A 131,264-nucleotide genomic window follows, 5' to 3' on the forward strand; every position below is an offset into this window, starting at 1 on the left:
CCCTATATTATTAATTCTTGTTTGCCAATATCATAATTAATTTACGTAAAACAATTTTGTTATTTCAACATCAACTTTAATTTTCAGCTTGTTATATTTGATGTTATATGTATTTATTTTTATCTTTAACTTAGTTTTTATATTTCCTTTATATGGCATCTATATATATTTGAAAATTAGTCAAATAAACGCATAGTTTATGTAAAAGAAACATTATTGGCACGTGAACACTGACTTGATAACAAACACTATTTGGAATCTGAATCTTCAATCCACCATATAACTATAAATACCCCTTTGCTGCTAATTACAAATTCACATCTTGTCATATATATGTAATACTTAACTCTCTCTATTAATTTCCTATATATATATATAGTATCAAACCCCATTATTAGCAGTAAAGAGAATTGTGAAGATGAAGGGTATATACAATGTTTTGCATGGATTGAAACCAGTGATGCTAATGGTGATGGTGCAGGTTGCATTCACTGCAGTCAATGTTCTCTACAAGCTTGCCATAAACGATGGAATGAGTGTTAGGGTTGCTACTGCTTATCGTCTAGCTTTTGGATCAGCTTTCACTGTTCCCCTTGCTCTCATTTCTGAAAGGTCCATCATCAATTACTTCTACTTAATTATATTCTTATTGAAGTACTCATATTCTCACACCAATTTCTATATTTACTTTATAATCATTTTCAAATACTTATATTATTTCTGGAAGAGATATACACTTTGTATTAACTTGCCTAAAATGGTTTCTTTTTTCCCTTGTATGCAGGAAGAACAGACCAAAGCTGACTTGGAGGGTGCTTTTCATGGCATTTCTTTGTGGTTTGTTTGGGTATGTTGTGTAAATAGATCTTCCTCTTTTGCCCCACATATATTTTTATATATAGCTAATATTATGTGCAATGTTCATCTACTTACCTTATATTATATTTTCAACCATATACTAAGGTAATCAATTAATTATCATAATAACATTTGCCTCTAGAAAAATTAGCAAAACTGATCATATGATTATGTAATGTTGCAGGGGCAGTTTATTTCAAAACCTTTTCTATGAGGCTCTAGCTTTGACATCAGCAACATTTGTATCCGCTATCTACAACCTCATTCCAGCCATCACATTTATCTTGGCCATCTCATGCGGGTAATTAATCACAAGCCACACTATATATGCTGTGTCTTGCTGAGTAAAATTTACATCAGCCATGCCATAAAATGTTAGATGATACTAATTAGTGGAAATTGAATTTGGCAGCAGTTGCTTATATTGATTTTCTTAATTAACTTTTTTTCTCCTCTTTATATAGTTTGGAAAAATTGAATTTGAGGGCAGCAAGAGGAAAGGCCAAGGTGTTAGGAACTGTAATTGGAATTGGAGGGACCATGTTTTTGACCTTTTACAAAGGGGTAGAAATTGATATTTGGCCCTTCCACATCAACCTTTTGCATTCAAATGGACACAAGATACCATCACATGCTGGTAATAAATTGGTGGGTGTTCTATGTGCCATAGCAAGTTGCTTCTCTTATGCTTTGTGGCTCATCATACAGGTTAGCTTAATCATTTCTCACTATCCTTCATATTTTTTGTGTTATATTCATATTTGAAGTCATGTTTTTGGTTGTTCTAAATTGACCAGTTAAAATGTACAGGCTAAGATGAGCATAGAATATCCCAGCCATTATTCAAGTACAGCTTTGATGTCTACAGCAGGAGCTATACAAGCAATTGTTTATGGTCTTTGTGTTGAAAGGGATTGGAATCAATGGAAATTGGGTTGGAATATCAGGCTACTTACTGTAGCTTATTCGGTATATATACTTTCTTTCTTTAGAATAAAGCATTTTCTCCTAAATAATTTATCTCTTTACTATTTGACATGTGTTTTATTTCACTTCCTTTTAAAAGTTTTCATTTTAATAATACAATCTTAAACAATGAGTGAATTTAAGGAATAAATTATATTAGTATTAGAAGATATTTTATTCTAACAAAAACGTTGTATTGATATAAAAAAGATGTTTTATTTTTTATTTTTATAATATATTAAGGGAAATACACCTTGAATGTTAAATAGTAAATGGATTTATGGAGATAGTTAATAGGAGGAAATATTTTATTATGTATAATGATCACGGTTGTAGCTGCATTTATTTAGATATATACAAATTATATGTGTGAATGATAGAAGAAAGTTTTGGTCTGAGTGAATTATATTGCAGGGAATGGTGGGCTCTGGATTAGTGTTTATTGTTATTGCGTGGTGCATACATATGAGAGGGCCTCTATTTGCTTCTGTTTTCAACCCTCTAATGCTTGTGCTTGTGGCTGTTGCATCTTCTTTGATGTTGAATGAGAACTTATGTTTAGGAAGGTATACACTAATTCAAAACCTTATCTTAATTCCCTTAAATATATGTACACAAACTATATCATTTCATACATTGATGATTTTGTTTTGGTTTTGTGTAACATATATATAGTGTGGTTGGAGCAGTGCTGATTGTGTGTGGCCTCTACATGGTTCTATGGGGTAAGAAAAAAGAAATGAAAAATAAGAGTCAGTTAGTACCATCAGAAATCATTAAAGAAACTGAAGTTATAGAAGTTGTTGTTGTATCCATTCCAATAATAGATGATGCAAAATGTGACTACAACAATTACCAAGACCAAAGCAGTGGTACCAAAAATGTTGATAAAAATAAAGAGGAAGTGTTGTCCTAGATGATAGAAATATTGTATATGTAAAGTGTTGAGGACGAAGATGGTGTGGCAGTGGTAGATAATGTGCCCTCTCTTTTATAGTTGTCCAATGCATTTGTGTTTGTTGCTTCAATTTCATCACTACTCATGGCTGAACTAAACTCTACAGATTACAATTATCTTAATGTAAAAGTTTGCATAATATGTAGTTATGGGGTGAAAAAATATTAGCTCCCCAATTCAAGTATATAAACTTTGAAATCAAAGTTCAAATAAAGTTGAACACTCCAAACAAGTTGTCATCATGACAAAAAAAGTTAGTACACTCAAATAATTTAATATTTTTATATTAAATTTTGAACCAAATATATTTTATATAAATTGTGATAACGTAGGATGTAACTTTTTTTTCCGAACTCAATTATTGACCGGCAATCACTTAAAACTTATTTGTAGTGCACTTTTAGAATTAGGGGCAATCACTTTTAGAATAACTTCAAGTTATTATAAAGGTTATTCAACTTTGAATAATTTTTAAAAGTGATTCTAAATGTGCACTATGAATAGCTTAAAACTTTAATACTCCTTTGGTTCTAATAAAAATGAGAATAATGAAAATGATAATGGAGAAAATGAATTGATTTATATATTTTCTCCTTTAATAAATAAATAAAAATAGGATGAAGAAGGTTGGGTAAATTCCATAAAAAAACATTTCCTAGAGAAAGTGGTGAAAAACCATGGGTCAGAGTAAACTTATAATTTTATCGATAAAAAACTATGGATGAAGTACTATGTACTATCAGCCACATTTATTAGGTAAAAGTTTATATCATTTATATATATTCAATTTCTACTGCTCAAAAATAAATTATATATTAAATATATATTAACTTTATGTTTTCTAACGGATGAAAATAAAATGATACATTGATTTACATTATGGAATAAAATATGTATTTTTCTATGTAGTATGGTATACAAACACAATAAATATAGTCAACCTATTGTTCCCTTTTTTGCAAATAAAGCATGACACTAGTTTGATTGTATTTTTTATAAATATTTTTTGATTGACTCAGTCCAACCGATCCAACTGAGTCATCGGTTTTAAGCTTAAATTGGTAATATATTATGATTATATATTTTTTATTACATATTTTAAAATACATTAATATACAAAGTAAATGTATCTTTTATCATGAATTAAGTATCACTTACGGTTAAACATAAAATATAAAAATAATAAATTAACCACCATAGTTATTAGGGCTTTCCTGAGTTGGTACTTGGAATAGGGCCAACATTATGGCCTTCAAAAACATAAACATGTAATAGCTCTTTGCCTTTGTTGGGCTTTTGTCACCTATGTGTATCACACTTATTTTTAGGAATCTATATTTTAAAATTGAATCTCAATTTTTCCGAAAATTCCATGACATTCATAACACTATTTTATCTCTCATAATAATTGTAACAAAAAACCTTTGACATAATAATAATAACTAAACAAAAAAGGGAAGTCATGTTGAGATAATTGCAGGCAATGAAGCTTTGGAGGAAAGAAAAAAAGAAGTCTCTGAAGCAAGAATTGGTGAAGAGTTCTTTATTGTTAAGTGCTCCAATCATTTGTGATGAATCATTAGTTTCATTCTTAAATCGCTATTGGGTATTAATTATTAATTTATTAACTCGTTATAGTTGTAACTACAATGATTTGGTCAGAAAGTACATTATTAAATGAAAAAATAATGTTGTTAAATGTTGCAAATGGTTTCCATGATTTCTTAATTTTATCTTGTGCAGAGGGATGAAAGCACTAGAGCAACCAACAACGTTATCCACATACGTAAAATTATTTTAAAAATGTATGCTTTTTTTCAAATCATTATTTATTTTAAATAGATGTACTTATGTTTGAAGTTAATTAATATAAAAAGGCAATATAAAGTAAAGTGAAACAACAACTACTACTATAGTTACCATTTTAACAAGAGTAAATACATTGACTTAGTTTTGAATCGATCTAGTAAATTTCAAATAATTAAAATTTGTATTTATGACGACTGGAATATAATAACTGTTGGCGATATATAGAAAATAGAAATAGAAAAAAGGCATATAAAACTGGTTAAAATATGAAAGCCCCACCTTCTCAACCTTAATTAAGAGTTAAATCTATTGCTGTATTAATAACTTTAGTCATATTATACAAACTCATCCATTTAAGGCATTTCTATTTTCTAAATATCATATCATATAATCCTTCTTAACTTATACTTCTTCCAAACCTTTTTTTATAGGATTCTTTAAGAGATTGATTTTATTCTTTTTTATTATAGGAGTATTTAGAAATTTCTTAACATATTAATTGAATTTGTTACAAAAGTATGTTTATTTAATCATATATCATTAATCGAAACTTATAGTAATGAGAGACTCATTGGAATAAGAGGGACAGAGGGGTATATGTTTGTTGGATTCAAACTTTAGTCAGTAATATCAGCACCTAATTAGCATAATATAGTATTATTATTTGGAAAATGTGAAGTCTAGTTTGGATATTTTATTTTTTACACTTTAGAAGGAAAATAATTTAATGAACAGGAAAAATGTATAATAAAATATATGACAGGTTGAAGAGTCAGCTCTTAGCGTTACAATCCAAGCACAACGTTTTATTGTAGTGGGAAATGACGAATTTATAACTTAAATTGTCAAGAGAGGAACTATTTAATAATTTTTAATAAAAAAACTCTTATAAAGGAGTTTGGGGGATTTTTAATGACAAGTTGTTGTTTTTGAATGCAAACATTTGGGTAAGTAATTTAACTAGATTTTTAAAAGCTACTAGATAATATTGAGAGTTGCCAATAATTACTTTCTCCTTTTACACTTTTAATTCTCAACCCAAAATTATCTATCATAAGTAATTTGAGTTATGTAATAATTTTTAGTTTGTTGAATAAACTATATCTAACCAAATAGATTTTATTCTATTAATTCGTTGCACATTCATTAACTTTTACTTACAACTTCCCACTTTTGAACTGCAAATATAAATACACTTATCCTTAATTCATTAATAATCTAAGGATAAATATAGTCTTTTTATTAATTTATTTATTAAATAGAATTACATGAATCATTAAAAGTTCCAATGTTTTTGATAAACTAATGAAGGGAGGGATACACCTACTTCTATAGAAAAGTAAATTAAAAAATGAAATAAGTGAAAGATGATAACTTATTATTTGATATAGTTTGATGAAGTAGATTTAATGCAGGCTTGGAGTCCGGGATATAAGAAAGAGAGAGAGAGAGGAAAAGTGTTAGAAGCTGGTGACCATTCTGACCTAAACCTTCTTCTTCTTCTCATATCAAACAAAAGGATCTCTTTTTCACTCTTCTTCACATTTTCTTCATCTCTCAAACCTACTTCACAATCAGATCTCTTCAACACTGGTACCTTTATTTATCTCTCAATTCCAATTTTCCCTTTTTCTCTCTCTTCTTTTTTGCTTTCCTTTTCTATGCAAACAATCTATGTTTTTTTCTTCAATTCTCAAACTTTTTGCAAATTGGTGTCTGTTGAAAATGCTGCCTGAGAATTTCATGTATATTTAGCTTTTCAAATCTATCTTTCAAGTTTTTGAAAGGGGCATAGTAATGGGGCAATTTTGGTTTTAGCGTTGGATTTGAAACTCAGATGGTTTTGATGACCCATTTTCTAACATTTTGTTATGCTTTTCAGGTAAAGGATGGATTTTGATCCAGCTTTGGAGCTTTGACCAACTTTATTTCGAGTCTTAAGAGGTAGTCTCTTATGCTCTTTGAGGTGTTAGCAAAAATAAAGGAAAATTAGAAGTGTTTTTTCTTTTTTTTTGTGATCTGCAGAATTAGCTTATGAATTGGTGACAGTTTTGCATTACTTGTTTATTGCAAATAAGTAATTTTGTGTGTCTTATAATGTTTGCCATGTTAAATTCGATTAAAGCGTGGAACCAAGAAATTATGTCATTTTTGTTTCTATATTTGGCATCATGTGACCATGATAATGCTTTTTTAGTTGTTCTTTCTGATTGTGGGCAGTGACCAGATGCCTAATGTTTATGCCCTTGTTCCTTCTGGCGTTTCATTATCTGCTGTGGAACTCTGACTTAAAATGTCATAAATACCTCTGGCATTTGATTCGTGATTATGGGTGCTCCAATGTTAGAGTCCTAAGTTGTTGATCTAATATCTAACTTAGTGTTGGACTGGTCCGCGAGTGGGGAGCCTCCGGCCACCGGGGAATCCCATTACTGTTGGGTCATGAGAAGAGTGTATTGCCACCCATAAGTGAGAGAACCAAAACTTTAATGGTTTGTTTGCGAGTTGGATTTTGGAGGAGAAAAAAGGGAAAAAGAAGGCTCAAGAGACATGAAATACACTTGTGAGATGACTCTGAAGCCTTTCCTTTCACTTCCTTCCCCTCCAAAACCCAACTCGCAAGTGGACCTTAGGGTTGATTTGGGATTTGGGTTTCGGAGGGGAAGGAAGAGAAAGGCTTCAGGGCATCTCCTAAGTGTATTTCATGGCTGTGAAGCCTTCTCCTTCCCCTCCAAAACCCAACTCGCAAGCAAACCCTAAGACAATTTTTCCATGGTCTTTTTCACTTTCCACCCATCCCTTGTCTTCAATGTGAGACTTCATAGTTGAATATAGTCATGTATCCAACACTTAGGGCATAATATTTACTGATTTTTGGTCGGAAGATGAAGAGTAGTTACTAATTACTATATTACAACAATAATAGTGAAATGTTGTTGTTAACTGAAACTCTCTTTTTATGGCAGCCATATGCTTACAGTGATTCGTATACTCTATCAGACTTTCACAGAAGAGGAATACATAGTTATTGTTGGGATCAACGTGCAGAATGTCATTCCGCAGCATAGTTCGTGACTTGAGGGGTAGTTTTGGGAGTTTATCTAGGCGGAGTTTTGATGTCAGCTTGAGTGGTCATCATAGAGGAAAATCTCATGGGTCGGTACAGGACTTGCATGACCAGCCTCTAGTAATTCAAACTAGCCGATGGGCAAGCTTACCCCCGGAATTACTATATGATGTCATTAGACGGCTAGAAGAGAGTGAGAATACATGGCCTTCTCGAAAGCATGTTGTTGCATGTGCTGCAGTTTGCCAGTCTTGGAGGAATATGTGCAAGGAAATCGTTAAAAGCCCAGAGATCTGTGGAAAACTTACATTCCCCGTGTCCCTGAAGCAGGTTCGCTTCATGCTTGTTGCGTACCAGATTGTCTCTTCTTTTATTAACTAGTCTGTTGCATTGTATAGAGATATCAATGATAAGTTATTTGGTTAGAGGAAGTAACACCCTAGTTTTTGCTTCTTTTGCTTTTCAGCCTGGGCCACGGGATGGGATGATTCAATGTTTTATCAAAAGAGATAAATCAAATCTAACATACCATCTGTTCCTTTGTCTCAGTCCTGGTAAAGTTTCTTTTTATACATGCAGTTATACCTTTGGTTTATACTGGTTTAAAGTTCAGACACGTCTTATATGACTATGTAGACTTGTTCAGAATCTTCTGATGTGATTTAGTGATTCAGGTTGTTGAAGTTACAGATTTTGACTTCATACTTTATCTTGATGTGCGCTAAAGTAACATGGATTTTTTGCTTATGTTGATTCTGTATGTCTGTTTGTATATGTTTGCATGGATATATGGTTTGAGATGTACATGTCAACATTCGCAACGATGTCATTTACACTGATGCAATTAGTAGTACTCAAAGTTACTTTTGCAAATTGTCTTCATAGGTCATGTCTCAGTTCACATTTTCTCATTCTTTGTTCGCATCAACTCTTGCATGTTGCTAAGATTTTTTTATCAGGTTGATAGATGTAATTATTGCATTACTGTGTTTCATTGTTTTTCCTGATGTGCTGGCCTGGTTATTTTAAGTTGACACGACAAAACTATAAATCCTTTGTTTTAGTTGGGGTTGAAATTATTCCAGTCACTTCTAGATTTTGAAATTATTCATTTTGTGGAGTGTTCGAGTCTGTCGGTATACTATTGAGTTAAAGGAAGTTACACAGTTTGGTATTTACCATTGTATTATAGTGCATGCTGAACTCATTTCAATTTTCTATTCTCTTTTTATTTCCTTTTACTGTTGCAGCTTTGTTAGTTGAAAATGGTAAGTTCCTCCTTTCTGCTAAGAGGACAAGGAGAACAACATATACAGAGTATGTTATTTCAATGGATGCTGACAACATCTCTAGATCAAGCAACACTTACATTGGAAAGCTGCGGTGAGTCACTGCTGGTGAACAATTGACATCCTTTGTCTATCTGTCTCTGACTGTACATATCTTTTAAAGTAACCCTCTTTTTTTGCTTACAAAAGAAGCTAGTAAAACTATCATAAATCTAAATTTAGACTTAAAAGTTCATTCTTGATCTTCTTAACTATAGATTTCAATTGCCGATTGGAGTAAACTGTGACCCTAATATATTTTAGGTACACAATTTTAAAAAAATACATAGTAGCTGTTATTGCTGTAATTAAGATCATCTTCCTTTTTTATAAGGGAATAGTTGAGGTTCTTATTCCATCATCAAACTTCCTCTTATGCCTTGCAGATTTATTATAGCTTGTTTTTCAAGGCTTCGAGCCCATTTACCAAGTATTATGTTTTATTCTATATCCCTCTCTTTAACTTATGTGATTTTATTTTAATTTCATATACCAGATCAAACTTTCTTGGTACAAAGTTCATTATATATGATACACAGTCTCCATACTCTTCTGCCCACATATGCCCCCCTGGGACTGGGAGGACGAGCCGAAGATTTTATTCCAAAAAGGTGTCACCAAAGGTCCCACCTGGGAGCTACAACATAGCTCAGGTAACATATGAGTTAAATGTACTCGGGACACGGGGCCCAAGGAAGATGCACTGCATCATGCATTCAATACCAGCCTCAGCACTCGATGTGGGAGGCACTGTTCCTGGTCAGCCCGAGCTTCTTCCACGTTCCCTGGAGGACTCATTTCGCAGCATCTCCTTCTCGAAGTCCCTTGACCATTCCATTGACTTCAGCAGCGCACGATTTTCTGAGATTGGAGGATCATGTAATGAGGGTGACGATGAAAAGATGAGACCCTTGGTTCTAAAAAACAAGCCTCCAAGATGGCATGAACAATTGCAATGCTGGTGCCTTAATTTCCGTGGAAGGGTGACCGTTGCATCTGTTAAAAACTTTCAGTTGATTGCTGCCACCCAACCGGCCGCTGGTGCACCAACACCGTCTCAACCAGCAGCGCCAGCAGAGCATGATAAGATTATTCTGCAGTTTGGTAAAGTTGGGAAAGATATGTTCACTATGGATTATAGGTATCCTTTATCCGCATTCCAGGCTTTTGCAATATGCTTGAGCAGCTTTGACACCAAATTGGCTTGTGAATAAATACATGTTGAAACATGAGACATGAAACATGAAGCAGGTGGTATTTTAAGAGAACTAGTGAAAACATTAATGATGGTACCCTTTCCTTTATTGTACTTAACTTTTCCATTTCTTATTACCAGTGGTGTGGGAATAGGAAAATTGTTGTTGTGATTAAATTGTAACTATAGCGAATCGGTGGTGTAATAGGGTTTATGTAGTGTATTTATTTAATAGCATTAACTAGTAATGTTGGTATGTTTATTTCTGAGTTTATCCATTCATATGAACACCATACATTTTGTAGTACATGTTTGGAAATTGAGAGGTGCTTATGATCTGTATCCAATATAACTTAATGTATAGGTATGAATAAGACAGAACATGACAAGTGAATAAGTGAATAAGTGAATATGCTCCATGTTTGATGTATGTACCTTATGAATGGAATGGAATGGAATAATACTTTGATTCCATTAATATAGTTGGAACACAAGTGAATATGCACATCAACATTTGGTATCTAATCAAGTTTAATCTACCCAAATAACTCACAGAATCACAACAATTTCAGAATAAAATTTATTCCCAACTATGATATTAGAATTATTTTGAATAAAAACAAAAAAGACCATTTCATTAAATAAACAGTGTTGTGAAAATCTTGATTTTCAAGTCTTTGGGGAAACATTTATTATTTAATTTTAGAAAAAAGAGTGTTATGATGATATTGGGTTGGGCCCGTAAATGTGAATAAATTGTTAGTTCGTTATTCTGAAAGTGAGAAAACCCGCCAAAAACACCTTGTTGGTGATTCGGTTGAGAAGAAGCCATGGCGTTTTCAATTTCATCATACATCACCATCACCATCACCATCACCATCACCATCACCATCCTTCTTCTGATGAAATGCTTGACTGTGAATTCCGTAATATTCAGCACAGAGTTTGATTCAATGGTTGACACGTTAAGAGTTCGAGGCTACAACCTCTTCTGCAACGCTATCCTCACCTCTGATCTCCAATTCGATCTTCAAGATTCCAATCTCAACAATTCCTTCACCTTCTTCGCACCAACCGATTCTTCTCTCTTCGCTCTTGACATGACTCAAACCGCGTCTTCTTACACTGACACTCTTCGCCTCCACGTCATCCCTCGCAGACTCTCCCTTCCTCAGCTTCGCCTCCTTCGCGATGGTTACACACTCCCTACTCTCCTTCAAGATCGTCATGTATCCATCACGCGTCGTCATGGAGCCGTTATTGCTGTTGCCGGCGTTGATGTTGTTTTTCCGGGCCTCTTTTATGGCCGTGACGTTGCTGTTCATGGACTCGCCGGGATTCTCCGTGTCAGATCTAATGTACTTGATGAAGCCTCCGGTTCGTCTTATTCTTCCTCACCTTCGCCGGCGCCGGTGCCTTCCCCGATTCGCTCAGCTGACCGCCGAAATTTCGCTCCGAGAAGTAGTCCTCAGTCTCACTCGTCGGTTCCGAAGTTTGTTTCGTTTAACGCCACACGGCGGAGAGGTTCTGCTCATTCTCCTCCAGTTGCATCTCCGGCACCATCACCATTCGTTGTCAGAAGGAAACCTTCAGCTCCTTCTCCGGCTAACAGCATCGCTCATGCTCCGGTTGCGTCTCCGGCACCGGTAAATATTTCAATCATTCATGCACCAGAACCTGAGACCAACCGGAGATTTGATCCTCCGGCGCATTCTCCAGCGATATCTCCGTCGCGATTTCCTGATTCAAAAATATCTTCGCCGCCTGTTGGACTGGAATCGGAAGCGTTAGATCGGAAGAGAAAGTGTTCGATTTCAGAAGAGAATATTGGTCACGTGCAGTGTCATGCAGGGACAGGGAAGTAATTAGGAAAATTCATTCTTGTTTGTACCATATCACCTTTCAATTTCATTCAACCAAAAAATAGTCGATCTTAGTTACGTATAGAGTTACCCAAAACTACTTTCATTTGGTAATAATAATAAATGCCTTCTCATAATGAATACATATGTGTTATGCATGTATCCCCATACCTCAATCACTACCAAATTTATGCTTTCATCCACTTCCATATTCTTCAAGTCACCCACTTCTAACAATGTGAGACTTATTCATAATATTTAGAATATAAAACATTTCCCCTCAAATGTATGTTAATTTTCTATTTACTTGCAACGTTGTTAGCTTGTCTTACAATCAACGAAACATACTGTCTTGACATCTCACCAAGAAGACGACATAAGAATCACTCATGAATCTATTAATTATTTGTCACTTCAATAATCGCTCATGAATCTATCAATCACTTGTTGCTTTAATACTTGTTTGAGCTGTCAAAGTACCGATTGTGATACCACTTGTTGGAAGATCTTAACCCATGTGCTATGACATTCTTCCATCGGCAAAGTGAAAAAACATAAATAAGTAGATTTAATACTACATTTTAACCTAAAACCTATGAGCCCATACACTTACGTATTCTTATTACGCTAGGAAGTAGGACTCCTAAATCCACTATATCTGAGTATTGGACATTACTTATTCGTTATTAGTATCATCCTCGTGCTAATAAGAGTCAAACTAGTTCAAAAATATTCACTGTACTCAGATATATACAGACACTTTATCTAATCCTCAAAGACTAATACTTTATCATCACAATATGCAAATTTATAGCTTAATAGTTAGTATGGGGAAATGAGGTGCATATGTCATGTAATCAGTGCTCAAGTTCAAACACAACAAAATGATCACCCTTGTTCTCCAAAATTATCCACAGTATATATGCAACTATGCAACTATGCAAGTTGTCGCTCCTTCAACAAGATAGTAATCAATTTGAAAAGAAAGCCTTAAAATCTAATTTCATCACTTTAGATAACATCTATTTCTTTTGACCCCATCAAGACTTCAATGCTCAAGATGGAAGACATATTCTGTAAGCCGCTGCAGTTTGCTAGGATCTAGCTTCTGCTCTGTCACAATAGGTTGCTTCTTCACAGTAAGCATCTTAGACGCATGGTCCACAGTCCAACCCTGCTGTAGTACATCTACAATTATACAATGAAAAATGTTTAGCATAGAGGGATGGAGAGAAAATTGGCAGAATTGCATCTTCCCCCTAGTGAGCACAAAAATGCTTACAGTTTGTAGCATCATCCTCATTCATTCCCAGAAATAAGGCAGTGTCGTGAATGCTTATTGTAGAATAAGCAGAGAGAAGCAGCTGAAACATCTTCCTTGTGTAAAGTTCTGAAAACAGTTCGTTGGTAGTTAGTACATATTAATACTTCCACCATACTGAGTACTGAACATTAAAACAAATATAGATGAAGAAGACTTATGAACTCAAACTATTATTAAGAAAAATTCAAAACCAAGAAACATAATATTCAATAAAACAATTACAGAAGTTACTGCCAGAGTGGTACATCACTACATTTCATGCAAGTTAAGATATCCATGGCATCTCCATCCCTGTACACTTTGGCCTAAAAAATTAATCATTCCCTTTTTTTTCACTTACACACACATATGGAAAGATAAAGCTAGTAAAAAATAGGTTGGCCATCACTGACCTTCCAAGTTCAAAGTACAATACAATTTTGTTTCCATCGCAAATTCTAAAGATAGGCAATTGCTTTCATTTATAACATGCTAAAGCATGGCATAGGTAGCTTTTCACAATATAGGATATATTACTTAAAACCAATGATAATTGGTACAGACTACAGATTAAATGAAATTACTAGTGTTTGTACATTACTTATGTGACTCTGCTAAAAATAAAAGAGACGGAAATCTTAAACGGTTGCTTGCCTGAGAAAGCAGCAACCAGGTGTTGGAGATCTTGAGTCCAGTCAAAGGCGTGGATTGCCTCATGGAGTCCAGTATAATCACGTAACCACAACCGCTGACCAATTTTCCATACTGCAGCAACTTCAGGCTGGCTTTCTTTGATTGAAGAAGGTATTGATTTCCAAAGAAAGCGAGCACTATTACTGCAAATGTTTACAAGAGGTTATGAAAATAGTTTATCTTATCTTATCTTATCAAGGAATGTATGAAGAGTGAGAATACAAACATGTCATTAACATAAAAATGAGATAAAAGATGAAGAGCATAGGGCCACTCCTCCTCATAAGCAATGCCATCCGCTGCAACCTGATTCAACACATAAGAAACCCTAAATATGAATATGAATTGGAATTGAACATTGAAATTGATAAGTAAGAGAGAATGAATGGATGAATATAAACCTGAAGCATGAGGTCATCGCAGATATCAGCGAGTTTATCGTAGGTTTTGGATGCCAACGCCACTCTCACTCTTGACAAATCCATCTTCTTCTACCAATTCCCACAATTCTCTTTCACTTTTTATTTCTTTTTATTATATTATTATTGGATACACTTTTATTTTAAACAACAATAAAGCCCAATATGAAAAGCCCAACATGAAAAGCCCATCCCATACCACAGCACACGTATAAAAAGATAAACCTTCAAACCCTACACTAGAGTAGAGTTTGTATTTGCAAAGAAAGCAGGTATAACGAAGGAGACTGAAAATGCCTAAATCCAAGAGAAATAAACAAGGTATGTGTTACACTTCCTACTATTCTTCTTCTTCCTATGTGAAGGTGAAGATGAAGATGATATTATTATTTGTATTTGTGTTGAGCAGTTACATTATCGAAGACGAAGAAAAAGGGAAGGGATCATAAGGAAGGAATAGTGAACTCAATAAAAGATGCTGCTGAGGAATACAACTCAGTTTACGTATTCTCATTTGAGAATATGAGGAATCAGAAATTGAAGGAGTTTAGGGACCAATTGAAATCGAATAGCAGATTCTTCTTGGGTTCTAACAAAGTCATGCAAGTTGCTCTAGGTCGATCTCCCTCTCATGAGCTTAAACCCAATCTTCATAAGCTTTCTAAGGTTCTCTATTCCCAACCATCAATTTTCCTTTTCATTTCTTTTTTCTTTTTTCAATCTTTTTATTTATGTATTATTATTATTATTATTACTTAGCTACTGCGCGGAGATGCTGGAATGGTTTTTACCAATTTGCCTAAAGAAGAAGTTGAAAGGTAAACAAAACTCATATCTTTTACCAATAATAATATAACTATTTTTTCCCTCAACTCCTTGCCGAATTAACATAGTTTAGACAAACTTTTATGTTGTTTAAATATTGTTCGGGAACATAAGAAACCGTATACTATAATGCAACTACAATGTCTTGAGTTTTTGCGTAGTTACACCCAACACTTATTTCAGAAATTATGTTTTGAAGTTATCATTACTCCCGTCTCTTAAGGGGCTTGGTGTAAATTTTGAAACAAAAGATGTGTGAATGCAATGAACTGAATGAAGTCCAACATCAAGGATTAGTTAGTTTCCCTTAAATGATATGATTCCTTGTTTTTACTTCAATAGCCTTTTAGTTAGTTATCTTTTTTATTAATAATCTAATGTATGTCGTCTTTTCACTAGAAACTGTGATTACTTTACCCGAGTGTCTATCAACTAGTCTGAACGAATAATAGTAAATTTGATTCAAAATAAGGAAGAAAGAATTATGTTCTATTTCTGAAATGGTTTCGTAACCTCTAGCCCCAAGGGATGAAGATAAGTGGACCGCATGAGGATAAGTTCTAATGGGTAATGTTATTTTTTTGCTTGAAACTACTTTTGCAGGCTATTTAACGGGTTTGAGGAATATGACTTTGCAAGAACTGGAACTGTTGCCACTGAAAAGGTATTCAGAACATCGTTCATTTTTTGCATAGCAACTTTTCATTCAAGTACCTTGTAACATAAGCCATTGGAAAAACCACTTGATTTATAGTTGCATAATTTCATTCTAATGGATGTGTTGCTGTGACTTCTTTTTGAACCCATAATTATCTTGCATCAGTACTCAGTAGAGACCATTTGCCCACCATATATTTTAGGTCCTAATGCGAGTGACATGTATTCTAGTTTATAAATAAAACTCATACTTTCTTGATCTGAGTGTTTCAGGTTGATCTCAAAGAGGGCCCTCTAGAGCAGTTCACACATGAGATGGAACCCTTTCTCCGGAAGCAAGGCATGCCTGTTAGATTAAATAAAGGTGTGCTATTGCGTGCTCCATAATTATAGTTTAAATGTACCTGTCGTTAATGGACATGCATGATTGATTTTTCTAAATTTTGAAGGAGTTGTGGAGCTTGTTTCTGATTACGTTGTTTGTGAGGAGGGGAAGCCTTTGTCACCCGAGGCAGCTCGCATACTGGTTAGTTCGTGTCTTTTATACTATTTACTTCTTAAATGATCCATGGCAACTGTTTTGCCTATCTACTTTTAGAGTAGGATGATTTTTTTACTAAGACTATTTGAAAACTAAGAATGTTATTTTCCTCCGCCCCTCTTCATTTTTTGTGGTGAGTTACTACCCACATTGATTGGCATTTTGTTGTAGGCAACACATGCATGAGATTGTAGCTCTTGGTTTTGTTTTTTCTTTATATTGCCAATACTCTTTTACATCTCTTCGGCAGCAGTAATGGATAACTTCAGTCGGTAATAAGCATGCATCTCAAAGAGACTGACAGGCTTTGAGCATGACCATTATGTGTAGTATCATTTATGCAATTTATGTAATTATGTAATTATGCAAATTGTCATCCTATTTATGTAATTATGCAAATTCCCATATAATATTATGTTTCTATCAACAAAAAGGATGCATTTTCATCCTCCACTTCTATCGTACATTTCCTGTGTCAATTTAAATATTACCACTACAGTCAAAGTATCTGTAATTGGGGCACTATGAGAATGTTGTCTACAATTCATGTTTTGCTGTATAAGACAGGAAATTTGACATGCTGATATCTTTACTGTTATTCTTTACAGCGTTTGCTGGGAATCAAGATGGCTACATTTCGACTTCACTTGATTTGCAGGTGGAGTTCTGATGATTTTGAACTTTACATTGATGGGCCTGATGATTCAGATGTTGAATGTGCTTAGTACCTCTTTTTAAGAATGTTGAAGATTTTACAAGATATGCAGCATATGTAATGTGATAGATTTCTATTTACTAGGCCGAAGTGGTTAACAGGGAAGTGCTGCTGTTTAGCCATTTCTGTAACTTATAGAAATTCAAATTATTGGGAATACAGTTTTAATTGGTCTAGATATTATTACACTTCGTTTCTATCAAAATTTGAAGGTTCAATTTTCTCTTGATGGAGCTTTAATAAATAGATGATATTATCCTGAGAGATGTATATTATCCCAAACGAGAGATGTATATTATCCTGAGTTTATGTTAGCTTGGTATGAGAGGACAAGCATGTCTCAACAATACTCCAACTACCATGAAGGTTGCTACGTACTATCAAATTCATTCATGGTGGTTGGATGTTATCTTTCTCTTCCTCATGGTCATGGTCATGGTCATGTTCATGGTGTTGCACCAAACTCTCTTCTCTTGCGTCACTCTTTCCAAACCCACACGCTTCTCATTTCCAACTTGGTTAATTAGTGGATAAAACTAATTTATTACCAATGCTTCTTCAAGAGGTAGTGAAAGTCCAATGCAAGGGATAAATAAAATATCAAAGTAATAATGAAAACTCTAATTTGATAAATTCAAAGGAATAATGTATACTCCTAATTTACCACTTAATTAACCCCATAAGATTTTAATTTATAACTTTTGAAGTTTGAACTAGTTATTTAAGTGGTAAGTTTGATCATATAGTTTCTGTATTTCATGTGCCAATCCAAATAATAGTTGCTGTCTGATTGCTGTGCAATCTTTAGTTCTGACAATCACAACGTGCATATAATTATATAATTATATATATATATCATCAATCTCATTGGTTTTCAAAAGCAAAAGATATAAAAACTTCTCCATTGTCCACGTGGTTGGTGTTCACTACTCTATTTCTTAGCTTCTTCCTCACACAGAAGAGGGATTGTGCAATCAATTATGATTAATTAATTAATTAATTAATTAATTCTAAAGGCAAAAAAGATGAAACAAAACAAAGTCAACTTAAATTGCAAACCATGAGAACAATAACCGTTGGAATAATAAAATTAATACTATATATTTTAGCAGTATAGAGAATAAAATTAAAGTGAATATTAAGTCCCTCAGATATATATTGGCTTTTTCTTTGTTTTTCAGTATTGCTTCTCCTCAACGTTGGGTAAATTATAGTATCTGTAATAAAAGAAGATTAAAGATAAAATTACTGATTTATACACAGAGAGAGAGAGAGAGAGTGAAAGAGAAGAAGCAGTGAAATAAACACTTTTCTTCTTTAACCTTCTTCCAGATGCTCTGGAAATGGGTAAATTTGAAGAGCAGCAAGAGGGTGAGGCTTCAGATTCTTCTGGAACTGTGTGCAATGGATGTTCCTTTCTTCTTCCAACATTCACTTTCAAGTGTCTCTTCATTCTCTTCATTACTTTCTCTGCTTTCTTTTCTTCCCTCTTTTGGATTCTTCCTAACTACAACATCAAATTAAGCTTTGATGCTAAAGATCAAATTAAACACAGTGGTTAGTTATTTACTGATCCCTTCACTACCCTTTTAAAAAAATTCTATTTTTTATCATGGCTTTTTGTTTTGGATGGTTTTGCTTCATGCTTTTACCAAATGAGAATTCTTCAATTTTACATTTTGGTTATTTAGTTTTGATATTCTTATGATTCTATCTATTGTCTATTTTGTTGATGATTTGTTTATCAAAATTAGATTTTGCCATGTTTGCCCCAAGAGTCACATCAGCTGCATGAAGACAACTACACTATCCCCCTCCCCTAAAGAAAAAAACTTTGCCTTTAAAATAAAAGATTTTGCAATGTTGTGAGTGAATTGCTGAATACTTGTGATTAATGTTCAGTCTAAAGCATTAATTTCTTAAGTTGCAACAATTTGAGAATTGAACAAGTTCAGCACATCATTCTAAACATAGCATCTGACCAGCATAACCATTGTTGTCTTACACCAATGCATCGATGACTTAGCATTGTTGTACTACCGCCAACATTAGTAAATTATATTAGGTTGTGACTTTGTATAGGTGAAAATAAAATCCTTTTGTTGTTCATATCTTTTGTTCTGTGCAATACATGTGTATCGTTCAACTGTTATTCATATGTTTTGTTCATTGGGAATATTTACAGCTACTGTTCAGGCGTCCTTCAAACTGGAAAAACCAGTTTCACAGCTTATTCCATACATTGAAAGATTAGAATATGATATATATGGTGAAATAGGTCTGCCACATACAAAGGTTTGAACCAAGTTTCTGCTTGTGTGTTTTCGTAAGACTCTCTTTAGGCATAGAAAGCGGCTTATAAGCTATTTGCTCTTAACAGGTGGCTATCCTATCCATGCACCAAAGTGTTGAACCTAACTGGACAGATGTGGTCATTGGTGTTCTCTCTGATCCAATGAATGTTTCAATAAATCCGGTGTCGTTGAGTGTGCTGAGGTCATCATTAATTGAGCTATACCTCCAGCAATCCAACCTGACTTTGACAACATCAATATTTGGGAATGCATCTCTATTTGAGATATTGAAGATTCCCAGTGGGATTACTGTAATACCGGTGCAGTCTGCTTCTATTTGGCAGATACCACAGGTTCTGTTTAATTTTACTCTCGATAATTCGATATCCGATGTACTGGATAACTTTACTGCCTTCAAGGATGAATTGAAGTTTGGATTGCAGCTGAAGTTTGACGAGGTGTGGTCTCATAAGCTGTTTCAGTTGTTATATGGCTTGTTGCGATTTTTGCTTTAGAAGTGCCACTTTGCTTAAACCCCTGAAGTTTTTATGTATTTATGGTTTCTGTCAGACTCAGATTGAATTAATTAGAACAAACTTTTCTTATCAGTTTTTTATTTCTTGTGCACAATTTACTGCACCAATCATGGAAGAAGAAAGCAAAACTTCTATTTTTTAATTTCGAAATGAAAGGATGCAGAAGTTTAGCGCATAAGAAAGACTCATTATGTAGTTGACCTTGGTGATAAATGATATTCTACAGGTGTATGGTGTACCTGTTTGAGTAAGTGAAAATTATATATTTTCGTAGAGCACAGTTTAAATGCTTAGAATTTACTAAGGTAACCTTAATCCTTGAGTTGAATTAGAATGAAGGTTTGTTATTTCACTGGTGATATAAAAATAAAAACATCAAAACATTATAGAAGTTGGATTTGAGTCCATTCACTGATTGCTGATAAGCTTCTACCAAACTGTTTGCACTGATATCTAACGCCCTATTACTTTTTGTGCAGTGTGTGTATGTGCTATTCACAAATGGAAATGGTTCAACATTAATTCCTCCAGTATCAGTGCAGGCTTCAGTCATGTCAGGCTTTGGGGGTCTCTTGCCCCAAAGGTTGAAACAGTTAGCCCAAACAATAAGAAACTCTTCTGCAAAAAATCTTGGCCTTGACAACTCAATGTTTGGCAAAGTCAAAGATATCAAGTTATCTTCTTTGCTAAATGATACGATGCATGCTATCTCACCTTCTCCTTCACCTGCTTCATCCCCACAGTTCAGCGATCACTCTAAACCACCGGCTTCACCATATCGTGCTCCTTCTTACTCTCCAATATCCCCAGCAACTTCTGAGCAACCTCCTTGTTTTGACTGTGAAGTATCCTCACCTGCACCTTCTATCGCGACTGCTCATCCTCCAGATCCTTGTCCATACAGTGGCTTCATATATCACTCAACCCCTTCACCAAAATCTTATTCTCCTCTTGCTGCTGCTCCTACCTCACATTCTTCCGGCCACACAAGAGTGGAAGCACCAGATCCATCACCAATAGATGATTTGTCCAGCGTCTCCAAGCTTCGCCAGGGTGATGAAACATCTAAGAAAGTGGTGTCTGAGTTACTTGCTCCATCCTCTTTCTGTAAGTTTGTCTGGCTTAACTAGTTAGAATATATAAGATTTACCTAATGCTTCTGACAACATATTATTTAAAATCCTCTTGAAGTCTTTGTTTTTTTTTTTGGAACTGCTAATCCTTACTGTAGAATTGTTACTTAGTTTCTTTATGCATTTCATCAATAAGATTTTTGTATTTGCACAATGTTTAATATGACATTTTGAGAAATACTTTTTTGGGAGGGGGCTGTGCTGTTAGAATTTTTGGAGTTGTTTTCTTCATAATTGAATGGTCCTTCGACCTGATAGGGCACTTTTGATTCTGATACACTCTAGTTTCAAAGTAATCAATTATTATGCAGAATTAGTTTCATCACCCATAATTTTTTTCTTCTTCATTATTTCTTCGGTGCAGCTTCTTCAGGTGATGATTTGCATAGTGAAATCTTGCTGCTGGGATTTTGCATGCTATTAGTCTCTTTGGATTTTCTCCATGATGCCACATTTTGATGATACTGAGATGTTTCCTAATGAAGAAGGATTCGATTCCTCAATCCATAGGAGACTACATCTTAACGGTGTCGTATGAAAAGTTTTGGTCGGAAAGAAAAGGAAGAATCTTCCAACAAAAGTTAATACGTTTTATTTTTACTTCGATCTTCGAAGTGCCATGTAAAGTTCCGGTGGGTAAGAGGTCAAAGCCAGAAAGGAAGTTGGCAGACCACTATCCAGTAAGGTATTATATATGAAGAATGAAATTGATCCCAAAGGGGTCAGCTAACAAAACAAAATTAGTCTTGAGATGTCAAAAGAACCATCACTTGTATTCCTTTAAGTGTATGATATTATATGTAGAGTCATGGGTTCTTTAAGCATCAGAGTCTGTAAAACATATACAGTTACTAATGTCCAACCAAGGGATAATTTAGTTACACTTTTTTAGCTGTATACTCCTTAACCCTTCTCTCTAAGTGCCTCTAAAAATAAGAATTTAAATGTATCCATGTCAGAAAGAAGGATAGTTGAGAGCAAAGTGCAATATGTATGTATGTTTGCTATATTGTTTACTCTAAAAAAAAGTGGCAAGTAAAAACTACAAAAAAGTGAAAAATAAAACCATTACCTATGTTCCTAATCAATATATATAAATTCAGTGGTTCAAATTTGTTGTTTTATACAATATCAAATATTGGTCTAGTGGTTTAAGATTCCACTAAATCTTCATATATTATACTAGACTGAAAGTGGTAAAGATTCGACTCTTAAACAATACTTATTGAAAGAGATAATTATGCAACCTGAAATGGATTAGTTATTTACACATATGATGTGAAGAAACCCTTAAACACTTAATTATACCAAAATTCATACTATATCACTCCACATGTCAATTCGTAAGAGATTAATCTATTAAAAACAATACTCAGTACAAATGAGTCCTATGTAAATATGGAAATATGATAAAGAAGAAAACAATATGAAAGGAATGATAGTTGAGAATTGAGATTAGGCCATGTGGCAGGAAATTGATAAGTATTTGTTTGCACATACATGCTCTTTCAACTACTACACTCACTACATCATTCTATTCCCTTAGTATCATAAATCTGGTTCTTGCTCTTTCTTTATGAACATTACAAGTACTAACTACTTACAAAATCTAAGATAACTAGTGCTTTATTACTACCCCTTCAAAAATGCCATCAGACCTGAAGTTGGGTGTAAAGAGTCTTGGATCAACAGGCCCTGGAAGACTGAATGAAAGCGTGAATGGTCCAGGAGAACATAATTGTCGGGTTTTCATCTCGAAAACACGTGATTGTTTCATTATACTTCTTCCACCACCTAACAACCCTCTGATCTCAACCCTCCCATCAGATTCAATCTCACAACTGAAATGATCTGCAGCGAAGTATGATAAGAATTCATTGACAAATTATGAAAAGAAAAATAGAATTCTTCAAGGACTGACAGCTATGAATTCATAATCAGATGAAGATAGCTAGATTTTCTAAAATCTGCAGGAGAAAGAGCATATAATAATCTTATACTGTAAACATGAGATAAAATGAATTAGTGCCATGTCATTCGAAGTATCTCATAGTTATAGAATATCCTGTTCATTGCCAGCACTAGTAATTCTTAAAATGTCATTTACATATATTGAAACTAATGACACAGCATTAAAAACTTCATATTCTTATTAAAGAAGGTCTTCCTCCACACAAACATGCAATACTAAGAGCCTACACCAGCTTATATGAATTTCAAGTCCTAGACTTATCCTCTTTATTGATGGTACAAAACATTCTGGTAGTGCTCAACACCACTCATAAGATTGGCCAAAGAAGTGGTTTCATTATTGATATTACAACAACAATAAAACAGGCCTATAAGTACATACACTGTTGATAGTTATGCCCTTTGACCATGATACAAAGAAAAACAATGTCTGTGTATGGACCATGAAGTATAGTGCATATGAAAGGAATAAATGAGTAACAGAATTAAGAGATACGAAGAGGAGAAACATACTATAAAGTTTCTTGACCCCTGGTAAGGAAACTCGGAATAGATATGCAGCTTCACTAATACCAATGTCCACAACACCAACAGATGGACCAAATATCCCTCTTTTGGCAGTCCCTGTTAAAACAAGCGAATGATCTTTCTCACAAGTGTCAATGTCAGGAACCGAAAGAAGGGGCATCATGGTCGGCCCATCAGCGTTGCACGTCTTGGAACAATCTCCCATAGCCTTATCTTTAGTAGGGACAACACGCGGAAAATCTGGAACTTTTGGAATATCATCAGCATTATACTTTCTCTTATGCAATTGTTGAAACTGTCCACCATTTGGAATAGCCTCAGGCACTTTCTTCACGCCATTGCTTAGTAAATGACGAATTTGAAAAGCTAGGCATTCATTTAGATTTAACTTGAAAGTACTAACACCAGTTAAAGACTTGAACCTATTTAAATCCTCATCTTTGAAACATGTTAGAAGAGGATCATCAATTAAAACAACCCCTTTAACAATTCTGAAGCTGTCAGGGTACCAAATCTGTTGATGAAGATCCAAAGGGAAGAAACTTGTGAACTGGAGACTATCATGTGTAAAGTCAGAGTCTTGCAAAAACAACTTTCCCTTTACATACAAATGCAACATATCAAGATTTAAGATAAGTTCAGATGAAGCATCTTTGAGGAGGTAATAATATAATTTCTCCAAGAGAGAAATGCTAAGATAAGAAGGTCCCAAATGAGTTAAGTTATATGGTGATGATGCTGAAATCAGTGTTTGGAGAATAGAACATTTGGGATTATGAGACTTAAGGTCGGGTCCTAAGTAAGTAGTGATAATGAAATCAATCAGAAATTTGCAATCCCTCATAGAAGATATCCTTGTATAGTGGAGTTTTTCTTTGAAATCCATGTCTCCAGTGTGGATTTACCTGTGCAAATAAGAGAAAAAAGTTAAGGGAAATTCAATACAGAGTAACATCTATGCATGTGTATTTTATATCCTTTAAAAATCAATAATCAGAATATAAAAAAAACTCTTTTTTTCTTTCTCTGAATACAATATAAGAACATGATTTAGTGAAACGATTTGAGTAAAAACATGATGATTTGGTTATGAATGAGAAATTGAGTAAAGTACATCGACAGAGAACTAAGACTCCGATGTTATAAAAATGAGGAATTTGTTAATTATTGTTTGAATTGACGTGGTGTTTATAGAGAAGAGAAAAGTGACCTGAGAAAAAGAATATAAATTTGTAATTAAGGAATTAAAATGGTTGGGGAAAATGAGAAATGAATAGTGTTGAGAGTGTTGAGAGGAAAGGATGGAAATGAAAAGAGAGAATGCATAGATGAATAGTGTTGAGAGTGTGGAGAGGAGAGAGAAGAAAAAGAAGAAAAAGATGAACAGTGATCAGAACAAGTTGAGAGGAGAAAGAAGAAAAAGATGAACAGTGATCAGAACAAGTATTCAATGCCACACAACAATAATATTAATAGGTTATTCTATTTTGTTCATCTCTATCCTAAAATTTGTTTTTCATTTTTTACATCTAATTATATGTATAAATAAATAGCATATAATGTAAATAAATTTAACTTAAATCATTTCTTAATCAACATATGTTGTGCGTTAAACTTGGATATCCTTGCGTAAGAAGAGATAAGAATGAAAAAGGAATTGAGAGTAAAGTGAGGTTTGAACTTTGAAGCATGTTTCATAACTTCCATCAAATTAATAATAATCTTATTATCCCTTCACAAGTACAGTGGTTTATGTCCTCCTTTTCAATTTGTGAAAACACAAGAGTTATGTGCTATTCTCTTTTAATTAGTGAAAACACAAGAGTTATTTATGTCCTATTTTCACAACATTTGTTTCTCTACAATTTGAGCTGTTTTATCATCAAACAAACATAATTTAGAAATTGACATAATATAGTTTACGCAACCCTGAAAATGGTGTGAATATCTCTATCTGGAGTTGCCATTGATCTGATTTGCCTGTGATTTATCCTCAAATTCCTTTAAGTGAAACTGTGATTTGGATTCTTGATTTTCAAATGGTAAAACTGCTACTGGAGAAGCAGGCACAGTATGCCAACGCTCTCTTAAAAGAGCCTTGAATCTCTTAACCATTTCTCTTCTAAACTTGAGCTCTCTTGTGAACATGTCCATGACAAGAAAGGAAAGGATGTACTTGAATGGGAAAATCAGGAGAATGGTTGCCCAACACAACAGCACCACTGCAACCTCAGTAGTTATCTGCCAAAGGATTAACATGCCAAATTAAACACCCATTAATCACACTAATAATATACAATAACAACAACAACAACATTCATTCAATCAATTTCAGGAACCTCATTGCCCATACTATATCATTCATACCTGCGGATGCCCAGAAAGTAAAATAGCACGCATCTTCAGAAGTGAGACGTTCATTTGCTGCAGCATGTTTTCAACATCACGCATCGCATCTTTTAACCCAATTAATTTTTGTATAGTGTTTGATGGAGGCTGATCACGTATTGTGATTTTGCCAAAAGATCGTCCAAGGCGGCCTTGCTCCCTTAGGCCCCTGATTGTTAGCATTCCAGCTGCCAAAATTATCATCATCGCCGGAAACATATATGACAGCAAGTTTCTGGAAAGGGCAAATTAACACATCACCTCAAACAATAACAACAGCAAGGAAGGACAGGATTTATCTTAATCATCAGATTACTTTCAAGTAATTATCTCAAGGAAAAATCCAGCTACAATATGATTATCATGGCAACTTTTGATTGGCACAAATGTCCAATAAAGGACTAATAATCAATAGCAAAAAATAAAGTGAGGAGTGGGTATACCTAAAAATTATTGTATAGGCAAGTCCAAGAAATGCAACAGTCAAGTGTGGCTCCTCCCAGCGCCTAAGCTTTTCAAAATTTCTGGCAGTTAAGGTAAAAGGAAGCATTAGCTCCTGCACAGGAACAAGATCACTGTCAAAACGGTGTTTATACTACTAGTTTAGATTGAGCGTGTAATACTAATTTGTATGGCACCATAGGTGTAATCTAAAAGATACTCAAATCATCAAAGGAGACAAGAAACCAAAGATCCCAACCTTGAAAAGATCAATGTTGCTGGGTATGCCTTTTAGAGTTGCAGCATCAATGGTGGCTTGAGTCTTCTCTACAACCCGGTACTTTTTTTTGCTTGTTTCTGTTGCTCTTTCTATGAGTGATGCATCAGCTACAACAAGATTCTTACTTATTATTAAACCTTTTGTTGAAGTGTTCTTCCAGAAACTAGTGGAAGCACTAGACACCCAGGATGGAGATTCCATCCACTTCTTCAAGAAGACACTTCCATCTATGTCAAAAACATGGTTGGGGCTATCGGCTATTTCATCAGAAGATTGAGCCTCCGGCTGATTGCGGGTATTTACAAATCCTGTAATCAGTGGGCCTCCCCAATAATTAACAGCTAAAGTTTGGAATACAACATCACCATGTGGTGCACTCTGTAAATATGAAAACTGAACAAGTTTGGTGGGATCATCAAGCAACTTCCGCATACGTTGAAGGGTTTGGAGTCTAGCTAAACTGGAAATCGCACTGTTCGTTGCTCTTTCCTTTCCTTCGCGAGCCCCATATACATTAAACAATGAGTCATCATAATCATCAGGTCCATACTCATGGATGAACTTGTGTAAAGCAATGACTTCACTCATCAATGCATGCCAAACTTCTCTCCTCATTTCACCTCCCAAGTCAATGAATTCCAGCACCCACCAATTTGACCTAAGTATGAATACAAGTAGAAAAAGAAACATGGGGTGATTTTAAGACGATGATGATAAAATGAAGCAGAGTGCTACAGACAAAAGTGGAGAGACAAAATTGTGGGGTTCTAAACTCATGGGTGCACATTTGTCAATGAGCTGTGTTATTCATACATCCCAATCTCCTTTTACACCTTCCTTTATTGGAGAAAAGGAAGGGAAAGAGAGAATGTGGGAAGATGCTTCTATCCCCCCCCCAATAGTGTGAAGGGGTTTTATGAATAACATTAATATTTACTAATTAAGGTAGATGAGTGGGATAAAATAACATGCAGGTTATGCCAGAAATTCTTTTTTGAAACTCAGAAGTTGGTAACCATTTGGGAACATGTTAGTTCATCAGCCTTTGTAAGAATATAAACCACGATTCCATGACTGGGTAAACTAATAAAGAAACCTTGAAGAAGCTTACTCACTCTGAGCCAGAAGAAACAGAAACAGCAGAGTCAAACAGTGCAGAGCCAAAAGGCCCAACCTTTGCCTTCTCTACCTTCAATCCATCATATGTGAGATCCAATCTCATGGCTCTCTTCTCTCCCAACAAGCCAGCTGCCTGGAACATAGATTTGAAAAGATCAACAAAATAAGATGGCGATTACTTTGTCTTGTTATAGGATCCCTTTTAGTTTTTTACATTATAAGTTCAAGTTTACCCCCACTTAAGTGAGCAATCCATCCACAATCAATCCTATTGTATTATTAAGTACAGGTGAATAATCTGTAATAGCTAATAATTTCAACGAATTCTCAGATATGCATCACTAATAGCTAAATGGCATCTCCTCGAAGTTGAAATACTTTGTCAACAATGTTTTGTTGACTTGAAGGGATGTCCATGGGACCAATCTCTGGTAGCAACAAGTTGATCTCGTGAATAAAGGTTTATCTGAGACTCTGAGCATAATTTGGTTGATTTAACTCCATTCTGTAGCACATGTAAACTTTCTAGGTTACAATGGTGCCAACTTCTGACTGCTGCAACATGCAGTCATTAGGCCGAGTCTCGGTGTAATTCACCATATTAGCTAATATACTTGAAATTTTGATTCTCTTGACTCTGCCAAGGAGAATCTCTAATATTTTTTCCTAAAAGAGAAAAAATAGTATTGTGATAAGTCACAATCTCTTTACAAGCAAATACATGGTAAGAAAGAGGTTGAAAATTATGGGCCTAGTTCTGTGATTAGTCAAGCCACGCAAGCATATCTTTTGGTTGTTATAAGCTTATAGCATTCAACCCTGTTCCAGAAAGAAGAAAAAATATGTTCCAGAAAGAAGAAAAAATATGTTCCAGCAATGTCAGAAACTTTACTTTTATATGTCATAACACTGACATACAACAAGATAATCACATTTTTTTTTATCACATCAGACACACTTGCACACATAGCCACATACTACAGAATATAAGCAAGATAAATTATAAAAAGTGATAATTCTGCTTTGTGGAGAGAAATCCGTGGGTCTTGCTATTACATTGCTATAAGGAAAATCCCAAAGCCTATGCGATAGTATATTATCTAAACATGCCATACAATCATAAAATACCTCAAAATAGATTGCTTTATCAGTCAGAGTGAGTTTCCCTGGCCATGCCATATTATTCTCCCATTTCAGAACAGGCCGCTTACTGTTGGAACCAATGCATAAAATTCTCTCTTTGGAAAGTTGAGGAAACTCTGGAATCTGATATGACTTCTGTTCTTCACGCACTCTACATGAATATCAGTACAAAGTCAGCACATTAGTTCTGCAATAGCATGAAAGGAAAAAAATGAAACTAACAAACTATACCATATCTTATGTTACAACACTCCCACAAAACTCGGGCAACTTCACCGAAAGCAGAGTGTCTATAAACTACATATATTTTTACCATGTAAATATGTAATGGAAGCATCAGAATAAAAAAGCGAATAAAGTGAAGTGAAGTTCCCATACGGCATTTTATTTCAGCGAACTTAGCATGGACATTCAGTGTAACATATTAGAAAATTGGACACAGAATCTGAAGCAGCATTACGAAGAGAAAATTCAGAAGAAGTGAGCAAAAGAATAAGATGGGAGAGCTAAACACCAGCATACTTCATATATCATTGTTGTGGAATTTGGACAGTTTAGATCTTTTCATGATAAATCTTGATCCCTTTATCACACAAAATGAAAACCCATAATTTTTTTATTCTTTCGTGAACTATCAAGATAAAGTGAGAGTAGTGGTGTACTAGAAGCACTTGTAATTGATAAAATGAGAGTGTTGGTGTGCTAGATGAACATTTCAGACTCACTTGACATATTCATTAATGTATGTCAGCCATAAGCTCAAAGAAATGCCCTTTTGATCACCAGCAAGAGCCTTAAAAAGATTGTGTACTGTGGGACGGTCAGCCACACCAGAAATTGCAGGAGCAATACGAACAAAAGCCTCTTCAGTGACAAGTTTACTCTGCAAAACACACCAACATTACATACTTGAAGTAATCTCCTGAAATCACAAAGATAAAAGAATTTGGTGAAATAATATAATTCTCCAAGGAAAAAAAACTAGAAATCCTTGTACACTCCCATATTCAATGTTCTATCAGGTCATTGTTGATTGATTTCATGAATTCCCAGGTTATCATTAAGAAGGGGGAAATATATTTTAGATTTAGGAGTGACTTGCTCTTCAATAAGTCATGTCCACCACCTTTAAAACTTAAAAAAATATTATGTTTAAGATAGAGAAACTAAAGGGGGTCCATAATAAAAATGACCTCTCTGGTCACATAACTCCCAAATCTCATCATCAGGACATTCACATGCACTCAGGATGTCTGAATTAAATTAAATAAAGGAAGTAAGGGAACCTGTAAAGAAGCCTTCTCTGAGTTGCTGGAAATGTCATCAGTGTAAGGATTTTCCCAGGCAAGCATGGTTAAGAATATCAACCTCTGGAATGGAGGGTCCTATTAACGTGAAAAAAAGAATTAAGCACCATTTTTTGGGATAAAAGGATGAACCCTATTCAGTATTACAGTATTTGATAATTAATTGGAAAAGAGAAAAAATAAAAACCTTACCACCAGATTAAACAAAGAAATCCCAGAAGTCAGGCCTCATCTGCCAATGCTGCCTTTTTTTGGATTTTTAAATTTCCCAAGAAACCACTCATTTTTTCACAGTAATTTTCAACAAAATAATAGATGAACAATCAAAAGAACACAGATTATTGTATACCTTGAGGGAAGGGTGAATATCAGAAGCATCCCTTGACAAGAATCTAAAGCAGCAATATTCAACCAAATTACGAGCATTGCTATATACAGATTTAGGAACAAGTGCTTTGAAAATTTTCTGCATCTTCTTCCCAGTCAATCCATTCATCCTGCATATCTTATTTTCAAAAGGTCAAATATTAATTTCTGTATCAGTCTTATATGCATGAAGTAAGCAAGGATTACTAAGAAGACAAAACCGTGTTGAAGAGAGCTTCCCCGGGGTTGGAAATAAAACAATAGTATTGGAACTTTGATCTTAGAAAGTAGCTACAAATATCTTGGCTTATGAATTAGCTCAATTACTTTTTGTAAGTAGGAGTGAATTTATAAATATATCAAACTTATGAGTGGTATTGATTGAAGCATACACTTGAATATAAAAAGTTGAAGCATACACTTGAATATAAAAAGTTGAAGCATAAAATGATCCACATGTTTCACCTGCTGAATTGCTCAATACATATAACAGCAGCTAGAGAAAGAGTTCCATAAGGCGTTCTGCGGTCAATTGTCTGCTCTACCATAAATATGTCTTCCATAAGTTGAAGTTCGAAATCATTTTCAGGATCAGGCATCCTATTTTGACCAGGCTTCGCAAGTGGTGAAGCCACTTCATTCAAAAAAAACTTGGTCCTTGATAGCAATGCATTCATTCTTTCTTGGATAGAACCTTTCAAAAAGAAATGAAGAGGAAGATGTAATTTTTATGTGGGTAATACACTATATATGAAGAGAAATGTTGTGTCTTCTTAAAAACAGAAAATATCATCCAATTATAAGCCATCAAAGAAAAATATGAATATATATTTGGGAATACTAATAGCTTCACCCACTTTGAGAAGCTATATTTTTAGCTTATGAAAAAAAAGCAGCTTCCCAAAATCAGTTCTGTAAAATCAATTTTGTAATCCTAGATGAATGAAAAAGAGATGTAAGTTAAAGAAAGAAGTGATTAGGAAAAGATAACATACTAGGAGTGATGTGATTGAGGTTGAATCCATCCCCCAAAGACTTGAAGGGAAACTTATACTGAGAGAATACTACTACGCTTTCTGTTCTTCTTCTTCTTCTTGAATATGAATAGGAGGAAGAAGAAGAAGAAGAAATAGCATAAGTTGGAGAAGTTCTAAAGTGGGTGATTGAATAAATTGGAGCCATTAATGTTGTTAAATAGAAAAGATTGAAGCTTTGATGTGGTCAGAGTAGAAGCATGATTCGTTGAATCATAGTAAGAGAAGAGAAGAGAAATTATCTGTTAGGTCTTGTTACCTATCTCTAAAAATAACTCAGATTATAGTAATTTATATTTGATTAAAGGGATTTTCAACAAAAGAATGAACTGGCCTAGTTATGTTTTCTAAATTCTTTGACTTATAAGATTATAGTAATTTATTTAGATTAATGAAGTAGTTTTAGTTTTACCAAACACATTGTATGAGGACACGAGTGAGCCAGCACCACAAGTTTATACTTTATACTTTATAATGATATAATAATAATAGTGACTGTGTAGTATAGTATAGGTGAAACAATGGCCTTATCCTCTGTCTCTCTCATTTCAACTCATTCTGGTTCTGAGTTTCCACTTACAAGAAGACCATTCTTCTATCACACCAATAATCTCCAACTTAGTATCTCTGAGAAATGGAGATCAAATGTTTCATTTTTTCCTTCTTTCTTCACCAAAGGGAAAGATGCTAACACCATCAAACAAGACCTCATTCAGGCCATTTCATCCCTTGATCGTGGTGCTCAAGCCACCCCTCTGGATCAACTCACTATTGATCAGGTTTTAACTCACTATTTCCTTCTAACAACTTCAACTCATATCAATCCTATATATGTTTACTCACTCCAAACTTCACATGCATCTTTACTCTTCATTATTCCAATTTATTTCTAAATAGATTGCACGCAAACTTGAAGCAGTTAATCCAATAAAGGCGCCCCTCAAATCTGATGCACTCAATGGAAAATGGGAGCTTATATACACTACTTCCCAGTCAATCTTGCAAACCAAGGTAATCAAATATTATAAATGCATATAATCTATCTTTACATATCACTGCTCCTTCTCTATACTTTTACATTTAATATAATGACTGTTACCTGCTGCTATTGTATATTTATAATCAAAACCATTACTATTTTAATTGGAGAGTGCATAATAGTATATATTATAAATGCATATGTTTATTCAGGAGATCCATTAATTCCATTGCAAATGCTACCTCAATTCCAAAATAATTATTCTGCCTCCCTCCCTCTTCCATCCATATTTTCTGTCTGCATTATGCATATACTATACTAACTTTTTCAATAATGTAATGACAGAGACCAAAGTTTCTGAGATCTGTTGCAAACTATCAAGCAATCAATGCTGACACTCTCAGGGCCCAAAATATGGAATCTTGGCCATTCTTCAACCAGGTGACACTTGATGAAATTGATTTTAACTATTCACACTTACATTTCCAAATGCCAATGAAATCAATACTGTGTAGGTGACAGCGGATTTAACACCTCTAAATGCAAAGAAAGTGGCTGTGAAGTTTGATTATTTCAAAATTGCAGGCTTAGTAAGTATTCAGACTTTCAGAGTCAATATCTATCATTGAAATCATATTCTATAATGTTCTAGATGACAATAGAACCATTACAAGTGTAAAATGAAATTCTGTCCAGATTGTTGACAAATGCTAATCATGTAACAAGCTCCAGCCAAGACCTTGCACATTACATTACTTCCTTAAGTGGAAGTTATAAATTAATATCCTATGACTGTGATTCTGTTATGGGTTAAGTACCCCATAATAAGCAATGTGCATTTTATGTTTATGCATTTATCATGGTGTAAATGTGCAGATACCTGTTAAGGCGCCTGAAAGAGCCCGTGGTGAACTGGAAATAACATATTTGGATGAAGAACTGAGGTGAGTTACCAGATTACACCTAGTGATAAAAGAACTCCAACATTCTAATCACATTCACTTATTGTTATTGGGGAAAGGTGTTTATGAGCTTCATCAGACCATTTTTTTACCTTGTCTGCACTATATATTTCTTTACTATCATCTTGTGTAGATATCAAATACTCATTATCATATACTTCTCTTCATTATAATTTAACAGGGTATCAAGAGGTGACAAAGGAAACTTGTTCATCTTGAAAATGGTTGATCCATCTTACCGAGTTCCTGCATGATGCATTGCAAATACTTGCCTTGACCTTGCCATTGTGTTTTCTTCCTTTCAAGGGATTCAAACTCAAACCTCTCCTTCCTTCTTATTTTATTATATATCTTAATTCTGTGTTACCATTTTAATATGTAAGCTCATTCTCTCACTTCTTTCCTCTTCTTCTTAGTTCAATTCATACTATCTAAATTTTGTGTGGATTTATAATTAAATGCTTAAATCTTAATATGTAAGCTGATATTTGTATTGCATGTTCAAGTTTCCACCTTTGGCATATTGTGAGATTGTAAAGAGGTTGTTGTATTAGCCCTTTATCTCCTCCTGGACGTGCTATCAGCTATGATATGAGGGGTGTCCAATGGTGTTGGGGTGCAATGATGATTTAGCAAGAGCTAGTTAGTTAGTTAATGCATTATAATGAAATTCTGTTGATAAATCTAAGTGTAACTAAACCTCATAAAAATGCAATGCAGATTGCAAGGGACAGAATGTTAAACAATGCCACTCTTCTATTTCTTGTTTCAATCATCTCTGTTTCCCTGAGTCACAACAAACAATCAAAAACAGATAAGTTAAAATCACAACATGCCTGCTTCTTCGGTATTATTTCTTAACAAAAAATGTTCTCTTTTATAAATCATTTATAAGATAATAACATGTTTTTTAATAAGACTTTTTCAATAACCAAAATCTCAAAACAATTATGTTTCATATGTTATAAGTAACTTTTTTATATAAAAAAATATGTTTGTTAGAAAAATAATCTCAGACAAACACACTCCAAATTTTCATATAATTTTAAGAAGCTACAAAGAGTAGCTTACTCTTCTGAGTTAAAAAAATGACCTGTAATCATTTTAACAAAAAAACAAGTAGCTTCTATTTTACATCAAAATCTATATGCAGTAATCACTTTTTTACACAACCTAAAAATCACTTTTTAAAAAAATCACAAACAAACGGGGCCTTTATCTTGAGTAAGAGAGTATAGAAAGAATAAGCATTACCTGCCCTTCAGATAGATAAAATTTTCATGGATAGCCTCCACTACCCTTTTAAATTTTCATCAATCAATGTAAAAACTTTATTAAATATTATAAGAACTTTAAAATAAAACTATTGAGCACAAAAGTGGCATTTAACCTTTAAAGTCAATAAAGGCCAAATAAATATCCACCCTTGACATGATTGATTACACATCCACTTTATCTTGCACTAAACTCACCTTAGATCTGCTTCATCTTCAAGGAATAATGGAAGCTCTCCTCTCTCAATTCAGCTTCCTCTCAGACCAAGCTTTACAAGACAAAAACTTTGATCCATCCACAATTGAAGATCTGATGAAGCTATTTGAGATTGAATCATATAAAGCATGGGCAGCTGCAGAATTAGAACAAGAGAAAGAGTTGGAAGAAGCTGAGGTTGAAATGCAAGAAGCTGAAGAGTATCTTGATTCAGTGATGGAAAGTGCTATGGATGAGTTTAGAGTGTTTGAACAAGAGTTTGATATGATGTCAAAAGCTGAAATGGAGAGCTTAGTTGAAACTGCTGAGAGTGCTAGGAAAATGGGGAAGTTGATGGAAAAAGCTGCTTCTATTGCTTCCAAAAGGTATATTGAGGCTGCAATGAATTCAGCCACTGCTTCTATGAAATCAGCTTGGAAAGGAGTCAAAGGACTCTCTCCTCCCAAGGTTCATCCTTCTTCTTGAAATCATTCTATCCAACTTAATCATGCAGCAGCTTCTCTGCAATAAACAAATGGACAAAACAATCTTATATGTGTGCTTCTGGTGTTGTTGTTTTCTGGTTAAAATATAATTTGTTGTTACACATGTTGTACTTTTATCTCAGAACAACACCACTAGCACCTAAGTTTTGTCCTCAAATGATTCTCCTTTTAGATTTTCTTTTTATTTTCAGTTCTTAGTTTGCTTCTCTAGTAAACTGGGAAATTAGATAAGAACTGATGTAATAATATTAAGATGGTTCAAAGAAAAACAATGTCTATTGGAAATCCATGATTTGATGCAATACAAGCAAGGTTTATGATTCAACCAGATTAATCTTGTACATTCAGTAATGTATATACTATATAGTCCTTGTTTCTTAGGAGTTACTATTATTATTATTATTTCATTCAATTGGTCATGAATCCTGAACTGGTTGAGGAGACCAAAAAATCTTCAATTTCCTCACATCTTTAGGGCACTTCCTGCAGATTAAACTGTTGTATTTGTCCATGAACTTTCCAGAATTATTTTCTGAGGTAGAATCAGTTTTTGTTCTCAAATGTTACAATTGGGTTTGGATATATGTGATGATTCCTTCATTCTAGTTCCATTTACCACAATGACATATTAATGTTACCAATTTCCATTAGGTGACAAGTGACATAGTCTAAGTAAGTTGGTAGTTTCATGTCAAGAAAATGTGTGCTGGTGACAAATAATTTAATTTCTCTTTCACTCAGCCAATTTTATTTTAAGGCTGAGATTGTTTATTTATATATTTACAATTTTATGATGTCTGCACATATTAACTTGGAAAATTCTTATTACAAAACTCTGTGGTATCTTGATTATGCCTTGCCCAATGAAGGGTAAAGGTGCATCTATGTTTAATAGTTCTAGCATGCATGCATTATTGGACTGGAGGTTGTATGCATTAGAATGACAGCATCACTGAGACAGTACACTCGCCTTTGCAACCTCCACATCTTTCTTTATTACACCTTCCTTTGATCCATATAAGAATTTGCTAGTATCCATATAAGAAAACTCATGCTTTCATTTACAAGCAACTTGTTGTATATTTGCTAGTATCCATTTATGGGAATGTTGTTTGAAACTTTCTGTGTTTCACTCTTTCGAATCCATGAGACATGTTAAGAGCCTAAGGACATGAACAAATCCATAGATGAATGTGGTTAGAGATATCCTAATTAAAATAAAAATGGTATTTTATGTCAAATCAATCAATTACATAGAAATAACCATACCTCTAATAGTGATATATATTTAATTTGGATACCCTCATGACAAAGAAGATTATAATACAAAATCAATATCCATGAGTAATTGTATATTTGATATGGTTTCCTTTAAAGGTGCATTTTCCCTTAAAATCAGCTAACTACATAAAAGAGTGATTTAAGTGTGTTGTCCCTTCAAGATACCTTACTTTGGACATTGGAATTGTTCTTAATTTCTGAAATGATTTGATGAAAACCAACTGGAAAATATTATTGACAAGCGCACTAGTAATAATAATTATATAAGGTAAAGATTATGAACATCCAGCTGGCAGGTTTTGGAATTACCACTTTTGGTAATAATGCCAAGTAGTTTATATATTAGTGTGTGTAGAGTATTGCGCATACAAAGAAGGACCCTTCACATATATATGTGGGTAATGTGCTATCTAGAATATAATCATTGGGAATATGTGTAGACGTTATATATATATATAATATAATATTTCATGCAAATGAAGGTGATTTAATTTAATGCCCATAATAGAATGTTGGGTCCTAAAGGAGAAAGAAGAATCTGCATAGTTATGTGTAAAATCCTCTCAGTACACTAAACACTATCATTCACTTCTCTTTTTAATACAAGTTAAAAAAACATTGGGAAGAAAGACAGAGAAGGAACACAATAATACTGAATCTAAAAGGGAACCAAATCAAAATGGAAGAATGAGAAGCAGAATCAATCTTAGTCAAAGCACTCCAACTTTAACACCAATGAAACACAATCCAACATATCGTATATAAAGAGCTGCAACATTGTTAATATTCCTTTTTACCACTTATGCTAAGTCCTTCAAGGAATAACAAAGAAGTTTATATATATATGTTTGTAGTAGAAGCCCGTTTCACAATAAAAACAAAGAGATTCCCAATGATCCCCTCCACTGGCATAAGAAACAACCATAATTGCACCCAATACAAAACCTGATCTCCTAACCTACCCTTTTGTTTGATAGCTGCAACCAGCTACTCTTTTTCCTTAATTTCCCTTTTCTATATTTCTCTTTATAAACCCATCAATCTCCATCAACTTTCAACCACTTCACACACTCTCTTTTTCCTAATAGTATTCATTTGCATGATGGGTTCTAACTCATGCACTAACTCTTCTTCTTCTTCTTCTTCTTCCTCTTCTTCTTCTGTCAATGGCTTCTACAACTTCCTAACACAAGGGCTCAATGAACTCCACCAATCCTTCCTCTCCAACAACTTCATGTCAATCCAATTCCTTTCAGAGGTTATCTCTTCTCTTCAATCCTTCCATTCTCAACTAACCATCTTGGTCCGCAAACTTAGATTACCTGTTGGTGGAAAATGGCTTGATGAGTACATGGATGAAAGCTCAAGGCTTTGGGATGCATGTCATGTTCTCAAATCTGCCATTTCTGGAATGGAAAACTATTACTCCGCTGCCTCTAATATTTCTTCTTCTTTCGATGGTTACCATCACTTGACTCCAGATCTTTCACGTCAGGTTGGTCATTTATATAAACATCTCTTAATCTGATATAAGCACATAAACACATAAACACATGCACATATATGCCTTGATCAAGTATATAAGCTTCATATGTATGCGTGTGCACAGGTAATTCGGGCAATAAATGTTTGTGAGAGAGAGATTCTAGGACTGGAAGAGGAGAACAAAAGCTTAATGGAAACAAGAATTGAAGCATTGTCAGAATGTATGAACCAGAAGATATCAATGGAGTCAAAACTAAATGGATTCAGTGGGTTCAGAGGTGTGCTTTATGCAATGAGGAGTGTTAGCTCATTGCTGCTAATGATCTTGCTTAGTGGAATTGCTTATTGTTGGTCTTCCTCTTGTTTTCACGAAGAAGGAAACATGGTATGTGGATCTGGATTGATTGTATCAATGAGAATGCTGAAGCAGAAAGTGGGAGAAGAGATAGATAAAATAGATGGGCAGGGAGGGATTGTTATGTTTGAATTCAAAGAAGCAAGGATTGCGATGGAGGAGTTGAAAGTGGAGTTGGAGAGAATAGGAGAAGGTGATATCAAAGAAAAGGTAGATAGGTTGAAGAGTTGTTTAGAGGTGTTGAGATGTGGAGTGGAAAGAATTGCAGGAGAAGTTGATGATTTGTTTGATGAGATAGTACAAGGAAGGAAGAAGCTTTTGGACATGTGTAGCCATAGATAGAGTAATCATCATATTATATCACCATTATTACTATGATATCATATGTCACCAGCAACATCTATCAGAATCAGATCTTATCTTGCTGTGTTAAAAGTCAAAAGTATGTGATTGATTACTTTCCACCATGCAAAAGCAAAATATATATAAAAGGAACAAGGAATCCGAATACTTGACTTGTTATAAATAAGTTGAAGAATAATATATAATATATAATAATATATGGAGATAAGAGAAGAAATGAAAGAGGTGACGTAACTAATATATACTACACAAACAAACAAACAACCAGACACGCCATTCCATTCCATTCCATTCCATTCCATTTGGTTATAAACATAAACCCCAACACAAACAAACACACCTTTTCACATTTCAAAAACAAAGCTCCTCTTTCTTCTTCTTCATCATCTTTCTATTCAACACGACGTCGTTTCCTTAATCATCAATTTCTTCAATTCATGGCTGCCGGAGTGGATGGAAGACCCACCACCGGAGGGATTGCTATAGAATTTCCGCTAAGAGACGGCGAGTTGCCGACGAGGTTGCCAAAGAGGCTCCGGCGAAGGCTCTTAGACACGGAGGGGAAGTCTTCATCTCGAAGCACAGTGGAGGAAATCGAAGCGAAGCTTCGTCATGCTGATCATCGGAGACAGGTGTCCTTACCATTCTATACTCAATCCACTCCCTTTCTTTCTTTCTTTCTTTCTTTCTTTCTTTATCACAAAATCAAGTACTTCGAGATTATCATCTATTGGATTGAGTTTCTCTATTCAAACTTTTCTCATTTCTGGAAATTAGATATTCCAAAGGAAGACTTTCTCTGATTCGTTGCTTACTTTTCTTGCTTTGTGTCCAAGATTTGTTCCTGTGTTAGGTAGGATATGAGATACTCCCAATTTTCATTTTCACTCCTGGGTGCTAACTTTTTCACTCTTTCTGATAACTTCTAATTGGTTAGTCTATGAATTGTATAAGATTTCAACTTTTCCTTCTTTTTTTGGTTGGAAGTCAAATAATGTTTTTAGTATATATCATGTTGTGGTTTCTTTTTTATTGATTCTTCTCTTTTTGTCATATTATCTGATCTTTTATTTTTTTCATCTAATTATCATTTTTTAATGTTCTCGCTCATGTCTGATCAAATTATCAGTCCCTTGAGCATTTAGGAAACAATAATAGTATTTGCACATCAGGAAATTTATCTTTACACTTCTCTTGACCACAGATGTACTATGAGAGACTCTCAAGCAAAGCACGTCCGAAGCCGAGAAGCCCCTCTCGGTGTTCATCCCAGGAGGAAGATCTCGGTCAGCGACTAGAAGCAAGGCTGCAAGCTGCTGAACAGAAGAGGTTGGCTTCGAAATGATGAAGCTCCTCACTGTGTCTTGTAATCTTGTATTTGTTATTAACTTATTATGTGTTGCTTTGGTTAGTTTTGGTGTCCAAGTTGGAATTGTGGATCAGTCTTTTTTCTTTCTTGTCTTTTGCCAATTATGTTTATGTTTATTTGGAATAAATTAATAATCCCTTCATTTATTTGTTAGCATGTACTAGTTGTGTTATCGTCCCACTAGTGTTATACCATTTTCTTGGAGAAGTTTATATAGTGTATACCGTTAACTATCATATGTAAACTTGACTATAACATGTGCCATTTGGTTTAATAGTTAGGATATAATTTATTGTCTAATTTGTTTCCTTTTTACAACAATTTAACATGATTTGAACACAAACAAATTATTTATTTTAATATCATATGAGTTATGCTTTATTGTGTAATTGAGATAATTTACTGCCTGGCTGATAGGTTGAGCCTTTTGACAAAGGCCCAGATGCGCTTGGCAAGGCTAGACAAATTGCGTCAAGCAGCAAAAACTGGAGTTCAAATGCGTTATGAGAATGAACGTGCAAAGCTTGGGACGAAAGTGGAATCACGTGTTCAGCAGGCAGAGGCCAACAGGATGCTTATCCTCAAGGCTCACAGACAAAGAAGGGCTTCTCTTAGAGAAAGGTCATCTCAGTCATTGATGAAAAGGATGGCTCGAGAGAGCAAATATAAGGAATGTGTACGTGCGGCTATTCACCAAAAACGAGCTGCCGCTGAAACAAAACGACTTAGATTGCTGGAAGCTGAGAAGAGAAAGGCACATGCTCGAGTCTCACAGGTGAAGCATGTGGCGAAGTGTGTATCTCACCAGCGCGAGATTGAGAGAAGGATAAAGAAGGATCAGTTGGAAGATCGATTACAAAGGGTATGGTGTTGGCTTGAAAAAAATTGTTGTATTTTTATAGTTCATTCTGACCATACCTTAACTAGTAGATTTTGTGGTGTTTGTTTATAAAAAATACTCCAAATTTATGTTGATCAAGGCAAGAAGCCAAAGAGCTGAATATCTCAGGCAGAGGGGAAGGTTGCATGGTTATGCACACGAGAACTGGTATAGAATGGCAAATCAGGCAGAATATCTTTCCATAAAACTAGCAAGGTTAGTTGCATTCCAGAATTGCAATATTTTTGTTGCAACATTTCGATAGCTTTGCTAATTTGACCATTTCATTAGTCAGTGTGGAGTGGACCTAGAATATAAAACTTAATTTTCAAGATGTTGGCTTCCTATTTTATGCTGAATTTGTACCCTTTAAAACTGAAGTACAACGGGGGTGTAATCACTCTTTACTCTTTAAAATAGAAATGCATGTGTTATTTGCTTTTTGCTAGAAATTACTATAGAACTTCTACTAACCACATTAGCTTTTTTAAGGTGCTGGAGGCAGTTCCTAAGGCAGAAGGGAACAACCTTTGCCTTGGCAAAGGCATATGACATGGTTGGGATCAGTGAGAAATCTGTCAAGTCAATGCCCTTTGAACAGCTTGCTCTTCTGATTGAATCAGCTTATACTCTTCAGACTGTGAAAGCTTTACTTGACAGGATAGAGATCCGCCTCAAAGTATCTGCTATAGTTGCTCCTTCCAATTATTTATCTAGCTTGGATAACATTGATCATCTACTCAAACGAGTTGCTACACCCAAGAAAAGGACTACTCGTAGGAGTTCCGTGAGAAGCAGGGACACAAGGAAAGTAGATTCGGTCAGGGAGTCAAACAAGAGCTTAGTTAGATTATCGAGGTATCCAGTGAGAATCGTTCTTTGTGCTTATATGATACTGGGTCATCCCGATGCAGTTTTTAGTGGAATGGGAGAACGTGAGATTGCTCTAGCCAAGTCTGCACAAGAATTTGTCCACATGTTTGAGTTTCTGATTAAGGTTATTCTTGATGTGCCAATTTCTGATGAGGAGTCTGACTCAGCAGTTATTAAGCGTTATACCTTCAGATCTCAGCTTGCTGCTTTTGATAAAGCATGGTGCTTGTACTTGAATTCTTTTGTTTTATGGAAGGTTAAGGATGCCCGGTCACTGGAGGAGGATTTAGTTAGAGCAGCTTGCCAACTTGAGGCTTCTATGCTTCAAACTTGCAAGTTAACTCCTGTAGGAGCTGGTGGTAATCTCACTCATGATATGAAAGCTATTCAGAATCAGGTAATTCTCCATTTGAATAGTTATGGGTTTTCTTTTTGAATGTTGTTGTTCTTTATGAAACTATTTTCGTAACATAACGAAGTATTAATGACTTTGTTTCTTTTTTACCGAGTAAACTTTTCCACTTTTCTATTCTCAAACATTTTCTATGAAGGTTTTCTTGAATTCATTAATTTAATCCTAAAAATATGGATGAAGACTTTCAAATACAATTTTGTCATCCCTTAACTGCTTTCTTATTGTTCCAAACTAATTAATCTTTGGCCCATCTTATTTTTGCATTTTTTAATGCAGGTCACCGAAGATCAGAAACTTTTGAGAGAAAAGGTGCAGCACCTGAGTGGAGATGCTGGGATTGAGCGTATGGAAAGTGCACTGTCTGAAACTCGAGCTAGATACTTCAGAGTGGGGGATAATAACGAAAGCTCAGTGAGGTCTCCAATGACTCAGTCTATGCTTCCAACAACTCCACTAATGACTCAGTCTATGCTTCCTACAACTCCACTAATGACTCAGTCTGTTTCTCCAACCCCAACTCCACTTCCTACTGTTGCTAGCTTGAGTGAAAGAAACATTTTAGATGAGAGCAATCATAAGCCAAACCGAGTAGTTCGCTCCCTTTTTAAGGAGATCACCACTTCCCCTGGAGGGTGCAGCTTCTCTGTGTCTAGAACCGGTTCAGATAGTCAGCTGTCCTCTTCCTCTGAAAAGATGGTAACAGAGAATGAAGTTCTTGTAAATGAATTTATCCATGAGCATCACCGTAGTTTATCTGATGGCTTTGATGTAGATCAGATTCAAAGCGGCATTGAGGTTAGTACATGTTTGTAAAATTGTTAACCTTAAATTGATGGCTGATTTTGGATCAGGCTTTAGTAAGAGCCAGTGAACTCTGATCTTTGATATTGCCCTGCTCATATTGTCCCTCAAACTATGAGAGGCCTCTCTAATTTAAGACATTGCCAAAATTATCAATTCAAATCAGTATATAATTTTTAAAATTTGCTGACTGATGATGATATATGTGATGAGTTCTGTTTCACTTACCTTTTCATCTCACAGGGGAAAATAAAACAGACAATGGAGAAGGCCTTTTGGGATAGTATCATGGAATCTGTTAAGCAAGAGCAGCCAAACTATGATCAGATTGTTCAGCTCATGAGAGAAGTTAGGGATGAAATTTGTGAGATGGCCCCACAAAGCTGGAAGGAGGATGTTTTTGCAGCTATTGATTTAGAAATTCTTTCTCAGGTAGTAGCAGGCATGGCTATATTCTCTTCTTGCACTCTGTGATGGCTGTTGGATGCAAAGCATACTCTATAATTATTATTCTGATATTATTTTCTGTATATCTGAAGGTGCTGATATCGGGTAACCTGGATGTTGATTACCTTGGACAAATTCTTGAGTTTTCACTTGTCAGTTTGCAGAAGCTCTCATCTCCAGCCAATGAGGAGATAATGAAGGCTACACACCAGAAATTATTTTCCGAGTTGAGTGAAATATGTCAATCTAAAGATGAGTCGAACAATGCATGTGTTATAGCCTTGGTCAAGGGGTTGCAATTTATCCTTGAAAATATTCAGGTTTGTTTGCATATACTTTCCTTTATTGGCCCTCTTCGCTTAATCTTATCTCTAGTTAAAACTTGTTTTACTTTTGTTTTTATAGTATGTGCCATAACAAATCATTATGACAGATTCTTAAGAAAGAGATAAGCAGAGCACGCATAAGATTGATGGAGCCTTTGGTAAAGGGGCCTGCTGGCCTGGACTACCTTAGGAATGCCTTTGCTAAGAGATATGGATCTCCTCCTTATTCCAGCACCTCTCTACCTTCAACTTTTAGATGGCTGGCATCTGTTTGGAATTGCAAAGATCAGGAGTGGGAAGAACATGTGAGTTTCTCCTCAACATTGGCTGGTCGTTCATCCCAGGAATGGCTTCCTTCAACTACTCTCAGAACTGGGGGAAATATTAGGCTCAAAGCAACTGGAAGCAGTCAAATGGCCTTATCTCCAGATGGTGCAAATCCTTCACATTTTTATTTATTTATTTATGAAACTTCAATTCCTGATTCTTTAAATTTGCTTTCAAAAAAGTTCACTGTTTCGGCTATTGAGGCAGAGTGGCAGACATTCATTTTAATACCTGCTTGTATGTTTTCTTACATGATCAGGTGGTAACCAGCAGCAGTCGGAATGCAAAGGAGAACCAATTGATCTGGCTGTGAGGCTTGGTTTGCTAAAATTAGTAAGTGGAATAGCCGGTTTCACACAAGAAGTTTTGCCAGAAACTTTATCCCTTAACTTCACTAGGTTGAGGTCTGTTCAGGCTCAGTTTCAGAAGATTATTGTGATTTCTACGAGGTAAGTAGAAGAGATTTATTCTTGGAGATGTACTAATTTATGTATTGTGCATGCATATATGACTAGATTATCTCTCATTTTGGAATATCAGCATTCTTATATGCCGCCAGATTCTCCTAAGTGAAAAAGCAGTAACTAGCCTTGCAGAAATGGATAACATGGTATCCAAGTGTGCTGAACAACTCTTGGATCTCGTAGACCGTGTTGAAGACACTGATATTAAAGACATGGTAGAAGTGATTTGCAATTTGGCTGCAGTTGAAGGAGAAGATGCAATGAAAGTTAAATCAAGGAAGGAAGTGGCTGGGAGGATGCTGGGAAAGAATTTGCAAGGTGGGGATGCTGTGTTTGAGAGGGTGTTCAGTGCTGTCTATTCAGCTTTACGTGGTGCTGTGCTTGGGGGTAGTGGGCCCCGTGGGAGAAATTTAGCAGAAATGGCTCTCCTGAGAATTGGGGCTGGTGTTCTGACTGAAAGGGTGATGGAAGCTGCTGGTGTTTTGATTTTGGCAGCTACTATATCAGTTAGTGTTCATGGGCCATGGTATAAATATTTGACCGACAACTTATGATGATGTAATTTGGTTAAGTACAGAAATAATGATGATAATGTACACAACCATTTGTATATATAGCAGTGTGTAAAGTTGTCAGCAGTGCATCTTAGGTTTGTGGAGATCAGTGATAGTGTAAGTAGTCCGTTTGATGTTACGTACAAAAATATATCCATGTATCTAAACCATTTTAATATATTATGTTTAACAATAATATATTCTACTACTTTCATATTTTAATCGGACTTATAGCTGGATATATTTAACATTGAGTAAGACAACTTAGTACTTAAAAGCATATATCAAAAACCATATCTCTAAGCTCATAACCAACAACCATATACAGTCATTTTTAGTTTTTATTCATATTGTACTTAACCAAGAAGAGTAAATGAAACCAGGAGTCTAATGCACTATCAAAGAATTAACTTAACACATTCTTTTAATTTAACTGATATTGAATTCTCCGCTAGCAAGCACCTCCTTCACTCTCTTTTCATACTCATCTTCTTCCTCAGCTTCTATTTCATCATCTTCTTCTTCACCACCCCACCCAAACCCTCCAATTGATCGAGAAACTGGAGCTGGAGTTTTGGCCTCCTCAACAATATTCATGATGTCTTCAATGCACTGGAGGGAAAAGGTTGGATTTTCTTGTCTGTAGTAGACAGCTTGAGCCGTTTCTGTCAATTCTCTAGGCAAGTTCTTTAAAAACCATGGGTGGGACTTTATTTCCTTAATCGTCACTCTCTGCAGTAAACAAAAATATAGAGTTACAAGTTATTTTACTACAGAGTGCCCTCATATCACGCAATTTTGACCAATTATGTAACTAGTTTCAAGTGACATCATACACTAGTATGCCATAGCTTTAGTTTTTACAATGTTCCTAAAGAAAACCAATAAATAATTATACAAATAAGAACTCCGAAGTGCTCTTCAGCAGTATAACCTCTACGTACACTAGATGGATTTGCCACAAAAATGCGAGATAGCAGATGTCTGCAGTCTTGAGATGTGTGAACATAGTCTGGGATGGTGTATTGAACAGCCATAATTCGCTGCATAAGAATGTGAAGACTCAGAAAGAGTAAACATTTTATAAATCTATCAACTGAGGTGTGAAGAGAAAAACATTACATTTATGGTTTTCCTGAAGTTTTTGGGATCCTCTTGGTCCTCGAATGGGTACGCCCCAACCAGCATTACATAAAGAGTCACTCCACAGGACCATACATCTGCCATCTGAATAGACACAAAAACAGAATGACTAAGAAAATGAACATTGACATACACAAAACACATCAAGCAGCATTCCATCCATCAAGGGCTGAATGCTTCAAATGTTTCCTCTCTTACATTAGAAAAAAGAGCTTCATAGACATTTAATCAGCAGTTTGATAAGTACAGTTGTAAGCCCAATCAATAACTATACAAGTAATCTAATGGTGGACAAGCAGTGATATTAGGCACCACTACATATTTGCAATATGCATTCCAAACTACCTAATTGTCACATACTGTTCTGTCCATATAAGTGTGCCAATGAAATGCGGACCATCAAGGTCATTAAACAAAATGTGCATCTATAATAATGTGTATGCATGATGGCCTTGAGTCAATAACATAATTATCATGTGTTTAATTTCTTAGTCTCATCTAACAAAGAAAAGTTCATGTATATGTTTTGAACCATTCCGTCAAAATCCGAATCATAATCCTTGATAGAACAAAATTACCTTTCCATCATATTCTCTGCGTGAAAGAACCTCTGGTGCAATGTAGGCTGGAGTTCCCACTGTCGATTTAGGCCTTGAATGAAGCAGAGACGACTACAAAAATAAAGGAGATCAGAAGCAAAACTTGTCCAATATGCCCTTTAATCATTTATTTAATAAAATATTTGGTACTGATATCACTCCATAATTGAACCTTAGAATAACCAAAATCACAAATTTTGAGACGTGGGGCAGGGCTGCCATCCAATAAGGTGTTCTCCAGTTTCAAGTCTCGATGGCAGATTTGCTGCAAAAGAAGGAAAATTGCATAGAGACGAGATAACATATTACACAGCAGACTGGGAAAAAAACAGTCCATTCATAAAATAATCATTTCATTTACCATGGAATGACAGTAGAAAACTCCTGAAATTAGCTGCTGGAAGAAATATCGAGCCTGGAAATTTTGAGGATGCAACAACAATGAGAAACAAATAATAGATTCTTCCTGCATTTTCTAAGAATGAGGGGGAGGGGCTAAGCAGCTTTTTGCCTTTAACAAGTAGGAAACTATTGAGGAATGGCTCAAAATTTAATACCTCAAACTTGTTAATTAAGCATGTACTTCTCAGGACAAAATGCAATTATTTTTTCCTACCAAGTTTATTGATTTTAAACTTTGCTAAAACATGCACACAGATGCTCCTCCTACATCTACTCATCAAAAAATATAGCGAAAGATATGGGCGCAAACCTCATCTTCACTGAACCTTCCAGCATTGCAAATTCGTTCAAAGAGCTCTCCACCTGATGCATACTCCATAACTATTCCAAGGTGTGTGGGAGTCAACACCACCTGTAAAATCGAACTCCCATATTAAACAACCAAAAGACGATACAAGCTAAGCTATTACTCTTGATCAAGGTTTTAAATTGTGGCCAAAATATATTGTGGGTTGGTAATCTAGGCAAGTGCACCGTGCTGCATTTTCCCGTTAACATCCACTGTTGTGGTAAACACAATGTAACCAAAATTGTGACGACGACGGCAACCGCAATTTAAAACCTTTCTCCAAGCACAACAAGGAAGATGATACATATACGTACCTCCTTGAAGCGAATGATGTTGGGATGGCATAGACTTCTATGGTTTATGATTTCCCTTGCAACATTCTCATCTATCTGAAGAAAATATAACGTCAATTTAAACAAAATAAAAGTAGATATGTTTCAACATGGACATACAAAAGTATGTGCAACAAAAAGAAAGTAAAAAATAATTAATAAATAAAAACACATTCAAAGAGAAACATAGACATTTGTTTATATATGTGAACGAACTTAGGTACTTAAGTTGTGTGCAACCAATTCAATTATAGTTGTGAAGAGAAGTGAAGAATGATAGTTAATGAAAAAAATGGAAGAAGGAACCTTGTGACCACGTTCAATGAATTTCATGGCAACAAGCTCCTTGGTGTCTTTGTTACGCATAAGCCTAGCAACCCCAAAATTGCCAGCTCCTATATCCTTGACAAGCTCGTACTTTTCCATTGAAATTTGCAAACTTTGAAGATACCCAGAAGCGGATCAGGTGAGAAAAGGGACAAGTCTGTGTCTGTGTCTGTGTTGTGTTGTATTGTAGTGTGTACTGTAGTGTGTTGTGTTGTATTGTATTGTAGTGTGTACTGTTGTGTGTTGTGTGTTCAGACTTCAAACTTGAGAGTTCAGAGTTAGAAAAAGAGAGTGATTATGTTATGCTGCAATCATCAAATCTCTGTACATCCACTTCTCACTACACGACAACATTAATATCAATGTATAAATATTAAACGAGTCAAAAAAAACATAGGTTAAATATGAGACCAATACACTGTCATTTATACAGTAATTGTTATTAACTCTTCGATATAAATAATTAATATATTAACATGAATAATATATGAATGGTATATAAAACTTTATACTAATTCATTTTTTATCAATCTAACTCGTCTTTTTTTCTATTAGAAAACTACACTGGTTTTTAGTTTCTCTCATTTACAGAACATTAATTTTTTTAGCAATAATGATTATTTTTATCAATAAAAAATAATTTATGTATTAATTTATTATTATCTTCATTGAAAGAGATTTCATTGCTAAATTAATTAATTTTTATAATAGACATTTTCAGTATTTTTTGGAAGGAGATTTTTCTGTAGCTAATTTTGAATTTGACTAATAATTTGTCTTTTTGTATTTTTGATTTAATTGAATTAAAATATAAAAAGCAACTCAGACATTTATGTATTGATTATTGAATGATTTATATAGTGATGCCCAAATCCTAAAGCATTGACGTAGTGACTGACACAGTTATATACCCTAACACGCAGTTGCAGTTAAAGTGAGAAGATCAGAAGATTGAGAAAGAAGGTGAGTCTGAGTGTAAGATGACATAGGTTAGTTGAAGATGCATGAAGGGTATGAAGGGTGAGTGTAATAGAGGTTGAAGAAGATGCATGAAGGGTGAGTGTAGTTGAAGATGCATGACATAGGTGAGTCTGAGTGTGCATGATATAGGTTCAAAAAAATAACAAAGTTAAAATCTCTTGTCTCCATAAGTGTGGGGTTGTAACTTGCTGTGTCAATTTCTTTGTCCTTCCTCAACCAACCAAGTTCAGGAAAAATAGATGTTATTATTACCTACCAATTGAGAGAGAGAGAGAAATAGTGAGAGAGAGAGAGAGAGAGAGAAATAGTGAGAGAGAAATAGAGAGAGAGAGAGAGAGAGAGAGAGAGAAAGAGAGTTTCCCCCTTAGAAAGTAGAATCCCCATTTCAGTTTCAAGCCCCCTTTTGCATTGCATTTGGGGATCTCCAATCTTCATTCTCCAAAGGTCAGTTTTTTACTTTACTTTTTTTGTTCGGTTTTCTATAACAAAATTAATGCCAATCCAATCAATTTCCATTTCCATGCTCAATTCCTTCAAATTAATGCTTCAACCCTCACTCTACATTCCATCATTTCTTTTTTCTTCCGTGAATTCGTATTTCGGTGGATTCTAAAGGAAAGGAAGCGAAGTAAAGTTTTGATATTTGATTTTGTTCTCACATGGGACCTGTGGGTATAAAATAAAAAAGAGAAACTTTTGCTAATTGAGAGAGAGAACAACATTTATTGAACCTGAAGTGTGGATTGGAGGTCTCATTTCAATAAGTGTTTTTAAAAAAAAAATGTTTTTTTACTGTTACATAGGCAGTGAAATGTTTCCTTGCAAGGTATGGTAAGCATTGTTCTGATTTGATATTTATTTTTATGTCAAATGAGCAGCCAATAAATAAAATCAGTTTGAAGTTTCTTTAAACATTGTTGGTCATTATGCATGATCAATAATAACATGTAATTGTGTTTGCTAACTTGATTCTTACTATTTAAATGATGTGTGCATTGCTTGTAATGGAAATTGTAAATGCATGGACCAATGACCAATCAATATTTGATGCTCTTGTACTGCAAGGGGAGGGCAGGCAACATTAGTTAATTATCTGGAATAATATCGATATAAACTGCAAATTTTGGGTCGTTCATGAAATGACTGGACAAACTTTAGAATTGAATTTGGGGCAACAAAGAAAAGGAGAGATTCATAAAGTTGCCAGTGGGATGTGGAGTTTTGTCTTAATGATGTTTATTCATTTATGAACTATGATTTCTTCGGTTATGTAGATCTTAGGGATTTATCTTAATGATGGATCTATTTTTCCATCTATGGTTGTTGAGATTGCTGATTCTTTTTTATTTAGATTTTTTCTTGTGAAGCTGCTTTGGTAACATACAGATTCCCTATCTTCCTAGACTCTTACAACAACCAAGCCTTTTTCCTAGACTCTTAATAAATAAAAAATATGTTGAATCAGGAATCTACCATGACTGTGAGTCCATTCATTTATTCACGTAAACATCCAGTTTCAAATATTTGGATTTTTAACATCTATAGACATGCTTGTGCTTTTATATGTATTTGTATTATACTGCCATGGAGTATGACATTCTCAATGTTTGGTTATATTTTTTGACTGGTAAGTAGGACCTTAAGAACGTAGGATCACATCATCTTCTTTATTTTTTCTCTGGAAGTTCATTCAGAAATAGTCTGTAATCTTTTCTTTGTTCTTTACCTTTATATTTTATCGTATTATTTAGCTACATTTTTTGGTAATTAATAGCATGTTTTTTTGCAGGTATCAGTTCTTGTATGGCAAATTCAAAGAGCTCATCAAGCATCAGAAACTTGATGTATTCTGGAAAGCACGCACTGCTTCCTCCTAAAATCCCATTTCCCAGTGTCTCCCAAGCATATGCTGATTACATGCCAAACCCTGCAATTGGCTCGAAGGTTGTGCAGAAACCTAGAGAGGGAAAAACATACCACCACCGTACTTCATCCGAGAGCATTGTTATGGAGGAGCAACCTTCATGGCTTGATGATCTTCTTAATGAGCCAGATACACCTGTTAGAAAGGCTGGTCATCGGCGTTCGTCAAGTGATTCATTTGCGTACTTAGACTCAGCTGTCGTTTCTAACATTGGTTATGCAGACCAGAATGAATATGGGTTTAGGAATATGGTATCTATCCCATCTTGGTCATCTCAAGACTTTGATCACTGCAAAGATGTGCATCATATGCCCATGCATACAGAAATGAAATCAACAAAACCGAAGAGTAGGGCATGGGATTCTTGTTTAAATGTTCCCTCTGGCAAAGACAATGTTGCTATTCAGAGTTCGGGATCGTCATGCCCACCACATGAAGCAGATGGGGTTCCATCAACTGCGAACGAAAAGCATGATTTAGTTGAATCTGTTGCACAGGATGCAAAGTCATTGTCCGAAAGAAAGGATGGTACAAATACAAAATCAGCTGCTTCTGAATCTGATACAAAACGTGCTAAACAGTATGTAGTTACTTTCTTTGTTTTTCTGAATTTATCATTATTACAGTAATCTCATTGATTTTAGCACATATATGACTTGGAGGCTGCAAGCCTGCAAGTTCTGATGAATGTTTTGTTTCTCTGCTCCTTTTCTCTCCCCATTTGCTTCTCCTTGAAGTCTGCTTATTTGTAGCATAGCCATGAAGTCGTGTTGCATTATTGACTTTTTTAAAGTTTGTCCAGATAGTACTTAACAAAAAGTTATAAGAGTAAATGCAGGGTTATGCACATGGTGCTTAACTTTTAAATAAATACTTAAAGTAGGAAAGATATAACAATTAGTTGTGACATAGAGATAGAGTTAAGTCTGTGTTACTATTCTCAGTTGTAAAGAAAAATAGGGAATATGAGGGGTGAAGCAGTATTGTCTTCTTTTATGCTACAATGGATTTATATATGGAAATTGGCTAGGGAAAAAAATTCTGAAACAAGTTTTTATTGCAGGCAATTTGCTCAACGTTCACGGGTCCGTAAACTTCAATACATAGCTGAATTGGAAAGGAATGTTTGTGGTTTACAGGTGGGTTTCAGCATAAGGCAATAGTGTGCATGATTTCTGAGTGATGTTTATTGAAAATCCATTCTCAGTATTTGAAAAATCTGATTCTGATTCTTTATTCGTCAACAATAGGCAGAAGGGTCCGAAGTATCAGCGGAGCTTGAATTTCTTAACCAGCAGAATCTTATCCTCAGTATGGAGAATAAAGCTCTCAAGCATCGCTTAGAAAGTTTAGCACAAGAGCAGCTAATCAAATACTGTAAGTTTCAAGTAATTTGGAATTCCTCTGTTCTGTGGAAATGTTAACCTGGAAATGCTAGCCTATTTGATTTTTATCCAACATTGATGTATGTTTATGCAATGTGAAATTCAGTGGAGCAGGAGGTACTGGAAAGAGAGATCGGAAGATTGCGTGCATTATATCAGCAGCAGCAACAGCCACCACAGCAACCATCTGCTGGCCATGGCCATCGTCGATCAAACAGCCTTGAATCCCAGTTGGCAAACCTTTCCTTAAAACACAAGGAGACCCCTTTTCCTTAAAACATTTTTGTTCCTGAAATAAGAATGAAGAGAAAGAAAGATATATTGTATAGATATATTATGTTCATCATTATGTTCACCCTTCAAATGAGGTTATACATGTGAGAGACTAATCATAAAATAAGACTTACAGTTTCAAACATTGCAACCCATTTTCTGAACCTCTTCAAATATTGCACCACCTTCAAACTTGGGAAAAAGTAATCCAAAAACATGAGTAGGTTACAAACCTTCAAACTTGGAAAAAATATCAAAAGATTAGTCAAATAATAAATAGCATTAGAAAAAATACATTATAATGGAAAAGAAATATAGTCATCATATAAAAAAAATAGTCATCATGTAAACAAATAGATGGAGTGGGTTAATTTATAATGGAAATTTCATTCTTTTATGATGTGATGGTTATTGTTAGTAATGCGCGTATTCTGATTGGAATTGTGGAACCAAATAGGGGAATTCCTTACCAGTCATGTGTAATGCTGAGCTACCATCTTACCTTCACATTTGATAGAACAATATATATATAGAGAGAGAGCATTAACAATGAGAACAATATAAAAATGGAGATGTTAGCCATTGATCTTTGATGTTTGGTGTGTTTATTCACGTTTGACACTGCTTGTAATAGTAATATAAATAAATGGTGAATAATATAATAATAAATGAGTTATGGATTAATGATATGTTATGATTTATGAGGGGCAGAACCCAGCCCGTTAACCCGGAAGTTTCTGATAATAAAAGTTGTAATCTAATCTAATCTTAATAAATATATACAAATCTCTTCTTTTCTATCAATGAATCAAACGATGGGAAAGGTGTGGTGCTCTCTTTTGTTTCTCTTTCTCTTTTTCACTCTCTCTCTTTCTTCTTCTTCTTCTTCTTCCCCTCATTTCGAAGGTTTCGAAGCTGAATATGATGACGATGATGATGTCTTCCAAGACATCGATCCCTCTTCTCTCCAACCCATCAACACAAAACTCACTCCAAATCCATCTTCCGATCAACAACCCAATTCTCCACCTTCCGATCTCCCCAATCCAACCCCTAACACTTTCACTGATGTATGGGACGAAGATGAATTCGAAGGCCTACCCATTCAACAACAACAACACCATTCATCAAACCCTGATCATATACCTACTCATCCCAAATCGCCCAATAATTCCTCTCATTCCGATCCCCAACCTCCCAATTCTTCTCGATCCTTCACGGTTGAGATCTTGTGCGGAAGTTTTTTGATCATCTTCGCCATCAATTACTTCACCGGAAAGAAAGAGAATGAGAACATTGCTCTTTCATGGGCTGCTCAATTTGCAGCCAAAGATTCCATTTTTGAGAAGAATTTCAGCCTTCTCGGGATCGGTGATGGCGGTGACGATTCTCCTTTGTTGTTGAAAGAGGGTCAAACAACTTTCAAGTTCTACGCCAGTGGGAGAAGGTATTGCCAAGGTTTGTTGGCCACGTTGGAGCTGAAGAGCCGGCATGATCTCATTGCTAGGATCTATAACATGATTGTTCCAACTAGGGATGAGATTAGTTTTGAGGTTTATATGAATGATGATGCTATGGACCATGTTGTGTTTGCAATGTCCAAGAAGAAGGCTGCCAAGGCTATGCACAAGGATGTGAGGGATTTGCAGAGGTTCGCCACTCTCTTAACCCCTCCTAATGCTAAGAAATGGGTTTCTGATGACCTTGCTGTTGTTTCTGAGTCCAAGGAAGTTGCTGCTGATTTGATCACCGATGCCGTTATTGATCAGGTCAAATTCATTCATTCATTCATTCATTCGTTTTTAATAATGTTGTTATCATTCCATTTTTATGTGTCATGTATGATAGTCTTTACTTGATTGATTGCTCCATTTCATAGTTACTAGGTTCACTCGTCAACCCTGCCTATTGTGTACCAGCTTCACCTTAAACCTTAAAGGAGGTCTTGTGAATTGTGATAATAGTGTAAAAAGTGAGGAATCACTATACCTACCCATATTGTTCCCACTCTCTTAGTAACTATGGTTCATTGCTTTATTTAACACTTCAATGTTTTTATTATTGAATTTTCATGTGTGATCTTGTAACTTGTTTGATGGCCATAGTCACTAGGCTTGCTCGATAACCTTGACTACAGAAGCTTACCAAATTCACTGTTCCTAGTAACTATGGACTTCATTGCTTTGTTTAAAACTCCAATGCTAGAAATTTCATTACTAATGACTAATGAGCAATGCTTTTTTCATTATGGATGTGCATTTGGACTTGAAGACTACAAGTGTAAGAAAGTTGATTATGGATTGTTTGTACAAGTATAAGAAAGTTGACCATGGATTCTCTGTACAAGTCTATTATATAAATGATAGAATCATAGAAACTAAAACTAAATACAATAGATAAACGCTTCAATTTCTTTTGAGTTTCTAACTTGTCGACGAAGAGTGAATTGCATAAGAATTTAAGAATAGGGAAGGACAAAATTGTTTTTTATAGCTTTGTCTTCAGCTATCCACAAATCAGTTCGTGTAAATGACTTCTCTCTTCCTATTCTAATTGATGCAGATAGAAGTGTGTGTCCTCTCCGAATACTAAGGATCAGAAGCTTAAAGAGAATTATTCTTTATCAAACTGTTTTATGAATTTATTGATCAATATTATTTGTTCAATCTAGCTAAGACATGATTTTAAGTTATTCTTTGTTCCCCGTCGTGATACCTTTTAATCATTATTTTTTTGAGTTTCTTCTCTATTCTGTTTCTCTTTGCTGAGTGCTGGCAATTTCTACATATCATATAGGCCACGGTGAACGTATGAGTTTCAACTTTCAAGGTTATATAGGCCACGGTGAACGTATGAGTTTCAACTTTCAAGGTTATATAGGCCACGGTGAACGTATGAGTTTCAACTTTCAAGGTTATATAGGCTCATGGAAGTTGTCTTGTTGTTTTTTAGCATATATTTGGGTCAATTAGGAGTGTTGAGATTTCTAAGACACTGCTTGTTGGTTACATGTTACACTCTTGATGCCATATCTGTGAACTGTACATGCACAAGTGTTTTACTGATAAGGAAATGCCATTACATTGGGCTTCCTTTTGAAATTGTATTCAAGATTATGTGAAGTTTGAGTATGTTATGTGAAATGTTTATCTTGGTTCATTAACTTCATTCATTGGACTCAAATGCACAATTATTGATATACTGCAGGTTTTTGGTGATAGAGCTTATGAGAAAGTTGGAAAAGGTTTAATATCATTGCATTTCTCTGACCAACACTCTGGTATACACAAGAAGGTATTGTTGTTCAAGTTTGTGCTTCCAGCTGCTAGTAACATGGCTGATATGACACGACTGGTGGCTCTTGTTCCATACTATATTGACTTGATCGGAAGATATAAACTAAGTTCTCAGGTGGGTGAACTTCCTCTATCTTATTACCAATGTATTCTTGCTCTGTGATTCATCAATATCTTATGTTTGGTCATTGACTGACTCTTGTGTGCATAATGCAGGCTCGTTCTAAGACAGAGACTGCCCGACAAAAGGCTGCACAAGAGGCTCAGCGTGAACTCCGCTATGCACAACAAGAGGCCATGCAGAGAAAAAAGGCAGAGAAGAAAAAGATGTTGGAGGAGGCGGAGGCAAAGCTCAGTGCAGAGGCTATTCGAAAGAAAGAAGCAAAAGAGCGAGCTCGTCAAATGAAGAAGTCAATGCCAAGGATGAAAATGACCCGTGGTGCCTAATTCTTAAATGTTATCAAATTTGATGATTCATTGTAGAATTAGAGGCCCTCCCAACCCCACCTCACCTCACCCCTGTGGTTGGGTAATTGTCTTTTGTGGAACTATGGCAGTGTACTTTTGTTGTTTGGCATTTCCTCCTTAGTTAGCTAGATAGGCGTGGCCACGTCTGGGTGGACTTTGAATCTACCCAAATTTCCGGTTTAGAGAAGGAAAAAAATTTACACTCCTAAACAAACTTAAACCTACTTATCCTTGTTTCTTGTTGACAATGTTGTATTCCCATTTTTCTTGCAACATGCTGAAAATGCATGCAATGACAAATGCCTAGATGAATTGCTTCCTCAATTTTTTTACTTGCTATTTACCTTCGAAATCTCCGTTGAGTAGTGCATGTCTATGTTTTATTTTATAAGGGTTTTCTGAGTAGGAATCAGGAAAGGTAATGTCAGTTTTGTTTTTATAATCTCCAGTGTCTCATTTTTTCTTCCTAAAATAAAGGATGTTATGGACAATACATTGCAACATTCAATCATCTTAGCTTTTATCTATTTTATGATGTAAAACAAATCTTTTAACCAAAAGTACAATTTCAATGTTGGAAAACTAAAAATCTTAATCATATCTTATATAACACATCATTTACAATTGTTTAAGGCAACGCTTGTATAAAATGGTTTCACTCAGATTCTTTTATCCATTTCTCTCGTTTTCCACACTAATATAAAAAGTCAAAAGAAATTAGTATAATAAAAACAAAAAATAACCTAAAGATTTTCTTTTAAAAATACTACATATTGTTTTTTAATAAATAAACGTATTGTATAGAATTTCTTATGAATAACACTCTTTCAACTTAATTCCAAATTTTGAAGTTTTTGAGCACACCCAAATAGTTAACAAAAATTGAAAATGAATTTTGGCTTGTTAGCTTAATGGCTCTCCCTCCAAATGAAAACGAACCACAAAATCTCTTTTGCTGCTACTAAATTGTTATTATGATACATTTAGCAATGAAAACAAATGAACTATGGTACTAGCAAGGTTGGTAGTAAGTAGGAAACTCATTAAAATGAGAAATTACTCCATGAAACTTGTAATAGCTGCGTGAATTGAACTAGTACGAGCTGGATCCCGATGCTGCTGTATTAGTGAATGTGCTCCACTCCACACAGAGTCACTATTTTTGGGGAAGAGAATTCCACATAAGCTTGCAAGCTTGGGGTTTTCAATGTATAAGCTCTTAAGCAGCTTTGCTCTCTGATGCTTACCTTGTGACTCCTACAAACAGATTAAACTATTAAGTACACTTACATGCTTGTTTGGTTGACCTTTTACTAAAATGTATAAATTGAATGGGGAAAAAACAGGCTTTTAAGAGAAGCTATGTTCTCAAAGAAATCGTTTTTTTCTTGGTAAATTCACTTTTTTTAAGCATAAACATCCAAATACCTTTTGTTTCTGTTGTGGGACTGCTGTAGCTTGCCCTTGTTGCATTGTTGTATATTCATCACGAAGAACATTTGCATCTCCGACTTTTGATTTCTCTACCAAGATTAGACCATGCTGTGACTGCTTCAAAGATTCATCCGTTTCTCTCTTTTGACTATCCATTTCAATATCTTCCTCGTCTTCTTCTCCATCCTCTTCCTCCTCCCCTTCCTCCTGGTCACGATCATCTTCAATGTCATCGTCATCATCATCGACATCAATGTTCCCATGCTTTCCCTCAGAAGGGCTGTGTTGTTTCTCACTAATGTCCATTTTCACCATATCTCCTTTGTCTGCCTCACCATCTCCATCAGTACCCATCGATTCATCCGTATTTGATGATGAATCCTCCTCACCAGGGCTCTCTACAAGCATTGGCTCCTTCAACAAGACGTGATTAGAAAGCTATGTTAATTTATTTGTCTACTTATAGTATATGCTAACAAGGCCAAAACAATTTTAGATTTTTCCATTGCTTATTGCCCTGACCCTCATTTTGATGTCTGGGATCATATAATCCCAAAGGAATTGGAAATCAAATGGGAGAATGTCAGCATCGTTTTTTTTGGATAGAAGAGAATATCATCTTCATGACATCTAACATAAACAGTATTTTACCATAATCAGCAAAAGGATGCTCCCACCTAGTACGGTCTGGTGATGCTAGATGTGCGAAGTCTTACCTTCGGTCCTTCGCAAGCTTACCGGAATTGAACCCATGACCTCCAAGTCACAAGCCACACAACCTTAACGTTACGCAAAGGCTCACCCTCAACAAAAAGAATTCGTATTGAAAAAAAGAGATAATTGGCATAATGAATAGGACTAAAAGTAGATGAGTTCCGACATTACTAAATTGATACCAAAATCATTAACTGTGATAAACATGGCTCGCCTTTAAATAGATGGTACGGCTTGCAACCCAGATTTGGTTAAAAAATCATATAAAGTACGGGTATAGGAGAAATTGGGAGTTGAGGACGTGACGTGGGATATATTTCATTAATGGCATATGGGAACAAGCTGTTGATATGCAAACGATATTTAAGAACACATAAAATAACTGGCATCAGAAAAGGACAAGTATTATACTTTATGTTAATTATTACAAAAAAAACACATTTTGTTCAGAGCATAAACCATTATAATACCTCTTGCTTAAACTCTTTAGTATGCATATCACCACCAGTTCCAAAATTGCCTTTAGCAATTCGAGCATTCTCCTCCCGTTCCCTCCTACGGCGCTTCAGCACACAAATAGCACATAAACAATCATGCTTATGGTGTCTTCTGCAAAGATAATAAAACTTAATCATGCAAATCATTTTAATGAATCACCATTACCATTAACAATTGTCACCATAGATACAATGGCACATGGAAGGATGTAAAAAGTATGAACTCTTTTAAAACTCGTTTAGATATTAATATCTGTTTTAGATCACCCAAGTTCATACAAGATTTTACCAAACTTAAGTTGAAGGAAAAATACATTATCAGGTGTGTATCAAATTTCAGGAGACAGGTATATTAGTTCACAATTGATCATAATAAACCCAAACATTCGATCGACAAGAGATTTCATTAGATTCTACTGATATGATAGTTCAGTCGTTTCCATTATAAGTATAATTGCAACATAAGGAATTATAATGTCATATGATAAATATGGTTAAATTTAAGTTTGGAAATACACACCCGTGGCGTTTTTTTGTCTTCTGCTTCTTTACTTTTCCATCGCCGGACAGTGCAATATCATCTGATGTAGTCCTCTCTATAATGATCCATAAGAATAGATGTTGATATCAGAATACCATGGTAGTGTTACATGAAATGGAGATCATATACAGAGTGCACAAAACAAATATGAGCCAGTGATTTCTATTCCACTTCTACTTTCCTTAAATGGGTAATTTTCATCTTCTTCATTTATGAGGGTAGGGTTATGACCTCTCTAAGTGCTTTATGTCTATAGTCTTCTCAAATGAAAAGGGAGGGGGGTACTTTAAGTAGAAAATAATATACACACAGAGACTTCTCACCCTTAGTCCCTTTTGATGGTTCAGTGTACAATCCAACTGAAGCCCAGTACTTCATAAAATTCTTCTTTACTCGCCTCATAAGATCCAAGATATAGTCACCCTTATTGTTGTACTTATAACAGTTGTCCCAAATATATTGAACATCCTTGAAGACATCCTCCGAATTCATATACTTCTCATTATTTTCAAGTCTTCTGCAAATAGTTCCAAAATCCATTGGCGTGTCTATGATATTGAAATAGTCCTGGTCCCATACAGCATTATGACATTAGACACATGTAAACGTGACTAAAAAATAAAATAACTTGTTTTTTGTTCAATTTTTGAAAAGAACCACATTAGTCTCTATGGCTGAATAAATATCATAGATCCTTGTAGAATAACCTCTAATGCCATAAGGGAAGGGGGAACCAAACATAAAATAAGTATACATCAACAATCCACGGAAAATTGGCTTGAACATATTTGTACTTACAGGAATTCCGAGAGCTTCAGGATTAACAGGAACATTGAAGGGTTCAGCAGCATCCATTTTCATTACCTTCCTTATAATCTGTGCAGAAGAAAGGCAACGAAAAGACAACATCACTACCAAGTAATGCATTAATAATTGAGAATGAATGGAACAGTTTGACAATAACAAAGTAAATTTGCAACACACACCAGTAAGGAAGCATCCAATTCTTGCTTATTGTATGGAGGATTCTTTGTTTGTTTTTGGTGTGAAATCTCTGAGCAAGCTGAGAAAGGTGTCCCAGCATTGGATCCCAACATCTTAGATGACTTAATTTTGATGCTGCCCGGTCTCTTTGATGGGACACACAATGAAGTAACACTATCTTCTAATCTATCAGCATGCTTGTCAAAGCCATGTTGGTGGTTACTCTTGTCGGTATCACTGTGTGTGAGAGCATCAGATGAGGTTGGTTGAGAGTCCAACATCTTTGGTGTCCTAAGCTTGACCTTAACGCGGCCAACAGCCGGAGCAGGACTGTAATTGTGATAAGTCCCGGTTGAAGAAGGGGTGTGAGCTTCCATTCCAGAGTTATTATCTTTATCATAACCAAATTCATGAAAGGGGGAACCTTGTTCCTTGTTTTGAAACCCTTCATTAGTATCGATTGTAGGGTTGGTTGTACCTTTTGTCTTCCCCTTCTTATTCTTATGGCCACGCTTGCGCTTCATGTTTTATTCTTATTCTACAACAACAACAACAACAACAACAAAATATTCATTAATGTTGAAGTTGAAACAAAATAGTAGCAGTGAGAAAACAGATGAAGAAAGTTAGAACGTTGTGTTAATCTGAAAACATGAAACGTAGGTGAAAGAGGAGGATGATTTGAAAGAATTGATGGAAATAATGTAAATAAGAAGAGAGAGAGAGAGAGAGAGAGAGGAATGGTACCAAAAGAGGAGCTTCGATTCCGTCGGAGTGAGAAAACACCGCCGTTAGCAGCAACCGGGAACCCTAAACCTTATTCCTATTATTATTTATTTGCTAATGTTATTATTATTCACCCCTTTATGGCTTTGTTAAACTTTCTTCTTCTTTTCTTATGTTACATCCCTCATATTTATTATATTATATACTCCACATTAATAATTCCATTTCAACTCATAACCCCTTTTTTCCCCAACTATGACAAAAACTTAGCCATCTTATCTAAATTCAAAATAAAAACTATATACTAACATCTTGTTCATCTAATAATCACAACATAAACAAAATAGATGTGGCTATATTCAATATGAAGTTAGATGCTCAAACATAAAAAAATTAGTACCTCGTAGTTTATAATAATCATATAATTTATCAATTAAAAACATAATCTACTTGATATTTCCATTCTTTTTATTTATTTTAAAGTGAATTCCAATTGTCTAAAACCATGTCCACAATCATATAACTTTAATTTAATTTTATAATAAATATCAACATCTCTATACACATATATACTAAAGATGTTGCCTCGATAGTAATCAAATTTGATATGTATGTTATTATTTATACATATAATAACGTAAACATACATACAAATAAAGAACGTGCATGAACACACTATAATTATTTTGAGGCTCATTAACTCTTTTCCAATAAGTGCACATTATTCCTAGCTACATCTCTTTCTGATCACCAAAAAAAGGACTACATATTTATGTTCCGCATAGCAAGGCCTTTATCAAAATATAAGTAATTAATATGAACATGATCATCTACCTTAAGGTAAAAAAGATAGTAAAGAGAAATAACATTTTCAGTACTAAACCAAAAGGTATTGTTAATGTCTCTAAATGGGGTAACTCTGCAATATAGCAAGAGTCATTAGTGTGTGAGACAAAAGGCAATGGTATTGGCCTTAACCAGTCATGTTGGGCTAAATATGAATGAGTGAATGAAAGTGTCTACATCACTTTGTTCCTTTTGGAATTGAGGGGACTCCTAACTTTAAAATAGAGACATTTAAGCTTTAATCCTTTATGTCATAAACAGGTTAATTACTTGGTATAGTGCTTATATTTAAGTGTTTAACTATTCATGTGACTTTAAAGGCTTGAATTAAAACTATGACACCCTTAGATGAAATCTAGCTATAAATATGTCTATTTTCTTTAGAAGCACTTATTAAAATTTCTTCTTCTACCTCTCCAGACAGCAAGACCCATCCTTTTTATTTATTTAAGTTTGCTTCTTCTGACAAGGCATTAGGATTATCGACATAGGAACATAAATAGAAAATTATACCAACAAAGTTATCAAAGAACTCTGTGTTTTACATTTTTTCCTTTGGTATAAAGCTAACCACGCTTGTGTGAAGCATAGAGAAGTGCACTTCTCTTCTCTTTTTGAAATTGTAATTATTATCATTGAGTCAGAATATGATTCAGTTTTGTTATTGAGGTCCATTGTTAACACATGTAAGTGTTACTGTATAATTGTGACAGATACCAATACTATGATCTTATGATTCTGATTTGTCAGTGATGATGCCATGACAGCAATATCCTACCTACATTGCCCCTCTGCCTCCTTGTCCAAGAGAAGGGACTTGTTGGCCTTCTCATGAACATAATTTTGTATTTAATTAGCTGCAATATTTTCGAACTTACAATATATATTATCAATGCATTTCTATGTATTATCAATTTATTTTCACAAATTCACTCATGGGAAAAGAGAACAAAAGGAAAGCATCAGATGTATTGCAGAATTCTGAGTGGCAGTTCAAGTATTTTTCCACGTGACTAATAGTTTACAATCACAAGTACCGAAACAAATAGCATATACAACTACACACACTTGTTCTTTAGGAGTATAGATGTCATAAACATGGGTCATAAAATTCAACATTTTGTATCATCGTAGCCAATTGCCTAGCTAGATATGATGATGTGTGGGTCCCACTTACATTCTACCCATCCATCTTTTCCTTACTATGTTGTGATCACCATCACTACTTCTCCACCCACCATCACAAATGCTTTGCTGAAGAACCATCTAACTCTATGAAGTGAGAATAATGAGAACATTGAGAAACATTACATAGTTTCTCAACGCATTTGATTTCTAAAAGTATTTTTCATTAGGTCATTGTGCTGTGGAAACCGTAGAGGTTTACATTTAAAGCAGAACTCCAATAGGGATTTTTGGTGAGTTAGATTTTGGAAGGGAAAGGAAAAGTTAAGAACTCTCTCATGATTGTACTTAATGGTTCCCAAGTTCCTTTCCCCTAAAAAAAAAGAACTCACAAATAGATCCCAAGTAACTTACAAACCAATGGCCTCCTTAATTACCAAAACTAAAACCAATATACATTCCTCGTACCTTTCTATTCCAACTCCTTAAAAATGAACACTTTTCTCTGTTTTTCTGAAGGCAATACTCAAAAGGAAACAATGGGCTACTGAACATCCAACATCTCTTCATCTGGCAATATTATAGTCAACAAAGAATACTTAACCCTGAGAGAGATTCTGCCCTTCTCAACAACAAGTCTTGCTCCAGATACAACCCAATAACCAGGACTCTCTTGTGGTCCTCTGGTCATCTCAGTCGCGTCTACAAATTTGAGAAGTTTGGGAGCTTGAACAGGAACCGGAGGGCCACCTGGATAGACTGCGGAGTTTATATTAACATCGGCTGGGCGTGGAGGTGGCTTCTGGAATGTCGCCGTGAAGTGTTGGCTAATTAGAGTGGATATTAGTCCTGACTTGGCTCCCAGCCCAGGAGATCCATCCCACTCAGGATGCTTTACCAATTTAGCTCCTGACACGGTCAAGAATCGAAGTCTTAAGAAGAGTATATTTTTAAGGCCATAGCTCTCTACTTTTAATTGTGCTCCAGTTACTATTGATAGGTCCTCCTCAGATTCCACAGGAGCAGTGCACACATGGGAGAAGTTCTTCCATTGAACCTTCTCATAGAATCTCCTATCGTATGACTCCCGCCGAAAGTTACCGGCTGGATCATCTTCAAGCTGGAATATTTTTGGAAGAGATGACAAGTGTTGCAGATGGATGGCTAAACGGTTGCTTTTCTTACCTTCAAGATAAAGACGGAGACCAGTCACTGGCCTCTTACCTACATCAACCTGTTATGACAAATATTCCTGGCTTTAGAACAAAGGTTACAAGTTACCAATACCATAATCCATTAGTTGAGGATGCTATCAAAGAACTTATTTGTGGTGAACTATTACAAACAAAGAAAACATTGTACAAGAAATTTGCCCGAGTAGCACCCTAAAACAAAATGGAATGAAGAATCCATAACGACAAACTTTAGAATGTTTAAGTCAGAGAAAGTACCAAATTAATGATTGTTAACAATAAAATACATCAATAGTGTTAGTATAACACATGAATTTGAAATATGCATTGGTATTTGCAATATCTTCTTCCTTAAATTTCAAATATGTGTGTGTATGTTTTGTCTCTGTCCTAAAACTTTTAGAAGTTGGTGTGCCCCAATGTCTGTATTTGTGCTTCACACTTTCACAGCATATAACCAACCAAAGGACATCAACATAATTTCTTAGATCAGCAGAGGCACAGCCAATGAGTAACTAGACATGCAGGACCAAGATGTACAAACATTTACCTGGGTGGTGTTTACATAAAGCTTTGGCCCCATGAAGCTAAACTGTAAAGATGCAGAGCTGTATTGCTTACGTTGTGGACCAAGAGGAAGTTCACTGAATACAGGTGCCCACTGCCTTGGCAATTGAAATTCCAAGAACTGGTGGAGCTCTTCAATAGGTGGTTTATCTGCAGGAATCAGTGCAGGGCGATGAAGCATTTTAAACTAGTTAATATAATTTTATGTCGAGCCAACAATGAAGACAAATAAATGATAAACGGTGATCCATGGGAATTTAATTACAAGCTTCCAAAAGTCCAGGCCTGGGTCATTCCCACAATATACTTAAGCATTCTATTTTTAATTGCTATTCTACTAATAAGGGTGTCCTTTCTTCTTTCAAAAGTTTGCACCTAATAGTCTAAGACACCATGGGAAATACTTACAATCCACTTGCATATACTAATTTATGAACATTGAATAGAGACAAATATTGATAAGAAGATAGAAGTACCAATTTTGCTCACATCTTAAGTAAAGGTTTATGGCATGGCTCAAGAATCCACTTCCTGGCACTCCATTCAATAGAGATGTAATTGGAATAAAGGACATTGAGATTACATCAGGCTCCAACTGAACAGTCTGCAACCACTCATTATGTGAAATGCTTTTGTTATCACTTCCACCCCTCCTCTTGAAAATGGATACAATATCCTGCAATAAAAAATAATTTAAGGACAATTTGGTAATATATAATATAACTTCTAAAAACATTTTCAAGGTTAATGTTCTGAGATCACCTCTTTATGTGAATAAGAACTTGATGGACTAATATTAGCAAATGTTAGCCTCTGCTCCCTGATTCCAAACTGAAGGAAAGCAAAATTGATTAGATATTCCTATCCAATTATAGTTGACATGGTTAACATTACAAAGAGGAGACTATCATTTGAGATCTATTAGTTCACCACAGTGGTTACTTTCACAGACCTTGCAATCAAATAGTATTTTTCATTTAGAGTAATCATGCTTGCAAAAACTTGACCTCACTCCTCTCATGTAAGCCATTGGATAACACCCTGATCTGACATTAACATTTTCTTTTTGTGCACATGCTCCACATAGTTTGTGGTAGTACCTTTTCCCTTTAAAACATTGTTTCACAATCATACGGCCAGAACTTGAGGATTGAATCCATGTTAAATGAATGAGAAATTAAAACATAATATAGTCTAATAAAATATTTCAGAACCATTCTCTCTTGAGAAACCACATTTTGTTGTTTTCATAAAATAGCACATTATCTACAAAGTGGGGTGAGCAATGGCCAACCCCTGGGCGACCACATTTTTTTGGGGATCCAGATTCTACACCTAAAAAAACAGACCGAGACATGGCCCAAAGCCTCAAAAAGATCTGATCCCTTGATGAATGAAGTCTCTTTCGGACATATAACTAATGTAGCCAAACTGGCACGGTATGAAGTTACCACATTTATTATTTCTCCTATCATGAAAAAAATTCTGCAAAAAAGGTGATTTTAATTGTTAGCAGTGATGGTATAGAAATTCATATAGGACTGGAGGTTATATAGAGTCATGTACATTTTTCCTTATTTAGTTATTACTTATTAACTATATAACTGTGTTCGTAACACACTAACATGAAAAGAGTTAAGCCGCTGATAAAATCAGAGAAAAAAATGTACAAGAAAGAGGTATAGCAATGATTTTCAATATTCTGATTTTAAATAAATCATGAAAAGGAAAAGCAGATTGAATTTTTTCACAAACCATATCATTAGGGAAAACTTGATCAGAAGCAACGCTATATTGGCCATTGGCATCCAGAAACCTCCTATCTGCGATTTCCTTCAACTTTTTCTGAACATCAGCTGGTTGGAGGGTTGATGAGTGCTGCTGCTTCAAATATATTACATCCTTTCCTCCCATTTTCATACCAACAATAATATGAGTGCCAAAGGTGTCAATAAACCTGGGATAGTTGAGAACAGCAATAGTTGGCCAGAGTGTCAAATCAAAATATAGCTAAAAGATATATGAGAAGAATTATCCAGGTAGGCATAAATAAATTTTAGGACAGTTGGTTTAAATTGCACTCTCTAGCCAGTCTCAACATAATTGCTGCATTCAGCCAATGCAAACAAACATTTGAAACTACAAAACTAATTAAAGAGAAGATAACAGATCCAAATCAGTCTCAACAAAACTTGATGTTTCACCTTGCTAATGCGGGTGGGTCCCATGATGAAGGTACAGCTTTTTTAACATGATCACAGAGTACCATTTGAGACTTCTCTAATGCAACAGTATATAGTGTAATTAACACTCCATCAAAAGCAAGGGTCTTGGTATGGGCTGCATCTTTCTGCCAACTCCCAGAAAAATCAAACATTGCATTGAAAAGGCCTGAGGGAATTTTACCAGTCAAAGATAATTCCTGATTGAACTGCTCTGACATCTGGAAACAGAAGCGAACAGCCAATGAGAGCAAGAAGATGCATGCATTAATTAGAACTTAAATTGTTGACAAAAAGAAAACCCATCACTACTGTTAAATTGCGAATTATAAATAAAATAAACATTGTGTTCTGCTCCTTCAAAAGTATTGAGAAATCTAAATATAATTCAACAACCTTTGGAAACCTATCAGATTTATAATTCTAAGATGACTTGGCTACTGAGGGTAGTTTTCATTTTATCAGAGAATTGGGACATTATAGCATATGGCCTTCCCATGTCTCAATTTATCCAAAACAAAATTTCCACCGTAGTTAATTACGTTGCTAATGTACTATGAAAAGAAAAAGAATGGAAGTGTATTCCAATAACAGGTCACAAGCACGGCAGTAAGAAACAAAAAGAAACAGGTACAAATATGCATGACAATGCTCATAAATCATAATTTATATCCAATGAAAAGAAAAAGAATCATTCAAGCAACAGATGTTTATGAATTTGGCTCTTGAAGAAAATATAGGAAAAGCTACCTGTTGAAAAGACAGAACATCGGACCTGAACCTAGTGCGCTCCCCTTTATCACATTTGATTGATTTGGAAACATTTGGTATTGAAACACCACCAGCTAAAACCACATCTCTTCCATCATTTTCATCTATCTCAATCAAACGTGAGTTTATGGAATCTCCTTTGCAATACTTAAGCCTTAGATCAGTAGATATATCATAACCACGGCCGATGGACCCAATGGCAATCTCAGCAGCTTTATAAGGTGGAAGTTTAAGTGCCATCAGTCAGCGCATTACTCACTCTCCTATACTGAAATCAGAACCAAATTCTACAATTCAACAACATACTTAACTTGAGCACATATTGCATCCAGTTTAATTAATTCAAAATAAATAAATGATCAATTCACAATCTAAAACTCACAAATGATAATGAATATAAAGTATTAATGATGAGTGGGACTATTAAGCTAGCAACTTAAAATATTGAGGTCAAATCTGGTAAAGCTGTAACTCCTTTGTGGCGAATGAAAATAAGTAAAATAAAAATGGTTCTTTTATGATTTGTTGTCCCACCCCAGCACATGTAGTTGAAAAGAAATGCATAATAAGTGAAAACATGAAGCAAGATTTTGAAGCTAAAGCATAGAATTATTGTAATAAAAGCATACATAATAATTAGTGCAGTGGATAAATTGATGATCGTGGAGGGGCAGAAGTGCGTGGTATGTAAGTGGGATTAGGAAACCCTAACTTAAAGATTGGATTTTGAAATGAAACCAAACCCTATGAATCCGAAGAGAGAGAGAGACTTTTATTTATTCAAGTAGTAACTCACATCTCATATAATCTCTAATTCTCTATTTCTATTTAACCTTCACAACAACAGTATCATAGAATAATAAATCATACTCAAAATTACATAAATCAATTGCTCGTTCTTTTTTTAAAAATGAAAAATAAAAATGAAAAATAAAAGAACATTAATTAAGAATATTAAATAAACTCGGGTGACTTTATTATTTGAAACAGCAAGTGGATGAATTTATATACGATGACTTTGCTAAGAATATTTATTTAGTCAATTACTATTATATGAGGAATACTTTATATATTTAGATAATTTGGACACCCATTCTATTATATACATTGAGAACATAATATTATGGTCAATTAATTATTTGGTTATTATTATGCGAACACAAAGTTGAGAATGATATATATATATATATATATAATATATCCCGTGAATGCATGTCTACCCTCACTCACTCACATGACTACATGTTACTTCCTGTACCAATGCACCAACCCCTTTCTTAAATCACTGCAATAATAATAAAAATAATAATCACAATGGTTAAAAACTACATACCTACCTTCAATATTTTTATTACCATTACCATGAGTGCAAAGCTGAACACACTTCCATGAAAGCTCCTCACACTGTCTTCATCTATGTATTTAGGGAGTGGCACTACAAATGTTATCTCTTCCTTCACCAACATGTAATTGAGTGGTCAAATACCTAGTGAAGAGTGAAGACCCTTCCTTTATAATGATATTTTGTTATTCATACATGTAATGTATTATATGTAGGTAGATGAAATCTAGGATGAAGATATTTGGTTCCAAGTTTAATCTTGAAACCAAATCTATCTATATGTGAATTGTGAGGTCTCATCTCAACCACATGTATGTATGTACTATGTAGTATATATATATATATATAATTCCCTGCTGTCTCAGACATTTGAGTCAAATGTTTCGTCCTCTTTCTCATTCATCAATTATAGCTTTCAATATATATCAATCAATTACCCTATCCTCTCTCCTTACTAACACAACACAACACAACTCTAGCTACCACTGCCTCTTTTTCAGCCATATATATTATTATTATACATATATAGATCATAAAATGAATGGGTATTCCAAGATTAGTACTAAGACTAACCACAAAACAAGATCCATAGATTTCTCAGATTTGTACTCATTTCCAAATCTGAGAGAACATGTCAAGAGGGAGAAGCAAGAAAATGATGAAGTAGGGTTTAGTAAGGGAGAGAGATTTGGTGTGATACTTGGTAGGAGCGGCTCAGTCTCATCATCAGCATCAGTGAAGAAGGCATTTTCAATGAGAAGATCTTCATCAGTTTCAGAGAGTTATTGTAGGATCCACGACCAGTACATCACAATAGCATCACCTCTTGCCAATATTTCAGATCATAATGAGATAGATGATGATGAACATGATTTGAATAATGGAATGAGGACAACAACATCAACAACAACAACAAGAAGATCTATCAAACTCAGAGGAGGAAAGATCTTTAAAGCATGTAAGCGCCTGCTTGGACTGTAGTAGTACACACCTATATATCTTATTGTAATCATTCATAATTTACAGTTTTCTCTGAATAAAGCTGCCAACTTTATTTTTATTTAATATATTTTCCATCATTTCTGTATTTATATTTTCGCAAAAACTACTACCTAGTACTCCTACTTTGCTTCTCACTGTGATTCGATTCGTTATTCATTAAGCAAAAGTAGATTTATTATGTTCCAAATAACAAAGACTATTTTGACTCATCAGCTTCGATTTATAATAAAAACATTGGATGTTAATATTTGTAACTTGATTTGATTTAGTCAAAATACAAAAGGACTTTCAGATACCAAGGGAATGGTAGATTGATGGTGAGTTTGATTGAGAATAATGTTGAATGATTGATCAGAGGATGTTTGCAGTATAATTATATCAGACTGCAAAATGAAATACAAGGGAATAAGCGAATGATTGTGAAGCATATTCTGTTTCACTTTCGTACAGTATCATTTTACTGAGTTCCCAGCATTCCTTTTGCTACAACTCATGCTGGTGCAGAGGAAGCTGAAGTCACAGGAAAATGTTACATTTGCAGAGAAAGATTGCTACAACATTTATTACAACTTACTTTATGCCAATTAATATGAATATACATAACTAATGATAGGAGATGATGAAACATGATAACTTACTTTATGTCCTCCAGTTCATGACTACAAATTAGAAATGGGGTAGGTGTTTACTACAACATGATCATCATAACCACAATCTTAACCAAATCCCTCATCAACCAGAGCAGCAACAACACAAGTAGGATTTGGGATTGGAGGGAAGACAGATATGAATAATAGGGGTACACCTCTCCCTCGATTCATCATATTTTAGCATAGCTCTTTGTATAGTGTTGTTATAGAAAAGGACATAAAACACTGAATCATGTTAGTACTGCCTTCTTTTTTTTCATTATAGAATTGGTTTAAGAGAGTAGTAAAACTATCTCTCTTATTCTTCTTTTACCAGAATAGGGTGTTGAATCCTAAACTATAACCTTTAATAACCACTTTGTATCATCATCATCATATCCTGAACGAAGACTTAAACAAGTAACAGATACATCTACTGCATGAAGGCAAGAGGGTTAGAAGAATCATTTTCTCTCAGAACTTGTTGTCTAATTTTGTTAAATAAACAAGCTAACTTTTCAGCCTATAAATTCCACCCATGATACTTCTGTATTTAACAAAACTTCCAAGTTACAACACGAGCAACAATGAGGACCTATAAAAAAACCCGTGCCTAATTTTTTAATGGAAGCATATGCCCACTCTCCATTGACAAAAATCACTAAGAATTCAACACAATAAAAACAACATTAAATAGAAAAGAAGCTATTATATGATAATCTCTATAATACACTCATTTGGAGTCGGTAAAATCTGCATCAATCACATCCCCATCAGGTCCTTTGGCTGATGATTGTGAAGCATCCGGACCTGCATCAGCACCAGGTGGTGCAGGCCCTGCCCCTGGTGTTCCGGGCTGGTTGTATAGTGACTGACCAAGCTGCATAACTTCCTGGTTAAGGGCAGCAATGGCATCCTTAATAGTTTGGGTGTTATCACTGGAAATGGCATCTTTAAGCTCTCCCAGTTTCACTTCAACCTTCTCTTTCACAGGGCCAGGAACCTTTTCTCCAAGCTCTTTCAACTGCTTCTCAGTCTGGTACACAACAGAATCTGCTTGGTTCTTCGTGTCAATGGCATCCCTCTTCTCCTTGTCTTCCTTAGCAAATTTCTCAGCCTCATTTACCATCCTTTGTACCTGCAATACATACAATGCAAGAGATCATTGTAATTAAATAATCATTGAAGCTTCCGACTTTAAATGTCTCATTAATAAAAGACATCAACACTGTTGTATATATGTGTATGTCAGTATATGAGTAATTGATTGACAGCCATAGATAGAACATGCCTCATCACTTGGCAAGGTGCTAGCACCGGTAATGGTAATATCTTGCCTCTTCCCTGTACCCTTGTCTACCGCCGAGACTGAGAGGATTCCGTTAGCATCAATGTCAAACTTCACCTCAATCTGAGGAACCCCACGAGGTGCAGGAGGGATACCATCCAAGCGGAAGCTACCGAGAGATTTATTGTCCCTGACAAATTCTCTCTCTCCCTGAAGAACATTGATCTCTACACTGGTCTGTCCATCAGCAGCTGTTGAGAAAACCTCTGATTTGGAGGTAGGAAGAGTAGTGTTTCGAGGGATAATTTTGGTCATTACACCACCTAGAGTTTCCAGACCAATGGATAAAGGAGTAACATCCAACAGCACGATGTTACTAACATCTCCAGCCAAGACACCAGCCTAAAATCAATCCAAATTTAAAAAAAATATTAGTCAACATACATAATATAATACCCTACAAGAAAACAATGTTTTCACACGGAACAGTCTTAATCTTAAACCGCATCCTCTCCCCCATGCTCCCCAATTTTTCCTATATGAAATTAAATAATTCCTCAATTTTACATACCTGAACTGCAGCTCCAAGGGCGACCACTTCATCTGGATTGACAGTGACATTAGGGTCCTTCCCGGTCAGCTTCTTTACAAGCTCCTGCACAGCAGGGATACGTGTTGATCCACCCACCAGTATCACCTCATCAAGATCCTTAAATGAGAGTTTTGCATCCTTCAATGAGTTTTCAACAGGTGTCTTGAGCCTGAAACAAATTGATTTAAGCATATTATTAGTACAGTTGAGTAATTTTTTGTTTAGATTTAGAAGGATCGTCAGGGAATGAGCAAAATCATGTCCACTCAATAACATGATTGTCACTTGCTCAAGTTCGATGTACTAAAATTTAGATTTAATTATCATTACCTGTCAAGAAGATCTGAACTTAACTCCTCGAATTTAGCCCTTGTAAGGGTTGTCTCAATATGTTTGGGGCCATCTGCTGTAGCAGTTATGAATGGCAAACTGAAAACACAGACATTCACAAGTTAGTTGTTTGCAGAAAGGTTAAATAAAAATAAGGACACTAAAAACTAGTGTATTCAGTGTAAATTGCAGTGTGGGTAAGTAAATACCTGATATTGGTTTGAGAGAGTGATGAGAGCTCCATTTTAGCTTTCTCAGCTGTCTCTGTAAGACGCTGAAGAGCTTGTTTATCTTTTAAAAGATCGATGCCCTCATCTCTCTTGAAACTGGAAGCCAACCAGTCGACGATTCTCTAAAGTTGGGAAGAGATGATAAGTTAGGAAAGATATAGTAATGATAAGATATAAGTAGTAAAAGAAGAGAATAGAAGTGGAACCTTGTCAAAGTCGTCACCACCCAAGTGAGTATCACCAGAAGTAGAGAGGACTTCAAAGACTCCATCACCAACCTCAAGTACTGGAATGAAATATAAATGAGAAATGAGGAAATAAGGTGAGAAATGGAAAATGATATAAAGTATATAAAAATACCTGAGACATCAAAAGTACCACCACCAAGGTCAAAAACCAAGATAGTCTCATTGTTTTTCCTTTCAAAACCATAAGCAAGAGAAGCAGCAGTGGGTTCATTGATAATACGAAGAACGTCTAAACCGGCAATACGACCAGCATCCTTAGTAGCAGTCCTTTGAGAATCATTAAAATATGCAGGAACAGTGACAACAGCTTTAGTGACTTTATCATTCAAAAACTTTGAAGCATCATCAACAAGCTTCCTCAATACCTGAGCTGATATTTCTTCAGCTGCAAACTGTTTTCCAATTGCAGGACAATCAAGTTTCACATTTCCGTTATCATCACGAATCACTTTGTATGAAACCTGTTTCGATTCTTCATCCACCTCAGACATCTTCCTCCCAATGAATCTCTTCACTGAGAAGAACGTGTTCTCAGGGTTCACCACTGCTTGACGCTTCGCAATTTGACCTACTAGTCTGTCACCGTTCTTAGTGTACGCAACCACCGAAGGAGTCGTCCTCTGCCCCTCCGCGTTTGTTATGATGGTAGGTTTGCCACCTTCCATGGCGGCGACGGCGGAGTTGGTTGTTCCCAAATCGATACCGACGACTTTCTCATTGACAACTCTGAGAGGACGGAATCGGTTTGTGTTGATCTTGAAGGATGCAGAACGAGGGAAGGGTGTGGATTTGATCCTCTGACCGAGAAAGGAAGGAGTACCGAGACCGTATATTTGAGCACTTGAAGAACCCATAGCGAATTGAATTGAATTGAAATGGAGACAAATATGAACCCTAAACCCTATCCCTTATAATATCCCTATCCTTGTATTGAGATTGAGATATATATAATATAAGTTCTTTTCTTTTATGCTGCTGCCACTTGGACCTAACAATTCACCACTCAATTCATCTATTCATTCCTTCCAAAAATTAGGTTTCACTATTTATTTTTTAAGTACTCCACACAAATGTAATTAACACAAAATTTATTAATAAAATAAAAAAATATATTAAAAATAACATAAAATTATTTTAAAATAAAAACAATTGGAACATTTCTCAATAATGGTCAACCTCATGTAGAAAATTTATTAATAAATGATGGACATAAGTTGAAACCTATTAATCAGTATTGAAATGATTTAAGTATTTATCTTGGGTAATTGCCTACATGATCATACAAATAATCAAAATTATTATCATATGATAGTAATTTAGGAGATGAGATGTTCTTATTTCTATTATAGACCGATGTTTATTTCTCGAGTGTTGATTTTTCACACTAATTCATCAACATCACTTATTGCATTAGAAACAATGTTTATGAGTGATTTGTGAGGGGGAAAAGGAAGCTGCAAAATGCCTAAACAATATCAAAAAGGGGAATTCAACACAAAACAAGTTCAAGTGGTATATAATTACACAAGATATATTTTCTCATACCTATATCGTACTAAAATGATCAGTAACACATCTGAGTTAAATAAATATATGAAAACGTGGTCTGCTGAGCATGAATAGAACTATAAATTGAAGAGATTGAAACTTTTCATATAAGATGTATCCTTAGAAACTCTTTCTTCTGTGGCATTCATTCTTAGATTACAGCCTGCTAGGTGTGCAAAGCCATAAATAAGTTGTGTTTACGAGCATGTTGAGGAATAAGCTGATTGATGACATCAGGGGGAATGCCAGATAGTTCTGCAAGAATGAACAACTTATTATTATAAGAAAGGAAGGATGAGTAGAAACTCTTTCTTCTGTGGCATTCATTCTTTGACTCACCCTCGGGTTTAAAATTAAACAGCGGAGGAAGTGGGCGGCCATTAGGAAGGCGGGTTATTGGGTCCCTTAATTCATCAAAGAAGGGATGAATGCAAGCTTCCAACTGCAGTACCATAATAATACGGTGACCATAAAACAATGTTATACCAACAGCTTCATTCCTTTTCAGATAGTTATTCTTCAAGTCAAAAAATGGAGTGCTTAAACTTACAGCAGTGCATCTCAAATTGGGAGAGTACTGAAAGAACCTACAGATAAGGTCCACTGCTTCTGGGGGTAAACGTTTCTGAAAGACCTGTCAAATTAAGATAACATCACCCAAATAAGACTCCTTTAAATTAATGTTAGCATTACTTTACACATGCTCAAATTCACTAGCTTCACACCACATGCATTAAGGGACTAAAATAACAATATAGATCCAATTGAGACATTAATGCCTTTCCCTGATTTAGGGATTTCCATCACAATCCATTTAATTAGTCAAGAGTTGACTGATCCCACGATTAAAAACTAGCTCACCTGGGCAAAGAATTAGCGTTAACAGATTAACTTACATCCTGAATTTCTAACACATTCCACTCTCAGTAACTGCATATTAAACAAGTAAACAAGGGAGAAGAGAGTTGACCTTGTGCCATGGATGAGGTTTTATCTGCGGAAACTTAAATTCAGTATAATTTGGGTTCATGCACTTTATCTCTTCCCTGGTTGGAGTTCCCAAAACCTGAAGAATTTGTTTAAACAATTTGTCATTGCTTTGAGGAATACTAAGCTACATAATGTAGCAGAACTAGGGAAATCTAAGTAACAAAAATATGTTTGTAAAGGAAAATTTGTTTTTTCTTTACTCTATCTCACTCAAACCAAGATGTAATCCAAGTATACAAAAGCACCATTACATGCGAGACTGGAAATCATTACGCAAAAACAACATATATCATATCCCTTTCCTTGAGGCAGGACAAAAATAAAATGTCAAAACCCATGGAAAATGTATCATTTCCAGCTGATCCAACAGAATTTACAATAAATATAAACTCTAAGCAAAATGTTTCAGAGTTCACTGAATATTAAAAAATTGTATATTCTAGGATACCCAAATCCTGATTATTGGAAAAATATGTCCTCACCTTTATGATTTCAACTAGTTGATCAACTCCACTCTCTCCAGGAAACAAAGGCTGCAAAATAAGTTGAATTTCAAGGTAAATTGAAAAACATTGACAAGCAAAAACAAACAAATGACAAAACTCATTTCACATGTTTATTTAAACATAAAATTACCTGTCCAAGAAATAATTCAGCCATTACACATCCAGTTGACCATATATCTATGGCAGTTGTATATTCAGTGGCACCAAATATAAGTTCGGGAGCACGATAGTATCTTGAACAGATGTAAGAAACATTAGGCTCTCCTTTCACCTGATGAATAAGAACATGATTGAGACTTGAGCATAAAAAGAAAAGGATTCGGTCAGCCACCAGCGAACATAGCTCAATATCTTACCAACACTTTTGCACTCCCAAAATCACAAAGTTTCAGCTGATGAGTGTGTGGGTTCACCTGAAATGAGTAATATGTATTTCAGCAGAACAAGTAACTTGTAAGGATGAAAGAGCAAGCAGGGTTGTATACATTTCACCATAATTGAGTAATGTTTCCTTTACTGTGGATTTATATAGATGGAAGTGTCTTCGATGTATATAAATCCAGTGCCAGAAATGGATAACTGAAAGAAGTGTCTTACGAGAAGATTTTGAGGTTTGATATCACGATGACATATACCAATGCAATTATGAATATAAGCAAGGGCCCTGCAAATCTGCAGGCAATATAAGAGAAAATGAGTTAAATAGGTAGATGTGAATGGGCATTATTAACATTTGAGAACATATTAATACATACCTGGTAGGAATAAAGCTTTACATAGATTAAAGGCATGTGGTGGTTGATCCTGGAATAGTTCCTTGCAATACGGTTGAGAGTTTGAGGAACATATTCAAGGACAAGATTCAAGTAAAGTTGTTGTTTGTGAGTAGTTGAAAAGAAAGAATGGGTAAGGGCAACAATATTTGGATGATGGAGCATTTGCATAATCTGTAACTCTCGATTCTTGTAGCGGTTGTCCTGGAGAACCTTCTTGATGGCTACAATCTCTCCAGTTAGTGTAGATTTAGCCTGTGGAGTGGAGTGGAGTGGATGAAAAAAGTATGAATAGTGAATAGTGAGTAGTGTATATGAAAATAAAGAGGATAGAAAGTGTTAGTGTTAGTGGCTGACTTGGAAAACAAGACCAAAAGAGCCAGTTCCAAGTACATGTTGTGGAATATAGGTAACATCTTCATCTTCAGTTCCATGAATGATATCGCTATTATGATGATGATGATGATGATGATCCGTCAAACTCATATGAAGCATCTCTCGGGAGAGGCAATGGAGAGAAGTAGAAGAACCAACCATCAAGTCTTCATTACTATTATTATTATTGGTATCATTTCCAATTTCATCAAAATCATCACCATCGTGCTGTAAACATTCAAAGGAAATACATTTCATGAGATCTAAGTATCTAACAATAATAGATAGATAGATAGATAGATAGATAGATAGATAGATAGATAGATACCTGGAAGTTGAATGAGTTGAGTTGCATTTTAGTGAATCAGTTGTCAGCTAAGGTTGCTTCACACTAACACCGATCCAGAACAACAACTGTGTTTTTTCACCTTTATTTATTTATTTATCTATCTATTCCCCTACTTTCCCATTCTCTTTCTATTCCCATACTTCAACATAATAATAATAATAATAATAATAATAATTACTATATTCTCATCCCAACCATCTTTTTTATTTTTACACAAAAATAACTCTTCCTTTAATATTCCATATATAACGAGTTTTAATAAACGCTTTTTGAAAACATTTTTTACAAAAATCCCAACTTTCTCCTGAACTTATTTATTTTCACGAGTTGTTTTTCAGATATCCTTACTAAAATTCTTAGATAAATTGTACACTTTCATCCAAGTGGTTAGCCTTTATGAAAGATGAATAATGAATAATAAATAGCAACGGTTAACATATTATGGTTGAAAAAAAGAGTGAGAGGTTAGAGATGGTAATATTAATAGATATAGTAGAGACTAGTAAGTAGTATAGCAATAGCTTTGAATGTCATCACATTCCACAACTACACAAGTGCATTGGCAATTCATCAAATTCATATGTAAGAACAACCAATATAACATGCTGACAAATGCAACACCACACTTTACAGTTTTGACAATTAGAGCATAATCATCAATATCCACACAGTAACAACTCCTTCAACACATTATTTCCTTAGTACTCTATGGTATTTCCCTACAAGAACAAACTCCATCGTAAACAGAAGAAGCTTGCCAGTTTTCCATCATCAGAGTAATGAGCAGATATGTAGTCCCAAAATTATCCAACATCATTAGCAAGTGCCCACTTGCATATATATAAGAACTAAGGAGAAAGATACATAATACCCCGGATTTATATTTACACTTAAGACTACTTCAGAAAATAGTGTATAAACCCACCACTCAACTTGCCATCATTCTTCAAACAGGCAACAGCTTGTAAAAAGGGGACACCACGTAATTTTGATACCATTCTTTTCATTTCTCTGTACTCGGAGCCATCTTCAGTGAACTTATGTCTGAATATTTTAAGCCACAACTCAAATGGATCACAGTACTTGCCTCTCTTGTAAAAGAATTTTTTTACCACACTCATTTACTTAAAAGAATCTGTCAACCAAAATGACAGAATCCGCCACCTAGCAAATGGATGCTCCAAAATTGTAAGTCAGCAAGCTTACCACTGCAAAAGGCAAAATCATCAAACTTGACACAAGTAAATACAAGAAAAGTAACTACAACTAATTTGAGCAGTTGAACACAACAAAGGTTTTCCATATTGGGTCAGTAAACATATAAAACCACATGATTTATCATTACAACTTCCAGGGTATGGTTAGAAAATGTGAAGGGCCACTAGAAAGAGGGGGGAGATTTAAAGAAAGTCAAGCCAGAAAGTATTTCACTCACATGCCTATTAAAAGAACAGAAAAACCACTTTACAGTTCAAACAAAAATCCACAAAACTAACATTAATTTAAATGACAAAATATTATATAGTAAACTACACAGAAAATCAATGATGACTAGATGTATAGTAATATGAACCTCATAATCATAAATATTATCCTAAAATGCCTATGCCACAAGATAAATGTCAGGTCATAAAGAGGTTAGGTAAGTCCTAATTTTAGTTCATCAACAAACATCTTCCTAAGCTATGCAACTACAGGCCGAATCAAGAGAATGTGCCTCACCAATCTAAATATTCTAGGTCCCAGAACTTGCTTTTTGAACCCAAACTTGTTTCTGCAAATTAAAGAGAGATAATGACCAATTATTGAACCAGAAAGGAAATATGCAGTCCCACCATGCAGAAATCAAACTTTGTACCTCATGGGAACCATAAGCAGAGCCACCAGTTCTTCTAGGAGGCTTCCCCTCACTTGAAAGTGTGTAGCTGTCAACATCCTTCACACCATGTGTTGGACCACGGCGACCAAAGTGCTTACTGAAACCTAAGTATACATGGCAATGGAATTTAAGTAGAAAACAACCAAAAGGCAAGCATAAAAATATCCAAGTAACTGCTTCCCAAAGCCAAAACCAACCATTTTCTGATGAATGACTGGCACGGCCACTGCCAAGAGATTTTAGCTCTCCACTTCTTGCATTTGGCTTGTCGTGTTTCAGCTCTGCTTGACCTCCTGTTTCATATGCAATACATGGAAAAAATTCCAAATTGTGGAGAGTACGTAAGCAGGCTGTAATAAACTTTCCATAGACAAAAGGTATTACCGCAAGCATCAATATGTCAGTTGTATAGTTAGGATACTGGTGCCCTAACCTCCCCCCTTTATCACAAAATAAAGCATGCAACATGGACAAATAAAGCATGCACCTTCCAAAAGAAAATCATAGGTAAAAATAAAGCATGCACCTTCCAAAATATCTGCTTGTGAGGATGCAGACAATGATAAAGAATCATCACTCCCATTGGAACGATTTGTCCATACACCGCGATCAGGTCTATCCCTATGTCTAACACGCCTCTCCTGCTTCTCACTAGAAACGTGTAAATCATGCATACCAATCCTATTCTCTGGTGTCCCATTAGTGCTCTTCAAAATCATCGGAACATGTAAGGAGCGAGGTGGTTGTTTTCCTTTTTCTAGATTGGATGTTTGGATTTGCTGCTCTGAGTGAGGCCTGGAAGACTGACTTTGATGCAAATCTTTGTTTGAAAGTATGCTTCTGATAATCCTTCCAGTACCTTCAGGCCGGTGACTCCCCTTCAGAGCTGTTGAATCAAGAGCAGTTTTAGCTGAAGATGTTATGCTGTTATGTTGTGACATGCTGTCAAAGTCAGATATCTGCATAACAAAAAAACAAAAGCAAAATAGACTCTTAGCAGAATTGTAGTCATAACATGATCCTACAAGATGAAATCACCAAGGACACTGGCAAAGATATACAATACAATTCATACCCAAATTGACACAGAATAAAGGATCATCACATTTCCTATATGTGGCAGCAATCAGGCAGCAGATAGCATGACTCAAATCTTGGCAGTCACTTCATGGCAACTATAATTATACGTAAAATCATTTACATTACTATTGCTTCACTTCCTAATTCTTTCATTAATGCACATTGACCTTTTATTTATTCATCGCATGTATAATGTCATACTGGGCGCCTGTATCATATTATACTTCAATCTCTCTGATTGCCATTATAAAGGTAACATTAAAACCAAAGTTTATCAGCAATTTCACTCATCAATGAAATTATAAAGGATTACCGCCCACCAGGAAGGAATAAATTGAAGTTCAACTTCAGTAAATTTAAATGACAAATTCACAATACCATGTGAAGATGAACTCAAATGATGCAAACTAGACGGGATCAAAGCAAAATCATAAAAATAGATTAATCTTTTTGTGCCATGCGAATCATAAAATAGAGAACTGAACTATTAAGAAAAGGATCAGAAGCTTACATTAATTATCTCTCGTTCCTTCCCTTTAAGAAGCAGGATTTTCTTCTTTCCAACATCATTACTTCCAGACACTCTAGCTATGAAGGACAAAGAGGTAAAAAATTATGCATAGCAAACAATAGCAATTCAAGGTACTAGAAAGGTGAGATATATTAATATTGAGAGTTATATTAAATAACAGGTTTAGAATAAAAGGCCATAAAATCATCAAAAGTAAACCCAATATATAAACTGAAAAAGGGGTTTTAAAATGATGCCTCCAAGACACAAAATAAAACTGAGAGAAAGAGAAAATTATCACATGCAATTTTGAACAAAAATATCAACCTTACCATTTGCATCAACTGTTTGAGTTCCACCTGAAGAAGCCACAGTTGAAGTTTTATTTGAAAGATGCTGATCACCTTGCCTGGGAACCGAAGTGTAAGTTGACTTGTCTTTTATAGTAGAATTTTTGCCTGGGTTCCTTGCAACATACTGTGCACAAGAGAAGCAAAATTAAACAAGTTAAACAAGAAAACACAAAGAGGTAAATCCAAGACATGCCATTGTCCAAAAATTACAAAGAAACTTTCTTTCTAAGCTACCAAATGTGAATTGTGGTTTTTTTGTCTTGGTAATCATGAAGGCTTTTTCAATCTATTATTGTACTCCTGAACGAATTAAGTTGTAAGCAAAATACCATTGTAGTGGGAACTCTCTTCTTGCCAGAACCTCGTCTTGACGCAGCAGAGCTAGGACTCCCATTTGATGATGTGCCAGTTCTTCTGCTCACTTTTCCATTAGAAATTGACCTCTGCACAAACATTATACCCATCAGGGAAGCAAAATCTGCTTATCAAATTGGGATACAAATCACAGCAGGAAATCTATTTTTTTAATTGTGAATCAAAATGCATAGCAAATTGTAGGATACATAATCAAGTGTTAAAAATAATATAACATATTTTTCGCATGTATAACTAAAAAAATAAATATAGAAATAATAATTTTTCTATTTCCTTTTTATGAATATTAATTTGATATACTTCTATTATTTATTTCATATTTATACTTTAATGATAATATCCTTATTTCCTAATCACTGTAATAATATCCTTATTATAAATGTACATTAATTATTAGGGTTTCTCTATCTTCTTTAATTATCTCCTATTCTTCTTCAAAGCCGCCAGCACTTCGCCTTCTCGGATATAAATCTCAGATCAGTAGCTTTTTTCTCCTCTTCTTCCATTTCACCACCCTCACCATGGGAGCCAGACCATCTTCCCACCGTTAGAGGCTCTGTCGTCTGCCACTTGCTGTCCTTAAAATTCTGCCTTTCAAGAATTGATTCATGTGTAACCTGACCCGTTTTCTAGAGCGATTCCGTTGCCTATAGAGATCAATGTTTTGTCAATGAACATGTTTATGATAGAACATTATGGTGTCGTTCGATCCATGTAGCCGACCCCAACTAGTGGGATTAAGGCTCAGTTGTTGTTTGATCTAGTTGCCTGTGTTCAGTATAGCCCAGGAAATTCTCAAGCGACTCGGGCCAAATTGATTCATCAAGAGTTCTATAGGCAGCCCCGTGACACATGACGAATCGCAGTTTAATTTGTACGATACAACTGATTCTAACTATGTTGAGCACAATACCAATGGTGTATAGAAAAATAATAAAAGAAGGATATTTATCAGGTATTTGTTCCGCTCAGCACAAATGCACTCTCCTTATGTCCACACACATCCATACATAGAACAAGAGACATAATGACAAGTGACAAGAAACATATTTCTTTAAAACTTAATGAGTTAATCCAATGCAAAAATACCCGAGGTCCTTTGGCAGCTCTTTTCTGGCGCACAAAGTCCATCAGTGGGGTAACAATAGGAATATCCTTTGCAGCACCTGTGTAAGGACAAATTCAATAAATACAGAATACGAAAAAAATTGTTCTACCTGACAATTGAATTCATGGCTATTTATGTCTCTCTACACTTTATAAACTTAATTTTACAGCATGTTTATATTAATTGACCAACCAGATCGTTCTGCATCCCTCTTCTCCAACTGTATCTCAGCACTCGGAAGATTCTCAACAGGTTTGGCGAGATGTTCAAGAAACTCCAGATAATCAGAATCTAAATGTTCAGGCGAAAATACTTAGAATTATTTATGAAAAGGATTAAAATGAAAAGTATAATTCCCTTTGAGGAACACATATATTTTAGTTTAGTTGAATCTTTGTGTTAGTGGTACCTTTGTATATTGTTCCATCACGGCCATCCTTTTTAGAGGAGTGATTTGGAACACGCTGTGAAGGAGCATATTCAACAATGACTTTGAACTGGGTTCCTGGGAAGGGGAAGAAGAAATGAAAATGAAAATGATGATGATAATGATGAAGAAGTTGAAAAGATGTTAGTGAGTTACCTTTTTCATTAACAAAAATGTGGCCATTAAAGAAGTGAGCAAAGTCTATAACGTCCTCTGGAGTGTTGAAGTCAATGTAGGCCCTAGAATATGAACTATGCTTGTGGCTGAAAATGTATATATTATATTATTATATTATTATATAATAATGAATAAACATCCATATGAAGGTAAATGCCCCCTTCCCCCGAAACACATTTCAAGCTGTGATGTAAATAACATACTAAGACTGTAAGAGTAATCGAGGATATAAATAATAATAATAATAATAATAATAGTGAATAATAATGAATAATAATAATAAAAATAACCTGAATTTGGCAGGACGGAAAGAGAACCAGTTGTAACGATCGGAGAAGAGAGAATCAATTTGTTGAAAGAGAGAGGATTCAGAAAGGGAAGGTGGCAAGTGCCGTAACACCACCTTAGTCCGACCCTTCATCTTTTGATGAGAAAGAAAGAGAGAAAGAGAGAAAGAGAGAAAGAAAGATAGATAGAGAGATAGAGAGATTATTACATCACATATTGTTTGTTGTGTACAAAGCAAAGAGCGAGCCCTAATTCAACACAAAACCCCCAATTTCTCATCCCTTGCCTTTTCCGCTTTCCATGTTTTATTATATTTCATCAAATTCCATTTCTACCTATATCTTTACTAACTATTAAATTACAATCACACCCATCAGACTTCATGCAATTACAATCATACCCTTATCCTCCTTAATATACATGTACATAGGACTATGTCCTATCATCCATTACATTCATTTTGGTTCAACTACTCACCCCACATGTTATCTTTCATGACGGTGTGTTTCAACTACTACCCTAATATTTCATTATATAGTATTTTGATGGGAGTTAGTTTTTTTGAAGTCAATGGATAGAAGGGAAAAGACTTGAAAGTCATGAAATATATTGATGAGATAACTCTCAGGTCTTCTATTTTTCTTCTTTCCCCTCCAAAATCAAATTCGGAACTGAGAGAAAGTGAGGAAAGTCTAAGCATGAGCCCTACCTAGTAACCATGTCACCTTGGAATTTGTGGAGATGGTCATGTTATTAACCACAACAGACCTTTGGAGATGAATCACTTCAAACACCTACCTTGTTGGAATTTCATTTTCACCAATTCTCCTAATTTTTTCCTCTATTAACCGCTAGGGCATTCACTTTCAGGTGCCATGGAGGAGTAGCATACTCCTAGTTTGTTAGATTCTTTTGTTTTTGTGAGATGATTAGATTACATACATGCGTATATCCAAATAAATAAGTAACCATCAAATATGTAATACAACTGGAGTGTCTCTTTGACTGTATTGCAACATATAATATTTTTGACATCATTCTTCAATCATTTCATTTCATGTTTGCATTGCAGGTTGTTGTCCTAGAGTTTGAAGGGAAAACAAGTGATATTGTTATCATCAAACAGCCTTCAAGGGAAGATTTTGTTATGCTAGTTATTTTCAGTGTGAATACCAAGTCAAGTTGTGAACAACAATATCTTATACTTGCAGGTTCTCCTATATAAGAAAGTACTTGAGGTACTGCATCAATCATCCGACTATTACTATAACAAACATGTAATACAGATCCTCTGCATTCCTTAAAACAAATCACTCATTCATGGACATTATATATCACCTTTAACATGCCAATGCTACAATGGAATACATATATCAACAAATTTGAGCAAATTTAATCTTCTCTTCACCTACTATGCTGATAAATAATTATCTAAGTAAGAAAAACAATCATTGAATATAAATAACATTACAAACATCCAATCATTGAATATGTGAAATTGCAAGTCAGTCCCTTAGGCCAAGCTCAAGCTCTAACTCATCATCCTCTTCAAATAGTTTCAAAAGACGTGCATATTGCTCTTCTCTTTTCTTCTTCCTCCACAACTTAAAAAGTAGAAAAGAGAGCAAAGAAAGTACCACAAGCACAATCAATACAATCACAATTATAGAACTAGTGTTGTTGACATCAGCTTCACTCTTTGAACCATCTTTAGACCCAGGTGAGTCATCACAAAGGCCTGACAAAACACCCACAAAGGTTAATCAGATATTATACTTTAGAATCTCTTGTCTATGTCTATGAGAAACATACATAATATGTAAGTATAGTGAAGAAATTAACATTATTATTATCACAAGAAGAATTAAATACAGATAAGAATATTAAAATTGAGAAATTCAGAGAAGAAGATTGTAACGAATTATTATTGTGAGGAATGAAACACAGAAATTAGGAAATCTAAAAATGAAAATAGAAAAAGGGAAGTAGGAATACCAAAGATGAAATGTAAAGAGGAGCAGAGAAGGAAGAAGAGGAGCGATCTGCATCTTGGAATTGCACTATCCATACTTCTCGATCCACAAACAAACAAACAAAAATATGTGACTTTCAAATCACAAATTATATAATCAATAAAAACATTTATTACTCTTCACACTATTTTCTTAATCACAATCTTATTTTAATTTAAATCACAAAACATCTCTAATATCTGCCATGTATTGATTTATTTTAGGACTATGAATATAATTTGACCACAAATTCATCAATTAAATTGATTTTTAAGATTTATATTTATAGAAAAAATGTATATATTCTCATTACATAATTCACATTTATATTTAATCATTATTGACTCTTCAAAAAAATTAATTCAAACACAATAATTATATATAAAATTAAAAATATTACCCTCTTATATTTAAGCATGTAAGTGTAATTTATTTATCCTCATATATGACATTGCAAAAAAAAAAATCTCCTTACAATTTTTTTCCATTTTTTAGAAAAATCCCCTTTTATCTTTTTTTCCTTCTTACATCACATCAATACTTGAAATATACATAATTACATATGTCATGTTGATATGTGTTTGTTTCAAGTAGTATATGTTTGATTCACAAGAGAAGCATACCCCGAGCAAATGGGAAATCGTATAGCCCGTGTAAGTGTATGTAATATGTTTGCAAAATAGTCCAATCAGAGCCTCAAACTAATAGAGAAATTGGTTATCTTTTATTATACAGTTGAGAAGTGATAGGAAGATTCAGAACTACATTTTATCCAAGGATTCCAATACATGATATTTAAACTGTTATTGAAACATCCACATCAGAGTCCAGTTAATAAAAAGTAGAAGATTACAAGTTTTACTTAACCAGTTGCTATTCTGTGGAATTGGTTGTCCCTTCTTCTGTGAGGGTGTTTGACGAATCCGTGCTTCAGACCCCTGGCTTACCATCCTGCAGATAAGTTCAAAACACATGAGTCATTGAGGGCAAAATGGCATGTCCAAGTTATCCCTATGAGTAGGAATAGTGAAGTGCCTCAATCTCCCTTGTTGTTTCTTCATGTACTTGTGACATAGAAAAGTGATAGAGAACTTATCTTCCACAACCCTGTTGACATCATGCACAAACACATGAGTCTCTCCAAAACCATCTCTATTCCTAGCCATCATCCCAGCTGTATATATAGCACTCATCCTCCCTGGTGCTTCATCATAATACCCTGTTGGTGCATCCACCATTATCACATCCCATCTTGTTTCATAAACAATGCTTGGCAACCCTTTCAATGCAAGTTGGCAAATCGAGTATCTAGGATCCCTTACTTCTCTACACTCTGCTCCTTTTCCAATCTCCATTAGATTTTCAGCCTCATTCACCTTGCTATCATACCTCACATGGTATGACTCTAACATTGGAAACGTTCTTCTTATTTGCTCAATCCATGACTCATCTTCTTCAACGAAGATTGTCCTGCCACCATGGTTCAGTTCACTCCACATCAGACTATCATGGCCTAACCCGAACACCAAAAAGTTGCATGGTGATCGTTTTTCCAAGATTCTTGCTGACACTGATATCTCTTTAAGTGTTTGTTGTGGGGTTATGGTTGAGGTTGCGTAGTGGATGAGAGCTTGTGATAGGGAAGGTGGGATCTTGGTGCAAGAATTGGAACATTCTGTTGTTGAAGCTTTGAGTAGAGATGTTTGTGAAGTTGAGGACATGTGGTATTGGTTTAGATCATTGGAAGTAGAAGTTAAGTTTGATCTTAGAACAAAGAGGAGGAAAAAGGCAACCAACAATGCTAGAGTGAGGAGCTTCAAGTTGAGAGTTTGATGTGTTTTAGGCCTCATGCTTGTGTTGTGTGAGTGAAAAAATGATGGGTGTATGAATGCAGCTAGGTATGGAATTTGAGGGATATAACATGAGAAGTAAAGGGTAGAAATAATTAGCAGCATTTGATGCTTGGAAGCCAAGGGACATGCAGTTGATATATATATTTGATAGATGAACTGCCAGGTTCAATTGTGAATGAAGCAAATACCAGTGTCTGTCTAGTGGTTGTTGCATCTGCAAGTTTGGTGGGATTTCTTTTTATATCTATCTAATTTTACCCCTCTCTGTCATGAGCTTATTCGTGAGTTTACTTTGCTTTGGCTTGGTTCACAAACTAAATTCTAATCACACTTATGTATTTTCTAATGCATATCAAGTATCATGTCCAATGGAACACTAGTTCTCTAGGCTCTCTCCATTTAAAATCTGAATGCAATTAATAATCAACATTTCACTTGTCATTATGATAATCAGAGACTCCTCTTCAGTAATGGAGAGACAAATGATGTCAAAAACAAAAAAAAATATGATATATTATTATTATGATAAGACAAATTTACCCTTTAAATTAAAAAGAAAAATTATTTCTCCATTAATGGAAAGGAGTACCCGATAATCACAATCTTGTGTTCAATAGTCCTCATCCCATATTAATGCCTCAAAATTCACTTGTCATCTCTCAGTTATTAGATGTATACAACCCGCACTCCACAAGCCAATCAATATGTCAATTATGTGTTCAAAAATATATTCTACATTAAATGACATATTCAAAAAAATATAAGAAAGCTTTAATATCAAAATATGAAGCCAATTATAAAACATTAATAGCATTTATATTATTAACATTTATGATAACATTAATAGCTCATTAAAAAAACATTGGTATCATTAAATAAAGAAATATTAAATAAGGAATTTAATGTGTTAATTTAAATAATGAAATTTATTCTATTAAATTGAATAAGGAATTTAATGTGTTAATTTAAATAATGAAATTTATTCTATTAAATTGAATAAGGAAATTATTTATTTTTTATGTTTCTATATAAGTATTGTACTAAGTTTTTTTTTAAAAGTTAATTCCACAAAATGTCTAAAGAATAAAATTACTAAATCATTCATGAAAACAATCATATAAAAATTCTATGTAAAGAAGAAAAAAAGTGGATGATGGGTAATCTAAAATAAGATATAGTAGAATTGTTATTGAATTCTTGCTCAAGGTTAAAGTTAAACATGTTGACACACCCATTGACATCTCAGTAAATATGAACTCTCTTAATTTCTCGCCAAATATAAAGTCAATAGTTTTCTTAGGAAAATTGTTTCTATTTTTTTCTTAAGTCCTTTCATAGATTAAACAATGAAATTTTTGTTGATTTTGGATGAGGTTGTGGACGTCATTGATCTAGAACAGTTGGGAATCCAAAGTAATAGTAAGGAGTAAGGACACTCACATGGTGATAGGTACTCAAAACTCACAAGCCTCTAGCATGAAATATGTCAAAAGATATTGTCAATGCCATTCGTATTGAGAGGCAAAAAGAAAAGATTGGAAAGGCAACATGATGGGTCATGGGTTGAAGGGGCAAAAATAAGTTTAGACAGATTTTAGACATGTAACATTCACCAATCTCTGCCTCATTTTGGTGCCATCTTTGTATTGAGAGGGTTCTTACAGTAGAATTCCAATACAAGCACCGTGTCCTCTAATTTTTAACAATGACATAATACGAAGATGCATATGAACAAAATTTTATACTGTACAGTCATGTGATACACTGCAACTTCGTATTTTCCGATCTACAGGAATGTCACTGCAGAAGAATAATTTCAAGCCCTACGACCATATCTTTTTATCCTAGAGTCACACATTCCTATTGATGGAAGAAACATCTTTGACACCTTGTAATGAAATCGGTTGCTCTCTTATGCGAGACAAAAGATTGGAAACTTGCTCCGTTGCAATATCTAATCGTTCCTTAGACTTTGCAGATTCTGTTATCAGAGATGAAACCATATTTTGCAATAATTGAACTCTTTCAGCATGATCATTAGGTGCACTCTGAAGAAGCTTAGAAGAGGGCATACTGATACGACGCCAACGAATGGGAAGATACCTATCTGGGATCTGAAAACAATTTCCTGTGGAAAGAACTCTTAGAGAATGCCTACAGAGAGTTCCAGAGAAGTCAAACTGGTGGCAGCTGCAACTAATAATTCCTTCCTGAGGGGCCCAATAAACTTTCCTACCTCCCTCAGCTTTTGTGTGGTGCCTAACAAGAAAACCATCTTCAATTGGAAAAGAAGCATAATGTGCAGCCAACACAAGTTGTTCTTGAAGCTTTGAAAAGGCAAAAGGAGTGAGAATTGTGGCAGCGTGTGATTCCATGGGGGCTCCTGTTTTGAGGCAAACATTTTGGAGATTCTGCTGCATGGTTTGTTGTTCTCCAGTTTGATCTTTAAAATCCACAGCAACAGCTACCTGAATGTGCAAATCCAAGTTAACAGAAAGATAAAGCTCTCTCTATAAAAAAAAGAAGGATAAACTCATCTCTCCGACTGTGAATCCTCTCACTGAAACCAGTTTGACAATATCCAAATCAAGAGAGACATAGATATAATACCTGTTCAACAAAATGTGCAAGTCGAGTCTGTGCACTTAGAAACCGTTGAATGAAAGCATTAATTGACTTTGACTGACCAGTTGTAGTCATTCCCGCAAGAAAATGGCTTCTTAAAAATGGCAACGCCCAAAATGAGCGTGAGCTATATAAAGTAACCATGTGCCGGTTGGAATGCAGCCCAAAAGAACAAACCATTTCTCGCCAGCCTAGTTCAAAATCCTCAACTGACTCAAGATTATAGATCCTATAAAATTCAGCCTTCCACTCATTGTAACGCTCTCCTAGAACAGCATTAAACCAAGATGGAAACTTTGCCACTACCATCCATATGCAGAAAGCGTGTTTTGTTGTTGGCATTTCCATGGATAGTGCCTCTTTGAGACATATATTTTGGTCAGTTAATATAGTCTGTGGAGCTTTCCCATTCATAAAACCTAAGAAAACCTTCCAAGAAGGAAATTAAAAATGAAAAACACAACATCTATGTAAATTAAAGAGCTGCAATACTTTTCAAAAATCAATATAGTCTCAACAAGGGAGATAAAGGACAAAAAAATTGTCATCCATAATTAAAATATCTCTTCCATTTTAGAAGAATGGAATAAATGAGAAAATGAAGCCATTATAATGCATTGCACACATCTATCTAGAGGTAAATTACTCTTTGTGATGGCAACGATTTAAGTTGACTTAAATTCATTTATTTCCATCCAGCCAAATTATGCTATTAGCCTTTCAATAAACAAACTAAGAGGCCACAATACAAATTGAATAAAAAACAAAAATGATACTAATAATGATAACTTCTTCATTAAACAAACTACCTTCAGTGCCCAGGAGAATGACCTCATGGTTTCGTCTCGCAGAAGCACACAGCCAAAAAAGCAAGGCATTCCATAATTATTCATTCCAACCCATATCCCAAGTGGCATGTCAAATGCAGTCAGGCGGTGTGTTGTATCAAACACCACTGCATCACCAAAGATATCATACAACTGGATTGACGAGGCATATGACCAGGCAATGTTCTCCAAACGGTTGTTTATATCAAGCGTATACTCAAACTTAAAATTAGGATCTTTGTCCTTAATGTTTCTGCACATTCTTAATAAATCTAAGCTTTCTTCTTCTGGATCTATTTTTCTAAATGACTGTAGTAAATTCCTTACATCCTTTTCAGTAAAGGGCAAATATCCAGGTTCCACACACTTCTCAAGCTCCATGAGCCTTATCATTTGATGAACAGAGATCCCTGTTTTGGCAAATATAAGGATTCGGTTTTTGTCGGCATCGGAAATAGTTCTGTATGCAGGAAGAAATCGAACTTGGTTTGGTTCTAGAAGTTCATGATTATGGTGGTTTGCAAAACCAGTCACACGCCATTCAGGGGCTCCAGATTCTGTTGTCTTGCTTATCCGCATATAAGCCTGGCATCCGCATCGAGAAGATTTTCTATTCCTTTGGGGTTTACTTTCGGTTGAAGTTTTGACAGGAGTGTTTCCAGCACGATGACAAACAAAGTAGCGTCTAGTAAGTCCTTTACCAACACCATCTTTTCCCTCTGTGCGGTGACGTCGAATTGAGAAGCCACAACTCTTGGCAAATTCAGTATAGAATTCATAAGCAGCATCATGAGTGGGAAACCTTTGACCGATGTAAGGAATAGCATCATTAGTTGTTTCCAAGGAGAGGCTAGTTTGATGAGTAGATTCCTCTGTACTGCTTGTATCATCATAAACTACCAACATGGATCCAGCCTCTTCAGACATTAATTATATATTTTTGCAGCAACTAACTTAAGATACCCTGTGCTCTATACATTGAGGAAAAAACATGGGTTATCTTCAGAATGTGTAACTTAGGCTTAGTTCATGTAAAATGAAAACCAGTGTCATAGTATAAGTTAGGTTTAGTTCCTGAAAGAAAGCATCCTCTAAAGTTGAAAAAGAATATTAATGAAGTGGCTATTATATCAACGAATAATATCTACAACAACCTAACTAAGTGGTGAGTGGTGAGAAATAATAATAATAATAATAATAATAATAATAATACTAATAAGAAGAATTCATGTAAATGTATAGTCCAAATTTTCTCAACACAAGAACAACAACACGGCAATAAAATTAATCGCATGAAATGGAAATGGAGATGTGTTATTGAGTGAAGAGACAAACCCTAAAAACTCTCGATTATCGGTTTGATTCACCGGCAACACAAACACGATTGCGCCACACCACCCACCTGCGTCCCTTTTCTTCAACTTTTGAGCTTTAAACGCACCGTTTTGCTGTCATTCACATTTTATTAAAAATTACACCAAATTACATTATTAACCTTCCCTTACTTCAATTATATATTCATTCTCTCTTATAATCATTCATGATTTATGTGATGACTTCTATTTAAATTTAGGGAAGAGTTTATAAAACATGTTTGCAAGTAGGATTATGTAAAACTTTTATTACTAGTGAAATTAGTCCCTAGATAATGTTAAATTACTAATAAATTAATAAGGAAATTGTTGTCACAAAGCTCATAACATTAGTAATAGGCACACCAATATAACAATGCATTTTAGGCGGATAGAAAGAATTGTCATAATCAAAAAATGTGAGAGACAATAAGATAATAATAAGTATTGATAAAAGAATGATGCAAATTTGTATTAAGGAGAAAGGGTAGTTAAGAAGAATTAAATATATATTAATTTACATCTTATAATAATGAAAATGAAAAAGTATATAGAAACTAGAAAGGGTCGACCCTAGTCGTTTAGAGTGGTGGAAAGTTAACTTTATATCCCAACTCTGAAGTCTGAAGTAGCATCAAAGGGTTTCTTCTTCACTTCATGTCTTTCTCATATTTCATTTCTTTCTCATACTTCATTTCTTTCTCATAATTCATTCATTCAAAAAGGATGACACTTTACCGTCTCATTCTCCGCTCCCTCCGCCGCTCCTCTCTCCTCCACCATCATTCTCTTCCTCTCACCTCCCAATCTCGATCCTTTGCCTTTTCCTCCGCCGAAGAAGCCGCCGCCGAACGTCGCCGCCGCAAACGCCGTCTCCGTATCGAGCCTCCCCTCAATGCCATCCGCTCTCCTCCTCACCAATCTCAGTCGCGTGACCCCAACGCTCCTCGCCTCCCTGACTCCACCTCAGCACTCGTGGGCCCTCGCCTCAGCCTCCACAACCGCGTCCAATCCCTCATCCGCGCCGCTGACCTCGACGCCGCCTCCGCCGTCGCCCGCCACTCCGTCTTCTCCTCAACCCGACCCACCGTCTTCACCTGCAACGCCATCATAGCCGCCATGTACCGGTCTAAGAGGTACAACGAGGCCATTGCCCTCTTTCACTTTTTCTTCAATCAGTCAAATATTGTTCCCAACATTGTTTCTTACAATAATGTGATAAATACTCACTGTGACGAGGGTCGTGTTGATGTTGCTCTTGATGTTTATCGCCACATCATTGCTAATGCCCCTTTTAGTCCCTCTCCTGTTACCTATCGCCATCTCACTAAAGGTTTAATTCTTGCTAATCGCATCGCTGAAGCCCTCGACCTATTGCGCGAGATGTTGAACAAAGGTCATGGTGCTGATTCCTTGGTTTATAATAACTTGATTTTGGGTTTTCTTAACTTGGATAATTTCGATAAAGCAAACGAGCTTTTTGATGAGCTCAAGGAGAGATGTTTGGTGTATGATGGTGTTGTCAATGCCACTTATATGGAGTGGTTCTTCAATATGGGTATGGATAAGGAGGCCATGGAATCATATAAGTCATTAATGGATCGCCAGTTTAGGATGACGCCTGCCACATGCAATGTCCTGTTGGAAGTCTTACTTAAGCATGGAAAGAAAACAGAGGCTTGTGCTTTGTTTGATCAGATGTTGGATAATCATACACCTCCAAATTTCCAAGCTGTGAATTCAGATACATTTAATGTGATGGTCAATGAGTGTTTCAAGCTTGGCAAATTTGCAGAAGCGCTTACCACTTTTAGGAAGGCTGGAACAAAACCAAATTCAAAGCCTTTTGCCATGGATGTTGGAGGCTACAATAACATCATTGCTAGGTTTTGTGAGAATGGGATGCTATCAGAAGCGGAGACTTTATTTGAGGAGCTATGTTCGAAATCTTTGAGCCCAGATGTGCCGACTCATAAGACTTTGATTGATGCCTACTTGAAAATGGAGAGGATTGGTGATGCTTTGAGGGTACTCAATAGAATGGTGGATGCTGGTCTAAGGGTTGTTGCCAGCTTTGGTAACAGGGTGTTTGATGAATTGATTAAGAGTGGGAAAGCTATTGATTGTGCACAAGTTTTGAGTAAAATGGGAGAAAAAGATCCCAAACCAGACCCCACATGCTACGAGATTGTGATCAAGGGACTCTGTGCTGGGGATTTGTTGGATAAAAGTCAAGAGCTGCTGGATGAGGTTATGAGGTATGGGATTGGGGTCACTCCAACCTTGCGAGAATTTGTGATCGAGACTTTTATGAAAGTTGGGAGGGGTGGGGAGATTGAGAGACTGCTAGACATGAACAGATTTGGACACAGCCCTCTTCCATCGGGACCAAGACCTCCATACCGTCCACCACCTGCAAGATTTGGGCATGGTTCTCAAATACCAGGACAGCAGCTTCCACCTTCTGGGCCTCCACCTCATGTTTCAGGACAGCAGCGTCCACCGCTGTCTTCTGCTCCGAGGACAGGTATGCATCAACCTTCATGGGGAGTACCTCCTCAAGTGTCCAAGCCTCATATGCCAGCATCTGGCCCTCCAACTTATACCTCAGGACAGCATTACCACCATCCATCTGAACTTACTCCTCATATAGCAAGAACTCATCAGTCTACTTCTGGGGTATCCCCTCAAATGACAGGACTTCAACCTTATGGAACACCATCTGGAGCTTCACTTCAAATGGCAACACATCAGCCTCGTGGAACACCATCTGGGCCCCAACAAATGGCAGGACAACATCACCCATGGACAAGACCAACTCCTCCAATGTCAGGTCCATCATATGGAACACCAGCTCAAATGTCGCCACCTTATTATACAGCCCCAGGACCATCTTCACAGGTGACTGGACCCTATCACCCATCATTAGGAACCCCTCCTCAGTTTGAGGAACCGCATCAACCGCAATCAGATGTTCCGGGCAAGTAGCAGCTTGATTTTTGTTCAAGTGATGCTGGTTGGTTCTCTTTTGAATTGAGAGAAGAGATCTCTATTATTATAGCCACATCTTTTAAGTATACTGATTTCTGTTTTCAGAATTATTAGGTATTTATGATGTTATTATAGATGATGGATACAAGAATCTACTTTTATTGTTCAGTGACTTCAGTCCATAACTTATAATGCATGTCTTGGACGACATGTCATTTCAATTTATTCTTGTAATTCAACCTTTTGATTTATATGTTGTACTGGATATTACGTTTAATGTTCATGAGGTAAATCACAGTTTGATTATAGAAGGACAGAATGCTCTACACTTTAGTATGTATAGCATCTAGTTAAAAAAAATGATTACTTATCCTGAAATTGTGTGCACCTGTCTGCCAATACCAATATATTTACTGAATTCCTATATACTTTTCCTTTCATCCTTGTTATAAGATGGGTTAGGTTAGTCGGGTATGGTTTGTCCATTACTCGACCCTAAATATTGATCGAGTTATTTTTTTGAACTCAAATCTAACTATAGACTCGAAGCTAACTCGACTCCATATATCAATTGAATCAGCCTTTGAAGTTGATTCAACCTGATTAAATGTAATGCATATCTATTTCACATAAAGTCTTTTCAATATTATTTATTATTAATTATTAATTTGACACATATTGAGAATTTAGCAAAGGATTTATTGTTTTTAAAATATAACAGAGTATTCCCAACAGCAAAAGCTATAATCCATTTCACACTTAAAATGAATGTTATTAATAATTAGTAAAATAAATACGGAATAAAAAAATAAACTTGTGCATTGGCACATTAACAGTCTTCCTAATAACAGTCTAAAATTACTCATTATCATAACATATGAAACTTAAATTTAAGAGGAAATAATTAATAATTAAATTCAGAAGAACCTCGTTAATTCCCGTTGATGTCATTCTTCGTCACTATATTATAAGATTAGCCATATCTAATATCTTGGCCACTTCTTTATGAATCTCTTGCTGACACGCTCTCAAGGCTTTGCATCATTAACCCTTCACATGATTTGAAACTAGCAAGTTATATTCACATGATTTGAAGTAAGTTATATTGCTATGTGCCTGCTGAGGTCTGTAATTCCCAATTACTTGATTGATTAATAACATCAAAGCTGTTCTAAACTGTATAGGTTCAAGGCTTTTTTCCCTTTTTAATCATCATTACCCTTTCTTCATCTCTGTTTATCATTATAGCTACCTATTATCTACTTCTACTCAACACCTAAATATATCAAGCCAAAACCGTAAAGATTTAATGTGTGATGCAATGGAGTCCATCAACTTGGCTACAAGATATTAATATGGGCACTCACCAAATTTATTTCCCTGAAGATCACTTCAACAAATAGGTTCCTTGATAATAATATAAAAACCTCACCAAATTTAGAGTCAAGTTAGTGAGTGTTCAAACATAAGGGACTTCCACAATTAACCTATAATTGAAGTGAAAGGCCATGCATCTTTAGCTCAAAAAACCTGTACTTACTCTTTCAAACTAAGTCTTGCATTTTGGACCTTCACCGACAACTTTAACTTCTGTTCTTCCATATCCCTTAGCACAGCCAGCAGGTTTGCCCTATAAACTTCACATCGTTGATTTGTAATCTCCAGCTCCGTAGTCAACTGTTGGATTTTCTTTTGCTTCTCCACCTGAGGAATAGGATCCAAAGGGCAAATTTTGCATTATACAGCATGTCTATGCGAACATACAAGTTACACGCATAAAGCAATGAACACATGTCCAAGCTCATCAATAACACACAATAAAAATCCACTGCCAATGCCACTTCTATCTTAAAAATGGAAAAAATTAATATTTAACAGTTTGGTGTCATCTCACAATAGGTATCATGGGCCAATCATACAAGACAATGGGAAAATTGACGAAGATGTGAACCATGGGATTCAGGGGAGGGATCCACTTACTCCAAGAGTAAGTTTTTTAAACTTACTTCTCATCTTAGCCCATCAATTCTAGGGAAATCCAATGGTTTGAATTAGTGAGTAAGCCTAAACCATTAGATGTCCCTAGAATTGATGGCTAGGATGAGGAATAAATGGATCCCTCCTCTAGGATTCAAGAGGGTTAAATGAAATGACAAAGTGTTTTAGGTGTCATTTGTGATAAAGAGGTATCACTCTGCACGACTACAAGACCTACAATATTATATGAGATTGAATGTTAGGCAAGAAAATATCAACAAGAAAATAGGTTTCATTTGTGATTGAAATAATGGAGTGTTTTAGGTGTCATTAATGATTGAAATGATGGAGTGTTTTAGGTGTCATTTGTAATAAAAATGTATCACTCAAACTTAAGGGGGAGTTTTACTGCAAACTATAAGACCTACAATTTTATGAGATTGAATGTTGTGTGAGAAAATGCCAACAAGAGAATAGACTCCATAAGGGGGAGTTTTAGCATAGATGAGAATGTTGTGTGGGATGAGTAAACACACTATATAAGATAGAATTAGAAATAAGTACATTAGGGAGAAAGTTGGAGTAACTCCTATTGTAGAAAAGACGATAGAATCACACCTTAGGTAGTTTGGACATGCATGAATGAGACTTTTAAAAGCCTCATATGAAGAGTAGATCAAATGAAAATTAGTCCAATTCCTAAATAAAGGCCCAAAAAATAGGGGAAATGATAAAGAAACACTCAATGTTTTATCAATGAATATGATTTATTATACAACATTATGGTGTTGCTCAATCCATGTACATGATCTCACCTAACCTAATGTCATAAAGGTTTTGGTTGATGTTGTAGGTTCATCTCACAATAATTTCTGACGTAACTCTATTTAGACTGTCACGGTTTCTGAATGTAGTTAATTTTTGTAATCAATCTCAAGCGGCAAATACTAGAAAAGTACATCTTGTTGATGCTCCATTGATGATATAACAAAACTAACTTTTGAAGTTGTTTGATGAGGAAAGAAGATTGCCATGGTCATAAAATATAGCAATCAAAGCCTTTTCTTACTAGGTGGGGGTGACATGGAACAAATGACATCATAATGTTGAAATATGAACAACAGTTAATCACAAACCAATAAACATGCTATAACCAACATACGGAATATGGATTCCTCTGATAAAATCATATGTATAGCATACATTTTTCTATTAAATATCCAATGTGAATGACTTACCACATACAAAAGGCTTAAATAGAAATCAACAGGATGTACAGTTTCCATTTCACCATATGTTGTATTTATTTTTGGTTATTGGTTATTATGTTTTATTAATCAATAAAAAGTAATGTCGTAGGGGTGAAATAGTTCCCTAGCTTCTTGATTCCATTATCTACATTTGAAATGGCTATCAATCAGAAAATTATAAACCATCAAACATAAAATGGCCCCTTCTGCCTCCGTTCCTACAATTTTGTTCGCTTTGGCAGGTAAAAGCAGTATACAGTAATACCTTACTTCCCTGGATGCAGCTCATTGTAAAATTCATCAAGCCAAGACTTGGTTTACATGACTGCTCTCTTGAGACCTTTTACCTAATGCTAAGTTTACGGTGTATGGTTCGAGGTTTGGAATTACATTTCTAGGAACCACATTCAAATGTATGCTGGGTATTTAAAAAATATGTTTAGTTAGTATTTAAAGTTCCGGGAAATCTTTTTTTGAAATTCTTGGAAGTCTGCTTGGTTCATGGTGTATATTCCTGAGAATATGTCCTAGCTCAAACACCCCTGCTATATAAAATGATGTTTAGATATCATTTTTCATGTAATTGATAAAAAAAGAATAAAAAGGTAAAAAACAGAGGTGATTATCATACCTATAATATAAAATAAATATTTGAAAAATGTTTTTTTGCAAATTCTAATGATTTTTCCCTAATTGATATGTTACAATTGTGGGAGTATTTTTGTACAGATGATGGAAGTTATTTTGATGCCCAAGTGGTGGGAACATAACATCCATCTTGGGAATGGAAATGGGCAAAATATGGATCCTCTTATGAGAATTACTAATTATACTTTTTTAAAGCATGAACCAAACATAAGACATTCCCAGGAACAACTTAATATAGCTTGAAACAGAAACACTCCAGGGGAAATCACAATTTCAAAGAAACTAACCGCAGATTGATGGATTGGAACATCTTCATCTGCTGCAAGCAATTCACCCCTACCTTCGCTGGCTATTATAGCTGTCTCTGCAGTTCCATTACTCTGACCTTTTACTGCGGAAACCTTTTTACCAGCTTCCTGCAAAGCATTCATTGCAATATGATAGATTTTGATGGATTTTGCACCTTCTTCCACGTATTTGATTGCTTCCTGACGCAAATTGTTATAACGTATTGTAACAGACTCTTGGGAACTTCTTGGAAACTCAGATGCATGTTCAATGAACAAAGCACCGATTTTTGCATTCCTTGTCCACCGTTTCAACACATATTGAGATGGAAGTGTTAGAACATTTTTAGCTCTGAAGACTGCTAATACATGCCTACAAATAATTCCTGAATATTCAAACATCTGACAACTGCAACTAGCTTTAATCTCTGAAGAATTAAAAGTGACAGTGTGGGATTTTGTCTTTTCTCCAAATTTAGCAACTCGATAAGTAGAGATAGTTCCTGAATCATCAATCTTAGTAGCAGGATTTGCAAGAGTCTCTACTAACTCCTCTTGGAATTTCATGAATATCTTTCTGGTATAAAGACTTGCAGCTTGTTTTTCCATAGGAGAAGGTGTTTTTAAAACCGGGCTGCAATTAATAGTATCATAATCTGCTTTTAATTCTCTTTCATGCCAAGTTGACACAGCTTTCTCATATTGTTTAACCAATAGCTGTATGGTGGTGGATGCATTCATATATCCATCAAAGAAAAAGTTCAAACATTCATTTCCCTCAGTTATAGATACATCCCCAAAGAAAGTGTCCCGCAAGTAAACAGGGACCCATTGTTGCCGTGCATTGTACATTAACTGAAGCCATTCATTATCCATGATGTAGTATCTTTCCAGCAACAATTGCCAATAAGACTCAAAGTCATCAATTGTCTCACTCTCATTAACACATTTCCTAAACTCAGTTTCAAAAGTAGGATGTGACTGGAAAAGATGAGACAATTTGTTGCGGGTTTCTCTGAATACGCCCCATGTAGAGAACCGATGACGAGTTCGAGGGAGAACTTGGGCAACAGCAACTTGTATGAACGGGTCAAAGTCTGTTGTAATGGAGACAGGATGACATCCAGACATGGCTTGGAGCCATGTCCTGAAAAGCCATACAAATGATGACTCAGATTCATTAGGAATCAATGCACAACCAAATAACACAGGTTGCCCGTGATGATTAAACCCAGTGAAAGAGGTAAATGGCACTCGATACCGATTAGTCCTATAGGCTGTATCCAATATAACAGAATCCCCAAAATAAGGGTAGTTCATTCTAGATGTTGCATCAACCCAAAAAATATTTCCAACAGAGTGATCATTGTCATCTTGTACTGCATAAAAGAAAGCAGGATTATCGGCATGCATGCGCTTCAGATAGTCCAATACATTATGTCCCCCACCTCCTAGGGCATGCTGTCTAACACTGCTCATTTGCTGCACAGCAAACAACATAAAAATAAAATTCAGAGAAAACTATAGAACTAATTTCTTAGAGATAAAAGAGGTTTGAAGTCAACCTCAAACAAAGTGGACAATAGAAATCAGCAGTTTGAAGGTCCACATATCACAGCTCTAACACCGATACTATTAAAGTTAAAGAGTTAATAAACATTTCTTAAGATGCTTTGTATATAAAACAGTAACATAAAAAGTATCAAAACATTCAAGAAAACATGCATTCTCCACGCTGACCTTGTTTCTGAAGCATTTGGTACAACAACTAATCAGAAACGTAGTATGGAAATGATTACACAGAAGTTAGCAAAGTGTTTAATGTGACCTGATATCTTCTCTGTGAAATTTCTCCTCTCAACTCTCAAGACACAAAAAATGAATTGTTGTTGTTGCTACCCTCTCTTCTTCAATTAATCACTTTTGATGTATTGCAGATGAGAAAATAAGGGTTTTGAAAATCAGCAGAGTAAAAATTTGGGAGAAAGTCGGTGCCGGCATCTTCGGTCTACACGGCGGCGGCTTAACGACGGTGACACTCACAATGGTTTTGGCGTGGTGCGGATGCGATTGGTACAACGCTGCGTTTTAGGTTTTAGGTTTCCAAGTTCCACAGTGGAAGTATTGTTGTGAAATAATTATCCTATAAATTAACCTATAAATTATAAAATTAGAATTATTATTTTAATATATTCATTTGTACATATCACAACGCTGCGTTTTACTGGGCTTGTGAAGGCTAGCTCTTGTATCACAAACTATTTTTTAAACGTTAACCTATAAATTATAAAATTAGAATTATTATTTTAATATATTCATTTGTACATATCACAACTCACAAGGGTATAAATATTAGTGTTACAATATTCTTGTATAATCTATTTATATTCACTAGTATGTATAGGCACTTCGTACTTGCCGGCGAATATTGTGTGATACTACATATTCAATTTTTATATATTATATTTTTTGTTTTGTTTATGATAATGTTTAATTTAAGGTGAGATATGTGGTTAATTAATGTATTGGTGGTAGTTGCTTAGAATTATATAGTTTTTTAAAAAAAATTAAATAATGTTAAGGGCAATATATGAAATAAAAATTACACCATGGGGAAGTTATTTCAAGTTTTTGCTTTATATATAGTATAGATAGATACTTCTAAATTTATATTTAGGGTTTAAAATTTATGTATTGATTATCAATATATCATTCACATTAATTTATAATACTTCTATTTAAAAGTCAATCATAATTAATATATGAATGATAAATATTTATTGAAAGTTTAAAAACCACTTATATTATCAATATATACATATTAAATTCTTATATTTATTATCAATTTTATTATTTATACTTATTATCTAGTTATAATCTATTTATATTTATACTTATTATCTACATCTATATATATATACTTATTATCTATATTTATTATTTATATCTATACTATATATAAAGCCAAAACATATAATAACTACCTACATGGCATAATTTTCATTTACCTATTTTGCCCTTATAATTAATAATTATTACAATATTTTTTCATACAATAAAAAATATATATGAAGGTTAGAAGAAAAATATTTTTATATTTTCAATCAAAAAATTATAATATCATACACGAAAAAGTGATTTAATTCTCTAAAATGAAATATATAAAAATGAAATATTCAATGCTAAAAAAAAATGCGGGTCGGCAGACACGAAGTGACTGCCGACACGCTAGTTTATTATAAAGTCAAAATATGGTATAACCACCTACATTAATTAATTTGTAATTCTATATTCCACCCTTATTATTTACCAGAAAATCATATAACACACTCATATCCTCACTATTTCCTCTATGTTATTTTGTTAATGGTGTCCCCCTTTGAGTTTTTTTACCATATTTTGTTTAAATATTTGCCTCTTACATGTGTCTTTATAACTTCAATATTCGATAACAACATTCTAAAAATACAATTGTTTCTCAATTTTATCACACTAAAGACAAATTATGAGATGGTTTATGAAATTTACTACTTTATACAATCATTACTATGAAATAAGAATGAAGTGGAGAAACATTTCATGATAATTTTTTTGAATGAATATGTCTCAATTATGCAATCTATCTACAAAACTAATTGCAAGTGATCAATTATTTAAAGAGAATCAAATATCTTCTAGTATAAAAGATAAATTATTTCATTCTCTCACTAAAATTATGACATTTGTCATATTTAATTATTTTTTATAAAAATATTTATTAAAATTAAATAAAACATTACATGTGTCATGTTTTTATTAGCAAGATGAGATAATTTATCTCCTGATATGTGAATTTATTTTATTCTCTTATTTAAATACATAATTACATTACAAACAATAACAAAATGAGTTTCATATGATTATATACTATTATTTATAACAAATACTCTTTATTTATTGCATAACATTGACAAATAATTTCCTTTTTTTACATATAAAAAAATACAATTTTTCATTGAAAATACTCTTACAATTGTGTTTTATAATATTTTTATTTTTATTCTCCAAGGTTAATATTATGGAAATAAATTAATATTTATTATATCTTAAATTTTAAATCAATAAATCATGAATGATATGATGATAGGATATGATAATAAGACATGTAGTTAGAAATTTAAATGATCATATTTTGGATGTTTGTTTGGGTAATAAGACATTGTTTGACCTATCTAAAACCTATATAATATAATCAGCTTTTTATAAGAATCTCATATGTTAATTAGAGAGAAAATAAAAACTATATGGTTGAAATATGACACATATGAATAAATCATGAATGATAGGGTATGATAATAAAATCCAGCTTACCAATTTTCACACCTATTTGTAATTATCCAACATCTTTACAAGTTTATTTACAAAATTTGTAATAATTATATATATAATTAATTATTACATTAATAATAACATATTTAAATAACAAATTTGTCCTTATAGTTCAATACTAAATTTTATTAAAGATGATAATAAAATAAATTATATATACTTTCAAAATAGTAAAAAATATAATATACAATGTATAATATTTAACTACAATTTTTTTTATGGATATGCAAGTTCCACAAGGCAGATATCAAGATACCCGAAATACTATTGATTGTTATATGAATGAGAGTATAATAAATAAGATATAATAGAACAATTTATCATTAATGTATTGATTGTATAAGAGTTTTTTATACTATGAACATATTATATATCATTCTTATGTTAATTATTATTGTCTATTAAACAAAAAATAAATATACACTTTGAACTAATATACAAAAAGTATAGTTATTGACGATGCATAAATATTAAAATTATTTTAGAATGTGATTTGGGTTAATATGCATTTATATTAATAGTATACTTTTATATATTTTTGATATTTTACCTTTTATATGTTATTCAAAATCTATCCTTTCATATTTTAAAAACTTAATACACATTTATATTTTATTTTCATACTATACCTTCATTTATTATTTCTCACATTTTCACTAATACATGTACATTTATTTTTAATTTATTTTGATAATATGTTTTAAATAGAGTTATTTTAGTAAATTTATATAAAACATTTACATTATTTAATATTTTATTATAATATGTGGATATATACTAATATAAGTGATAATAATAGAATAGGGGTTTGAGTTAATTAATCTATATTTATATTAATATATAAGTTGTGAAGTATGGGTTTGTGGGAGTGATTGAAGAAACAGACATTAGCAATTAAATTGAGTTGTTGAGGTGTGTGTCTTCACTTGTTCGCAATCGTTTTATTCTTTATCTTAGGGTTTCGCATTCTCTCTCACTCTCGGAGTCTCAGTCTCACTTTCACTTTCACTTAGTCAGGTTCTACCTCAAATCTAATTTACTACTGCGATTCGTCCATCTGCTTTTGAGATTTCAAATGAATCACGCTTTCCTGTGTCAATACGTATAGGGTCGTTGATCTGTAATAAGGAATTCCGTTTTATTTTTTACAAGCATCGAGAGATTTTCTCAATTATGTTTGTTCATTGCTTCACAGATTGCTAATATTTTGTGAGATTTGGAGCATTATTCACTCGTGTAATCATGGCAAATTTAGCTTTGACTAACATACTAGAGAAGGTATCATTATTATTTTTAATCTATACTTGTATATGTGTAATATTGACATTTATGATAATTCTTTCCTATTTTTTCTCACAGATGACTGGGAAGGATAAAGACTTCAGATACATGGCTACATCGGATTTGCTAAATGAGTTGAATAAAGACACATTTAAGGCTGATGCTGAGCTGGAGATTAAATTGACAACTATCATCATACAACAGCTTGATGATGCAGCTGGCGATGTTTCTGGACTAGCTGTGAAATGGTGACTTTTATGTTGCTAACTTTTATCCATTGCTATCATATAGTATTCTGTGCTTATCTAGCATTGATGTTATAGGATGATAACTTCAAATGCATTTGTTCAGGACTTTGAAACTTCAGACATTTTAGTGTAATCATGCAATATAGCTTGGTGGAATTTGTTGCTTGTTGAAGTTACACATCTCTGTATTTTTTATTCTTTAAGCTAAACTTGTTTTCTGTATTTGAAATAATTTCATGTAATAACAACAGTTTGGTAGCTACTATTGAAAATGAGTTGCTCGTAGATCTTTCTCGTATGTTATAACATTCAAGTTACAGCAGGACAAAATAAAAAAACCAAGCGTTAAAGTGGTGTTGATGTTTCATTTGTTAATTTAGCTAATGTAAATTTAAAAATTGCAGTCTTGCTCCGCTGGTGAGGAAGTCGAATGAGCGAATGGTTGTGGAAATGACCAGTAAATTATGTGACAAATTGCTGAATGGGAAGGAACAACATCGTGACATTGCTAGCATAGCTCTGAAGACAATTGTTGCTGAAGTTTCCACTCAGTCTCTTGCACAATCTATTCTTCAGTCTCTCTCGCCACCACTGATAAAAGGAATTACTGGCAAAGTAAGTTCTTAATTTTTTCTTAGAAAATCTAATGTAGGTTGAAACTTAACAACCCAAAACTGGGCTTACCTAGGTTAGTTAGTTATTGATACTTTATACATGTTGGTAATTTTATTTGTATTTGTGGCTTCTCATCTGTTATGGTGCAGTTGATGAATTAAATAAGAAATCTAATATCCTTTGCATGCGTTTTACATTCTTTAGATTTCTACTGCATGTTTACAATGCCCTTTTCCTTTACTAGTTTGTGGACATAAAGTGTGTGGTGTTTCACATTCGTTTGTGCATCTTGCTTTTTTCATTATTCTGAATAAAACCTTGGCTGAGTTTTCTGGCTACATCATTTGTTGTGGTTAAATTTGATCTATGCATGATGTAGGATTGTAGGGATTCCATTATTTCCTTTTGTGCATCACTTACTTGCGAGATAAAAAATTTAGAGACCTCTGCTCTAAGACATGCAGCCAATTTGGCATTGAATTTTCAGTGGTTCAGTCTATTTAAGCCCATTGCTTGTGGTATGCAGTCTTATAGAATTATTCTTGACACAAAAATAATCAGAATGGTAGCAAGACTTAGTGTAGTTTCATCCACTTACGAGCTTAATTGTAAAGCATGAACTTCTCTTCCATTTGCTGCATTGCCATCTGCCATAATTCTATCGCAGATTTTTGCTTCCTGCCATGGGCTATCACATGCTATCGACATCACTGAGTGTTTTTCTTGTCGGCATTCTTACACGACTCTCCTTTTTCATCTCCAGGGCATGATCACAGGGATAAAATGTGAATGTCTAGATATTTTATGTGACGTCCTTCATAAATTTGGGGATCTGATGGTGGCTGACCATGAGCTGTTACTTAGCGCTCTGCTGTCTCAGTTGAGTTATAATCAAGCTAGTGTGCGCAAGAAGTCTGTTGCATGCATCGGTAAGAGTAATTTAAATATGTAGGTTTTATTTCCCGTGAAAAAAGAATTGTTTATTGGAGGAGAGTTGATTTTATTTTATGTATTTTCTGAGTCTTGTCAAACTTAGTCTCCTCCACCTTGGTTTGAAATGTTGGATAAAATTTGTTTCAGTAACGTCTTCCACACAATTTTTCCGTCCAAGATTTTTCTCTATTCTGATTAGAACATGTTGACATTTCAATGGCGAGTTGAATTTTCATGTTAACTAGAATGTTTGTGTAACTTTTGATCATGATTACTGTATTGATAAGGAAAACTGACATAGAGGCTGTGTTACACTGTTACTAAGCCTCCCCACCCATTGTTGTATATTAAAAATGTAAATTTTCTCACTTGCAACTCATTGTATAGAAAGTTTATCATATACTTTTTTCTTAAAATTGCTGAGCTAGCGTTTATCTGTGAGAAAATCATTAGAAATATTGCTTCTTAGAATAAGTAAAATATAACATTTGGAAAGACGGAAAAAAAAGAATAGTGATCGCCTTCTGATAGAAATTTATGGAACAGAATTTTCAATAGCATGTTTATGTTTATTTGGAATGGAACACTATTCGATTAGGTCTAGTATATGTAATTATTGATATCAAATATATACTTTCAAGGAGGCTGTTGGCAACCCACCCTGAAATGGACACTTCTTTAATTTGATTGAAGTTGTTGACAGTGGAAGTTTTATGTTCAATTTGACAAATTATTTTTCATCTTTTCAGCATCTCTTTCTTCAAGCTTTTCAGATGACCTGTTGGCAAGGGCAACAGTTGAAGTTGTCACAAACTTAAAAAAGAAAATTGTCAAGTCAGAAATGACCCGTACGAACATTCAGATGATTGGTGCTTTGAGGTTAGAAATATATCTCCATTACTTTGCTCGACTTAATCATTTTTTCATGGGTACAGAAAAGAAACCATTTTGAGGGTGAGCCTCACCGCACGGTAAAGTTGTTCTCTTATGTCCTTGTGGTCACTGGTTCAAATTGTGGAAATAGCCTCTCCCATTTGGGGGTAAGGCAGCATACACTTACACACCCAGATCCCACTATATGTGGGAGCCTCTTGTGCTGCTTCACCCTTTTTATACTTACAGAAATGAAATCATTTTTTTGACTGGCAAGTTACATTTAATTGGAATTTCAGTCGTGCTGTGGGTTATCGGTTTGGACCTCATCTTGGAGACACAGTTCCTGTGCTAATTAATTACTGTACTAGTGCCTCAGAAAATGACGAAGAGCTTCGTGAGTACAGCTTGCAGGTACTGCATCTTTTTTGAACAATAACCATACTTTGAACTGTGAAATTTGTGTATACATGTTATGCTGTCATGCATCTGCTCAACATTTTTAGTTTTTTACTTCAGGCACTAGAAAGCTTTCTCCTAAGGTGTCCAAGGGATATTTCATTTTACTGTGTGGATATTCTTCATCTCACTCTAGAATATTTAAGTTATGATCCAAACTTCACTGACAACATGGAAGAGGATACTGATGATGAAGGTCATGAAGATGAGGAGGATGAGTATGTCTTTTGGTCTAACTGCTTGCTATGGGATTCATACCTGCATGATATTCTTGTAAATTGTACCTATTCTTCTGCAGTGAAAGTGCCAATGAATATACAGATGATGAAGATGTCAGCTGGAAAGTTCGAAGAGCAGCGGCAAAGTGCCTTGCAGCATTGATTGTTTCTCGTCCAGAGATGCTTGCAAAGCTGTATGAGGAGGTAACTGCAACTTCATTGTCGGTTTCAAATTCACTTATCTGAAATAACTTGTTGATCACTTTAATATTTTTATCCATAAAATTGATAAATAAAAATTCAGGTATCATGTCATGTGTATGGCATGAGTTCCTGTTTATGATCTTTAGTTGGTGACTTCCTAACCTTGAACTCTTCTGTAGGCTTGTCCAAAACTGATTGATAGATTTAGAGAGAGAGAAGAAAATGTGAAGGTAAACCAAAATGAGTATCTTATTATTAATTTCTTACAAAACAAGGTTGCTTAGCTGACATGGATATGTTGCAGATGGATGTATTCAATACTTTTATTGAGCTCTTGCGTCAAACTGGAAATGTCACAAAAGGACAGATTGATATAAATGAAACGAGGCAAGTTAATGTTATTATTGTCAACTGTGAACTCACTTTGCATTTACCCTTTTTATTTATAAAATTGCTCTTAGAAGCTTGATTCAATGAATGCATATTCAGAATGTTTATCTAGGAAGCTTAATACATGCTTCTTACAAAATAGTTGTGCAGTTTTGATTCCACTCTCTTCCTGAGTTTCTACATGATCTACTTTCATACATATGGCAACATGAATGAGGAATTTCTGTTTAAACTTTAAGATGTGTGCAGTTTAACGACATTCTGCTATTTACTTGTAGCTTTCAAAATGAACATCGCCTAGAAACAACCTAACATCCTCCCTGAGACTTTGTATCCGATGGCATCCATTTTTTAAGATGCTTATGACATGCCTGATAAAAATACTTCATTGATGTTTCTTTTACGGAGATTCAACAGTTATAGGTGTCCCGAAGAGTCAGCTCAGTTTGCTATATATGTTTGTAAATTTTGAAAAAGCATTGTCTCTAAAGCCTAATACCCTCGCTGAGACTCTGTATCCTTGTGCATCCATTATTTTTAAATGCTTATGTCAAGCCTGGTAAAAATGCTTAATTGATGTTTCTTTTATGGAGATTCAACAGTTATAGGCTTTACATCTTTCACAGGAGATACTATCTTTTATAGCAGTTTTTTATAATATCTGCATTTGGATGTGTATGTGCATAGTGTAACTTTTCCGCAATTTTCATTTGGGTCATTAAGCTTTATCAAGGGCAACACCATCATCCAGTTGGGCTCTCTAATTTTTTTGTTACCATTAAGCTAGTTGACATCAGAGTATGGCATTTGTTGACTGAGAACTCTGGCATATATGTAATGCAGTCCTCGGTGGTTGTTAAAGCAAGAAGTGCCAAAAATTGTCAAATCTATAAATAGACAGTTGCGTGAGAAATCTTTCAAGACAAAGGTAGGGGTCACACAAAGTTAATAATTGATTCAAGTCAATAAACACCAACTTTTAAGCAAAGTTGTCTATGCAGGTTGGTGCCTTCTCTGTTTTAAAGGAACTAGTGGTTGTCTTGCCAGATTGTCTTGCAGATCACATTGGGTCACTCATTCCAGGAATTGAAAAAGCATTAAATGTAAGCAATGCCATTTCTCTTTATGGCAATGTTTGATCCCATGCAGTGCTTCCTATTAGTGATTTTATGGTCTTTCATATTCTTTGCTTTTCAGGACAAATCTTCTACCTCAAATTTGAAGATTGAAGCCCTAATTTTTACAAGATTGGTGTTATCTTCACATTCTGCTGTTGTTTTCCACCCGTATATCAAGGTAACAATTACTTATTAAGGTCCTTATTTTTTTGTGGGAACTTGTTGAATTAACTCTTTTGTGAATACATTTGCAGGCTCTTTCAGCTCCTGTTCTGTTAGCTGTTGGTGAGCGTTATTACAAGGTCACTGCAGAGGCGTTGAGGGTATTTGGGGAACTTGTCCATGTTGTGCGTCCCAACATTGAGGTGCATGTTGATATATTATATACTCTTAGCTTGGGAAATGATATTTGTCATATTTGTAGTTATTAGAATGGGGTTGTGGTGCAGGGTTCTGTTTTTGATTTCAGACCATATGTTCATCCCATATATAATGGCATTATGTCTCGCTTGATAAACCAAGATCAAGATCAGGTTAGTAAAATATTTTATACAAGGTTTTTCTTACTTTTATTTAAATTTTTATAATTTTGTCATGTATAACTATTTTCCCTCTCTAGGAGGTTAAGGAGTGTGCTATCTCCTGCATGGGCCTTGTCATATCAACATTTGGTGATCATCTCAGTGCAGAATTACCTGCATGCCTTCCTGTGCTTGTTGATCGGATGGGAAATGAGATAACCCGACTTACAGCTGTAAAGGTTGGTAAATTGAATACATGAATTTTATGCTTTAGTTCTAGAAGATGTTGACTCTATGATGCAGAAAAATTGTTATGCAAATTGTAGCAAGGAAGGCTGTAAGAGTTAGGAGAGAGATTGCTTGTCTTACACCAGTCATAATTTTGGCATGAAGAGAGTTTATATTTCATAGTTAGTGTTGGATGCAACTATTCTGAGTAATTAGTGAAATATCCTGTTGTCTCCAAGGAAAGCACGGATACAACATAGAACATGGGACACAGATACAGCCTGGCATGGACATGGGGATATGGCAAAATAAATATTATAGAATAGGAGTGTCCAAATATTCGAGATGGACACGACAACTATTGTGAAGTATCTGTACTTCGTTTGTCTTTGTCCCAATAGTATTTTATTTATAAAATCAGTCAGTTCACACTGGGCCAAAAATTCTTTTGCTGGTATTACAGTCTCTGCATCATTCTATTCTTTTTTCTCCAAAAGTCATTGTGAATCTACTTTGCCGCTGTCTTGAACATCATGGTTTTGTAATTCTTATGCAGGCTTTTGCTGTCATTGCTGCTTCTCCACTTCGGGTGGATTTATCATGTGTTCTGGAACATGTAATTGCAGAGTTGAATGCGTTCTTACGAAAAGTATGGAATTCTTCTCTTAAATAGTCTGTTTATCTTGTGATATATTGTTATATTGAAAGTCAGTGTATTCTATTTTGGAATCCAAATCTGTTTTGTTTATTAGAATTTCCCATCAAAAGGGGTTAAAGGCTCTAAATTTCACCTTGTTTGCATACAGGCTAATCGTGCACTAAGGCAGGCAACTCTGGGAACCTTAAATTCACTAATAGTTGCATATGGTGATAAGATTTGTTCATCTGCTTATGAAGTTATTATTGTAGAACTGTCGGGACTAATTAGGTTTGTCTTACGGATTTAGTATTTAGGTTCATTTTGCGTTATTCATCGACCTTTTCTTTCTTATTTTTGTCACCCGTGTTTCAGTGATTCTGACTTGCATATGACGGCACTTGCCTTGGAGCTCTGCTGCACCTTAATGGGGGATAGGAGATCAAGTCCTAGTGTTGGTTTGGCTGTTAGAAACAAAGTTCTTCCTCAAGCACTAACATTAATCAAAAGCTCATTGCTGCAAGGGCAAGCTCTTTTGGTAGTTTTTATGCACAATTGAACATGTTTCATTTTTTGTTTCATATGAAATATGAGCATTCATATCATTGTCTAGTTTTAAATACTGCAGGCTTTACGGAATTTTTTTGCTGCTTTAGTCTATTCTGCAAACACTAGTTTTGATTCCCTTCTGGAGTCACTACTTGCTAGTGCAAAGCCTTCACCACAGTCAGGTGGCATTGCAAAACAAGCATTGCATTCAATAGCTCAATGTGTGGCTGTTCTATGTCTTGCTGCGGGTGATCATAAGTGTTCATCTACAGTGAACATGCTTACCAAAATGCTCAAGGACGACAGCAGTTCTAACTCGGTAAGTTTTCTCTCCTGTATTTAAACAGCATATCTAATATTTTGATGAAGTCCATGTTATAGATGTCATTTACAGGGGGCAGTCTGCTCTCAGTTAATCTGATGATTCGGATCCATATTTTTGCATTTTTCATCATCCATTAACTATATCAGATTTAAAAACCTGTCATATGATGTGCATAGACTATGGTCTATTGCCTGCTTGATCTTATTGTATAATGCATGAATGAACTGGTGATTTAGTAATTTTTTATTTTTTACTTTACTGTTTTAAATGTATGTTTTATTATATACATCTATTTCCATGTGTGTAACTTTTATTTGGCAAAGTATCGATGTTTCCAAATGTCATATTATACATGAAAAGTCGAGAAACCAATACTAGTAAGATGTGATACTGACAACTGTGGTAAGATCTTATGGTATGGGTGTTGGACATGTGCTACCAATTTTACTCTTGTCTTTTGCATATTATAATTTTTATACATCTGTTTTCTCTCACATTAAATGAATACATCACTGTATCTGTTTCCAGTTCAAGACTGTTTTTCATCTCCTTTTGTACTAAAGCTTATTCTTTTTCTTTCCAAGGCTAAGCAGCACCTTGCCCTTCTATGTCTTGGAGAGATTGGTAGAAGGAAGGATCTAAGTGCACATGCCCATATAGAAAATATTGTCATTGAGTCCTTCCAATCTCCATTTGAAGAGATAAAATCTGCTGCTTCTTATGCTCTTGGTAACATTGCGGTGGGCAATCTTCCCAAGTACTTGCCATTTATCTTGGACCAGATTGACAATCAGCAGAAGAAACAATACCTCTTGCTTCACTCTTTGAAGGAGGTGTCTTGCCTTGAGCTCATGTTATCTCAGATTGGTTGTGATTTTTCTCTAATATCTAATTTATATGTGATCCTCTTGCTCCTTCCTGGCAGGTAATTGTAAGGCAGTCTGTTAATAAAGCTGAATTTCAAGAGTCTAGTGTTGAGAAAGTACTTAATTTACTCTTCAACCACTGTGAAAGTGAGGAAGAGGGGGTGCGCAATGTAGTGGCTGAGTGTCTGGGAAAGATTGCGCTTATTGAACCTGTAAAGCTTGTACCTGCACTTAAGGTATCTGAATTGTCTGTTTGTACCTTATGCTTGTGAGATGTGACGTTCATGGTTTATGTTTTATAGTTGATTTTGTCTATTCTGAAATTTTTAGGTACGAACAACCAGCCCAGCTGCATTTACTCGAGCTACAGTTGTCATTGCTGTGAAGTACTCTATTGTTGAACGTCCTGAGAAGATTGATGAGATTATATATCCGGAAATATCATCATTTCTTATGCTTATCAAGGATAATGACCGAGTGAGTTTTTAATACATTTCTAAATAACAATGATAAAATAGTTATTTATTTTTTGCTGTAGTTGTATTTGGTTTGAACCTTTCCCTGTTTTTTTTTTATGAGCATGCAGCATGTTAGGCGAGCTGCTGTCTTGGCTTTAAGCACATTAGCTCACAATAAGCCAAACCTCATCAAGGGATTTCTTCCTGATCTGTTACCTCTTCTCTATGATCAAACTGTTGTAAAAGTAAGCTGACTTCTGATGTTCAGCTCGATTGAATTTTGTTGTGTATTTTTATGTTTGTATTTAAACCTGGCCTTTTCTTTCACATGAAATACACAATTTTACTAATTTTTGTAAAGGCTTTGAGTCTATTGGAACTCCTTTAAGGTCTATTTGCGAGTTGAGTTTTAGAGGGGAAAAAAAGAGGAAATAGAAGGCTTATGAGCCATCTCAGCAGTGTATTTGATGACTCTCAAGCCTTCCCTTTCCCTTTCTTCCCCTCCAAAATTCAACTTGCAAACAGACCCTTAAGATCTTACGTTAATTGAAGTGGTCTCCGATCTGATTTTTATAATTTATTTCTGACAGCAAGAGCTGATAAGGACAGTTGATCTTGGCCCTTTCAAGCATATTGTGGATGATGGTCTTGAATTGAGGAAGGCTGCTTTCGAGTGTGTAGACACATTACTTGATAGTTGTCTTGATCAAGTGAATCCATCATCATTCATTGTTCCTTATCTTAAATCTGGTTTGGTTGGTAAGCAGTTGTTTTTCTTTTCCCATTCCTGCAAATTACTCTTTCTTGTTACTAATTCGCTGGTCTAATGTGATTCAATTTTTAAACATGATATTTTCTTGTTAGTTCTGTTCCTAGCTCTCCTGTGATTTAAATTTAAAAGATAATTATATGATAAATGATTGTTTTCTTTAGAGAAAATTACATTAACATCCACTCAGATTTAGTGAAACCACACAAACTACCCCTCCTTTATATAAATACATTATATTATCTACCCCTGTAGGGGAGGTGAGTGTAATGTTTTAAACAAAAGGGGTGATGAGTATAATTAAGCTAAACTCTATGGGTTGCTGGTGTAGTCTACTCTTAAATAGTCGACCACACCTAGTGGGATAAATTGACTATAAATTCACTATTCTCTTTTGTTTATTTAAGCAACATTTCTTTAGAACTATTGCTACATTTCGTAAGGAACCAAAATGAGCTTTTTTTACAATTTACTAGGTTTTTGCTTCCCCGTGTACTGTGTGTCATCCATCATTTAGGGAATGTTGATGAGATAAGTTTTGACACAATTCGTTGTGAAGTATGACAATGATCGTTTCTAACAACTTAATGGGAAACTGAAATCCAGCTTACGTTGGAGCAAAAAAAAAACAAGTTCTCTCTCGCTTTATTACTTTCTTGAACTCACTTGATTACATGTTCCAACAAAAAAGTAGGGAAAGTTGTACTTTTATCTCAAACATTTTTAAAACTTAGTGATCCTACAGAATAAAAATATTTGAGTAATAAAATAAGCTCAAGTGTTTTATTATTATTAGTAATGATATGTAAATATAAAAATACATCATTTCTATATTATTCACAATATTATTAGTTTTTATTTGATTTTGAGTTGCCTATCCTATCTTTAACCATCTGCATTGATTCTTCAAGTAATGATAACAAAATGACAATACGTGCACTATTGTTTTCACAATATTGTTTTCCATTTTTTCAATCTTTTTCACCCAAGATAACAAATTTGTACCATGTTTAGATTAATTTAGGGGAGGTAATTACTTATTTTTCAAAAAGCTCTCGTCCTCATGGAGCTTTTGATTATACTGCATTTTGTTAATTATTATCAAGTTTATTTCATACCATATGTATGTGCTAGTAAAAAATTTCTTTATGCAAAAGTTATATGATCCTTAGTCTTGACACCCCTTAGAATAAAATCCTGACTGTAGTGGTTTAGTGTCTTCTGATTTTACCATTTTTTGGTGCCACTGCTGATATTAGGGGTAAATTTTTACTTTTCAGATCATTATGATGTTAAAATGCCTTGTCATCTGATTCTCTCAAAACTTGCTGATAAGTGTCCATCAGCAGTGTTGGCAGGTTTGTGATGTCCCTGTTTTATTGTGCAAGACTTTAAACAGTGAGATTTGAATATGTTGGATTACTTATTTCTTACTTTTATTGCATCTTTCAGTTTTAGATTCATTGGTGGATCCTCTCCTGAAGACAATTAATTTTAAACCTAAGCAAGATGCTGTGAAGCAGGAAGTGGATCGTAATGAAGACATGATTCGAAGTGCACTTCGAGCTATTGCATCCTTGAACCGCATTAGGTTTGTATTTTGCACTGTTTGTGAATCAAGCTAATAATATTTTTCATGACTATCCTCAGTTGGGGCATAGTAAAAAGGTACGTTAGTTATTGATCTCATGTTTATCTAAGTGCTTTGTATCTCTATTTTTGCAGTGGAGGAGATTGCAGTGTGAAGTTCAAGAACCTTATGAGTGAAATATCAAAATCACAAACTCTCTCGGAGAAGTATTATTCAATTCGCAATGAATGATGGATAAACAGATCTGCACATTGGAGTTCTTTTTTAATTTTGTTTCTATCTTACTTTAGGAAGGAGTGTTACAAATTAACTGCCAGTGCCAGGGCATCTCGATGGAAAAAAGTGATACATGGAGTTGAAACCCATTGATGCATATTTAAAGGAGTCTCTCTGGACCAGTTACTTGTACTATATGAGAAATCAATTTACGTGATCTAGCATGGGAATGCTAATGGTGACTTGTATAGGATGAAATATTTGGCCTTGATTGCTGTTTGCATCTATCAATTAGCCACTTTCTTTATTATCATGCCTAGAGACAAGGAAAAGTAGGAAAAAAGAAATTAACATTCACTGATGAAATGCACTTCGGATAGTTGTCTTCAATCTTTGTCTATCCTATTAGTTAACATTCCGTCAGGCAAGATATATACATGTTGTAACAAGTTGAGCTTGCTTTAGAAGTGGTCGACTACGTTAGAAGTGGACTGTGCCACTGTATGTATCACTAGCCTTACGAATGGCAACGGGGCATGTTGAGTTTGTGCTTACCCAACCTTGAATCCGGAATCCCAAACCTGAACTCAAACTTGAATTGAGCGGAGTTGAAATTCATAATACTATTCTTGAACCCATCAGATTTTGGGTAACCCAAAAAAATAAATATATCTATTATTTTTCAACCAGAACATTAATTAGGGTAGCCAAGAGGTCGAAAATGATGGTATCGTGAATGATGTTACCTTATTGTGAGATTGAAAGTTGAACTCAATAATTTAGTTAGTAAGTCCATCAGTAACTCACCAAGTCAATCAGTAACCTAGTAAGGGTTTAATGTTTCACATTCTGGGTTTAGGGTTCTGGGTTTTGGGGCTTAAGAGGGTTAGGTTTAGGGGCCTAGGGTTTAGGGGTCTAGGGTCTGGCGTATGGGTTTAGGGGTTAAGGATACTGATGTAAACCCTCCTAGGGCAGTCTTTGATCCCAAGGGTAAGAAAAATCGTGATGGTCCTACAATTAGGGCAAATGCCAAGGTAGAGATCCTTATGGTCTCAAAGGACACAATTGACCCAGGAGAGGGTATGTGAGAAGGACATTTATGTCCTTAGAGTATGTTCCAACATAGGTTTATTTTATTTGCATTGATTCAAATAAATGAGATTGCATTCTCATATAGTCTTAGGTTTATTTTTATTCAAGTATTTTAGTATTTAACTCAAGTAATATGCGTTGAGATTTATTTGTAACATGATCCATATTTCGTGACCAAGTAGTTCACCTAGGTTCAAGGATAAGCTTGTCACATGGCATTTGAAGCTAGAGTCATAAAAATTCAAACGGCATATTCAAATCTTCTCGAACCAACATTGAAGATTCGGTAAGCACGAAAATAGGAGAAGATAGATTATTTATGGCCTTAGGGATGACACAACTATAATTAAGGAAATTAGATTGTAAAGTTGTTATTCAACTTGCTTGAAGATAGATATAATTTGGCAAAGGACTTGGTTCACTATCTTATCTTCTCCAAACCATGGGGATTTTGAAATCAAAATAGGCTTGTTAATCTTCAAATAGATCAAGACTTAGTCAAGGCATCAACAACTCAACAACAAAGATCTCAACCAAATTACATTATTTAAGATCTTATCTACTTGATTTAATTAGGAATTACATTATTATTTTATATTTATTTTTAGCCTAAGTTTTAATTAGGATTTTCTATTATGCAAGTTAATTAGGACTTCGTCTTTTATTTCAGTCCAAGACATTCAGATTGCCTATTTATGTAATTGAATTGTCATTAATAAAGTTAAGTTGAATTTTGAGTAAATTTGAATTGTTTTAGTTGAGAGCACTTCTCCTAAACAAATAGGAGAAGATAGATTATTTATGGCCTTAGGGATGACACAACTATAATTAAGGAAATTAGATTGTAAAGTTGTTATTCAACTTGCTTGAAGATAGATATAATTTGGCAAAGGACTTGGTTCACTATCTTATCTTCTCCAAATTGTGGGGATTTTGAAATCAAAAGAGGCTTGTGAATCTTCAAATTGATCAAGACTTGGTCAAGACATCAACAACTCAGCCAACAAATATCTCAACCAAATTACATTATTTAAGATCTTATCTACTTGATTTAATTAGGAATTACATTATTATTTTATATTTATTTTTAGCCTAAGTTTTAATTAGGATTTTCTATTATGCAAGTTAATTAGGACTTCGTCTTTTATTTCAGTCCAAGACATTCAGATTGCCTATTTATGTAATTGAATTGTCATTAATAAAGTTAAGTTGAATTTTGAGTAAATTTGAATTGTTTTAGTTGAGAGCACTTCTCCTAAACCTAGGTTGGCCGTGACTACCATTAACAAGTTCTTATCAAGCTTCCTTGCTTATGGCGAACCTCATAGCTTATCAAGCTTCCATGCTTGTGGCGCTTCCCTCTCCTAATCTTTTCCATTTCCCTCACCAAAACAACCCTAAATTCCTACAATTCACCAAAAACGAATTACACTTTAAAAAGCTCAAGACTTCAAGCTAAAACAATCCTAATTCTAATGCAACCTCCTAGAGGTTGTCATCAGTTTGGTAATATAAAAAATACTCAATTTCGAGTAACTTGTTATTGAGATTTTTTGAAAGTTTGCTCTAAACCTTTTGAAATCATATTTAAACCAAGTTAAAGTTGTGAAATAATTTTGAAAAACATTCCTAAGAGCATTATATATTAGTTAAGTAAATGACTTAGGATTAGAAGTACATAATTTAGAAAGCTATAAATTCTTATCATCTTGATGTGCATGCTTTCAAGTCTCCAAGTCTTCCAATCTTTTTCTTCATTTTGTAAATGTTGGTGTCTTCATCAAAATATAGTTAAGATGAGAAGCAAGATCTTCTTCACAATATCCCTTAATTTGACGATGACAAACCAATATCATTTTGATGTTGAGTTTCTTGATATGTATACTTGTTTTTGTGTAAATCTCCCTAGGCTCCTCCTCTATGTTCATAATGGATTGCCCTGACAATTTTAATTGAAAAAACAACTCTAAATTTGCTCATCATTTTGACTTCATCAAAAAGAAGAAAAAGCTAAACTTTCCATAGGAAATACACAAAAATATAGGGATACAAAATATACTTTGTGTCAATGTCATTATATATGAACAATCATATGTATGCTAAGATAGATTTGGTCAATGAAAAACACATAGAATTGTAATTGAAGATAACGTTGTTCATACAAAATGGAATTGAGATTGTCATAACATTACAACCAAACATAATAAAGTCAAGAACAAGCAAAATACATTACAATCCTAAGAATCTAAAACGCCTCCAACTCATCATCATCGATGTCCATGTAGCCCAATCAATTAAATATCATCATGATGTTATTCCAAACTTATTGTTTATGAACTTCAAGAGCATCCATCCTTGTTGTGATGTAGCATCGAAGGTTAACCAATGCGTCCATGATCATGCGATTGGTTGGCTCGTTAGAGGATGAGGAATGATCAAATTGAGATTGTGAGTGTTGAGGTTCAGGTTGTGAAGGAGGACTACTAGAGGGTTCTACAATGCAATCATTTACTTTCGTTTTTGATTGGATTTTAATTTTGGAGAATCAAGAATGTAAAAATAAAATTGTTATGGATGCTCTTCATTCAAAATGATGTTATACTTTGGAAATATCAATAATATATTTTAGACTCCAAAACTATTTTATTAAAGCTTATTTAGCATTTTCAACATTTACAAAATGCATCATGTTCTATATTCCGAACAATGGTTTGAGAAAGAACTAAAAATGTGTGCAATTTTTGTTTTACTTAATTATTACCTACTTTATTTACTAACATAATATTATTATTTACCACTACAATTAAAATTATAGAGATGATGATTTGAAGCATATTGGATTTATATTCTCTTTTAATTTGAAAATTTATTTTGAGAGAAACAAAAGTAGTAGTAGTTTTAAGTAAAAAATAAAATTACAATCAACTTTCTCATTGAAAAGGGATACTTAGGAATAGTTAAAACAGACTTACAACAAATACTTCCACATCTGTTTAATATGTTTGACATTTTCAAACTCCATTGGTGAGTCAGTAACTCAGTAAGTTAGACAGTAAGTAAGTCAGTAAGTTAGTTAGCAACTCAGTAACTCAGTCAGTAATTCAGTATGACAGTCATATGTCAGTCAATAACTCAACAAGATAGTCTGTAAGTCAGTTAGTAACTTAATAATTCAACTAGTAACTCAGTCAGTAAGCCAATCAACAACTCAATAATTCAATCAATAACTCAATAAGTCAGTTAGTAACTCAATAAGTTAGTAAGTAAGTCAATCAATAAGTTAGTAAGTCAGTCAAAAACTCAATCAATAACTCAATAAGTGTTGAAAGATGATTTAGAGGAGGTTTTCCTCCCTCAATAAATGGTCAATTTGTTGAAAGAATATTTACTCCAAATTGCAAGTTTTATTTATTTAGATTTTGAGCGATGAGTGATGAAACTTTATTTATTTACTCTCTTTTCAGGTTCCTTTTATCCCTACCATAAAGGTTGGTTTCATTTTATTAAGTTAACCTTACCATTTCTTACTAAAAGTTGGTATCAAAGAATAAAAAGAACAAAAGAATAAAATTAGTAGTTAATCATACCACTTCTTTCGAATGGTTGGTATAAAGAATAAAACAATAAATAAATGTTAGTTGCAAAAAAGTAAATGACGAAAAATAAATGTTAGTTGTGGAAAATAAATAACAGAAATTAAATGTTAGCGGTTATATTTATTATTCATCATCTTTTATTGTCAAGTAACAATTCATTGATTGAATCACACTTTTGTATGCTATTCTTATGTACAAAATTACAAACCATGAATTGATTTGAACTTATATTTTTAGGAAATCTTTATCAACAAATAAAATTTATAATTTAACACTTTACTATTTTACACTTGCATCTCTTTCAAAATTCAATTGTAGTATAACATAAGGTTATGTCGAACCACAAAGAATTGCCTAATAGAAATATATTCATACTTTGTATCTTTTATCTAAAGTAAGAATGTAACAAACAAAATTGTTTGGTGTTTTTATGAAGTAAGAAATATGAAAAAGTGAAGAAACTAAATATTTACAAATTCAATAGGAGAATATGGTTAGAATGATCAAATAATTTCTTGAACAATATCAACATGAGAATTTATGCAAGTTATGTGTTATACTTTGGTTAAACCATACACTATGTCTTAACCTTCCATCCAATGTCATAACATGGAAAAGATAATTTTCAAACCTTGTAAAATACACTAAACAATAATTGACTGTGCAAATCTTTCTTTGAGTCAAAGTTCTCCAAATGCCATTGGAATAGGCCGATTTCTGAATGCGAGTGACAAAATTCTTTATCAAAATAAATTTAAATAACAAAATATATCTCCATAATTAATACATTAAATATAATAACTCTTTCATGATGTAATGTACATTATTTGAGTTTTAAAACCCAACATCTATTTATTAGGGAAAAATTGCACACTTTATTTTTTCTGTCACTTCTAAATTCCTATAACAAGTAGGTGTTAGATTTTGATATACAAATGAGATTAAAAATGAATGTAAAAAAGTTACTAATATTTAACTTCACCATATATATAGTAAGGATTATGTAAAAAATATTATAAGTAATGATTTAAAAATGGCAATTCTTAAATTTAATGTCAAGTAAATATTATTCAATCATGACATATAAAATGACATGTATCCAAGTTGTTATCATATTTAGTGTCACCAACTTATTTATTTAAATTTTTAAGAAACTAATACAATGATAAATTTAATATTTCAGATATTATTACAAGAGAATAAAATATCTCCTCATAATAAGATATACTTTATCTCTTCCAATCAGTAGAAATATGACATGTGTATTATTTTGTTTAGTTTTAAAAATATTTTAGTAAAAAATAATTAAATATGACAAATGTCATGATTTTATTGACCGAGAGAGATATCTTATCTCATTATATTAGGAGATGCATTATTTCTTTTTGTACAATCACAAACTTCTTTAGTCAAGTAAACTGGTGACAAACCTATTTTTAAAAAATTAATATATGAAAATTATGTTTTAATAATTAACATTTGTAAAATATTATTTTCAAGAAGTAACTTGGTAGCAAATATAATATTTAAGGGATTGATGGCAATTTAATATTAAGTTTGCACCATATAATAAGGGTGTGAGTAAACTCAGCTGTTAACCTACAAGTCATGAAGTCAATTTGATAAACAAATTTGCACTTCTTGAATAAAGTATGGAAAAATAATCATGAAAGAAAAAGAGTATTGAAAAAATTCAAAAGGTCTTACAAAAAATGAGAAAAAGAGTATTGAATGTTTGGACCTTGCATTGGGCTGGGAGAAAAACCTTCTTGTCCAGGTTAGGAATATGGGCTGGGAGAATAGCTTGGTCCACAACCCGGCTGGATTAATTGACACATTACTAGATCCATCATAATTTATGTTAAAATTGGGAAGCTCAATAGATAGACGCATTTCATCCAACGGTCCGTTTTGTAGAGCTTACTGGACCGGGCCACGTGCTGTGGAAGTTTTGCACAGTCCTTGGACAGTAGAGATGTAGGGTTGTACAAAGAGATATTTTGATCCAATAGCAACGAGGAGGGACTGGCTGGTCATTTGCCAACGCACAACCCGAGATAAGCCACTGAAACGGCTCCTTTTTGTGGCCATTAGATTCAGTGTGTAGAATCCAAAGATTGTTTTTGAAGTGAAACAATACACTTTAGCTGAAGTAGAAGTACGAGAGGTAGTACGGTGTCTAGTTAGTCTCTCTCACTAGCATTTTTCCAACCCTGTATTTTATTCTGAATTTTCACATTCGCGAATTGTGGGGTAATGCTGGATGCTCCAACTAAATAGAACCATGCATATGCATTCAATTTGGTGAGCTTCTTCCACTCTTGTTATGCTGTATGAAGGATCATAATGCCATTCCTCGTTTGACGTTGGTATCAGAGAATTACTTTGTCTTTTAATGAAAAAATATGGAATGTTGTGGGATCCCATTCCTCAAAAAATGTAGGCAATGACTCTCTAAATTTATGTTGAACAAAATTCCCTAGTATGTATTAATTATGCTTTTTGACCTACTCACAATCATGTTTTTTTTGGGTACATTTTTATTTTTATTTTTTGGACACACTTTTTTATATTCTTGGGCACATAATCATGTTTGGTACCATTTAGTTGAGTCTGTACTGCTTGGTTTTTTTACCGTTTGATCATTTGGGTTCCTGGACTATAGGGAGATGTGAATAGCTTATAAGACTTTCCCATGCAAATGCAACCTATGAAATTAAGTACGCCACAAGATCAGTTCAGGTATTGACCTTTATAATGTAACAAGTAGAGCTTTTTCAATCCCTTAGTATGCCTTATGCTAAAAAATACACATTCTTTTTTTAAGGGTGGTATCAGATCTTCATAAGCAGACATTGGAAAGTTGCTTCTGGTGCTATTGCTCATAAGAGCTTTTCTGGAATTGAGGTGTGTTACTTGTCTAGATTTTTTGTTATTTGTTCTTCTTTTTATTTTTGGGTTCGAGGTTTTGGGTCCAACTTGGTGTTTGGTGGTCCAACTTCAGCAAGATTTTTGGTTATTTATTCTTCTTTTTATTTCTATCTGGCATTGCATAAATAACCTTTTATAGGGTTTGGGTTTTTGCATACACCGTGCCTCAAAATAACTTTGAAGCTTGCAATTCCTCTGATACTTCTGTTCTTCCGAATTGATCTTGCCACTTATTGTAACAACTGTAACCAGATGGTGGTAAAGATCACCATGAGGATTCAGAACAGAAGAATCCTTTACAATCTTTTGATGAGTCTACGGTAAATATGATCAAGAAGGTTAAGGACGCATTAACTAATGGGGCAGGATGCCGGGTATCAATTATAAATTTATTATATTGTCACTAATATTTTGTGATCTACTTTTTTTTCAAACCTAAACTACTACTGGTTTTTGGTTCTATTATCTTGTAGGTTTATGGCGTTTTGGACGTTCAAAGGGTTGCTGGAAATTTCCATATTTCAGTTCATGGACTTAATATATATGTTGCTCAGATGGTAAGCTTTTCGTAGTGTATTCCTGTCTAAAATGTGCTCACAAAGATTCTCATTTGAAATGTCTGTTGGTTATATCAAAATCAAGTTCACCTTATGGTGGCTGTTTGAATTCTTCTACAAGTGTAAAATTGGAGTTTACATGAACTACTTTTTATACCTTTTGTTCCTAAAAATGAAGGATTGAAAGTGAAGGATTGAAAGTGAAGGATTTCTGCCCTAAGAGTTTGGTTTGTAGTAATTATAAGATTGCAACGAAAGTTTTTGGTTTTATGTTTAAGGTTGAGGGAGATCTCTTTTGATACCATTTCTGAAAATCAGCATGCTTTTCTCTAGATCGTAACTCTGGGGTTATTTCTTGGTCTAATGATTAACTTGTCAGTTGTCAAACCATGAATAAATGGTTCTATATCTATATATACTCACGCAGACCTATATATTAGAATGAGTTGCCTAATTTTGTCGGGATTTTCTGCAGATTTTTGGAGGATCGAATCATGTGAATGTCAGTCATGTTATCCATGATTTGTCATTTGGCCCCATCTATCCGGGACTTCGCAATCCCCTTGATGAAACAACAAGGACTTTATGTGATACTAGTGGAACATTTAAATGTTATATTAAGGTTTGAATTTTGGGCACTCTTGATCGAACCCAAGGTACAAGTGTTATGTTTCCTCCTATCTCTCCCTCTAATAGTTTCCAATGCTAATTTACTTTTTTAATCTTTTCCTGCGGGAATTCATCTATCAACTTTTCATTAGTCAGCTTTCTGCCACTTTGTTATTTTCTTGATAGTGAAAATTGAACCACCTTTTGCAAAAATTTACCTTTTCTAAGACCTACCAAAAAAACTGAAGCTAGGAGTGTACGTCGTGTTCATAAAGTCGACCAATTTAGTGATGGTATTCTAGTGATTTTTATATGATAAGCATCATAATATTCCCCTTTTTGTTCAGGTTGTTCCCACTGAATATAGATAAATCTCAAAAGAAGCTTTACCAACTAATCTTCTCCTTTTTGTTCGAGTTGTTCCCACTGTCCAGTTTTGCTTATCCTTTCTTCTTTGGTTAATGTCTGCAGCAGTCTCCTTGAGGTATGATCTGTCACCTTTTACTGCCACAATCAAAGAAGAGCGACGTAGTTTCCTTCATTTTATTACTCGGCTTTTAACAGGTTTATGTCTAAGGATATCATCCACTATTTATGTACTATTTGTGTTCCATATGCTTTAACATGTTTTCTCATTTTAATACCGTATTTGCCATGACCTCAATAGAAATAGCTGAGAATATAAGACAGGATTGTTTTCTTGTATTTCTTTTGGGGTTTGGGGTTTTGTACATAAATATGGTTCAGGGTTCAGGGTTCAAGGTTCAAAGTTCAGTGGTTTAGGAGTTTAAGTGTTTATGGTTGTAGTGTTCTGATGCTTGCGGGTGATTCGTAGCCCGAATGCAGTGTTTTTTTTGTGTTGTTCTCCATTTTTCGTTGCGGCTTTAGGGATGTTTAGGGTTTAGTTTGAGGGGTTTGGGGGGTCAGGGCCTAGGGCTTAGGGCCTAGGGCGTAGGGGTTTCAGGCATAAGGGTTTAGGGTTTAGGGTATAGGGTATAGGGAGGTTTGGGGTTTCGGGTTCCAGGTTTAGGGGTTCCAGGTTTAGGGGTTCAAGTTTAGGGTTTAGTATGTTGAGATGGTTTAGAGGTTTAGTGTATTTGGGGTTCGGGGTTCGGGGTTCGGGGTTCGGGGTTCGGGGTTCAGGGTTCAGGGTTCGGGGTTCGGGGTTCGGGGTTATGGTTCAGGGAGGTTGAGGGAGGTGTAGGGTTTCAGGTTTTGGGGTTTTGGGGTTTATGGGTTCAGGTTTCAGGGTTTAAAATTCCAAACATATATATTAAAATTTATAAATTTGATGATTACAATTCTACGGTTACAATTTCTTTTTTATAATTTGAATTTTATGATAATATATTATTACATCGTTGCATTTCAAATATTATAATGATTGCACTTTAATATTATATAACGTTATGTAATGATTGACCAATAAATGTTTCATAACATAGTGAAAATATTAATTAAGCAAATTTGCATACGACATAAAATCTCTCTCCTCAAATAAATGAAAATAATAAACATGACCTTAAATTGTATAATTTTCCATCTGAGAAGATTTGATTCAATTACAGTTGTGATCTTGAATCAATTTTCTAAGGAATGATATTGAAAGTCTGAAGTACAATATAATACAAACTAAACTATATAATAAAAAATATAATCTTTAATTAATATACAAATCTTTAAACCTCACAAAATGACCTTAAACACATGAAAATATAATCTTAAATCAAGGTTTATGGTTTATGGTTTACGGTTTCGAGTTCCGGGTTTAGGGAGGTTTAGGGTTATGGAGGTTCAGGGTTTAGGGAGGTTTAGGGTCTGGGGTCTACTGTTTGCAGTCTGGGGTTCGGGGTCTGGGATCCAGGGCTCAGGTATCGATATTGTATAAAAAAAATCCTAATATTATATAAAAAAAATCTTTCCGTCATCTATTGGTTTGATATTATTATTAACTTTTTAAATGAAATTAAAAGTAGTAGAGATAAATAACATTACATATAATATTTTGTCATGTAAACTCTACTTATTTCTTATGTATTAAACTCTATTTGGTCATGTAAACTCTAATTATTTTTTAGGTTGAGTGATAATGTATAAATTACACTTTTTTATATTTAAGGTTAAAATTAATGAAAATTACTAATATTGCTTAAATAAAATAATGTCAATATTTAATGACTCTGAACTAAAATAAAAAATAAAAAGACCTTATTCAAAATGACTAAATATCAAAGTTATCTCGTTAAATTATATCAATATATTTTATCCAACTGTACAAATTAATTCTTTCTTGATGTTTAATTGATAATCATAAAATCTCCCTTAAAAGTTATAGGTACATGGTTAAAGTATAATAATCAAATTATTTTTACACTTGCATGAAATATAAATTTACGTTTAGCTTGAGCAAGAATGATGTAGTATTCTTTGTCTTATTCTTCCTCCAACAATACCTATCAACCAATTACTCTTCACTAATGAAGAAGTAAGTATCCTACAATAACACACAAAATTTAAATAATATTTTTATCTTTTCATTTACCATGAAATTATATTTTTTCATTGAAAATATAAAAAAAGATCACAACTTGCATCTCCATTAATGGAGAGCATCCTTGTTCTATATTTGTCTCTGTCATTAGTAACTTATAGTAGTATTTTGAAAATCAAATTGATATTTTAAAACAAAAATAATGATATTTTTTCCGTATCAAACATTTCTTCCAAAGTTATAGCCAATTACAAATGATGTAATTTATAAAAGTTAAACATGCTAATTAAACTAGGAATTTATAAATTTATTTTGGGCCTCGGAATATACTTTTAATGCTTCCTAAATATAATACCATGAGGAAAATTGATCTCAAATTGCTTTTTTTAAATTAATACTACTTTGTTTTCCACAAAATAAATTTCTAAATGAAAATGGAAAATCAACCAGAGATGATTTCCATTTCCATCTCTATAAATTTGTGCAAAAAAACTCATAAACCTTTATTTTATTCATATGGTATCTTTTCATCTTTCATAATTCCAAAGAATTTTTTTATTCATTGTTAAAATTTAGTCGATATATTTTATTTCACACTAAACTAAAACACAAAATCAAAAACGATAATCACACTCTCAAATTCCTTGGATCCTATCATTTTTTATTTTTGTTGTAAAGTTGTTTGTTTCATCATGAACAAAGTATATTGGAAATACTATACCAACTGTGTGTCTAAAGTTAACTAAACTATAATGGCTCTTCAAAGCTTGCATTCTTGGGGTAATCACTGACCTTTATCACTTTAGACTATATTCTTCATTCACACAAAGACTTGTCAAAATGGTTGAATAGTACCATATTAGATATTTTTGTTGGATTTAGACTTTTTAGCCCAAATTGGTCATGTTATTCTAAAATTGGATTTGTGGTGTGCCTGGGTTCATGCCACCCATTTTTTTTTTCTTTTTTCCTTTATGAGTAACTTTAACTTTGTAATAAGCCTGAAGTGAATATTGTTTTACAATATAATGATACTTTGAAATTATGATAATAAATATTGGTATTATAAATTTCAAATAAGAAAATGGACTTATGTTTATAATAATATAAATATTTATAATTGTAGTAATATCACAAAGTAAAATTTGATATTATTTGTCATATTTTATATAATATCCTTTTAAGTACATGACTTATCAAATCAATGAAGATGTTGATAATGAACAGACCAAGGATTTTTCTACATCAAGTAAAAAAATGATGATCATATGTTATGATGACGGTTATTGTGAACACTCAATTTTGTCCGGCCTAGCTATAAAATTTATAAAAATACAAAAAAATATTCAAAACAATAAAATTTAAATAATATCATTTTATAATGTTTCAGAACCAAGTTTATCTTCGAATCATCATCAACTTGTTATTTAACGGGTTTATCCTTAGACACCATGATGTCTTTTGGGTTGTTTCTTGCTATTTTGTGAAAACCAAATTATCCCTGAACGCGTGTTCCGTTACAAATATTGTCATAACCAGCGCAAATACTAATTACAATCATTGGAAAGAGTAAGCATGAAAGGAAATACGATGTTCATTCTATAAGGAAAATTATTAACACTTGTTGGAAAGTTATTGTGTTACCAGCCTCTAAAAGTACAAAAAAAATAAGAACCAAATCGTTTTCCAATAAGGATAATAAGGCAGTAAAGCACATTCAAATAAAAGGGGTATTCCAACACTTCCAGGTCTCAACTCATCACCGCTTCACACCATATCCTATTATCCTCAATCTCTTCTGTCCATTCCTCACATAACATTCCCAAAACAAAAAAAGCAAACCCCCCAGCAACCTTGAACACGTATACAACTGAAAAACAAATGTTACGCCATTTTTTTTTCATTATTTGGCTCGCTTGGGATACCCTGTACTTCAAATATGTGGCTTTGAAAATTCAGAAGAATGCTCAGCATCAACACTAGCCAATCCAATAAAAGCCAAGCCAAGCCAGCTAAAGTAAGCCCCACTTTCTGTGCATAAAAAGATATTCGCCTAGACAACTCATTGTGGTGGCTAGGAGCCACTAACCATAGTAATCCTTTTCCACCTACAAATAATATAGCATCCATGTTAGCACTCAGAGACAATGTTTATTCACTCACAATGATGTGTGAGTGTATGATAAGAGAATTATGACTGATATGTT

The 131,264-nt window shown here is 34.5% G+C and overlaps 27 protein-coding genes across 46 annotated transcripts; 14 read left to right on the forward strand and 13 right to left on the reverse strand.

Annotated features, from left to right (window-relative positions):
• Window positions 386-2,900, forward strand: LOC109345687 (WAT1-related protein At1g25270-like). The gene is made up of 7 exons (XM_019584835.1): window positions 386-612; window positions 785-847; window positions 1,043-1,159; window positions 1,323-1,566; window positions 1,669-1,827; window positions 2,239-2,390; window positions 2,500-2,900. Exons 1-7 carry the CDS (start codon window positions 419-421, stop codon window positions 2,738-2,740), a joined length of 1,170 nt encoding a protein of 389 aa, XP_019440380.1. The 5' UTR covers window positions 386-418; the 3' UTR covers window positions 2,741-2,900.
• LOC109345691 (tubby-like F-box protein 8) lies at window positions 6,077-10,466 on the forward strand. Of its 2 annotated transcripts, none has more exons than XM_019584842.1 (6): window positions 6,077-6,184; window positions 6,474-6,535; window positions 7,558-7,988; window positions 8,125-8,212; window positions 8,909-9,041; window positions 9,483-10,466. In XM_019584842.1, exons 3-6 carry the CDS (start codon window positions 7,641-7,643, stop codon window positions 10,198-10,200), a joined length of 1,287 nt encoding a protein of 428 aa, XP_019440387.1. In that variant the 5' UTR covers window positions 6,077-6,184; window positions 6,474-6,535; window positions 7,558-7,640; the 3' UTR covers window positions 10,201-10,466. The 2 variants fall into 2 exon arrangements, with proteins under 2 accessions (XP_019440387.1, XP_019440388.1); XM_019584843.1 differs by having other exon boundaries at window positions 7,592-7,988.
• On the forward strand, window positions 10,975-12,173 carry LOC109345695. The gene has a single exon (XM_019584847.1). The coding sequence runs from the start codon at window positions 11,012-11,014 to the stop codon at window positions 12,044-12,046; it is 1,035 nt and encodes a 344-aa protein (XP_019440392.1). The 5' UTR covers window positions 10,975-11,011; the 3' UTR covers window positions 12,047-12,173.
• LOC109345699 (COP9 signalosome complex subunit 8) lies at window positions 12,848-38,084 on the reverse strand. Of its 2 annotated transcripts, XM_019584853.1 has the most exons (6): window positions 38,067-38,084; window positions 14,441-14,532; window positions 14,266-14,345; window positions 14,001-14,182; window positions 13,326-13,433; window positions 12,848-13,231 (listed from the first exon to the last, which is right to left on the reverse strand). In XM_019584853.1, the coding sequence occupies exons 2-6, from the start codon at window positions 14,522-14,524 to the stop codon at window positions 13,092-13,094; spliced, it is 594 nt and encodes a 197-aa protein (XP_019440398.1). In that variant the 5' UTR covers window positions 14,525-14,532; window positions 38,067-38,084; the 3' UTR covers window positions 12,848-13,091. The 2 variants fall into 2 exon arrangements, with proteins under 2 accessions (XP_019440398.1, XP_019440397.1); XM_019584852.1 differs by lacking the exon at window positions 38,067-38,084 and having other exon boundaries at window positions 14,441-14,575.
• LOC109345697 (mRNA turnover protein 4 homolog) lies at window positions 14,693-31,471 on the forward strand. 2 transcript variants are annotated; one of them, XM_019584850.1, is made up of 8 exons: window positions 14,693-14,779; window positions 14,868-15,124; window positions 15,218-15,276; window positions 15,887-15,947; window positions 16,214-16,304; window positions 16,390-16,466; window positions 17,090-17,230; window positions 31,441-31,471. In XM_019584850.1, exons 1-7 carry the CDS (start codon window positions 14,752-14,754, stop codon window positions 17,204-17,206), a joined length of 690 nt encoding a protein of 229 aa, XP_019440395.1. In that variant the 5' UTR covers window positions 14,693-14,751; the 3' UTR covers window positions 17,207-17,230; window positions 31,441-31,471. The 2 variants fall into 2 exon arrangements, with proteins under 2 accessions (XP_019440395.1, XP_019440394.1); XM_019584849.1 differs by lacking the exon at window positions 31,441-31,471 and having other exon boundaries at window positions 17,090-17,372.
• On the forward strand, window positions 18,483-22,050 carry LOC109345690. The gene is made up of 5 exons (XM_019584841.1): window positions 18,483-18,753; window positions 19,382-19,491; window positions 19,577-19,948; window positions 20,506-21,133; window positions 21,524-22,050. Exons 1-5 carry the CDS (start codon window positions 18,540-18,542, stop codon window positions 21,616-21,618), a joined length of 1,419 nt encoding a protein of 472 aa, XP_019440386.1. The 5' UTR covers window positions 18,483-18,539; the 3' UTR covers window positions 21,619-22,050.
• Window positions 22,613-25,007, reverse strand: LOC109345693 (increased DNA methylation 3). The gene is made up of 3 exons (XM_019584844.1): window positions 24,869-25,007; window positions 23,644-24,563; window positions 22,613-23,010 (listed from the first exon to the last, which is right to left on the reverse strand). Exons 2-3 carry the CDS (start codon window positions 24,542-24,544, stop codon window positions 22,778-22,780), a joined length of 1,134 nt encoding a protein of 377 aa, XP_019440389.1. The 5' UTR covers window positions 24,545-24,563; window positions 24,869-25,007; the 3' UTR covers window positions 22,613-22,777.
• On the reverse strand, window positions 25,466-31,981 carry LOC109345689. Of its 3 annotated transcripts, XM_019584839.1 has the most exons (12): window positions 31,698-31,981; window positions 31,168-31,396; window positions 30,686-30,833; window positions 30,316-30,414; window positions 29,755-29,912; window positions 29,015-29,180; window positions 27,883-28,019; window positions 26,747-27,425; window positions 26,490-26,602; window positions 26,026-26,281; window positions 25,781-25,899; window positions 25,601-25,737 (listed from the first exon to the last, which is right to left on the reverse strand). In XM_019584839.1, exons 1-12 carry the CDS (start codon window positions 31,882-31,884, stop codon window positions 25,710-25,712), a joined length of 2,319 nt encoding a protein of 772 aa, XP_019440384.1. In that variant the 5' UTR covers window positions 31,885-31,981; the 3' UTR covers window positions 25,601-25,709. The 3 variants fall into 3 exon arrangements, with proteins under 3 accessions (XP_019440383.1, XP_019440385.1, XP_019440384.1); XM_019584838.1 differs by having other exon boundaries at window positions 25,466-25,899; XM_019584840.1 differs by lacking the exon at window positions 31,698-31,981 and having other exon boundaries at window positions 25,466-25,899; window positions 30,686-30,841; window positions 31,168-31,284.
• Window positions 32,234-34,204, forward strand: LOC109345698 (probable plastid-lipid-associated protein 4, chloroplastic). 2 transcript variants are annotated; one of them, XR_002107435.1, is made up of 7 exons: window positions 32,234-32,515; window positions 32,634-32,747; window positions 33,061-33,156; window positions 33,231-33,305; window positions 33,592-33,659; window positions 33,859-34,029; window positions 34,132-34,204. XR_002107435.1 is itself a non-coding variant. In XM_019584851.1 (6 exons), exons 1-6 carry the CDS (start codon window positions 32,258-32,260, stop codon window positions 33,929-33,931), a joined length of 684 nt encoding a protein of 227 aa, XP_019440396.1. In that variant the 5' UTR covers window positions 32,234-32,257; the 3' UTR covers window positions 33,932-34,072. The 2 variants fall into 2 exon arrangements, 1 of the variants encoding a protein (XP_019440396.1); XM_019584851.1 differs by lacking the exon at window positions 34,132-34,204 and having other exon boundaries at window positions 33,859-34,072.
• On the forward strand, window positions 35,116-36,016 carry LOC109345701. The gene has a single exon (XM_019584854.1). The coding sequence runs from the start codon at window positions 35,178-35,180 to the stop codon at window positions 35,631-35,633; it is 456 nt and encodes a 151-aa protein (XP_019440399.1). The 5' UTR covers window positions 35,116-35,177; the 3' UTR covers window positions 35,634-36,016.
• Window positions 37,926-39,116, forward strand: LOC109345696. The gene is made up of 2 exons (XM_019584848.1): window positions 37,926-38,429; window positions 38,544-39,116. Exons 1-2 carry the CDS (start codon window positions 38,034-38,036, stop codon window positions 39,114-39,116), a joined length of 969 nt encoding a protein of 322 aa, XP_019440393.1. The 5' UTR covers window positions 37,926-38,033.
• On the forward strand, window positions 39,481-45,789 carry LOC109345688. 2 transcript variants are annotated; one of them, XM_019584836.1, is made up of 11 exons: window positions 39,481-39,769; window positions 40,342-40,466; window positions 40,924-41,368; window positions 41,487-41,602; window positions 41,879-42,656; window positions 42,951-43,469; window positions 43,719-43,907; window positions 44,015-44,242; window positions 44,356-44,680; window positions 44,835-45,024; window positions 45,116-45,789. In XM_019584836.1, the coding sequence occupies exons 1-11, from the start codon at window positions 39,575-39,577 to the stop codon at window positions 45,591-45,593; spliced, it is 3,588 nt and encodes a 1,195-aa protein (XP_019440381.1). In that variant the 5' UTR covers window positions 39,481-39,574; the 3' UTR covers window positions 45,594-45,789. The 2 variants fall into 2 exon arrangements, with proteins under 2 accessions (XP_019440381.1, XP_019440382.1); XM_019584837.1 differs by having other exon boundaries at window positions 44,838-45,024.
• Window positions 45,958-49,014, reverse strand: LOC109345694 (serine/threonine-protein kinase SRK2A). The gene is made up of 9 exons (XM_019584845.1): window positions 48,725-49,014; window positions 48,401-48,475; window positions 48,048-48,149; window positions 47,697-47,750; window positions 47,508-47,600; window positions 47,315-47,407; window positions 46,716-46,820; window positions 46,538-46,636; window positions 45,958-46,325 (listed from the first exon to the last, which is right to left on the reverse strand). Exons 1-9 carry the CDS (start codon window positions 48,842-48,844, stop codon window positions 46,023-46,025), a joined length of 1,044 nt encoding a protein of 347 aa, XP_019440390.1. The 5' UTR covers window positions 48,845-49,014; the 3' UTR covers window positions 45,958-46,022.
• On the forward strand, window positions 50,043-53,451 carry LOC109345702 (uncharacterized protein At4g06598-like). Of its 2 annotated transcripts, none has more exons than XM_019584856.1 (5): window positions 50,043-50,170; window positions 51,523-52,230; window positions 52,714-52,789; window positions 52,901-53,027; window positions 53,142-53,451. In XM_019584856.1, the coding sequence occupies exons 2-5, from the start codon at window positions 51,530-51,532 to the stop codon at window positions 53,309-53,311; spliced, it is 1,074 nt and encodes a 357-aa protein (XP_019440401.1). In that variant the 5' UTR covers window positions 50,043-50,170; window positions 51,523-51,529; the 3' UTR covers window positions 53,312-53,451. The 2 variants fall into 2 exon arrangements, with proteins under 2 accessions (XP_019440401.1, XP_019440400.1); XM_019584855.1 differs by having other exon boundaries at window positions 50,044-50,170; window positions 51,516-52,230.
• Window positions 54,096-57,397, forward strand: LOC109345708 (uncharacterized protein At5g49945-like). Its single transcript, XM_019584866.1, has 3 exons — window positions 54,096-55,077; window positions 56,516-56,719; window positions 56,821-57,397. Exons 1-3 carry the CDS (start codon window positions 54,112-54,114, stop codon window positions 57,049-57,051), a joined length of 1,401 nt encoding a protein of 466 aa, XP_019440411.1. The 5' UTR covers window positions 54,096-54,111; the 3' UTR covers window positions 57,052-57,397.
• Window positions 58,003-62,084, reverse strand: LOC109345705 (bromodomain-containing protein 2). Of its 2 annotated transcripts, XM_019584861.1 has the most exons (8): window positions 61,990-62,084; window positions 61,245-61,780; window positions 61,057-61,134; window positions 60,582-60,825; window positions 60,238-60,313; window positions 59,691-59,829; window positions 58,501-58,920; window positions 58,003-58,329 (listed from the first exon to the last, which is right to left on the reverse strand). In XM_019584861.1, exons 2-8 carry the CDS (start codon window positions 61,764-61,766, stop codon window positions 58,129-58,131), a joined length of 1,680 nt encoding a protein of 559 aa, XP_019440406.1. In that variant the 5' UTR covers window positions 61,767-61,780; window positions 61,990-62,084; the 3' UTR covers window positions 58,003-58,128. The 2 variants fall into 2 exon arrangements, with proteins under 2 accessions (XP_019440406.1, XP_019440407.1); XM_019584862.1 differs by lacking the exon at window positions 61,990-62,084 and having other exon boundaries at window positions 60,238-60,298; window positions 61,245-61,766.
• LOC109345704 (MACPF domain-containing protein At4g24290) lies at window positions 63,829-69,463 on the reverse strand. Of its 2 annotated transcripts, none has more exons than XM_019584859.1 (8): window positions 69,322-69,463; window positions 68,672-68,960; window positions 67,904-68,142; window positions 67,455-67,656; window positions 66,462-66,560; window positions 66,189-66,375; window positions 65,683-65,849; window positions 63,829-65,173 (listed from the first exon to the last, which is right to left on the reverse strand). In XM_019584859.1, exons 2-8 carry the CDS (start codon window positions 68,930-68,932, stop codon window positions 64,484-64,486), a joined length of 1,845 nt encoding a protein of 614 aa, XP_019440404.1. In that variant the 5' UTR covers window positions 68,933-68,960; window positions 69,322-69,463; the 3' UTR covers window positions 63,829-64,483. The 2 variants fall into 2 exon arrangements, with proteins under 2 accessions (XP_019440404.1, XP_019440405.1); XM_019584860.1 differs by having other exon boundaries at window positions 66,462-66,530; window positions 69,322-69,462.
• LOC109345703 (stromal 70 kDa heat shock-related protein, chloroplastic) lies at window positions 72,168-75,274 on the reverse strand. Its single transcript, XM_019584857.1, has 7 exons — window positions 74,466-75,274; window positions 74,312-74,391; window positions 74,085-74,227; window positions 73,876-73,974; window positions 73,525-73,714; window positions 72,957-73,355; window positions 72,168-72,803 (listed from the first exon to the last, which is right to left on the reverse strand). Exons 1-7 carry the CDS (start codon window positions 75,205-75,207, stop codon window positions 72,399-72,401), a joined length of 2,058 nt encoding a protein of 685 aa, XP_019440402.1. The 5' UTR covers window positions 75,208-75,274; the 3' UTR covers window positions 72,168-72,398.
• LOC109345710 (shaggy-related protein kinase kappa-like) lies at window positions 75,989-78,915 on the reverse strand. Its single transcript, XM_019584867.1, has 11 exons — window positions 78,874-78,915; window positions 78,528-78,773; window positions 78,153-78,425; window positions 77,995-78,069; window positions 77,754-77,810; window positions 77,528-77,668; window positions 77,374-77,424; window positions 76,872-76,967; window positions 76,452-76,535; window positions 76,241-76,343; window positions 75,989-76,156 (listed from the first exon to the last, which is right to left on the reverse strand). The coding sequence occupies exons 1-11, from the start codon at window positions 78,898-78,900 to the stop codon at window positions 76,068-76,070; spliced, it is 1,242 nt and encodes a 413-aa protein (XP_019440412.1). The 5' UTR covers window positions 78,901-78,915; the 3' UTR covers window positions 75,989-76,067.
• LOC109345707 (regulator of nonsense transcripts UPF3-like) lies at window positions 79,491-85,408 on the reverse strand. 3 transcript variants are annotated; one of them, XM_019584863.1, is made up of 14 exons: window positions 85,095-85,406; window positions 84,784-84,890; window positions 84,610-84,705; window positions 84,393-84,491; window positions 84,182-84,258; window positions 83,047-83,160; window positions 82,697-82,841; window positions 82,365-82,441; window positions 81,776-81,794; window positions 81,300-81,740; window positions 80,971-81,066; window positions 80,753-80,877; window positions 80,617-80,668; window positions 79,491-80,102 (listed from the first exon to the last, which is right to left on the reverse strand). In XM_019584863.1, exons 1-13 carry the CDS (start codon window positions 85,223-85,225, stop codon window positions 80,630-80,632), a joined length of 1,566 nt encoding a protein of 521 aa, XP_019440408.1. In that variant the 5' UTR covers window positions 85,226-85,406; the 3' UTR covers window positions 79,491-80,102; window positions 80,617-80,629. The 3 variants fall into 3 exon arrangements, with proteins under 3 accessions (XP_019440408.1, XP_019440410.1, XP_019440409.1); XM_019584865.1 differs by lacking the exon at window positions 80,617-80,668 and having other exon boundaries at window positions 85,095-85,408; XM_019584864.1 differs by lacking the exon at window positions 81,776-81,794 and having other exon boundaries at window positions 81,300-81,732; window positions 85,095-85,404.
• On the reverse strand, window positions 86,393-87,207 carry LOC109345713. The gene is made up of 2 exons (XM_019584871.1): window positions 87,088-87,207; window positions 86,393-86,830 (listed from the first exon to the last, which is right to left on the reverse strand). Exons 1-2 carry the CDS (start codon window positions 87,158-87,160, stop codon window positions 86,598-86,600), a joined length of 306 nt encoding a protein of 101 aa, XP_019440416.1. The 5' UTR covers window positions 87,161-87,207; the 3' UTR covers window positions 86,393-86,597.
• Window positions 87,986-89,070, reverse strand: LOC109345712 (glucuronoxylan 4-O-methyltransferase 1-like). The gene has a single exon (XM_019584869.1). It carries the CDS (start codon window positions 89,057-89,059, stop codon window positions 88,082-88,084), a length of 978 nt encoding a protein of 325 aa, XP_019440414.1. The 5' UTR covers window positions 89,060-89,070; the 3' UTR covers window positions 87,986-88,081.
• LOC109345711 (protein FAR1-RELATED SEQUENCE 11) lies at window positions 90,558-93,921 on the reverse strand. The gene is made up of 4 exons (XM_019584868.1): window positions 93,745-93,921; window positions 92,392-93,380; window positions 91,568-92,011; window positions 90,558-91,425 (listed from the first exon to the last, which is right to left on the reverse strand). Exons 2-4 carry the CDS (start codon window positions 93,334-93,336, stop codon window positions 90,808-90,810), a joined length of 2,007 nt encoding a protein of 668 aa, XP_019440413.1. The 5' UTR covers window positions 93,337-93,380; window positions 93,745-93,921; the 3' UTR covers window positions 90,558-90,807.
• On the forward strand, window positions 94,359-96,920 carry LOC109345714 (pentatricopeptide repeat-containing protein At1g10270-like). The gene has a single exon (XM_019584872.1). It carries the CDS (start codon window positions 94,488-94,490, stop codon window positions 96,747-96,749), a length of 2,262 nt encoding a protein of 753 aa, XP_019440417.1. The 5' UTR covers window positions 94,359-94,487; the 3' UTR covers window positions 96,750-96,920.
• On the reverse strand, window positions 98,144-103,058 carry LOC109345715 (protein FAR1-RELATED SEQUENCE 9). Of its 5 annotated transcripts, none has more exons than XM_019584876.1 (3): window positions 102,743-103,058; window positions 100,915-102,396; window positions 98,144-98,456 (listed from the first exon to the last, which is right to left on the reverse strand). In XM_019584876.1, exons 2-3 carry the CDS (start codon window positions 102,391-102,393, stop codon window positions 98,289-98,291), a joined length of 1,647 nt encoding a protein of 548 aa, XP_019440421.1. In that variant the 5' UTR covers window positions 102,394-102,396; window positions 102,743-103,058; the 3' UTR covers window positions 98,144-98,288. The 5 variants fall into 5 exon arrangements, with proteins under 5 accessions (XP_019440421.1, XP_019440419.1, XP_019440420.1 ...); XM_019584874.1 differs by having other exon boundaries at window positions 100,915-102,397; window positions 102,726-103,058; XM_019584875.1 differs by having other exon boundaries at window positions 102,655-103,058.
• LOC109345716 (cullin-associated NEDD8-dissociated protein 1) lies at window positions 106,140-118,094 on the forward strand. Of its 4 annotated transcripts, XM_019584882.1 has the most exons (30): window positions 106,140-106,299; window positions 106,478-106,560; window positions 106,642-106,811; window positions 107,216-107,426; window positions 108,190-108,355; window positions 109,109-109,238; window positions 109,532-109,646; window positions 109,752-109,909; window positions 109,990-110,113; window positions 110,293-110,343; window positions 110,418-110,500; window positions 111,347-111,431; window positions 111,505-111,606; window positions 111,701-111,799; window positions 111,876-111,986; window positions 112,071-112,154; window positions 112,241-112,381; window positions 112,927-113,019; window positions 113,177-113,298; window positions 113,383-113,545; window positions 113,636-113,875; window positions 114,466-114,714; window positions 114,807-114,983; window positions 115,078-115,224; window positions 115,334-115,450; window positions 115,796-115,964; window positions 117,255-117,332; window positions 117,427-117,565; window positions 117,700-117,822; window positions 117,921-118,094. In XM_019584882.1, the coding sequence occupies exons 2-29, from the start codon at window positions 106,525-106,527 to the stop codon at window positions 117,794-117,796; spliced, it is 3,657 nt and encodes a 1,218-aa protein (XP_019440427.1). In that variant the 5' UTR covers window positions 106,140-106,299; window positions 106,478-106,524; the 3' UTR covers window positions 117,797-117,822; window positions 117,921-118,094. The 4 variants fall into 4 exon arrangements, with proteins under 4 accessions (XP_019440427.1, XP_019440423.1, XP_019440426.1 ...); XM_019584878.1 differs by having other exon boundaries at window positions 117,700-118,094; XM_019584881.1 differs by having other exon boundaries at window positions 106,172-106,194; window positions 117,700-118,094.
• On the forward strand, window positions 118,711-127,472 carry LOC109344613 (endoplasmic reticulum-Golgi intermediate compartment protein 2-like). Its single transcript, XM_019583371.1, has 5 exons — window positions 118,711-118,815; window positions 125,308-125,376; window positions 125,649-125,774; window positions 125,874-125,957; window positions 126,433-127,472. Exons 1-5 carry the CDS (start codon window positions 118,711-118,713, stop codon window positions 126,583-126,585), a joined length of 537 nt encoding a protein of 178 aa, XP_019438916.1. The 3' UTR covers window positions 126,586-127,472.

This window comes from Lupinus angustifolius, chromosome LG04 (genome assembly GCF_001865875.1).
Source record: "Lupinus angustifolius cultivar Tanjil chromosome LG04, LupAngTanjil_v1.0, whole genome shotgun sequence".
In the NCBI taxonomy this organism is placed as follows: domain Eukaryota; kingdom Viridiplantae; phylum Streptophyta; class Magnoliopsida; order Fabales; family Fabaceae; genus Lupinus; species Lupinus angustifolius.

Coding starts and splice junctions, on each gene's coding strand:
- LOC109345687 (XM_019584835.1), top strand. CDS start 419: ATGAAGGGTATATACAATGTTTTGCATGGATTGAAACCAGTGATGCTA. Junction 613..784: donor CTTGCTCTCATTTCTGAAAG/GTCCATCATCAA, acceptor CCTTGTATGCAG/GAAGAACAGACCAAAGCTGA. Junction 2,391..2,499: donor GAGAACTTATGTTTAGGAAG/GTATACACTAAT, acceptor ACATATATATAG/TGTGGTTGGAGCAGTGCTGA.
- LOC109345691 (XM_019584842.1), top strand. CDS start 7,641: ATGTCATTCCGCAGCATAGTTCGTGACTTGAGGGGTAGTTTTGGGAGT. Junction 8,213..8,908: donor GTTCCTTTGTCTCAGTCCTG/GTAAAGTTTCTT, acceptor TTACTGTTGCAG/CTTTGTTAGTTGAAAATGGT. Junction 9,042..9,482: donor ACTTACATTGGAAAGCTGCG/GTGAGTCACTGC, acceptor TTCATATACCAG/ATCAAACTTTCTTGGTACAA.
- LOC109345695 (XM_019584847.1), top strand. CDS start 11,012: ATGGCGTTTTCAATTTCATCATACATCACCATCACCATCACCATCACC.
- LOC109345699 (XM_019584853.1), bottom strand. CDS start 14,524: ATGGATTTGTCAAGAGTGAGAGTGGCGTTGGCATCCAAAACCTACGAT. Junction 14,346..14,440: donor GCGATGACCTCATGCTTCAG/GTTTATATTCAT, acceptor GTGTTGAATCAG/GTTGCAGCGGATGGCATTGC. Junction 13,232..13,325: donor TGAGGATGATGCTACAAACT/GTAAGCATTTTT, acceptor GTATAATTGTAG/ATGTACTACAGCAGGGTTGG.
- LOC109345697 (XM_019584850.1), top strand. CDS start 14,752: ATGCCTAAATCCAAGAGAAATAAACAAG. Junction 14,780..14,867: donor ATCCAAGAGAAATAAACAAG/GTATGTGTTACA, acceptor TGTGTTGAGCAG/TTACATTATCGAAGACGAAG. Junction 16,305..16,389: donor GCCTGTTAGATTAAATAAAG/GTGTGCTATTGC, acceptor TAAATTTTGAAG/GAGTTGTGGAGCTTGTTTCT.
- LOC109345690 (XM_019584841.1), top strand. CDS start 18,540: ATGGGTAAATTTGAAGAGCAGCAAGAGGGTGAGGCTTCAGATTCTTCT. Junction 18,754..19,381: donor AGATCAAATTAAACACAGTG/GTTAGTTATTTA, acceptor GAATATTTACAG/CTACTGTTCAGGCGTCCTTC. Junction 21,134..21,523: donor ACTTGCTCCATCCTCTTTCT/GTAAGTTTGTCT, acceptor TCTTCGGTGCAG/CTTCTTCAGGTGATGATTTG.
- LOC109345693 (XM_019584844.1), bottom strand. CDS start 24,544: ATGGATTTCAAAGAAAAACTCCACTATACAAGGATATCTTCTATGAGG. Junction 23,011..23,643: donor AGGGGTCAAGAAACTTTATA/GTATGTTTCTCC, acceptor ACTTCGCTGCAG/ATCATTTCAGTTGTGAGATT.
- LOC109345689 (XM_019584838.1), bottom strand. CDS start 31,884: ATGGCTCCAATTTATTCAATCACCCACTTTAGAACTTCTCCAACTTAT. Junction 30,834..31,167: donor TGTATTGAGCAATTCAGCAG/GTGAAACATGTG, acceptor TAAGATATGCAG/GATGAATGGATTGACTGGGA. Junction 27,426..27,882: donor TCTGTTTCTTCTGGCTCAGA/GTGAGTAAGCTT, acceptor ATTCATACTTAG/GTCAAATTGGTGGGTGCTGG.
- LOC109345698 (XM_019584851.1), top strand. CDS start 32,258: ATGGCCTTATCCTCTGTCTCTCTCATTTCAACTCATTCTGGTTCTGAG. Junction 32,516..32,633: donor ATCAACTCACTATTGATCAG/GTTTTAACTCAC, acceptor ATTTCTAAATAG/ATTGCACGCAAACTTGAAGC. Junction 33,157..33,230: donor CTTGGCCATTCTTCAACCAG/GTGACACTTGAT, acceptor AATACTGTGTAG/GTGACAGCGGATTTAACACC.
- LOC109345701 (XM_019584854.1), top strand. CDS start 35,178: ATGGAAGCTCTCCTCTCTCAATTCAGCTTCCTCTCAGACCAAGCTTTA.
- LOC109345696 (XM_019584848.1), top strand. CDS start 38,034: ATGATGGGTTCTAACTCATGCACTAACTCTTCTTCTTCTTCTTCTTCT. Junction 38,430..38,543: donor CTCCAGATCTTTCACGTCAG/GTTGGTCATTTA, acceptor GCGTGTGCACAG/GTAATTCGGGCAATAAATGT.
- LOC109345688 (XM_019584836.1), top strand. CDS start 39,575: ATGGCTGCCGGAGTGGATGGAAGACCCACCACCGGAGGGATTGCTATA. Junction 43,470..43,718: donor AGATTCAAAGCGGCATTGAG/GTTAGTACATGT, acceptor TTCATCTCACAG/GGGAAAATAAAACAGACAAT. Junction 43,908..44,014: donor ATTTAGAAATTCTTTCTCAG/GTAGTAGCAGGC, acceptor GTATATCTGAAG/GTGCTGATATCGGGTAACCT.
- LOC109345694 (XM_019584845.1), bottom strand. CDS start 48,844: ATGGAAAAGTACGAGCTTGTCAAGGATATAGGAGCTGGCAATTTTGGG. Junction 48,150..48,400: donor ACATCATTCGCTTCAAGGAG/GTACGTATATGT, acceptor TCGATTTTACAG/GTGGTGTTGACTCCCACACA. Junction 46,326..46,537: donor TTGTGGCAAATCCATCTAGT/GTACGTAGAGGT, acceptor TGTTTACTGCAG/AGAGTGACGATTAAGGAAAT.
- LOC109345702 (XM_019584856.1), top strand. CDS start 51,530: ATGGCAAATTCAAAGAGCTCATCAAGCATCAGAAACTTGATGTATTCT. Junction 52,231..52,713: donor GATACAAAACGTGCTAAACA/GTATGTAGTTAC, acceptor TTTTTATTGCAG/GCAATTTGCTCAACGTTCAC. Junction 52,790..52,900: donor GGAATGTTTGTGGTTTACAG/GTGGGTTTCAGC, acceptor CGTCAACAATAG/GCAGAAGGGTCCGAAGTATC.
- LOC109345708 (XM_019584866.1), top strand. CDS start 54,112: ATGAATCAAACGATGGGAAAGGTGTGGTGCTCTCTTTTGTTTCTCTTT. Junction 55,078..56,515: donor CCGATGCCGTTATTGATCAG/GTCAAATTCATT, acceptor GATATACTGCAG/GTTTTTGGTGATAGAGCTTA. Junction 56,720..56,820: donor GATATAAACTAAGTTCTCAG/GTGGGTGAACTT, acceptor TGCATAATGCAG/GCTCGTTCTAAGACAGAGAC.
- LOC109345705 (XM_019584861.1), bottom strand. CDS start 61,766: ATGAAGCGCAAGCGTGGCCATAAGAATAAGAAGGGGAAGACAAAAGGT. Junction 60,826..61,056: donor CTGAAGCTCTCGGAATTCCT/GTAAGTACAAAT, acceptor GTATGGGACCAG/GACTATTTCAATATCATAGA. Junction 58,921..59,690: donor CTAAAGAGTTTAAGCAAGAG/GTATTATAATGG, acceptor GTCTTGTTGAAG/GAGCCAATGCTTGTAGAGAG.
- LOC109345704 (XM_019584859.1), bottom strand. CDS start 68,932: ATGGCACTTAAACTTCCACCTTATAAAGCTGCTGAGATTGCCATTGGG. Junction 66,561..67,454: donor AAGTTTTCCCTAATGATATG/GTTTGTGAAAAA, acceptor ATAATTGGATAG/GAATATCTAATCAATTTTGC. Junction 65,174..65,682: donor TTTATGTAAACACCACCCAG/GTAAATGTTTGT, acceptor TTGTCATAACAG/GTTGATGTAGGTAAGAGGCC.
- LOC109345703 (XM_019584857.1), bottom strand. CDS start 75,207: ATGGGTTCTTCAAGTGCTCAAATATACGGTCTCGGTACTCCTTCCTTT. Junction 74,392..74,465: donor TGGTACTTTTGATGTCTCAG/GTATTTTTATAT, acceptor ATTTCATTCCAG/TACTTGAGGTTGGTGATGGA. Junction 74,228..74,311: donor GTGGTGACGACTTTGACAAG/GTTCCACTTCTA, acceptor TCCCAACTTTAG/AGAATCGTCGACTGGTTGGC.
- LOC109345710 (XM_019584867.1), bottom strand. CDS start 78,900: ATGCAACTCAACTCATTCAACTTCCAG. Junction 78,070..78,152: donor TAAAGCTTTATTCCTACCAG/GTATGTATTAAT, acceptor TATTGCCTGCAG/ATTTGCAGGGCCCTTGCTTA. Junction 77,811..77,994: donor TCAAACCTCAAAATCTTCTC/GTAAGACACTTC, acceptor TACTCATTTCAG/GTGAACCCACACACTCATCA.
- LOC109345707 (XM_019584863.1), bottom strand. CDS start 85,225: ATGAAGGGTCGGACTAAGGTGGTGTTACGGCACTTGCCACCTTCCCTT. Junction 80,878..80,970: donor CAGTCATTCATCAGAAAATG/GTTGGTTTTGGC, acceptor ATGTATACTTAG/GTTTCAGTAAGCACTTTGGT. Junction 80,669..80,752: donor CTGCTTATGGTTCCCATGAG/GTACAAAGTTTG, acceptor TTTAATTTGCAG/AAACAAGTTTGGGTTCAAAA.
- LOC109345713 (XM_019584871.1), bottom strand. CDS start 87,160: ATGGATAGTGCAATTCCAAGATGCAGATCGCTCCTCTTCTTCCTTCTC. Junction 86,831..87,087: donor CTCTTTACATTTCATCTTTG/GTATTCCTACTT, acceptor GTGTTTTGTCAG/GCCTTTGTGATGACTCACCT.
- LOC109345712 (XM_019584869.1), bottom strand. CDS start 89,059: ATGCTGCTAATTATTTCTACCCTTTACTTCTCATGTTATATCCCTCAA.
- LOC109345711 (XM_019584868.1), bottom strand. CDS start 93,336: ATGTCTGAAGAGGCTGGATCCATGTTGGTAGTTTATGATGATACAAGC. Junction 92,012..92,391: donor CATTCTCCTGGGCACTGAAG/GTAGTTTGTTTA, acceptor CCTTCTTGGAAG/GTTTTCTTAGGTTTTATGAA. Junction 91,426..91,567: donor TTGCACATTTTGTTGAACAG/GTATTATATCTA, acceptor TTGCACATTCAG/GTAGCTGTTGCTGTGGATTT.
- LOC109345714 (XM_019584872.1), top strand. CDS start 94,488: ATGACACTTTACCGTCTCATTCTCCGCTCCCTCCGCCGCTCCTCTCTC.
- LOC109345715 (XM_019584876.1), bottom strand. CDS start 102,393: ATGAGCAGTGTTAGACAGCATGCCCTAGGAGGTGGGGGACATAATGTA. Junction 98,457..100,914: donor TTCCAATCCATCAATCTGCG/GTTAGTTTCTTT, acceptor CCTATTCCTCAG/GTGGAGAAGCAAAAGAAAAT.
- LOC109345716 (XM_019584878.1), top strand. CDS start 106,525: ATGGCAAATTTAGCTTTGACTAACATACTAGAGAAG. Junction 109,239..109,531: donor CAGATGATTGGTGCTTTGAG/GTTAGAAATATA, acceptor TTGGAATTTCAG/TCGTGCTGTGGGTTATCGGT. Junction 111,800..111,875: donor TTTTCCACCCGTATATCAAG/GTAACAATTACT, acceptor ATACATTTGCAG/GCTCTTTCAGCTCCTGTTCT.
- LOC109344613 (XM_019583371.1), top strand. CDS start 118,711: ATGGGTTTAGGGGTTAAGGATACTGATGTAAACCCTCCTAGGGCAGTC. Junction 125,377..125,648: donor AGAGCTTTTCTGGAATTGAG/GTGTGTTACTTG, acceptor TAACAACTGTAA/CCAGATGGTGGTAAAGATCA. Junction 125,958..126,432: donor ATATATATGTTGCTCAGATG/GTAAGCTTTTCG, acceptor GATTTTCTGCAG/ATTTTTGGAGGATCGAATCA.